At 38.4% G+C, this 144,179-nt stretch overlaps 2 protein-coding genes and 1 pseudogene across 2 annotated transcripts; 2 read left to right on the top strand and 1 right to left on the bottom strand.

Moving 5' to 3' along the window:
* Window positions 1–36,663: 36,663 nt before the first annotated feature.
* LOC148132085 (uncharacterized) lies at window positions 36,664–37,456 on the bottom strand (annotated as a pseudogene).
* A 21,512-nt stretch (window positions 37,457–58,968) lies between these two features.
* Window positions 58,969–120,647, top strand: GALNT10 (polypeptide N-acetylgalactosaminyltransferase 10). Its single transcript, XM_026685778.2, has 12 exons — window positions 58,969–59,338; window positions 83,678–83,780; window positions 85,434–85,572; window positions 86,167–86,333; window positions 88,572–88,757; window positions 90,320–90,503; window positions 93,963–94,080; window positions 111,141–111,248; window positions 112,149–112,370; window positions 113,684–113,800; window positions 115,377–115,526; window positions 115,853–120,647. Exons 1-12 carry the CDS (start codon window positions 59,117–59,119, stop codon window positions 116,018–116,020), a joined length of 1,884 nt encoding a protein of 627 aa, XP_026541563.1. The 5' UTR covers window positions 58,969–59,116; the 3' UTR covers window positions 116,021–120,647.
* A 6,308-nt stretch (window positions 120,648–126,955) lies between these two features.
* On the top strand, window positions 126,956–137,222 carry SAP30L (SAP30 like). Its single transcript, XM_026685766.2, has 4 exons — window positions 126,956–127,831; window positions 131,409–131,531; window positions 132,674–132,772; window positions 132,862–137,222. Exons 1-4 carry the CDS (start codon window positions 127,646–127,648, stop codon window positions 132,985–132,987), a joined length of 534 nt encoding a protein of 177 aa, XP_026541551.1. The 5' UTR covers window positions 126,956–127,645; the 3' UTR covers window positions 132,988–137,222.
* Window positions 137,223–144,179: the final 6,957 nt, after the last annotated feature.

Below are 144,179 nucleotides of genomic sequence, written 5' to 3'. Positions count from 1 at the left end.
GTTACCAACAATACCTTCACTTGTACATAGAGGTGCGTTATTGAGAAATACTTCCATCTTACTGTCTTAGCATAATAGTTACATTTCCCAAATGTCTAAATCAGAATTTCTTAACATCCTGTTTAGCTGAACAAATTTTAATGGCCTAATTTTGTACATCGTAACAGGTAGAGCCTGTTCTGGTGAGCAAATCAGGCTAAGCCAAAACCAAACAACCCTGGATTCTGGATAACAGAGTTAGAACTCTCCAAGTTGAAGTTAAAAGATGTCAAGACATAACAACTCAGCAGTTATGGGACCCTACAGCTGTCCTTAGTTTAGAGGGATCATTGCCTATAGTTACCCTTATTATTTATTGGTTTAAATTTGTTATTGTTCCGAACTAAGCAGGCTCGTAAGCCTGCAAACCAGACTAGCCGTTCCTCAAGCAGGCTCGTAATCCTGCACTTTTGATTGGTCCGTGGACAGCGAGTTGCGATTGGTCATTTGGGACTGATCTGATTGGCTAGTTAACGGGCTGCCGCGATTGGACGCTCCAAGCGCGGCAAACTTAAACCATTGGACGCTTTGACAGCAGCCAGCTCTATAAAAGCTTTTATTCCTTTCGCTCTGTTCCTGAAGTCACTAATAAAGAGTTTGAAGTCACTATTCGATGTCTCGTCTCCGTTATCGCGCCTACCCTCCGAGATAGAACAGTTATGGCTGCCCTCTCCAACTGACTCAGAGAAACAGTTCAAAACATAAAACAACACAGTCAGTCTGTGATAAAAACAGCCAGAACAGTAGCATAAACCACTAACAGGGACCCTACAAACACATTAACCCCAAGCTTGGGAATAAAGCCAGGCCTTAAGGGTTTTCTGAAATCCCAGGAGAGAATGTGCTGTCCATATCTCTGAGGAGAATGTTGTTCCAGAGAACAGGGAGCATGGCTTCCTTCTTGCTCCTGCAAGCTGACAAAGTTTAATAAAGAGGAGCTGAAGAACACATACCCGGCCATAACATATCAAATTGGTAGAAACATTTACAGATAGGCTATCCCTCAGGTCTTTGTTTTACAAAGAATGCTGTCCACAGATAAAATGCCTTGGTTTTTTTTTTCCTCCATAGCTCATTTTCCATACAGACACCACTTGTCTGGAGTTTCTGTCTGACCCAGTCTTTCTGAATGGATTACCAAATCTGCATTTCTAAAAGCTGGCCTTGGATTTTTCTTTTAACACTGTCCAATCTTTTTCTTGAAAACTTTCAGTGCTGGAGCACCTACAATGTTTGCTTATTTGTTTAAGGGAAAAGTCCTTTAGATAAAAATATATTATCTGCCAGGATATAAGAGAATTCACTCAGAATTCATTTTCTGCTATCTAGACAGTTATTTCTGAATTTCCATTGCCAGGGATTGCTTTTAATGAATTAGAAGGCTTCAAGGAGATTCCAATCACTTTTGCTTTGAATGTAGGATTCAAGTGATTTTTTAAAAAAGCTTCCCTATCCGTGATCCTTGGTTGTTGCTTTTGCCTGCCAAGAAAGAAAGGAAGGAAGGAGGGAAGGGAAGGGAAGGGAAGGGAAGGGAGGGAGGGAAGGAAGGAAGGAAGGAAGGAAGGAAGGAAGGAAGGAAGGAAGGAAGGAAGGAAGGAAGGAAGGAAAGGAAGGAAGGAAGGAAGGAAGGAAGGAAGGAAGGAAGGAAGGAAGGAAGGAAGGAAGGAAGGAAGTCTTACAATAGAGCAGTGGTCGCCAACCGGTGGGCCGGGGACTACTGCGAGAAAATTTTGGTGGTCCACAGAGAAATGTCCCCTCCAAAACACCCCCAAAGCAGTTAATCCAGGCTGCGTAGGAACACAAGGCTGTGCCACCCACATGCCCCCCCACTCCCTAGCCCCCACTCTTCAACTGAGCGCAAACCTTCAAAGCACTGAAGTGCGAGTGGCATGGGAAACTTCAGCTGGGCTCCTTGAGCTAAGGCAGAATGCTGATGCCACGCAAATGCAAGTAGAGCGACGCTCCCCCACCTTCCAGCCATCTCTATTGCCACTTCAGCCTGCCTGTGCCTCTGCCCCCTTCTTGTCACAACAACACCATTACCTCGTCCTGGCCAGCGAGGGCTGCGCTGCTTTTTGCATGTTGCACCACCCACAAATTTGCACATTACATGTGCCACCCCCTACCGCGGAGATTTCCAACCCCACCATGGGCTGGTCCCATATTCCAGAGCTGCAGTAGTCACAAGATTGGCCCTTTGGTCATTCTGGAGCAGCTCCTCCAGTCCATGGCAGGCTGGTGCACCCAGGTAGAAGAGTAGCTGCTCTGGGATGACCAAAGGGCCAGTCCTGTGACTACTGCAGCTCTGGAATATGGGACCGACTTTCCCACCAACATCAGCAAGCCACCGTCAGTCAAAATTCATATTAATGGTCTGTGTGATCTAAAATTATGAATTTGGTGGTCCCTCTGGACCCATACAGTCTTGATCATAGATACTATACATCATTCAGCCATGACTGATAGTGGATTGGACTATTTACTCATGTAAGCTGATATTTTTGGCTTTGTTAGTACATTCCAGTATTTCACAGTGGGATCCTTCCATTTCTGGCTTTTGAAGTGAAGTCATCAACAGCTGAAACTGACTTCTGCTTGCAAAACCCTGTTTTACTTAACACTGATCTCTTAAATATTTTTTTTAGTTTATGGTTGTTGCATATAAAGTATTTTATTCTTATGCATGCAAAATTAGCCACTACCTTTTGACTGGCTTGCAGACTTCAGTGTTTCAGAACATTCACATGTTGTATATAGATTTCATTGTACTGTGACTAATCTCATCCAAAGTATTATTTTTTAAAAAGATTGGAGGAGACTCTAGAAAGAATGCAGCTATTTGGAATAATAGAAGATCCCCTGAAGAAAACATTTCAGTTTTACTACTATACAGTTACCTTATTTTCCATATATGATACATCACACATCCATTGCTTTATCCAGTGAAATTTTTCTTCCTCTTTTTTTTCTGTTTGTCTTCTGCCTTTCCCCCCTTTCCAGCATTTCTGCATGCTGCTGTTAATAAACCTTGCTCTGACTTTATGTTGTTCAGAAAACTGGCATTTCCAGCCAACTGCAAGCTCACTCCTGTAAGGGAGCCAAATTTGGGGATGCACAAATTATGGGCCTATTCAGAGTGGTTTCCACAGTTCAGGCAAAGAGAAGAAAAGTTTCCAGTAGGCCTTGCAAGCTGACTATGTATGGCTCATGAATGCAAACCTCTCTCACAGTTGTAATTCAGGCCTTTGATGGAGGATGACAGAATGATTTACTGCCATTTTAATTAGATTATTTGTTTTCTGTCTTCAAAGTATCAAGGCGCGATGCATTCAGAGACAGCTAGTCTGCTTAGGACTGCAATTCATTTATCCTTTCTACATAGGCCATTAGGTTGAGATATCACCACAAACTGGTCCAAATTATTTCACTATCTTTCAGGCTGATGACATTGCCTTTTCATTGGTTGGGTCATTCTTTTCTCCTTTTCTTAATAGTACAGAAGCACAAGAGCGGAGAAGCACACACCCATCTCTGTTAATTGGACAGAGACCAGGCAATACATTGAGACTAGGAAGAGTTTCCTTCAAAAGGGGACTGGAAGGGCAGAAGCTATTGTCTCTTCTTTACAAAACCATGGTCCACTGGCATTCTTTTGTTACACCAAGAGCCTTACCAGGATTTGCAGGATCCCCCCCCCAAAAAAATAATAATAATAATTTCTTTACATTTTGGGGAGGGAGAAAAATGTTAAATTGGTGCTTCCTATAGTCTCCTGAAACAAAGCTCAGATATTCACAATTTCTGGCTTTGTAATGATAATTATAGTGATAATGCCATTGGGGGGCTGACATTGCCTAGCTGCTATTGGTGACTTTCAAGTAGAACTCCAGTCACTTCTGGTCACTAGTCACGGCCCTTTGTAATCATTTTAGTTTGCGTTGCTGCAGGGGCATGATCCCTGGCTTCTGTGAACAACTGCTCACAAGTTCCTAGACTCTATAGTTAGCTCAGGTCTCATCTTGATTCCCTCATCCTTCTGCCCTTGTAAAACAGTGCCAGACTTTTTTCAAAACGTGTGAATATGCATTCAATCCACCTGTAAGACAGCACTCCCTTAAGCACAAAAAGTGGATCATTAAAACAATTATTGGAAGTGTGAATCCAATGGTACTAGCTCTTCATTCATTAACTACATGATTTATTAGCCACAAGGGAGACAGTGGGCATGTAGCTAGGGAATTATGGGGTTACTCTGTCTTTCTGTTTATAAGAACAAAGTGTTAACTTGAGGACACGTCCCACCTGTCTTTGTTCTCAGGTAGACATACAGTTCAACCTCTTTGCCTTTACAATGTAATAGTAGGCTTTGTTATAACCCTGACACATTTCCTGTAAATAAACTCTTTTATGTAATAGTCATGAAAATTGCTTCAATAATCTTTGCTCAGATCACTTTCCTGCTCTCAGTACACTCATAATATCAGAGAACAGTTTAGCCTCCAATAATAACAAGTCTAGCTTTCTGAGAAAAAAGTCAATGGCATTCTGAAAGACAATGTTTCTAATACCCATAGTTTCACTGTTGCTTCTGCCAATGGAGATCCTATTTTTAATTTGATGGGGGCAGAAGGTACCAATTTGCGTATGTGAAAGACATGTTGGTCACTTACCACTGGACTGCAACTTTCCAACTAGTACCACTGCTAGCTATGGAGCCAGAAAAGGATTCACTGCAGTGTTGGCATTCCTACTTGAAGCTCCTGCTACAAGTAAATTCTGGGTTCAAATCTAACTGGGCTCTCCATAGAACACATAAGGCAAGTCATTTGGAGCAGAGCTGAAGTTTATTCGAGAAAGCATATGGCAATCAAAGGTTGCAGCTTGCAATGGAAGTTACAGTTCTCAAGGGTCTAGGGAGATTCTCAGTCATTCAGGTCATGGTTGTCCCAAAGGTGCTTTTTCAAAATGCAATTGGACTTTCTGGTTTTTCTTTGAAGACGTTTCTTTGAAGATGTTACTTTCATTCCCAACCATCCAGTCAGAGCTGAAGAAGCTTTTTGGATGAGAAGCGAAATGTTTTCAAAGAAAAAATAGAAAGTCCACTTGCCTCTTGAAAAATCACCTTTGGGACAGTTCTCAGGTGTTTACCTCAGCCTTGCCCAAAAGGCTCGATGGTTAGGCTGCTGATTTTTGGGGGGCAGGGGGGGATTTCCTACTCATTTACTATATCAACTGGTTTAATTAACATTAAAATAGCAGTTAGAGGATGGGATCTTTTACTTATGAATTGGTGTAATCTCTGCATCCTAAAAGGAAGCATTACCTGAATGGCTGCCACCTTTGGCCAGTTTCATCCTCTTTGTGAGTGTAAAGGATTTCCACTTTTTTCAGTGCCATTGTAACTTTGAATGGTCACTCCACACAAGCAAAGTACCAGCAAAGGAGGGAAAGAAAACTCCAGACAGGTTCCTGAGACAGGAAGCCTAGTCCTGCCAAGAATATAATAAGGGTTAACGGAGAGGCAGGTTCTGTAAGCAACATCAGAATGTTTCCTTCCTTACAGGATTAGGCCAGTAATTTCTTCTAACAACTGGTTACCCGAACTGCTTAGAATGTTAACAACCGCTTCTAGCGAATCGGTGTGAATCCCACCCCTGATGTTCATAGATATCAACCAGTTTCTTTTCAGGTAGTTAGGCTGTGTTTAGCATTTGTTTCACAACAAAATGTGAATCTGAGATATAGGCATCCTGTTTTGACTAAGCTCTTTAGGAGACTTTGCGCACATCCTTCTGGAAATCAAACTTGAGGGTGTCCTGAGAAGATCTGATTTGTTGTTTGCTAACTCAGTTGGGGAGCATGTTTTGATCGTCACAAATTGAGAAGGGAAGAATCATATCTCTTGGAAAACAGAAGGATCCAAAGATGTCTAATTCTTTAACATCTGTCTTCACCCCTGGTGTCCTCCAGACATTTTGAAATAAATCTATTACTATATCTGCAACCAGTATGGCCAATTACAAAGGAATTTGGGAAGTGCAATACTAAATACCTTGAGACAATTGGTTGCTCTTTCTCCAGCTTGCAAATACCTGCACATTTTACCACCACTCTGGAAGTACGATTTCCCCATTAGGCTCTCCTTGCTTCTTACTCACGGCATATGCTCATCGTCAGTGATAACCAAAAAATGAATCACTGGCAGAAAAACAGAAATGCCTAGGGAGTCTTTCTTCCTGCAGCTGCAGTTTGTATGCTGTGCCATTTACAGAGATACTGCAGTTATCTTAACAACTGAAATGTACAAAGGCAGCCCAGGCTACATTAAAGAGGCTAAGCTAAATGGGAATGACTGGATTTAATCATAAAGGTTTCTCATCTCTCTTATTCACAAACACCAGAATCCAGCATTTAAACTTTTGTTTGGGCTTTCTAGGCCTCTTAAGCCAATGTGGTACCTACTAGGAGTCCTCATCCACTTAATTGTTTTTTTAGATTCCTTTAATTAAACTGATTAAATGGGAGGCCTACACAATGGCATTCTCTTCATTTCCAAGAAAGCCTCTGGGAACTATATGTTGTCTGGGCTCATAAGACATTCATAGAAAACCATTAGTGATCCCCCCCCCCCCAAAAAAAGAAAATAAACAGTGATGGTAAGGTGCATGCTGAAAGCAGTTAATGAGTAGCTAAGCCAATCACAAATATCTGTCATGTTTTAGAGCTGAACATTTTTTCCCTCTCCCCAAGCTAGTTGACAAAACCATGTTTTAAGGGCCTTCCAGTAGGGAAGGGTTGGACAAGATTGGGATAACCTCACCTCACGGGGAGTAATGTTCCACGGGGTGGGATTATGGCAGAAAAGGCTTTCTTCCTAGGTCCCACCTGACAACACACCCTAGCCAACAGGACCAGAGGTGGTATTCAGCAGGTTCTGACCAGTTCAGGAGAACCAGTAGCAGAAATTTTGAGTAGTTCGGAGAACCGGCAAATGCCACCTCTGACTGGAGATTTTACAATATCCTTCCCCTGCCACACCCACAGAACTGGCAGGAAAAAAAATTGAATCCCACCACTGAACAGGACCCACAACATGCCTCTCCTGCCAGATCTGATGGATGGATCAATGTAATCAGGGAGAGGCAGTCCCCCAAATAATTCAAGCCCCATGCCATATGTAGGTATCACAAGCACAGATTTTGGAGCACACATAACTGCCTGTGGTGTATAATTCCTAAATTTAGAACAGCATAGCACTATCATGGCAAGTAACACTACTTCCAGAAATCTGAAACCTATTTATGTCCTTAGAAAGAAAGCATAAAAGGCAGGCCTACTGTTTTTATGAGGAAATTTCAGAAGCTATCTTCTCAAGAAAAAAATCTGAAAAAAAGGGATTTGCACTGTTACAGTGATACTCACTGTTCCCTCATTTGCAATGTCACCAAGATATTTTCTTCTTGAATCATTCTGTCATTTATTGTTTTTTTATAAAACAAAATACATGTGTGAGAAGTGTTAGAATAAAGTATCCATTTTTGTGACTCAAACCTCATGTTGAAAGGAATGTCTTTAAGGTAGGGAGGTACCAGGTACCGATTGAACTGTTGAACTATCCTGGAATGTTTGAACTGTTGAACTATCCTGGAATGTTTGAACTGTTGAACTATCATGCACTTCGCGCATGATATGTTGATGTATGCCCTCGTGTTGGGGAAGTGTTTGCTGCGTGCTATGCACCATATAAGGTAATAAATTGTAACCTGTATTCTGAAAGGTAGATTGTAAACCAAGCCATTTGCATAATGGGGCGGTAGTTTAGGGTATAAGAATAGAGTAAATGCTATGCTCTGGGTTCCTCCCAGCTGCCAAGGGTGGAACCCACCTCTGCAGATGTGTACTCAATAAAGCCTTTTTCCTTGGATCAACTTCGAATCGTGGTGGTCTTTTGAGCCGCAACTTCACAATTTGGGGGCTCGTCCGGGATCCTCGACGGTGGTCGACTGGAAAGTGGGGACCAGGTAAGAGAGTGGCCACGACCTCCCGTTGAGAGGTACCTCTCCCTGAATTCGGTCAGACCCCCGAGGTGACTGGGAATCCAGACGGTCCTTGGAAAAAGAACTAAGACAAAATGCCGGCTGAGAGTTTGTGAGATCGATCTGAGCTGGGGACGCCCACACACCCTTTGACTATGGAGAGTCCAGGAGTGATCAGATCAGGTAAACTTTGTTCCTTTCATTTGTAGTCAGAAAAAAAGAGAGGTCCTTAAACTCTCTGGGGGAATCCAGCGTCTGCTGGAGGACTGGGACTGTTGAGTCAAGGCACTGGGAGTCTGGAAGAGTAGAGATGGGAAAGGGACAGAGCAAGGGTCTTGGAGACCAGGAAGAAGCCTGTCTGGGACAGGGAAAATCTGACAATGGCAGACAATCGATTCCGGTAGATTCGCCTCTGGGACAACTACTCCAACATTGGTTCTCCCCGAATCTAAAGGAATTCACTAGACGTCTCGAAAAGAAACATATGGTTTATCTTTGTCGAGACCGATGGCCAAAATATCCTCTAATTGATCCTAAATTTCCATATCACTGGTGTCCTGAGGGGAAACCAGTACCTATTGGATGACCCAATTGCGAAACTATATTCTCCAACACAAAATGACCACTCAAATTGCATACATAGATGTATGGTTTCATGTGAAATTTGAAGGTCCCGTCCCTCCAATCGAGGGTCAATACATGTCTCAACAGAAGGGCAACGAAAGCGAGACGGACGATTGGCTTCAGGGTCCGCCGCCTTCAAACCCAAATTTGAACAATGCACCCTCCAATGTTCCTATGGCACTGCCGCCATTGCCGGTGGCACAACCCCCTCCTCAGCCGCCTCCGTACCAGCGACTGAGAAAAGAAGTGGAACAATTGAAAGATGTTCAGAATTTTCCATTCAGAGACAAACCAGAAGTAGATGCCTTCCCCTTAAGGGAAGTGCCCAACGGGGTTAACGCCCAGGGTAACCCCGTCACGGTTTTTGTGGTTGCTCCCATAAAACCGACTGAATTGCAAGACCTGAAAAAGACTCTTCCAAAGCTGCATGAGAATGCTCATGAGGTGGCAGAACAGTTGGAATTGTTTCTAGGGCCGAATGATTACACTTATCAGGAGTTGATGTACATCCTGGGGCATCTATTTACTCCTGAGGAGCATAACCTCATTAGGACTTCAGCTTGGAGAGCATGGGATGCAAGAGTGAATGGACAACAAGGGGTGGTGGCAGGAGATCAAAAATTCCCCATAGCAGTTCTAAATTGGGATCCAAACACCGCGGCTGGCAGAGCAAGTATGAGGGATATGAGGGCAATGATCATGGAGGGAATTAAATTGGCGGTTCCACAGGGGAAAAACCTAACAAAGGCCTTTGAGGTAACTCAAGGGAAAGACGAATCACCTAGGGACTATTGTAATAGACTCTGGGAAAGCCTGGTTAAATACTCAGGCGTGGACCCGGCAGCAGCGGCATTTGAGGCCATGCTCAAGATGCAATTTGTGACCGGATATCCAAAAGAAGATACAAAAGATGGGAAAGCCTGAAGGAGAGTCCAGTGCTGGCACTGCCTAACTTGAAGCTACCGTTTCATCTTTATGTCTCGGTGTCTCAGGGGATAGCAGTTGGGGTGTTGGCTCAGAAAAGGGGTGGATGCTTCCAACCTGTTGCCTTCTTGAGTAGAACATTGGAACCTGTAGTGAGAGGATGGCCGGTGTGTGTGCAGGCTGTCGCTGCAGCAGCTGTGCTAGTGGTGGAAAGCAAAAAGTTGACCTTCAGTGGAGCCTTAGTGGTACATTCTCCTCACCAGGTCACCTCTGTGCTAAGTCAGTTGGCAACAACCTGGATGACGGAAGGGCAAATTCTCAAATATGAAACCATTCTGAGAACAAGTCCTGATGTGGTAATAGGGACTGACAGGAACTTGAATCCAGCCGAGTTTTTAGAAGGGAGAAGGCAGGAGTGGGAAGCTGAGGATCATGATTGTTTGTTGCAAGTAGATTTGATGACAACGGTGAGGGAGGATCTGGAAGAGACTCCTTTGAAAGATGGGGAAAGGTGGTTTGTGGATGGATCGAGCAGGGTTGAGGAAGGAAAGAGGAAGTCAGGATTTGCAGTCGTGACAGGAGAAGGGGAGGTCATAGAAAAGGGCTCCCTTCCTTCCTCATGGTCTGCACAAAAGTGTGAGTTGTTTGCTCTGAAGAGGGCCTTGGAGTTGGCTGAAGGGATTGATGTGACAATCTGGACTGATTCCAAATATGCCTGGGGTGTGGTCCATACCTTTGGTAAAATCTAGCAGGAGAGGGGTTTTATCAAGGCTGATGGGAAACAAGTCGAACAATTACAGCTTGTGGAACAGGCCTTGGAGGCCCTCCAACTGCCAAATCAAGTGGCAATAGTGCATGTGAATGCTCATCAGAAAGGGGTAGTTGGGAACAGGTGGGCAGACAAGTGGATGAAGGAAGCTGCAGGGGAGGTGGAGCTGGTAATGGCATCAATTCCCCTGCTAGAAATGGAAGAGGATGAGGATTGGAAACCGGAGGGAAGAGAGAAAGATGATTTGGAAAAAGAAGGGTGTACACTGACAGAGAATGGGTGGAGAACCTCAGAGGGGGTGAGAGTGGTTCCTGTGAATGTAATGAGAGGAATTCTGGAGAAGGTACATGAGGGAGGACATTGGGGAACAGAGGCACTGGTGATAGCTGTGAAGCCACATTTTTGGAGTCCTAAAATGTGGACACTAGCCCAGAGCATCTGCTGGAAATGCTTGATATGTTTGAAAGTAAGCAAGAAAGCAGCAAGGAAGAAAGAAATGGGAGGGCGACCCCTAGTGAGCTGGCCTTTCCAGAGAGCACAGATTGATTTCACCGAATTACCAGAGAAGGGGGGTTGGAAATACTTGCTTGTGATTAAAGATCAACTGACAGGGTGGGTGGAGGCCTATCCGACCAGGAGAGCCACTGCCCCCACAGTAACCAAGATCCTGTTAGAACAAATCATTCCTCGCTATGGGATGATGGAAGCTATTGATTCTGACAGGGGGACACATTTTACACAAAAAGTGCTGCAATCTGTGATGGGAGCTGTTGGGGTGAAATGGGATTTGCACACCCCTTGTCACCCAGAATCCAGTGGGAAAGTGGAAAGAATGAACGGGGAATTGAAGAAACATTTGACCAAATTACAATTGGAAAATGGGTTACCATGGACAAAGAACTTATCTTTGGCACTGCTCAGAATCAGAACATGTCCAAGGAAAGACACTGGGGTCTCTCCATTCGAGATGCTAATGGGGCGACCCTACTTGGCAAAAATAGGGAATCCAATTCCTGAATTTAAAGATTTATTTTTGAGAAAATATTTGCAGGCACTGTCCAGGTCTTTGCTTTCTCTCCATAAACAGGGACTATTGGTGCAACGACCACCTCTTGCTGGGAGCCAACATCCCTTTAAGACTGGAGATTGGGTTCTGGTAAAGACTTGGAAAAGTGAGAAGCTGCAACCTAGCTGGGAAGGCCCGTACCAGGTGCTGCTGATAATTGAATCTGCAGTTTGCACTCGGGAAGGAGGCTGGACGCATTACAGCAGAGTCAAAAGGGCACCGGAACCTGAAAGACCTTGGAGGGCAGTTACAGTGGACGGTCAGCCGCTGAAGCTCACCTTGAAAAGATGAAGAAGTCTGAACCCTGGACTGAGCTAATTGTCTTTATTCTAGGACTAGGACTGGGAACTTCCTGGGGAAGCGAGAATTCACATCAACCCTAGAATGTTACCTGGGTTGTACTTGATTCCCATTCAGATATAGTCAATTGGACTAGCAAAAAGAGGCCTCCCAGTACTTGGTTTCCAGAACTGCAATTTGACCTGGGAAGGGTCCTCTTGTCCACCAACAATGACAAGTTCATAAAGAAACACCATTTTTACGTCTGCCCTGGACATAAAACTGAAAGAAGCTACAAAAAGACTTGTGGAGGGGCCGATCAGTTTTATTGTGCAGCCTGGAGTTGCGTGTCCACGGGACACATCTGGTGGGACCCTCTGTTCAAAGGTGATCTGATTCAGGTGACTAGAGTGACTCAGAGCCTTCCATGTAAAAGGAAAAGAAAGGACGGTAGGATCGAGGGAGAATGTAATCCAGTAAGAGTCATTTTCACTGAGGTTGGGAAAAAATATGATAGATGGAGACAAGGGGTTACTTGGGGAGTGCAACTATACGATAGAAATAGACTAGGGTATCAGGATGAGGGAAATTTATTTACCATAAAAATGATACAATCAACCTTGGAAACCCCTGCAGCAATAGGACCAAATCCTGTGTTAAGGGAAAACTCTCCCAGAGAGATAGAGGGAACAACACGACCCACTGATAGAACCTCAGCCATCCCAGAGGAACCCAGGAGATTCGCAAACCCGCTCTGGGTTTTAATGAACGCCAGTTTTGGAGTAATAAATGCTTTCAATCCCAATTTGACTCACTCCTGCTGGTTTTGTTATAACGTACAGCCCCCTTATTATGAAGGAATGGGGATGGTAGCGGAATACAATGTCTCAGAGTCGGATCAGGGTTGCAGGTGGAAGAAAGGTAGTCAAACACTCCAATCCATAACAGGCCAAGGTGTGTGTATAGGAAAAGTCCCCAAGAAGTATCAACAATACTGTAATAGTACTAACTCGACCATCCAGGAAAAACAATACTATATTCCTCCGATGGGATGGTGGGCGTGCAATACGGGACTCACTGCCTGTGCATATGGAAAAATAATAAACCAAGTGGGGTTTTGTATTTTGGTCCAAATATTACCTAGAATTTACTTTCATTCCGAGAGTGAGATGTATCAACTGTATGAACAAGGGGGACGTTTAAGAGTTAAGAGGGAACCAATCTCCACTCTTACCATAGCTTTGCTGGTTGGGTTGGGAGCAACAGGGGCTGGGACTGGAATAGCCTCTATAACAACTCAATACAGCCAATATAACTATTTAAGACAAGCTATCGATGAAGACTTAGAATGAATAGAAACATCCATCTCACATTTACAAAAATCCCTAACCTCTTTATCGGAAGTAGTTCTACAGAATAGAAGGGGGCTGGATCTGTTGTTCCTTCAAGAAGGAGGGCTATGTGTGGCATTAAGAGAAGAATGTTGTTTTTATGCAGATCATTCCGGGATAGTACAGGACTCCATGAAAAAACTGAGGGAAGGACTGAACCAAAGAAAAAGAGAAAGGGATGACCATCAAGGGTGGTTTGAATCTCTCTTCAATACATCCCCCTGGATGACCACCCTAATCTCCACTTTAATAGGACCTTTAATTTTATTATTATTAATCCTCACCTTTGGTCCATGTATCTTAAATAAATTAATTAATTTTATGAAAGATCAAATTGACACAGTACAAATGATGGTGTTGAGACAACAATATGACCCATTGGGGCACCTGAAGGAACCTCCCGAAGAACAACTATGGGAAACAGCAGACTTGTTATTAACTGAGTTTGAGTCAAGGATGGAGCAAGAAAAGGGGGGATTGTGAGGAGTGTTAGAATAAAGTATCCATTTTTGTGACTCAAACCTCATGTTGAAAGGAATGTGTTCTGTACAAGTCAATTTACATACTCGTAGCCCCGCGTCGCGATTGGTTAAGGCGCGCGGCGACCGGATTGGTCGAGCGAGCCGCACTGATTGGTCCGCTGCGAATCCCCCGCGATTGGTGGAAACTAATCGCGGGAGATTCGAAGCGGTGTCATTGGCCGCGACCGCCGCGGCTCGAGAATAAAAAGCCGCAGTTTTTCCCTTTAAGCTTAAGCTGTATCAGGAGCAAATAAAGAGCTGAAACCAAGTCACTGACTCCGAGCTTCCTTTCTCGACGGACACGACACTGGCGACGAAGGTGGGATCAGAGAATAACCACCGAGCACGTGTCCCGAGGAAGACAAAGGACCGACGAGATGGCCAGCATGACCCCACCAGCACCCTTCAACCCCGCTACCGAGGACTGGGAATCGTACACGGATAGATTCCTGATGTTCCTCAAAGTAGCAATTTGAAGGATGCGAGCGGGCAGAAGAAAAGGGCCGTCTTCCTCACACACTGCGGGCCCGCAGTGTTTAAGATGGCCAAAGCCCTCGCGAAGCCAGAGGACGTGAAGGCGATGGACTGGGCCGATCTCGAGCCACTCCTTCGGAACCACTACGCCCCGCTGTGCCCATCCTCATCCGGCGGGATGAGTTCTCTATCGGCGAAACCAGCGGCAGGACGAGAGCATTAGCGACTTTATAGCCGCCTTGCGAGACCTAGGGGGATGTGCGAGTTCAGGGACCTGGACGATGTCCTCCGAGACCGCGTGGTCCTAGGCCTCAGGGATCAGGCACTAAAAAGTCGACTGATGGCGAAAGGCAACATCGACCTCGGGACGCCCTGGCCGAAGCTTCCGCAGCAAGCCACCCGGAAGTCAGCAGCCAGACTTCGGAGGGCAGACAACGGGACCACACTGAAACCCCGAGACAAGCCGGCGAGAAACCACCACACACCACGGGGACCTGGACTCCGCCTCCGATACCACGGACGAGGAGGAAGACGTCCACCGACTACAAACAGGACGGGACCGGCGAGATCAACGGGTCGTAAGTCGGGAACCAGTGCGCCGGGTGCGGGGAAACCACTTTCGATCCGAGTGCCGTTTATCGGCGCGATCTGCCGGCAGTGCAACAAGAAGGGCCACATCGCCCGAGTCTGCCGACTCAAAAAGACACACAGCCCCGCCGGCGAGAACCAAGCAACCGGGGGCGAGGCGACACCCCCGAGAACCAGAGATCGCCAAGCCGACTATCGCTGGAACCGAGACAACCGAGGACGACGGAGCGGGGAAGGCCGACAGAGAGAAGAAACCCACCAGACGGTCACCATCGGCCATGCCGAAACCACGGATGCCCGGAAGGTCTACGTGGAGGTGAACATCGAGGGCGAACCATGCCGGATGGAGGTAGACTCGGATCCTACCTCTCCATGGTTGCCTGGAAAGAACTCAAGCGCCTGGTGCCAAACATCCAGAAAAGAGGACTGGAGAACCAGAAACTGATCATCAAGGACTATCAGGGGAACCGCATCCCCGTCATTGGGACCGGACAGTTCGTGGTGACTTTCAAAAACCGCACCGCAGAAACTTCCCCTGACTATCGTGGACCGGAACCGACCCAGCCTTTTAGGACTCCAATGGTTCGCGCCACTCGGGATCGAGGTCACGGGAATAAACCACACCACAGAGGCCGACTGGGAGCAGCAGCTGGCGAGGACTTCCAGAAGTATTCGACGGCACCCTAGGCAAGTACAAAGGGCCCCCTATCTCTTTTAGCCTAGACCCAAATGTCGCCCCCATACGCCTAAAACCCAGACGGGTGCCTTTTGCACTCCGGAAGAAAATAGACGAGCAGATTGACAAACTCGTCAAACAGGGGTTTTGCAGCCAATCGACCACGCCCGGTGGGAGACCCCTATAGTCACCCCAGTCAAACCAGATGGGTCAGTAAGGATCTGCGGGGACTATAAGGCCACCCTCAATTGCGCCCTGCAACAAAGCGCCTACCCCGTCCCAGTAGTGCAACACCTATTACACTCGCTGGGGGGCAAGGTCTTTGCGGCTCGACCTGGCGCAAGCCTATCAGCAACTGCCGGTCGATGAAGAAACCGCCGAGGCGCAAACAATAGTCACCCACCGGGAGCGTTTCGTTGTAACCGACTCCAGTTTGGAGTCAGCGTAGCCCTAGGAATTTTCCAGAGCCTCATGGAGAGACTGCTGCGAGGAATCAAGGGGTGGTTCCCTATTTTGACGATGTATTGGTGTCAGCAGCCAACCAGGAGGAACTAGAGGGTCGCCTAAGGGAGGTACTAGAAAAATTCAAAGGGGCGGGCTAAAGGTGAAGAAAGAGAAATGCCAGCTATACACAGAGCAAGTCGAGTTTCTGGGTACCTCCTAGACCGACATGGCATCCACCCAACCGGAAGCAAGGTCAAAGCCATAAAGGAAGCCCCCACACCCAAGAACAAAACAGAGCTGCAGGCATTTCTGGGACTGCTAAATTTTTACAATGTATTCTTGCCCCAAAAGGCGACCGGGCGGAGCCTTTGCATAGGCTCCTGGACAGGACGGCCAAATGGACCTGGGGAAAGCGGGAGGACACCGCATTCAAAAATACCAAAGACCTGCTCACCTCGGATGCCGTTCTCATTCAGTATAATGAGACCCTACCCATCGCCGTCACATGCGACGCCACCATTTGGCGTCGGCGCTGTCCTCAGCCATATACTCCCAGACGGAAAAGAAGCACCCATCGCTTTCTTTTCAAGAACACTCAGCAAACCCGAAAGAAACTACAGCCAATTAGATAAGGAGGCACTGGCCATCGTCGCAGCAGTAAAGAAGTTCCACGAGTACCTCTACGGCCGCTGATTCACCCTCATCACGGACCACAAGCCGCTGCTAGGCATCCTGGCGGGGAACAAGGCCACCCCGAACATCCTATCCCCCCAGGATGACAAGGTGGTCTGAGTTCCTCGCCGCCTACGACTACCGGCTCACACACAGACCGGGTAAGACGATCTCCCACGCAGACGCGTTGAGCCGCTCGCCGCTTCCCGACCTAGACGACGATCCAGCTCCCACGACGACCACCCTCAGCATAGAGACATTGCCGGACCTACCCATAACCGCGTCAGACATTGCCCGAGAGACTAATAAAGACAAGCGTCTGGCGCGGGTATTACATTGGGTAGCAAAGGGATGGCCAGAGAAAGACAGCGATGATGCATTCAGGACATTCCGAAACCGGCAAACAGAACTGTCACTACAGAAAGGTTGTTTGTTATGGGGGGACAGGGTGGTCATACCAGAAAAACTGCAAGGGAAGGTATTACAATTATTACACGAAGGGCACCCGGGGATTGTGAGGACTAAAGCTTTAGCCAGAAGCTATGCTTGGTGGCCAGGTATGGACAAGGAGATCGAGGCCTGGGTAGCCAAGTGCTCGCGTTGCCAAGAAACCAGACCAAATCCCCCCGCAGCACCAATTTTAGAATGGGAAACGCCCAGGGGACCATGGTCGAGACTCCATATAGACTTTGCCGGGCCCACAAAAGGGAACACATTCCTCATCACGGTGGATGCTTACTCCAACTGGCTGGAGGTAAGCAACATGAAGACCACCACAACAGATGCAGTAACCAAGGTCTTAAACAAACTCTTCGCAACCCACGGTCTCCCGGATGTCATCGTGTCAGACAACGGACCCCAGTTCACCTCGCTGGAATTGAAGATTCCTAGCGGAACGAGGCATACGACACGCACTGACAGCGACGGCGCATCCGGCGGCAAATGGTAGGGCAGAACGGATGGTTCAATTTACAAAAAGAACCCTCCAAAAGATCGAACACGGGGACATACAAGAAAAAATAAATAAAATGCTCCTAATACAACATATCACCCCTAACACAACGACAAACAAAAGCCCGGCAGAATTACTAATGGGGAGAAAACTAAGGTCACCACTCGACAGACTACACCCCACATACAACCCGGAAAAACCCCCGGACTCATCTAGCAAGCACCGGGTTTTTGCACCAGGCGACGCAGTCTATGCAAAAAACCTTACCGGAGACCCACTATGGGTACCGCAACTATAACCCAACTGACAGGACCCCACTCCTACCGGCTACAGACAACCGACGGACAAACATGGAAACGCCACATCGATCAAATAAGATCAAGAACAAAAAACACAACCGACACGCAACCAAACACAGACGACACACCGATAACACAAACCAAGAGGGGAGGGAAGACACAGAGGATCAAATAGGAAATAACCAGCAATACTCACCAGTCAACAGCCAGCCCGAAGTCTCACCAGGAAGGAACAGCCAGGCCAGCTCAACCAGCCCGGAAAGACCAGGCAGGAGCGGGCGAAAGTCGCAGCTCGACCAACCCGGTAGACCGGGAGGGAGCTGCAACAAGAGGCCCAGCGACACCTTCCAGGGGGTTCCATCGACAGGGCCAAGAGAAACAGAAGTCCCGACCGAACCGGCCGGGAACCAAACAACAACTAAGCTGCGCAAGTCAAGTAGACAAGTACGAAGCCCCGCCTACCTACGGGACTACGTTACGTAGGACCGAACCAAGAGGGGAGGGGTGTTCTGTACAAGTCAATTTACATACTCGTAGCCCGCGTCGCGATTGGTTAAGGCGCGCGCGACCGGATTGGTCGAGCGAGCCGCACTGATTGGTCGCTACGAATCCCCGCGATTGGTGGAAACTAATCGCGGGAGATTCAAGTGTCATTGGTCAGACCGCCGCGGTTCGAGAATAAAAAGCCGCAGTTTTTCCCTTTAAGCTTAAGCTGTATCAGGAGCAAATAAAGAGCTGAAACCAAGTCACTGACTCCGAGCTTCCTTTCTCGACGGACACGACAGAATGTCTTTAAGGTAGGGAGGTACCAGGTACCGATTGAACTGTTGAACTATCCTGGAATGTTTGAACTGTTGAACTATCCTGGAATGTTTGAACTGTTGAACTATCATGCACTTCGCGCATGATATGTTGATGTATGCCCTCGTGTTGGGGAAGTGTTTGCTGCGTGCTATGCACCATATAAGGTAATAAATTGTAACCTGTATTCTGAAAGGTAGATTGTAAACCAAGCCATTTGCATAATGGGGCGGTAGTTTAGGGTATAAGAATAGAGTAAATGCTATGCTCTGGGTTCCTCCCAGCTGCCAAGGGTGGAACCCACCTCTGCAGATGTGTACTCAATAAAGCCTTTTTCCTTGGATCAACTTCGAATCGTGGTGGTCTTTTGAGCTGCAACTTCACACATGGATTCATTAAAAAATTATTTATTTCAATAGGAAACCTGTGTCACTGAAGCAGGGCAAGATAGATGCTTATATAGTATATACTCTCTTAATCAAGCAATAAAGCTGGAAGGAAGTTAGATTCGTGCTATAGCTTAAATTATCTACAATCAGTTATTCTCATATTATATCAATATTAATTCACAGGAAACCACTAGCATTCTTTAATCCATGCTAGTCTAATCCTCTACTTTGAGCTGTGGTGGTGCGGTGGTTAGAGAGCAGTACTGCAGGCTAACTCAATGCTCACTCCAGGAGTTCGATTTCACCGGCTCAAGGCTGACTCAGCCTTCCATCCTTCCGACCAGTGGTGGGATTCAAATTTTCTTACTACCGGTTCTGTGGGCATGGCTTGATGGGTGTGGCAGGGGAAGGATACCATAAAATCTCCAGTCAGAGTTGGTATTTGCCGGTCCTCTGAACTACTCAAAATTTCAGCTACCGGTTCTCCAGAATTGGTCAGAACCTGCTGAATACCACCTCTGCTTCCGAGGTTGGTAAAATGAGGAGCCAGATTGTTGGGGGCAATATGGTGACTGTGTAAACCACTTAGAAAGGGATGTAAAGCACTGTGAAGCAGTATATAAGTCTAAAGCTATTGCTACTGCTACCTAATGGTTATTCAGGTTTTTATAGCCAAAATCTGAAAGCCATAGAAGAGGTAATGCTTTCTTTCCCTCCCTCTAAATCCTCCTTTAATAATGCCATTTCAACATAGGAATTTTGTTTTCCATATGCAGCAGTGAAGAATGAATGTGAGGGAAAGAAGCTTGAATAGGAAAGAACTGAATTTCCACTTTCTATGCATTGCAAATTGGTCTCCACTAGGCATCTACCTCCTTCCTTTGGAATTCAAAAAATTAAAGAGGAATAGCTGAAAGTAATTTGACTGCTGCCACCCCTAAGGCCAAAAGAATTGACAACCGACATCAGCATTTGATTAAAAAAATCCCATGCTGTGATCAGCAAGTGTGATCAGCAAGTGTAGTCCAGTGGACAGATATCTGGCTTTAAATTTTTTACTTAAAGTCTGCTTATTAATAGCTCCATATCTGGTCAGAAAAAGATGTTGAATGGCTATGTGAAAGTACGATCCTGATCCACTTTCTCTTCCTCCTTCTCATGTTTTCCCTCAGATGCAAGAGCCGCTCTTTGATCAACAAATGCCATTATGGTACCCTGCCATGACATTGTATGTTCAGCTCAGCGCCACCCAAGGAGGACAGATCTTGTCACCAGTCCTGGGCCTTTTCCTCTTCAATACTTTTATGAATGATTTGGATGAAGGGGTAGAAATACTTATCAAATTTGCAAATGACAAAATTGTGTAGGATAATTTCTGTCCTATAAGATAGAAATAATGTTCAGAGTTACTATAAGAGATCAGAAGAATGTTCTAAAATTAAGGAATGGAAAGTTAATGCAAAGTTCTTCATTTAGGTAATAAAAAAAAATCTCTGTAAGGCAGGTTATATCTGGCTCGGGAATGCAGACTGAATATAAATTGGCAGTATAACATGGTTGCAAAGCAAAGAAATGCAATTTTGGGCTTCACCTTCTACATCAAAGAAAGTAATTATTCCATTATATTCTCATTCTGTTTATTTGTCTTGTGCACTTCCTAAGTCTGCTAGGTACCTATATTATTTTTCCATTGCATTAATATGACTTTCCTTTCATAATTTAATAAACTTTAATAAACAAAATTGTACAATTTCAAAGTTCCTTATACGGATACTCCTTGTTTAACAATCATAACCTAGCAATCATAATTGGGACCAGCAACTTGGTTGTTTTGTGATGCAGTCACTAAGCAAAACAGCATCAGTGCTGTTAGGTATAACATTGATACCAAATATGGTTTGGGTGAATAAATATATAAAACTTAGATATCATGGTTTAAGTGCTTATCACTTTAAGCAAAATGCAGCAGGCAATTAGCCGATTAAGGGTGCGGTTAGAAGTTACAATATAAGGAAGCATTAGAAGCTGGAAAGCTTACTGTCTGGCTGTTACTGTCTGTAACTGTAACTGTGTGCTGCTGCGACTAACTGTGATTACTGACTGTGAGTGCCTGTGACTGAACTGTTATTGTTTACTACTGTTTGCTGATTTACTGCGTAATTCTACTGAATATCCAGCGTTTGTTTCTCTGGAGAGTGAAACCGGAGGAGGAGAAGATATCTTTATCGGCTGATAAAGATATTGCAAGGACTCTTAACTTGGACTATACTAGTGAGTCTTACTGGATGGAAATACTGTGAATGACTTAATGGACTGAATGACAATGCTTAAACTCTAACTGGATTAAAAAACTATTTAAACTACAAACAGTGTTTGTGTTCAGTGTGTGTATACTCTGGGGCCCTTCCACTCTCGCTTTGGCTGCCTGGCTTGACTACTGCTGCAATACTCTGCTAGGGGTTAATTCCCAAACCCTAACATTGGTTATGGGCCCAGCAGCATAGTCTAACTAACCAGGATATAGCAGAGAGAGTTGGTGTGAGTTGCACATTACTGTAAAAACAAACTGTTTTAATTAGTTTAAATTAGTCAAAATATCTGAAGAGTAATGGCACAAGTAAATTTGTCACAACTGTCCATGATATCCAGGCTGGATGGATCAAACTATGTTTCATGGTCAATGAAATGTAGTTTACTTCTACGAAGAGAAGGTTTGTGGGACATTATAGCAAACCCACCAGATGTGAGTAGATGGGATCCTGCTAATGATGATGATAAAGAAAAGTTACAAGACTTTAAACTGAAGAATGAGCAGGCTTTATGCATCATAGGACTGACTCTCTGTGATCAGCAGCTTGTCCATATTCGTGGAGAAGAAAATGCTGCAAACTGCTGGGAGAACCTCAGGAAGATTTATGTTCGGGACAGTGTAGGAGCACATATAAATCTTACACGGAAGCTTTTTCGAACGCATCTTCAGAGGAATGGAGATATGTTAGTTCATTTAAACTGTATGAAGAGCATTTTCAAGATTTGCAAGAAAAAGAGCTTATATTTAATGAACTGCAACAAGTCTACATAATATTATCTTCATTAGATCAAAGCTATGATGACTATGTGACTTCGTTAGAGGTATTGCCAAAAGAAAGCCTCTCATTAACCGAGATTACAGGCAGGCTACTAGAAGAAGCCAGAAGAAGGCGTGAGCGAGACGAGCTGAGAGAAGATAAGAAAGAAGAGAAATTATCTTCAAAGCTTGAAAGAAACCAGCAAAGCAAAGTAAAGCACCTGGAAGAAGAGAATTTATCTTCAACGGCATACACAATTAAAAAGTGTTTTAATTGTGGAGGCAGAGGACATCTGGCAAAGTTTTGCAAAAAGAGAAAAAGCCAGAATGTAAAAAAGCCAAAGAAAGCATTTGAACTAGCCACGTTTAGTAACTCTGATGTGAAGAATAATTTATGGGTGGTTGACAGTGGCGCATCCCACTGCATCACAAGAGATAAGACAAAATTTATAAAAATGTCTACAAGTTCTCAACATATATCACTTGCCAATGGCTGGAACCTGAAAGCGAAAGGTCAAGGTTTTGCACGTTGTCCGTACATAAACCAGGATATAAAAATGTTGTATGTACCACAACTAAAGTTTAATTTGCTTTCAGTAAGGGTATTAGATAAATTAGGTTATGTAATTACTTTTAAGGATAATAATTGCATAATTGAAAAAGATAACAAAAGGGTAACTGCAGCTTTAAATGGAACATTATATGTATTAGATAATAGTAAGAAAGGGGAGGCTCAAACTGTATTTAATAATATAAAGCCTCATGAAGAATGTATCCATTTATTGCATAGGCGTTTGGGGCATGTAAATTTTAAAATGCTAAAACGTACAGTTGAGTTATCTGAAGGAATAAGGTTAAAACCTTGTGATAAATATTTGCGTTGTAATGTTTGCTGTGAAGATAAGAGCAAAGTATTGCCTGCAAATAGGCTAAATGGTTTCAAAACAAAAGAACCTTTAGAAGTAGTATTTGCAGACATAATAGGTCCAAAGAAACCCAGTATGGGGGTGCTAGATATATACTGAGCATTATGGATCATTATTCTAGATATGGGTTTTGCTATTTAATGAAAAGCAAAACTGAAACATATCAACATTTTTTCAATTGGCTTAGGTTTGCTGAAAGAAAGTCTAAACGTCAACTGATAACCCTGGTGACAGATAATGGTACGGAATTTATTAATAACAAATTCCAGAACAGACTTAAAGTAGCTGGAATAGAGCATAAGAAGTCTGCTCCATACAGGCCAGAACATAATGCTTTTATTGAAAGAAGAGGCCAAACACTACAGGCAATGGTTAGAACAATGTTAACTGATTCTGGGTTACCTGATTCTTTGTGGGGGAGGCTACAATGTGTGCTAATAACATATTGAACAACGTTGTTAATACAACGACAGGTGAAATTCCATTCACCAGGTGGCATGGCAGGAAACCTGATCTAAGTTACCTGCACACATTTGGTGCACCAGCATGGGTGCATATTCCTGCACAACTCAGAAAAAAAGGGCAACATAGAGCTAAAAGATTTTTCTTCGTTGGTTATCAGGCAAACCATAGGGCATATAGATTTTGGGAGAAAGGCACATCTAAAGTGTTATGTAGTGCTAGTGCCCAATTTCTAGAACATGAAGGATGGGAGAAATTAGAACAGGATGCCAATAAAGATGTAATTATTGAATCCTATAGAAATCCCATTAGTTATCCCTGTAACTTTAAAAATAAAGTAAAGAGACAAATACAGGATGAAATAGTGCCCATAAAGGAAGAAACAGATTCAATAGCTGAACAGGATGAGGAAGATGAACAGATAGTAGTTCAACAAAGTCCTCCTGTAAGCCCTGTAATTCCCAGAAGAACTACACGTGTATCTAGACCGCCTGATAGGTACCAGGCTAACACAGTGTGCCAGATTAATCAAGTTCCTAATTCTGTTGAAGAAATTAAAAAGTATCCTAATAAGGAAAAAGAAAGTTGGTATGCAGCAATGAATAAGGAAATGAATTCATTAAGAGATATGAAAGTGTATGAAAATGCCAAATTACCTGTAGGAAAGAAATCCATTGGCTGCAAATGGATATTTAAGGTAAAACAGATAAAGATGGTAATTTAATCCATAAGGCAAGGTTAGTAGCCCAAGGTTTTAGGCAGAATGCTAATGACTATGATGAGGTGTTTGCACCTAGTCTTAAGGCAGCAACCTTGAGGGCAGCTTTAGTGTGGGCAGCTAGTAAAAACTATATAGTTAACCATTTAGATGTGGAAACTGCTTACTTGCACGCCCCATTAAAACATATTATTTATATGAAAAAACCTGTTGGTATTAAAAGTGAAAATAAGGATAATAATGATTGTTGGTTGTTAAAGAAAAGTATCTATGGTCTTAAACAATCAGGCTATGAATGGAACCAGTATATTGTAAAGGAACTAGACAATATAGGATTTAAAGCTGGTTTAGCCGATCCATGTCTGTTTAAGAGGGAGACAAATGGGAAAGTATCATTATTATTACTATTCACAGATGATATTGCTTTGATAACTGAAACTAATGATGAAGCAAATAAAATAATAGCATCATTAGGAAAAAGAATAAAGATCAAGCAATTAGGGGAGATAAAGAAGTATCTCGGTTTGAATATAAAGAAAACAAGGAAAGGTTTTAAGATATCTCAGGAAGATAAGATAAGCAAATTGCTAAAAGATTACAAGATGGAGCTTTGTAAGCCAGCTAAGACTCCAATGAGTCAGGATTTTAGCAACACTGATGAACAAAGCCCTGAGTTTGATAAGGTGATTTATCAATCTTTAATTGGTAGTTTGAGTTATATTAGTAATTGGTCTAGACCAGATATATCGTACTGCGTGAATCAGTTGGCTAGATTCAATTCTGCACCATGTAAAAGACACTGGAATGCAGCTAAGAGGATATTAAGATATCTTAAAAAGACAATGAATTATTCATTGTATTTAGAACCAAAGGGTGATTTAATTCTAAGTGCATATGCAGATGCTAGCTTTGCATCAGAAAGAGACACTAGAAAGTCGACTTCAGGAACAGCCATAATGCTGGGTAAGACATTAATAGGCTGGAAGTCAATAAGACAACAGCATATAAGTTTGTCTACTATGGAGTCAGAATTCTCCTGTTTATCATTGTTATGTACAGAATTAATAATGTATAAACAAATGTTAATTGATATAGGTATAACTGTAGATTATCCTATAATTATACATGAAGATAATCAGGCAGCAATTCAAATGGCCACAAATATTGGAGTAAAAACAAGGAGCAAGCATACAGATCTAAGATACCTAAACGTGAGACAATCTGTAAGAAGTAAGATGATTCAGCTAGAGTACTGTATGTCGGAGGACAATTTAGCTGATAATTTTACTAAAGCCCAAGGTGCCAGTAAGCACCAAGAGAGTTGTGAAAAATATGGGATAAGATTGTAAAGGTATTATATATTTATTTCACCCAAAAGGGGAGTATGTTAGGTATAACATTGATACCAAATATGGTTTGGGTGAATAAATATATAAAACTTAGATATCATGGTTTAAGTGCTTATCACTTTAAGCAAAATGCAGCAGGCAATTAGCCGATTAAGGGTGCGGTTAGAAGTTACAATATAAGGAAGCATTAGAAGCTGGAAAGCTTACTGTCTGGCTGTTACTGTCTGTAACTGTAACTGTGTGCTGCTGCGACTAACTGTGATTACTGACTGTGAGTGCCTGTGACTGAACTGTTATTGTTTACTACTGTTTGCTGATTTACTGCGTAATTCTACTGAATATCCAGCGTTTGTTTCTCTGGAGAGTGAAACCGGAGGAGGAGAAGATATCTTTATCGGCTGATAAAGATATTGCAAGGACTCTTAACTTGGACTATACTAGTGAGTCTTACTGGATGGAAATACTGTGAATGACTTAATGGACTGAATGACAATGCTTAAACTCTAACTGGATTAAAAACTATTTAAACTACAAACAGTGTTTGTGTTCAGTGTGTGTATACTCTGGGGCCCTTCCACTCTCCTTTGGCTGCCTGGCTTGACTACTGCTGCAATACTCTGCTAGGGGTTAATTCCCAAACCCTAACAAGTGCTTATGATCTTACTTCAGCTTTGCTTGCTTTGTTGTTGTTAGCTGTGAAGTCATGTCTGATCCATCGTGACCCGATGGACAATGTTCCTCCAGGCCTTTCTGTCCTCTACCATCCCTCGGAATCCATTTATGCTCATTCCAATTGCTTCAGTGACTCCATCCAGTCACCTCATTCTCTGTTGTCCCCTTCTTCTTTTGCCCTCAATCATTCCCAGCATTAGTATTCCCAGCATTAGTTCTTCTCCAGTGAGTCCTTCCTTCTCATTAGATGGTCAAAGTATTTGAGTTTCATTTGCTTGCTTTACCAAACTGCAAAGGTCATAAATGAAAAGATTGTGCAAAAAGTTACTCTTCCATTACCTTTGTAACTGTGAACAGTCTCTAAATGAGACAGTTGGTTAACAAGGACTACTTGTATACCCCAGTGAACTTTAACATATTTTTCAGTTAATGGAGTCACTGAATATATCAGTTGGCCCACATTCTGATTTATAACAAAGCAGATAAGTTTATCCTTTCCTGGTGCTAATTGGTGACGGTTATCTCTACTAGTGGTTATGAAGAACTGAGCTGACCTTTGCTAACTATAGATGGCAATCAGAGACTTCTCAGGAGCATGGATCTGGCCATGCAATAATTCTGGTGGACTCCAAAAGTTGTTATGCAGCATCTTGTTCTGTCAGCTACTTTTCAGCAGTTAATTGGTTGCACTTCTTCTCAGAGATTGTTCCCCTGGGTTACCACCTGAAGGAATCTCATGGAAATTCGACATCAGTCTGTTATTCCTTCCACCCCTTAATCAGTTTCTCTACATTGACTTTCTTCCTCACAAAGATAGAAGGATTAGCTAACTGATCAGAATATTCAGCTTGTTATAGATTGTTATTTGTCGTAAGTGCAGACTGACTGTGGTCTTTACAATAATTTATCTCTTGTGTGTAACAATGCCTAACCAGATTCTAACCCAAATCTTGTAAAAAGGTACTCTGATGATCCAAGATGATAAGGGTTAGACCCAATTTGCTTGGCCTTTTCCAATGTTATCCTGACAACCTTGATAGCTAATTTCATTTTCCTATTGCTGTGGGAAGGGCAAATGTGGACATTCAATGCGCCCACAATTTCTAGTCTTAAATTCCTTTGATACAAATTGCAATATATTAATAGAGAATGCTATGACAGTTATTCCAGTGGCTCCTACGCTTTCTTATCACTATTCTAATTTTGATATCTGGCAGCGAGTTTATCTCTCCCAATTTAGAGTAATAGTCAACATAAGCTATATTTTCTCTTGTCAGATAAATAAATCTTTTCCCAGGGCCATTGGTACCTCTTGGGAAAGCAGGGGTTCCTTTTGTGATCAGTTCCACAATGGGTTGCAAATATTTCATAATACTATATGTAATGTCCCATTCTGTCACAAATAGTTTTCAATTCCCAGGTGAAAGTAGTATCTTCTTTTTATTATGACAAGTCATAGATCATCAAGGACAATTGCTCTGCTACCCTTGAACAGGATTCCATCTTGAACACCCTCTTCTCCCATGAGAAATATGGTGCTTCAGCTGACACTTCATATTTGCTTCAGGCCGATCTGAAAGACAATATCCCTGACTACCTCTATAACTTCATATTCATATACTGTAATAATAATATTTAATATGTCTGTAAATACCATTGGGAAAGTGGTTGGCACTTAAGCATATTACTGACTCTATGTTTCCTTCTACAAAGCTTTTTTTACTTCCCAATATATTGCAAGGTATTTACCTGGATGCTATTCAATGTGCGTAACGTACAGTAATGTTGTAATCTCATTAACATTTTTGAAGGCTCTTGGAAGCACTTAATAGTTGTTTCATCATAATGGCTTCCATAGATTTATGGGTTGTGCTGATTGCCAAATGTAAATTGATGGAAACATTCCCATACCAAATAATACTGGTGACAGTATTTTTTTTTAATCTCTGCATAATTCTATTCAGTTTCAGATAATGCTTGGCTGGCATTTGTAATAGGTTTCTGTCACTGTTATAAAGCAGCTTCCAGGCCTGTCTCTGATGTGTAACACAAGTTGTTCTCCAGGATTGCAATATCTGATATAAGGAGGTTATATCTTTAACCTTGTCAAATGCTTACTGATGACTTTCTGATCATTGCCACTCAATTTCCTTGGGTGTCAGCTGTCAGAGTAGTTCACAGTGATCTGCAAGACCTTTGCAAAACTTTGCCAGGAGTTAACTATTCCTGAGAATATTTTGATTCCTTTCACATCTACTGATCTCAGCATCTCCAGATTGTTTCAATTTTCCCAGGATCAGCTTGTTGCCTCTCTGCTGTCAAAAGATGTCTTATATAAAGCATTTTTCAGTCTTAGCTACAGCTCATTAGGATTCAGTGATATGTTTCACTTTCTGCACCACTCCAAAAACAGATAACTTTTTGTCATGGTCCATTATTGTTTCTATTTCAATATCTCTTTCCCCAGAAATAAGGAGGTCATGAGCAATTATTTTTATGTCTGAATTGTTTCCCAATTCTTGATATAATCTATGGAGAAATACCTTGAGTGCTAGGCTGGTTTTATGCTTGCATGCATAACATACCAAGACAATGAAATGGCATTGCAAAACTGATCCAATGGTTGGCTCATTGCCCAATTAGTACGTGAAAGCCAATTATCCACATCAAATATTGATCAAATAATTGTGTTTTAGTAAACTAATAAGCTGTTCATCTTGCAAAGGCAACTCTTAACAAATATTGAGTTAAGATTACATACTGCATCATCAATGGGTAAGAAATGGCCAGTTTATAAGCTAAAGGTGTAATTGCAACAATGGACCCCAGCACCAGACTCCTAATCCATACCATGTCAATGTCCATTAGTGCAATTATATGTTTGGATTATCAACTGTCCAAATCCTATTTCAGAAGTTCCACCCACGGCAAAAGAACTTGTCAGCCCAGATGGAGCATCTTCAGGGCTGGCTCAGCCAGGCCAGCTGAAGCTGTAGAAATGGGAGGGGGAAATAGAGATCGCTGGGGTTGTGTAGCCATAATAAAATTCTTTCCCCGGGGAAGCAAGATTGTTCTCACAGGTGCTGGGAAGGCATGGACTGAATCCAACTGAACTGGGACTGGGACCTGATTGGACCATATGATGGACAAGGGACCTGGTGGCAAAGACTTTGGGTTTTAGTTTGGGTGTGGAAAACCTTGGGTATCTCAGAGTTGGGTTTTCACCAGCTGTGACAATATGACATTCCTAAGAAATTTTTACTTTGAGGAACCTCCAGGCATCAGAGTTTTGATTGCACTGGATCTGTCATTTGGAACCCTGACAGGACCCTTGTCATAGAGATCTGAATGAGGATCTACCTCCGATGTTTCCATGTCAAATTTCCTTTTCCTTGAAAAAAAAAAATCCCAGATTGTTACAGCTTTATATCCATTTTCCAGGTAGCCCCATGACTATATTGAGTGTTTATAAGCCAAATCTTTTAAGCCAAAAATATAATTGCACCAATGGATATTGACATGGTATGGATTAAGAGCCTGATGCTGATGCTCTCTGGTGCAATTATACCTTTAGCTTATAAACTGGTCATTTCCTACTCACTGGGCAACCGATTGATGATGTGGTATGTAATCTTATTTATTGAGAGTTGCCTTGGCAAGATGAGCAGCTTATCAGTTTACTAATAAATAATTATTTGATCAATATTTGATGTGGATAATTGCTTTTGAGGTACTAAGTTGATCAAGTGGTCAACAATGGGATTGGTTTTGCAGTGCTGTTTTATTGCCTTGGTAGGTTGTGCATGTAACATATTACAATAGTTCACTACAATCAGTTTCATAGCTTGCATTGCTCTGCTTCCCAGCAGAGGTCTAAGGGCCTCACTTTTTCCACAAATATAAAACTGATAGTATTTATGCTCCTTCAAGATCTAAATTTTAATTCTGCACTTATCCCTTATTTTTTTTAGAGAATTTTCATTATATAGTACAGTAAGAATACTGTACCTGGCATCATGGAATAATAGGAGTCCCAGAAGAGAAGAATGGATGTCTGTGGTAACATTCAGCAGGTAGCCTCAGAATTCAAATGGAAATGAATATATTGCTTGTTCACTAACATTTCTGCAAATCACAGTCTGATTTTCCCAGTATTGTTCACCATGTGTACATTATGTCTGGAGCTGCTAACATCACCATCTCAGAATATCCTCACAATGCACAGAAACCTTATCATCTGCCTGCACCATTTTTATTTTGGGGGTCAGAGGTTTTCTCACAATCCTGCATTGATTATGTATCTCATTTCTGGGTTACATGCTAATATTATGACTTTGTCCTGAAAAATTCTCACTGCTCTGCCCATTTCTGGACAATAAAATAGTGTCCTGAAGTGGGTGAAGGAAGACAGGCAGCCGAAGGTAACAGTCCAACTTGTTTATTCAGTTAACCCGTCTGACAGTTCCCCTTTTATAGGGGGCTATCAGACGAGCCAGCCAATCACATTCAAGAGATTTTCCTGCCTACACTGTGGACCTGAATGAAAACTTCAGTTATACTAAAAACACAACACCCCTCCCTTCTTATTTTGAACTGTAACCAATGAACAATGACATCACTTAACATAGTCGTGCAAGTAGGTGGGGCTTGTACTCATCCGCTCTGACCTGCGCAAATCATTCGGGAGTGAGGCGGCGGTCAGACCTGTTGGGTCTGTTGTTGCTTCTTGTTCCACCTCTGGAACCTGCTGGAACTCCCCTTGGGGTGTGTTTACTTCTTCCTGTGAGTTGACTCACAGTTGTCCTGCTGCCAGTTTCCAGCTTCCCCAGGTATGTGTGGCTGTGGATTCTCCGGGTTTGAGTCCGCTGTAATGGGGAATTTGAGGAATTTATTATTCTCTATTGGAAGGTTGTTTTTTGTGTAGGGTTTCCCTATTCTCCCCCTTAATTGGTTGATATGTCTCCGCCATTTGTGGCCGTCCTCTAATTCCACTTTGTAAGATCTAGGGCTTGTGATAGCTACTATTTGTCCCGGGATCCAGAGGGGACCTTCCATGTAATTTTGTGCATACACCCCATCCCCTATTTTGAATTACTGACTCTGCTGGTGGAGTCAGGAGGTTTCTCGTTGGAGTAGTTGGGGTGCAGTCTATCTAGCCTAGTTTGCAGTTTTTTCCCCATCAGTAACTCGGAGGGGCTTTTATGTTTGGTTGCATTGGGTGTGACATGTTGTATTAATAGAAAAGTGTCTATACACATTTGCCAGTTTGCCAGCCCCATTCTTGCTGACGTCTCTTTCATGGCTCTCATGATTCTCTCCGCTTGGCCATTCACCGAGGAGTGAAATGGTGCTGTTAGTGCATGGCAAATGCCCAATTCCACATCTCAAATTGGGTGGAGGTAAATTGGGGCCCATTATCAGAGACTAGGATGTTCGGTAGGCCATGCGTTGCAAATAGTTTCCTTAGGATTTTAATTGTGGCCTCAGTTGTTGTGAGTGCATCAATATAATTTCTAGCCATTTTGAATACGTGTCCACAACTACCATAAAAGTTTGCCCGTGGAACAGTCCCCCAAAGTCTATATGAATCCTAGCCCATGGAGATTTCGGGGATTCCCATTCCTGAGGTTGCGCCGCTGGTGGTGCGGGCCTTGATTCTTGACAGTTCTTATAGGTTCCTACCCATTCTGTGATGTCTTTATCTTTATTAGAACACCACACATAACTTCTAACATTTTCATCTTAACTATTCCTGGGTGACCCATATGCAATAATTCAAAAATTTGTTTCTGTAATTTTGGTGGAACAATAACACGCTCCCCCCATAACAAACACCCCTTGATTGCCGATAATTCATGTTGTCGGTTATAGAACAGTTTCAACTCCCCAGATACTGGCCTGTTAGGCCATCCCCTGCCAACCCAACTCAGTATTTGCCCTAAAGCTTTGTCCTTTGCTGAAAAACGAGCGATTTCTATCACAGAGATTAGGCTGGGTAATTCCTCAATGAGGAGTATGGTTGCTGCCAGTGCCGGGTCTTGTGCTGTTTACAGCCATGGACAGTGGCTGAGTGCGTCTGCATGCCCCAGAGGTTTTCCTGGGTGGTAGATCAGTTTATAATTATAGGCAGCTAGAAACATTGTCCATCTCGTGAGTTGGGGGGATAGAATAGTCGGAGTGGATTGGTCTCCTACGAATTGTCCTAGCAGTGGTTTGTGGTTGGTAATGAGTTGAAAGTATCTGCCATACAAATATTCATGGAATATTTTAATGCCAGCTATTGTGGCCAATGCCTCCTTATCTAATTGGCTGTAGTTTCTTTCTGCCCTTGAGAGAGTCCTTGAGTAAAACGCTATATGGGCCTCAGTGCCATTAGGCATGCAGTGGCTTAGGACAGCTCCAACCCCAAAAAGGGAGGCATCGCAATTGAGGGTGACAGGCAAAGTTTCTGAGTATTGGACTGAGGACAACAGTTTTTGACAGCCGTGAAAGCGGCAGCCTCCCATTTTCCCCAAATCCATTTAACCTGTTTTCCCAGGAGTTTGTGTAAGGGTTCCATTATAGTGGCTTTTCTAGGGAGAAAAATACTATAAAAATTGAGGAGACCTAAAAATGCTTGTAGCTCCGTTTGATTTTTTGGAGTAGGTGGTTCCTAGATAGCCCTAATTTTTTCTGCGGTTGGGGTGGATCCCTGAGCCATCTATCAGGTATCCTAAAAAATCAAACCTGGGGACTCCGAATTTGCATTTTTCTCATTTAACTTTTAATCCTGATTCTTGGAATTTAGTTTGTATTTCCCTTAGCCTGGTTAGCAATTCGTCTTTATTTTTTGCTGTTATTAAAACATCATCAAAATATGGGATGACTCCCTGAATTCCCAGTAGGAGGCGCTCCATGAGGCTTTGAAAGATGCCTGGAGCTACATTGATGCTGAATTGAAGCTGACGACATTTAAAGGCACCCCTATGGGTTACAATGGTTTGTGCCTCAGCCATGATGTCATCAACTGGGAGCGCCAGTTGGCAAAAAATTTATTTTTCCCCAGTGACTGCAATAAGTGCTGCATTATGGGGACAGGATAAGCATTTTGTTGAAGGGCCTTATTTAGGGTACACTTGTAATCTGCACAGATGCGGACTGATTCATCTGCCTTTATAGGGGTGACAATAGGGATTTCCCATTTTGCATGGTGTACCGATTCTAATATCCCTTGTGTGATTAATTTGTCAAGCTGTTTGTCTATTTTTGGCTTACGCGCAAATGGTACCCTATGCAGTTTGAGTCAGATTGGGGCAACCTGGAGGGGTCAAGGTTAAATGAAATAGGGGTCCCCACATACTTGCCCAAATTGTCATCAAAAATGTCCTCAAATGCAAAATAAATAAAGACAAAACAAAGATTTTGACAAAGAACATGCTACTGAGACAAAGAGAAGAACTGGCAGACCTGTTGAAAATCCAAGTTACGAATAAGGTCAAGTACTCGAATACAGTTCATCAGTCTGGAACCCTCATTACGTATCTGATATTAGCACAATTGAGAAAGTCCAGAAATATTTCACAAGAAGAGTTCTCCACTCTTCTACTCATTGTAGAATACCTTATGCCACCAGACTTGAAATTCTAGAACTAGAAAACCTTGAATTACGCCGTCTTCGGTCTGACTTAAGCATGGTATATAAAATCATACATTGCAATGTCCTACCTGTCAATGAATACTTCAGCTTCAACCATAACAACACAAGAGCACACAATAGATACAAACTCAAAGTAAACCGCACCAAACTTGATTGCAGGAAATACGACTTCAGCAATAGAGTGGTCAATGTCTGGAATACTCTACCCGACTATGTAGTCTCTTCCCCAAACCCCAAAAACTTTAACCTTAGACTGTCTACCATTGACCTCACCCCTTTCCTAAGAGGTCTGTAGGGGCGTGCATAAGCGCACCAACGTGCCTACCGTCCCTGTCCTATTGTTTCTCTATTCTTTTATTTTTCTTATATATACCCATTTCATGTATTCACAACTATGTATACACTTATACTTATTATCTTGGAAACAATTGACAAATCAAATAAATAAATAAATAAATAAAAAAGTATCTGGGGATACATTTGACAGCAAGATGTAGCACATTAAAAGAGAATAATTATATTAAACTTAAACAACAGATAGCTACAGACTTGAAGAAATGGGAAAACCTGCAATTGTCATTAATAGGGAGAATTTCAACAATCAAGATGAATATTTTACCCAGAATCCTATTTCTGTTTCAAACAATACCAATTAGGCTCGGAAAAGACTATTTTGATGATTTAAATAAAATTATGTTGAAGTATATATGGCAAGGTAAGAAAGCGAGAATAAAGCTAAAGCTTTTGCAAGATGCTAGAATTAGAGGAGGTTTTGGCCTGCCCAATTGGGAATTGTACTATCAAGCTGCAAGTTTGATGTGGGTTAAGGAATGGATAACATTAAGAAAGACTAGATTGCTGATATTAGAAGGTCATGATTTGCTGTTGGGTTGGCATGCTTTTTTATGGTATAAGGGAACTAAAACACAGGGTTATTTTAGAAGACATTATATACGGGAGTCTTTGTGGTTAAACTGGGAGAAGATAAAAAAGACAATGCTATTTGAAAATTCCAGTTTGGTTATCGACTATTGAAGCATTTTCCTATCCTATAATTTATAAGAAGGAACAAACAGTTAGATATGGGGAACTATTGGATGAAAAGGGTGAACTTAAATCGATACAAAATTTAGAGGAACAAGGTATAAAGATGAATTGGTTTTCATATGCGCAAATACATTCAAGGTATGATGAAGATTCTAAAACAGAGGGATTCTATGATAAACAGACTGATCTAGATAAGATCTTGATGGGTACTGATGAGAAGGTGATTAAAAAATTATATGGTTATTTACTGGGAATTAAATTAGAAGAAGAACAAGTTAAAGAAACTATGATTGTTTGGGGAAGAATTTTGGATATGGGATTGATTTAGAGAAATGGCAAAAATTGTGGTCTCAAAATTATAAAATGACAATGTCAACAGCATATAAGGAAAATTTGTATAAGATGTTTTACAGGTGGCACTTTCCCCCGACAAGAATAGCAAGAATGTTCAAGAATAAATCTGAAAAATGCTGGAAATGTCATCAGATACCTGGCTCATATTACCATATGTGGTGGACTTGTGAGGACGCTAAAAAATATTGGACTAAAATTCGCATGTGGTTGGAAAAAATGACAAAGAAATGTATAGATTTGAAACCGGAGTTCTTTTTATTGGGAATCTTACCAGATACATATAGTAAAGATTTGAAATATCTGATTGTAAATGTGTTAACAGCGGCTAGGATTGTGTTTGCTAAAAACTGGAAGAATGAGAAAATACCATCACAGGAAGAAATTATTAAGAAAATATTGGAATGTGCTGAGATGAGTAGATTGACATTTGAAATTAGAGAGCAAGAGGATAAACAATTTTATGAAGTTTGGGATCTTTTTTATCAGTGGCTAGATGACAAAATACGATAATAGAATATTTAGAAAGTTAGATAGCAAGGAATACCTTTATTTTTTCTTTTGACTATGTTATTTGACATTATATCTATAAAGTGTTTTTAGGATAGATTTGGTATGATTATATGATCTGTTATAGAATAAACTGTTTAAAGTATTGTTATCTCATAAAGCATGAACGATTAAAAGTATAGTCAAATGATTTATTAATAGCGATATTAGGATAGATAAGTTTGGATTGACAATATGAGTTGTTATGTAATATAACTGTAATTGAGACTACGAAATGAATGCACAAAACTGATGAACCAACCGACACACTGTACATACATAAGAGAGTTGATGTTTTAATGTTTTGTTTGTCTTGTTTGTTTGTAGAAAATCAATAAAATTGTTTTCAAAAAAAAAAATGTCCTCAAATGCCTGGATCAGTTCTTCAATGCTGTCATCTGGTATTGCATGCACGCCAGTCACCTCCAATCCCAATGCTTCAAACCAGTCTAGTCCAAGGAGGCTGGGTAATTTGCCTTTGACGTTCGTCAGACTCAGGGGTCCTTGAAACTGTTTAAATGTTACTTGAAATGTTCCCGTCCCCATGACAGGGATATGATTCCTATGATAGTTGTTCAAATAAATTCTCTGCTATTGCAATTTATTTTTGGAGATACTGGGCTTTATCTTCTTCATTGTGGCCCACAAAACTATTGATAGAGAGGATCCAGTGTCCACTTCCATATCACATGGTGTTCCTTCAATGGTGATGGTGATGTTGATCTTTCTTGTTCATGTTGAACTGGTTGGTTGTCTGGAATGTCACGGCTGACTTGGAATGTTGGTTTTCTTTTTTCTGCGGTTTCCATGCTTGTTTGGCTTTGTACCCTCTCTGTGTATTGGATGGGTTGTTTCTGTGGGGTGCCAGCTGGCTGGCTCTGCATACTCTCGCTAAATGGCCTTTTCGATCGCAACGCTGACATATGGCTTCCTTGAATCTGCAATTTGCTCTTGAATGATTCCTGCCACAACCAGCTCATGCAGACTGCCCTTCTTCAGTTTTCATAAATTTCCTGTTAGTTTTGATTTGGGAGACATCTTCTTCATCTGTTGACTCTTCCAGTTTGTTGTGATCTTGTTGGGCTGTGTTACCACGATGCACGTTATTTGGGCTTTTGTCTTCTTGAATTGTTGCCATTGCTTTGATTGAAGTCTCAGTGGTTCTGGCTTCATCCAGTGCTATCTTCAGGGTGAGGTTGGGCTTTGCTAATAACCTCCATTGAAGACTCACATCCCTGACTCTGCAGATGAGTCTGTCCAGTAGTAGATCTTAGAGGTCTCTAAATTCACAGTACATGGCAGTCCTCAGCAGCGTGGTGATGTAATCATTTATTGACTTGCCTTCATTTTGGCTCTGGTGGTGGAATTCATGCCCTCGGACAATCTTAGATGGTGTTGGTGCATAATGCGTTCGGAGTGCTTTTTGGATTGTGTCCCATGACACAGTTTGGACTGCTGCTGGAGCAATCAGTGCCTTGGCTGTATCAAAGATTTTGGAGCTGCAATAACTCAAGAATAGTGCTCTCTTTCTGTTGTCCGAGAGTGCTTGTAGCTTGTTGACCTCTAGGAAACAATCAAATTGGATCAGATAAGAGTCCCAGTGTTCAATGGCGGGGTTGAAAGGTGCTGGTGGAGTGTGCATGGTCATCTTGCTGAATTCGGGATGAATCTTTCCCAATGACTGATTCTGCTAGTCCACCTTTTGATCAGCTCTTTTGTTTCTATTCTTCCTAGGATCCCACCTTCATCACCAGTATTCTGTAGTGGGTGAAGGAAGACACACAGCCAAAGGTAACAGTCCAACTTGTTTATTCAGTTAACAGTGAGAATAGAACGGCTGAACCTGTCTGACAGTTCCCCTTTTATAGGGGCTGTCAGACGAGCCAGACAATCACATTCAAGAGATTTTCCTGCCTAAACTGCGGTCCTGAGTGAAAACTTCAGTTATACTAAAAACACAACACATAGGATTCAGTGGTGGTATTCAAATAAAGTTGCCACCGGTTCAGTGGGCATGGCTTGGTGGGTGCGCTTTGCATGTGTGCACACACTTTGCATGCACACATGCGCCAAACATGCACTTTGCGCAGGCGCAGAGGCATTTGCACAGGCACAGAGACATTCTAACTCACCTCCTCCAAGCCTGCACGATGCCGGTTGCTGCAGCAGCTGCCACACGGTGCTATTTTGCGCCGCGCAAAGCAGCTGCACTTTGAATTCTGGCCATAAAAGTGAGTATGGGAGCCCGGGTGGGCAGGTGGACCAAACACAGAGCAGCGGAGAGAACTGGTTCTGTCTCCACTGCTCATCGCCACTACCAGCTCTCCAGAACTGGGCAGAATCGGTCGAATACCACCACTGATAGTATCAAATCAGCTTTACATAGAAGTTGTTCATAGGGATGCTTCTCCTTATTCCATACAAAATTCACCTTCTAACAGGGAAATCTATAATCTCTTCAAGATTAAAAGGAGCTTCCAGCATCTATAGCAGCTATATCCAGTCCTGTCTCATCTTCTTGTTCTGTTTCTTTCACTTTATTTTATTGATTAGCCCTTGGGCTATATCAAAGTTTGTTCTGTTTCTTAAAAAATAGTGCTTCATTTTGTTTGAATATACTGTAAACTTCCATCTGCTTTACAAGATATTCAGCACTCAAGCCCAAGGATTTATACATTGCCCACCCGTTTTCTGTGATGAGAGAACCTTTTATTTTTCCTCCAAACCTAGCAAGAAAAAAATATCAATATTTCTTCTCGCCAGTATTTCCATGTTTGCCCTAAATTGATCACTGCAAAGTTTAAGGCCACCAGAGACTTCATGCCTTGCTTTAAAAATAAGAAGAGGGAGGGTAGGAGATAAAATTTGTTTATAGCTGGATCTTCTGCCACCGTAGTTCATTAAGGAGTATTTCTTTTCAGTTAAAATGCTTAGAACACTTTAAACTGGAAGTCATCATAACTTTTAAAAGCAACCCAGTTTTGCTACTGTATCTGGAGAGAATTATGAGAGTAACTATTTCCATAATCTGTATATTTTCTCAGTACTCAGCCTTTTGTTCCATGAACTATGGAGTAAGTTCTAACCATTTTTAAAGGACATGTTCCCCAGGTAGTTGCCTATATTTCATCCCAGTTTAAACTCATGTTTACTTGTTTAGGTTTTAAGGTTGCATTTTCCCTCCTCTCTTGGCCCAAATCTTGTCATGCAGAAAACCTGTTGGCCACTTTAGGCTATTGCATGCATGTCCTTTCTCCCAGGTTGCTAGGTGGCACAGTAGTTAGAGTGCAGTACTGCAGGCTACTTCTGCTGACTGCCACCTGACTGCAATTTGGCAGTTCAAATCTCACCAGGCTCAAGTTGACTCAGCCTTCCATCCTTCCTAGATGGGTAAAATGAGGATCCAAGATTGTTGGGGGTAAGATGCTGACTCTGCAAACTGCTTAGAGAAGGCTGTAAAGCACTGTAAAATGGTGTATAAAATCTAAGTGCTATTGCTACTTTGGCTCAAACCATAAAGAATGCCTGTCTTTTTCTTTTTGTGCTCCCCTCCTGATTTAATCAATGATTAAAGCCTAATTTAATCAACCATGGCTTTATATGAACTCAATCAGTGTTTATAGTCACATACTATGCTAAGCCATGTTTGTTTAACTATGATTTATCAAATAAATGATGATTTGCTCCATTTTCACATTATACTAAGTAATAAAATTTGGTTTAGAAGCCACTAGGGTTGTATTCAAACAACGCACTAAGTAAATACCAAAGAAACTACCACAATGCGTAGAGTAGAATACTTATTGGCCAAGTGTGATTGGACACACAAGGAATTTGTCTTGGTGTATATACTCTCTACATAAAGAAAAGGTACATTCGTTAAGAATCAAGTATCATAATGTACAACACTTAATGATATAGGGTACAATCAACAATCAAATCATACTAGGAAACAGTCAATATAAATCGTAAGGATACAAGCAACAAAGTTACAGTCCTACAATCACAAGTGGGAGGGGATGGGTGATAAGGAGTGATGAGAAGATTAACAGTAATAGTAGTGTATACTTTGTAAATAGTTGAACAGGTTGAGGGAATTATTTGTTTAGCAGAGTGATGGCTTTCGGGGAAAAAACTGTTCTTGTGTCTAGTTGTTCTGGTGTGCAGTGCTCTATAGTGTCATTTTGAGGGGAGTTGAAACAGTTTATGTCTGGGATGTGAGGGGTCTGAAATATTTTCACAGCCCTCTTCCATGTAATATGATAGGTATGAGGCATGGCCTTAGAAACGGAGACGAGACTGCTTCACGTGAACTTCAGCTCTTTATTTACAGCATGATAACAGAGATAAAAACCCCCGGATAGCGGCCGCCCTTTTATAGAGTGAACTGCTATCCGGATGACCAATGGATGTTGTTATAGGGTTTGAACCTCCCCCGGGTTCCGCTTGACGGCCGTGGTGACGTAATCACGCAGGTATGCAGGTCGTTTTACCTGCCTAGTTGATTTCCGCTGTTCCACCGGTTTTTGTTTAAAGTTCGGTTCCGGTGGAACGCAAGGCTCGTTTTCGCCCGGGGTTGATTCCGCGACACTATCAGAGTCCCTTAAGTCCATTCCTGGATTGGGCGGGCATGTTTCCGCTATGGTGTTCCTCTGCGGGGAGGATGCCCCCAATCCCGGACCTTCTTCAGGTGGCGCGAGCACTCAGTTTAGTGGCTGTCTGTCCTCGATTACGTCATCGTCTATGCGGTCTTCGTCCCCCTCGGTATTCCCTCCCCCCTGAGTTTGGAAGTCCGGGGGGTCACGGATATTTGGTTGTAAATGAGAACGAAGTTGGTCTATGTGGCATTTCCATATCTTGCCGTCTGTCGTCTTAAGGCGGTAAGATCTAGGGCCAGTGAGGTAGACTACGGTGGCTGGGACCCACAACGGTTCACCGGAAAGGTTTTTGGCATAGACCAAGTCGCCTACCTTGAATTGGCGATACGTTCTGCTGGATCCACAGGGTTTCTCTGGCGAGTAAAAATGGGTGTAGTCGGTCGAGGTGGGAGCGAAGCTTCCGCCCATTAAAAGTTCGGCTGGGGTCTTGTTGGTGACACTATGGGGGTAATGTGTTGTAGTAAGAGTATTTTGTTCAATCTAGTTGTCCCCCGATCCATTTTTGGAGTGTCTTTTTAAGGAATTGAACTATTTTGTTCATCTAGCGTCCGCCTACCGTTTGATTGTTAAGGTGAGCAGTAAACTGGGGTCCATTGTCGGAAACTAGAACGTCGGAAACCATGTGTTGCAAATAATCTACTGTACATACTATATAAGGTTTTCAGCCCATTTTGTGCTGAAAAATCCGCTTATACTGAGTCAGATCCCTCTGAAAAAATGGTGTGGAGTCGCGTCCGGCGCAGCGACTCCAACAGCCCAGCCGGAAGGGAAAGGCAAAAGCGTTTGCCTTTCCTTCCCAGGCGGCGACTGGGGCCGCCGGCGTAGTGACTCCTGACTCAGGGGGCCTCCGGGGGAAGAGAGTGACTCCTGCCTCCGCTGTCATCATCATCTTCTTCTTTGGGTTAGTGAATCAATTAAACCTTCATGATAGTGAGATCGCAAATTAATTATTTTATTTTTGAATTACCAGTAGCTGCTGCATTTCCCACCCTCGAATACTAGAATAAGTTTTCCCAGTTTTTTGTGTAAAATTAGGTGCCTCAGCTTATATTGTTGACAAATAATCTATCTAGTTTTTTAATAACAGAGTCAGTAGTTGTGCTTTTCATCTTGTGGATTTCGAGCCAGTTGGAGTAGGCATCCACGGTTAGGAGAAAAGTGTGTCCTTTCGTGGGTCCCGCGAAATCAATGTGGATGCGGGACCACGGGCCTCGAGGCGTTTCCCATTCAGTGGGGGTTGCTCTTGGTGGGGCGTTGCTGACTTCTTGGCAGTTTCTACACGTGGTAACCCAGGCTTCAATTTGTTTATCGATGCCTGGCCACCACGCGTAACTTCGAGCGAGAGCCTTCATGCGGACGATGCCCGGATGTCCTTCGTGCAGGGTTTGCAACACGAGTCACTGTAGTCTCTCTGGCATGACGACTCTATCTCCCCATAGGATGCAGCCCTTCTGGGAGAATAGTTCCGTTTGCCGGTGCTTGAACGGCGCAAAAGTGGTGGGGGTTTCTTCGACCGGCCACCCGCGTTCGACCCAACTGAGAACTTTTGCGAGGATAGCGTCCTGTTTTGTGTCGGCGGCGATATCCCTTGCCGTTAGTGGCGGCGAGTTGAGGGTTTCAATTTGCAGCGTATTGAGGGTCGGAGCTGGGTCGCTGATGGGTTCCAGAAGTGGGGAACGGCTCAACGCGTCAGCGTGGGGAATGGCTTTCCCTGGGCGATGCTGCAGTACGTAGTTGTAAGCTGCTAGGAATTCTGACCAGCGAGTCATTCTAGGTGACAATATATGCGGCGTTGGTTTATCACCTGCTAAAATGCCAAGTAAAGGCTTGTGGTCTGTGACTAGAGTAAAGGGCCGTCTGTAAACATATTCGTGAAATCGTTTCACGGCCGATACAATAGCAAGAGCCTCTTTGTCAAGTTGGCTATAGTTTCGTTCAGCCTTTGATAACGTGCGGGAAAAGTAAGCAATAGGAGCCTCATTCCCGTTTGATAACACGTGGCTTAAAATGGCTCCAACCCCAAACGGTGATGCATCGGACGTAATGTTTAATGGCAAAGTCTCATTGTACTGCATTAGCACAGCGTCGGAAGTTAATAAGTCTTTCACCTTTCTGAAAGAGTGTTCTTCTCTGTGACCCCAAACCCAAATAGCTTTTTTGTCGAGAAGTCGATGTAAGGGTTTGGCTACTGTTGCCTTATGAGGCAAGAAGATGTTGTAAAAATGATGAGTCCCAAGAAGGCCTGGAGATCAGCCTTACTTTTAGGTCTTGGGGCGTTTTTAATTGCTTTGAGTTTGGTCTCAGTGGGGTGAATCCCTTGTTTATCGAGGAGATACCCAAGAAACTCAGTACACAGTTGACACTTATTTTTTTTCACCTTGAGGCCGGCGTCTTTGAATCTATGTAGAACTAGTTTGAGATGCCGTTCGAGCTCTTCTTTATTCGGGGCAGCAATTAAAACGTCATCAAAATACGGCACAACCCCTTTTATGCCTTGCAAAAGTCTCTCCATTAGACTCTGAAATATCCCGGGGGCTACACTCACTCCAAACTGGAGTCTGTTGCATTTAAAGGCACGTCGGTGCATAACGATAGTCTGTGCCTCTGCGGTTTCCGTATCAACGGGTAGTTGTTGATACGCTTGCGCTAAGTCTAACTTTGCGAAGATCTTCCCGCCCCCCAGGGAGTGGAGAAGATGTTGAACCACCGGCACCGGATAAGCGCTCTGTTGGAGTGCGTGGTTCAGGGTGGCGCGGTAGTCTCCACAAATTCTGATCGACCCATCCGGTTTGATGGGGGTTACGATTGGGGTTTCCCATCGGGCATGGTCAATAGGCTCCAACACCCCTTGGGCTATTAACTTATCAAGTTGCTCGTTGATCTTGGGTTTAAGGGCGAATGGTACCCGACGAGGCTTAAGGCGGATAGGGGCTACTTCTGGGTTGAGGCTAAATGATATAGGGGTCCCTTTGTACTTGCCTAAGTTGTCCGAAAAGACGTCCTGGAATTCTTGGACGATGCCTTCTTCCCACTCATTGCTCTCGGCATGGTGAATACCGGCTAATTCAATCCCTAGTGGGGCGAACCATTGTAGGCCTAGCAAGCTGGGCCGGTTGCCATCGACAACAGTCAATGGGAGTGTTGCACTACGGTTTTTGAAAGTGACTCGGACTTGAGTCACGCCGGCGACTGGAATCGTGTTCCCCTGGTAATCCCTGAGGACGATCCTCTGAGTGCTGAGATCCTGACGACGGATGGCCGGGATGAGTTGTTTGAGGGTCTTCCAGGAGACCATCAAGAGGGACGACCCCGAATCGACTTCCATTTGGCACGGTTGGTTTTCTATGGCGACTCTCACTCGGATTTTCTGTGCGTATAGTAGCGAAGCGTGGCCGATGGTTGTCGTTTGGTGTGCCTCTTCCCGTTTTGCTTGAAGAGCCAGGGCCGTGTTTCTGTAGGAGTGGTTGTTTTCTTGGTTACCCAAGCGATGCCGGTTTACAAGAACGTTTCTTGCGGGTTGTCGGAGGTTGTTCTCCCTTCGGTTTGGGTTGGACTCTCTCTTGCTTCTGCAGGCCCATGCGATGTGGCCTCTCTTCCCACAGGCGTGGCAGAGTGCGTAGCGGAATTTGCAGTTGCTTCTCTTATGGTGGGCTCCACAACTTTGGCAGAGTGCGTAGCGGAATTTGCATTTGTGCGGAGTCCTTAGAGTTCATGGACTTTGATTGCCCAGAATCCTGATGACTTCTTCTTCATTGCTCTCCGGCTTGCGATTCTTTGTTGCTGGAAACTTTTCTAAACCCGGTGAAGTGTCACGGGCGAGTTGACGAAGCGGTGCGTGGTTGCGGCGCCTTCGAGCAGCCGACTTCCTGGTTTCTTCTGCTGCAGTAGCATAGGTGACGGCCTTTGGAAAGCTGACGTTGTCTTTCTCCATAGGCCTTCTGTGCCTGTGTCGTGCATCTAATCCCAGAATTGGGCAGCTATGGTTTTTCTGTTGGTCCCTCTGGTAATATTCGCGTCTTCGGGCCAGTGTTGATGCAGTGGATGCATAATGAGCCCGAAGGAGGGGTGCGAGGGTGTCCCAACCAATTTCTTTTACTTCAGCCGGTTTTGCGAGTGCTTTAGCCACCCGGAATATAGCAGGCCCGCAGTAAGTCAGAAACACTGCTCTTTTCTTGCTGGTGGAAACGTCCTCTAAATTGTTGGTTTCCAAGAATATCTGGAAACGATCCATATACGACTCCCAGTCTTCTTTTTCTGGGTTAAAAGGAGCGGGTGGTGTAGCGCCGCCGGACATCCTGACGATGTAGGTGCGCTCTCAGCCACGTGCTTGATTGGTGCTCTATGGGGTTTAGCCAGCTCTATTGTCTCCGCATCCCACCTTCGTCGCCAGTGATAAGTATGAGGCATGGGCTTAGAAACGGAGACGAGACTGCTTCACGTGAACTTCAGCTCTTTATTTACAGCATGATAACAGAGACAAAAACCCCCGGATAGCGGCCGCCCTTTTATAGAGTGAACTGCTATCCGGATGACCAATGGATGTTGTTATAGGGTTTGAACCTCGTCCAATGGGACTCGGCCCGCCAACAGCCAGTCAGATTGCTCGGAATTAGCCAATCATAACTTGCCATTATATGGGCCAATAGGAAGTGCAGGATTACGATCCTGCTATGCAAATGAATCTTTATTAATTACATTTCTTTAGTTCACAACATAATATGTGTCATATTCCATGTAATATGAGTACCATGTTTGGACACAGTGAAACGGGTGAAAGTAAAAAACAAAAATACTTGCAGATGTTGCTTGATAACAGTGTTTCTCAAACTTGGAAACTTTAAAATGTATTCAAATCCCAACATATTATACATATTCAGGGAGTTGAAGTCCCAACATCTTAAATTTGCCATGTTTGAAAAACACTATTTTACAACAAACCTTGTGCTGTGTTTTTATTTATTTATTTATGTTTATTTATATCCTACCTTTATCATTTTTAACAATAACTCAAGACGGCGAACATATCCAACACATCTTTCTCCTATTTATAATGTATTTCCAAGCAAGATTTTTGTGTAAATTGTTCTGACTCATCCACAAATGGTTCAAAGGTTCAAACATAGTCCTCTTTCATGTATAACTTCTGACTTTTCTTACCACTTGTTTTCCATTATTCTTTTTGAAAGAAAATATGAGATAATTAATTACTTAAAGAAGGAAGTTTTAGGAGCTGTAAGTTTGAAAGAACCTTCTATACATCTGGACTTTTATAAGGGTTCCTAGATATTGTTAAAATCTATGTTTTCATTCCATTACTTTATCTTTTTCCTCCTACAAAAATAATTAATGAGATAAAGATGTAATTGTTGGACATTATCTTTAGATTCGTAACACTAGGAACCATCTTTCTGAAAGAAAGGAGAGTAAGAGAATGAATAGTTTTGGGTATCCAACCGTTTCAGTTTAAGTGCAGAGCCTTAGTTCTGTCAGACTTTCTATATAAGAAGGAAACATTTTTAGACATTTTAGACATTGACAATCACAAAAGGAACCCAGTACAGTTAACTGAGAATTGGCACAGCTGGTGGCTGCTGAGTTGAAGCAGGTATTTGTGTGCAAATTTTAGTGTAAGTTTTTTTTTATGGACACATTTATTGTTTTTCCATTGGAAGACAGAAAGTGTAAAGCCTTTTTTCTGCCTTAACTTTCTATCGCTGTTATTTATAGTTGAAGCTATAAATTCATCACTTTAAAAAATAGTTTATTTCTAATTCATTGCTTACCAACTTAGCTCAAATTTTTGCTTGGCTCAAAAACAGTAAGAAACCATTATTTTTCCACAAGAAGCAGTTAATAAGTATAAAAAAGTCTGTTAAAAGTTTTCTGATAGTTTTATCAACTATCAGAACTTTTGCTTAGTTAGACCTATCCAGTTTTCACTGAAAATTCAACCTGTGCCTAATATGCAGCTGGGAATATGGGCATGCACAAGTGCACAAGAGAAGGCAAATAATGACACATGCAACATCATGATACAGATTATGTGACTTGCATATTTATGACAACACCATGTTATTGATTCATATGCATAATTTATTGCATCACACCATATTGTGATGTTGTGACATATCATGGCTTGTTACAGAAGCCACTGGTTAGTAAATTAAAACTCAGAGCTATAACTTAAGCTTAGTAACCCTGATAACTTCTCCTAGTCTTTAGATGAGTTTCTAATTTAGATATATACTTAATACCTCTAACCCTCACCTGTTCATAAGACACAGCCGTTTGTATTTTGAAATATACAGGTGATGAATTTATGATTAGAATTCAGTGTCAAAGTGCTCATGGACCTGTTGGAGTGGAACTAAAAGTACTTTGTTTTGCTTTATTGCTTGCCTTTCTGCTCTATCAAGCATTTCTAGTTGCCATGGAATCAAATTGAAAAATTGTGTGTCAGCCTCAACTTTAGATGTAAGATTATGTGCCTGCTGTCTGGAATGATATTGTCACCTTTCCCCCAACTCCCAACAGATGTTTCCTGGCCTTGTTGGCCTTTAGAAATACCTTACAATCTTGGCTGATTCCTTGAGTTTCGGGGCCTAGATGATTGGATTTCCCACTTGGAAATATACTTTACCCCTTCAAATGGAACAACTGATTCTGTGTTTCTCTAGTGTAACCTAGACTGCCTTTAGGTGTCTTTAAGTTACTCTCACATTATTATGTTATTACTTATTATTAACTGGTTGTCTTTCTTCCATTGACTTTTTCCTGTGGTCACCCTCTAGAGTTGCAGTTACAAGCTGGGTGGCTGGTCCCTGATCACTTATTAATGGCTGTTGTTACCTGTAATTAAAATTTGTTTCTATTTCTTCATTTTTAAGGTTATTGTATGCTACTCAAAATTGGGCAGCCATATAAATTTGATAAATAAAATTTGTAGGGTACCCAGTTGACAAAAAAGAAATCTTGTTGAACAACATCTCCCATCACCACTAGTTTGTGGGTCATGCTGGATAAGACTGAGGGGAACTAGAATCTCAAACTATTTGGAGAATGTAAATGTTCTCTGTCCCTGGAAAGTCAATGAACAAGCAAGCAAGCAATCATGCATCTTTTGCAAGGTATAAAAGAAGAGAAAGCAAACAAGGCTGAAGAAAGACTTATCTTTACTGTCAGCAGGAGAAATGAAACAGAAAAGCAGGATTTAGGCATTTCATAGAGTATATCATTCTTGATATAATGCTGAAAAAATCAACCTCAAATATTGGTGTTCTGATTAATGAAAAATTGTTCCAGCTAAGTGGTTAAAGTGAAATGGCTGTGTTTCAGAAGTAGCTTTGTATCACTAAGTTTCTTACTGAATAAAAGTGCATTCAGATCCTTCCTTTTCTTCATTCTTGATTTGGAGAGTTGGGTAGTCTTTGAACTCTTTGGCCAAGGAGCTAGTCTCCTATGGTCCTCATGACAATTTAAGACCTCTGGCTCATATAAATCTTCCCCAATCTGATGGTCTCATATGCACATATTCTATTGTTTATTTATAGAATATAATTTATAGAATATACATTCTGCAACTTCTTTTATTTCATTTTTTAGGAATCTGTACTGCTAACATAGCTGAGTAACCCATTTGGCACACCCATCTGTACATACATATAGAACAAGCAATGAAAGTATACAGATCTAGTACAAGTAATGCAAAATATATCAATCAATATCTAAACCAAAACAAATCACAGAGATCAGTTTGCCAGAAGATGCAAATAACTTACGCTAATTGATTGATTGATAATCCAAAGTGGCATCTGCTCCATTTTCTAAATTAATCACCCAGTGATTAATTCTTTTGAACAGCTGATTCCAAGTCTTTGCACCTGCAATTTTTACTTACTATAGAAGTCATTGTATGCATTAGCTAATGCAAAGGACAAAACTAGGCTCAAGATTTACAGAAAAGAGACTCTTCTAACATAAAGATTGTTTCCATCTTGATATATCGCAAAAAATGTAACCTTGACACAAATCTTCTTTTAGAACAGAAAGCATATTTTTCTCACTACATAAGCCAAGTAATATATAGCTTCAGAGATGTGACTTCAGAAGAGGAAAGGTGGCTTTAGCAAACAGAGCATTAGTTTTCCCCAATCTAATCTTGAGTTTGTTAGGGCAGCTTCTAAGATTAACTTTTGGAATATTGTTTGTGGTGTAAATATTCTTAAACAAGCAGGATTACAAAGACAATCTGGCAATGATGCATCCTGTGTCAGAACTAGTTTTGTGTTTCTAATATAATTCTAAAATATTCCCTCAAGCAATCAATATACATTATTCATTTTCACTTCTAAAGTACCCACAGGCAGATTTCATTATAGTGAGTATTAAAGGTCCAAGATTTGACATATGGCCTATGTAGGAGGTAAGGAATGTAACCCCACCACTGAACAAGGAATAACAGCAGGCCTAACAAGTAGCCTTTGGAACAGGAGTGTCAAACTCACATCGTCATGGCAGCGTCATATGCCATATTGTCACAGCGTCATATTGGGATTTTTTCCCCCTTTGCTAAACCGGGCAGGAGTGTGGCCAACATGTGACATGTCCTGCCCATGGGCTTCGAGTTTGACAGCCCTGTTTTAGAACAACTTTCCTCAATACATTATTCTCTGATGTGTCCACAACTAGAACTAACTATATTAATCCCAAAATCATAATGGCTAGAAGTTCTGCGAATTGTCCTCACATCTGACTTGATAAGGTTAGTTTAGTCCAGCATTTATGGATGAGTAAATTATTTTTTTATCCTAACATCCAGCCATCCATCTATCAGTCCACCCATGATTTATTTATCTGAGATAAAGTGTTATTAAACTCAGTGTAGTGCAATTCTGAACAGACATCATTGAACAATATAAACTCATTATAAATTGTCCCCCTCCAGTTGTGTGTGTGATTATAAATCACTCTCTTATGTCTTCATACTGTATCCTGCATTATTTTTCTACCCCATCATCATAAACCAGTGATCCAGAAGACAGAAAGGGAAGGAAACCTTATCCCATGAATGTAAACTCTGCTCCATTCATGTGAACGATGTTCAAATTAACTAAATGGGATCATACTAAGTGGAGGTCTACTAAAATGATATACCGTATTTATCGGCGTATAACACGCACAGGCGTATAACACGCATCTTCATTTTAAGAGGGAAATTTCAGGGAAAAAATTAAAAAAAATTCTGCCTGCCTGCCTTAGTTTCTGGTTGTTTGGGAGCAGCTTGGCTGAGAATAATAACTATTCGCCTCTTTTACTCAGCCGAAGCTGTTCGATTCAACCATTAACGAAGGCAGGCAGGCAGGCAGAACGGGCACTGCGGGCGGGCGGGCGGACGGGGTGGGGTGGGGAGAAACGGGCGCTTCAGGGAAGCTGCGGCGACAGGAAAAGCCCCCGCTTCTTTGAAGCAGTTTCTTCCTGTGCTGGTGGAGGAGCGAGAGAGCGACTGAGAGAGCTGACCCGAGAGAAGGACAGGCTTCGGTTGCTTCCTCCCTCCCCTTCTTTCATTTGTGTCCTTGATCCCGATCCCAGCAGCATTCACCGAAGGCTTCTTAACATTATATCGGCGTATAACACGCATACATCATTTGCCCCCTATTTTCAGGGGGAAAAAGTGCGTGTTATACGCCCGATAAATCTGATAATTTAATCCAGATATAACTAATCAATCCATTTTTTCAACAGTTCTATTCTAAGGGTTATGAGATAAAGCACACTGAACCATAAAATAATTCATTTGGTTTTGATTTTTCCCATTGTATAAATTCAACCATTTCATTTTTTAAAAACCTATAATTTATGATTTAACAAATTTCATGTAGTACAAACCCTATGTAGTTTTCATACCAATGCAGTGGTGTTCCCAGGACAAGATGAAAAACTGAAAGATGGCCCCATCTATGATGACTTTCTGGAAGTCCCTTAAAACCTGATGATGTTGTCAGGCCTGGGTGTCACAAAGGAATGTTTATCTGATGAGATGGTTCTATTGTTCATAACCTGATACTCTCTCTCAGTCTTTCCATAATAATTTTTGTACATTTTGTATGTTTTTAAAATTGTTTTGTCTGTTTTTGTCTCTGGTCTGCTTTAGTTTCTGTCCAGAATCAGCATATTTATATGACTCTTCATCGTGAGATGTGGGGTCATATAAATATGATAAATAAATAATAAACAGTGACTAAACCTGCAACATGTGACAAGTAGGATAGATGAAAAACAGGTCTCACTATTTTAATATTGATAGCAATTTGCAATGTAATGTAACTGCAAATTCTCATTGAACAGAACAATTTTCCATAATTTTAAGAGCAGTTAGACAGTAGAATCAACCAGGGAAACTAGTGAACTGCTCTTCACTGAAGTACAGTTATCTGTCCCTATTTAATGCAGAAATGTAAACACATGTGGGAAAAGAGATGAGGTGGACATTTATCATTTTAGCTACTGCTGTTAATGACATCTGGAGTTCCCCTGGTTGGGGACACTAACACCCCCACCCCCCCAAAAAAATGCCTGGTTAACAAGCATATAAGTGCACTGCGGTCTTTCCATCATCATCTCACATCACATACAGCTTTTTAATCAAAGCCAAAAGCATGATGTGTTATCTGAGCTGGCATGACTTCCATTCTGTTATAGAAACTGGAATTTAAAATATATGTGTATCAAAATCTGCTTTTTATATTTCACATGATGGCTGTTCTAAATTTAAACTATGTGGTAAGCCTTATGACTGGCTGCAGTAGGGTATACAACATAGAGTGGGGAAGAATTATGACACACACACTCATAAACCAAGCTTTGTGGTTTAGCATGTCATGTAAACACAGTCAATAAACACACTAGTTTGCAACAGATCTTGCTTAACCTTACAGGAATAATGCACAAGAAATTTATTTCCCTCTAGTGCTAATTGGATTGTAAGGCAAACTCAAGCTAACAAAACAACTAAAGCAAATAATTTTGCAGATAAGGTTCCAGCTTATCTATTGACTACTTTCACATAATCTTTGCAAATTGATGTATTTATCAATTCAAGGAAAATATGGCCAGGATTTAGTAATACAAAAAATAATGTCATATATAAGGAGGTTTGACTCATTGGGGAAAAATCACTTGAATGGAAGAGAAATCACTTTGAAAGCTGAAATGAAATGCATTTATCCTACTCTCAGTCTGTAATTATGCAGTTTTACTGAGAAATCTAACATTTAATAGGGTCATAAATTAGCAATAACTTTGATGTGTTTTTAAAAAATGTCCCATTTAATCAGAAGACTGCTAAGTGCCTTTTAGAAATGATGATTCTCAACTGCAAGGGTAAAAAATGTGTGGTAGATGATAATATTTTGATTCCCTTCAGATGCATTTAATATGCCCAGTGGTTAAGGATGATGGGGACCTGTAACATTTAAAGGACAGAGGTTTGCTGCTGGTGTCCATGATTTCTGTAGTGGCTTTTGCTTAAAAGTAAAACAAGGTTTTAGTCAGTTGTTGTTTTGGAATACCTGTCTTAGGGGAAATTGTTACATGCAGTTGGAAGTAAAAAATTTGCAAAAATTATCCTAATCCAAGAAACCTGTAGTATTTTACTAATGGTTAAGTGGAGCTCCCTGGAATGAAACTAAATTGGCAGCTAGTTTCCATTCAGGAAAATGGCATGTGAAATAAAGCACATGCAATAATTAAATATCTGTTTCAAGTTTTGGGAATAGCAAAATTTTCAGTACACAGTTAAGTATTCCTCCAAGATACGACTACAGTATTTTGGTCCCTGCGCTATAAAAAAGATGTTGAGACTCTAGTGCAGAGAAGAGCAACCAAGATGATTAGGGGACTGGAGGCTAAAACCAGAGGTGGTATTCAGCAGTTTCTGATCAGTTCTGGAAAACCAGTACAGGAAATTTTGAGTAGTTCGGAGAACCGGCAAATACCATCTCTGACTGGAGATTTTACAGTATCTTTCCCCTGCCACGCCCACCAAGCCATGCCCACAGAACCGGTAGTAAAAAAATTTGAATCCTACCACTGGCTAAAACATACGATGAATGGTTGCAAATACTCAGCATGGCTAGGCTAGTGAAGAAAAGGACCAAGGGAGACATGATAACAATGTTCCAATATTTGAGGGTCTACCACAGAGAAGAGGGGGTCAAGCTATTTTCTAAAGCACCCGAATGTCAGACAAGGAATAATAGATGGAAACTGATCAAGGAGAAATTCAACCTAATAATAAGGAGAAATTTTCTGACAGTGAGAACAATCAACCAATGGAACAGCTTGCCCTCAGAAGTTATGGGAGCTTCATCAAGCAGAAATTTGTCATTTGTCAGAAATGGTGTGTAGGGTCTCCTGCTTGGGTGGGGGGTTGGACTAGAAGATCTACAAGGTCCCTTCCAACTCTGTTAATCTGTTAAAATCTATTCCATATTTTTCCTCCATCAAAATAAAAGCACAATCCTAAATGATTTTAGGTCAAGTTCTGAATATATTAACATGTATTCATGAATGAAACTAAAACATCATTATTTAGTACATTTTAAAGCTGAATGCAATGAAGATTTGATTTTACAACATATGCAGCCATATGTAGCACATTCTACAATTAAATTATACAATCCCCTCAAGTAAACAGACCCTATGTGATGTAGCAATGTTTTGGAGAAATTTATTCTGTGTTTTTCTGGTAACAGTCCTCAAATTAGCAGATTTTCTGTACAAAGGTTTGTATAACTGGTTCCATTATTCATACGAAAGCATTCCAGAATCACACAGCATAAATCCTGATGTTATGAATTTCTAGGAGACTCGCTTAACTATTCAAGTCAGAACAGAAGTTCCTAAATCTTAGGCAAGTGTCAAAAATAGCTACAACATCTACATTAAGTAACTTTGAAATGTTGTTCCTGTCACATAATTTTGTAAAGTAAAAATATACTATCTTGTTTTGAAGCCAAGTTGCATGCACTAGAAGCATAAACCAAAAGGACAGTGTTTAAATTAGAAATGCTTTCATTGTAGCAACTTTGTAATCCAAGGTTTCTAGGGCTTTTAAGATTACACATTTGTGTTTCAGGACATGACTTAATAACATAAGGTTTGCTGACTGAGAGCAGCTCATTTTGTTTTGAAGATCTATGTGGGATAAATGATGAATCATTTATATTTAACCTCTGGTAAATTGTCTTCGATGTATAAGGGTATATCTAATGTATATTGGAAATATAAGCTATCAGAAGGCACTCTTTATCATCTCTGGTGGACATTAAAAAGCTAAGAAATAGTGGAATTAGGTATGCATTTTAAGGTAGAGAATTTTCAAATTGAATGTACAGTTGAAACCAGAGACTTTTATTTTAGGCTTGATAGACAAGCAGATTGAGGAAAAACAGCAACACAGAGCCTTGTTGACAATAGCATAGCTTTTTTATGTGCTGAGATGGAAGGACTCACAATGGAAGAATGGATGCTGAAAATAATGGATTTGGTGAAGATGGCAAAATTGACCTCTTCGATTGGAAAAGAATTTGTCTTTGTTTCTATTTGGAAACCATTTTCGGATTTGTTGCTTGAAACCGAAAGAAATGAAACTTGAACCTTAGTATTTGATGATTAGATTTGTTTATGATTGTGAAGTCACTGTGTGTTATGATTTATTGTAACTCAAAGGGATATTGTATTTTAAACCTGTATCAGTACCAAAGAAAATGGGAAATTATTCTTTTTGGTAGCTTTTTAATCTTGTTTGCAATTCCCAATTTTGTTTTTTTCCTGTTCCCTTCCTCCATTCCATTCTCTGATCCCTTCTTTCTTTCGGAACACACACACATTTAATTTAATAAAATTTAATATTCTTTGGAACAGAGAAAAGGAGAAAGGAGGACAGAAACAAGATAGTAATGCAAAGCTCTGTGATAGTGCAAATACTACTGTGCACAGGGAATGAGGAATGGCTGAGAGATAGAAGCAAATATGTGCAGTGCTAGAAAGATGATAGGAATCATTATATGAAACACAGAGAGAAACAGATGATAGACAGGAAATGGCTCTGTGGAAACAGACTTAAGGAGATCAAGTATTACTATCGGTAGGAAGCAGTTTAGGATGTTATACGTGAAGGAAGGGGAGGGGAGGAGGAAGAGGACCAAGCATACAATATGATAGTATCAGAGAAAAGAATGTAATCTGGGACTGAATAAAAAAGGAAGATCAGAGACAACTAGGAGTCACAGAAATAAAAAGGAAAATGATTAAGAAAAAAATTAGCATTTGCAAAACACTTATAAGGGAGCTTCTAGTGGTTAATTATTGATACAGTTTCATTATTAACCTCTACAACAATTTAAATTAAATGAGAATCTATTGTTGTATAATTGATAAGGGCACAAATTATGCACCAAGGGTCAAAGTACTGTTTTCTATTCTCCTGGTTAATATAGAAATGTTCAAAAGAAAACAAACAAATCAAATGAATTGGTTTTATTAATCACTATAGCTGGGTTAATAAATCAGTTAATGTGTTTATATAACACACTAGGCCCAAATATTCTGTTTGTTGTCTTGATTCTTATAACATGCTGAGACAATGGCTACATATGCATTGCCACTGTTTTTTTTTATGTGCCATCCAGTTGTTTTCAACTCCTAGCAACCACACAGACAGATCTTCTTCAGGAATCTGTCCCTAACAGCTTTTCTAATGGTACAGCCACCACCACTCTAACTGAATCTATGCATCTTGTTGTCCTCTTTCCCAACATTACAGCCTTTTCCAGAGATGTGATGGAATGTAGTTAAGGAGGTGGATTCCCAGGAGGGAGGAGGTACATTCCACGGAGTAAGAAGCAACTTAGGCCAGATATTATGTGTGAGAGAAAGAAGGTGAAAACAGCCCCCCCCCCAATAGTTCACAGATTATATTGTAGCTGCAAATAGTGGAATGCTCAATCTGGCAAGATTTTGTCTACAGGCATGAAACAATAAAGAACTCAGCTTGGAAGAATCACATGTTATTCTTGGTTTTAGGTCTGACAGAGATTAATTAATCTTCAGATAATGTATTTGAAATAGAATGTGTGGATAGTGGTAAACCAATGGATCATTGAACGTATCAAACCAGGTTTGATATCACTCAGGGCACAAATGACCAGGTTCAAAGTATGTATTTATTAATACATTTATAAACTTAACATATTTGATTAATAAATAATCTGAGCCTGATAATTTGTGCCTTTAATGAAATCAAATCTAGTTTGGTATGCTTGATGATCCATTGGTTTATCACTATCCCAATACAAAAAAATAAGCATAACCACTACCCAACCAATCCATTTCACCACAGTGCTGGTACCTTGGCTTATCTTGAAAAGGCTACCTGGGTTGGAACTGGTTAGCACTTGGATGACAGACTACCAGGAATACTCTCAATGCTCTAGTGTACAGAGGGAAATAAAACACACACATAAACACACAAAGAGAAGAAAGCAATGCAAACCTATCCATGTTGTGGAAAACTAAAAATCACATACAGTCACCAGGAATCAAATTCAACTCAACACAGTCTTCAATTATAGTATCCTGAGACTTAATCTGTGATTATCTTTCCCTTTAGCCTGCCAAGAAGTAGTGACATGTTTTTTCTGGATGAAATAAAATCAATAAGCTCAAAAGCCTAACTAAAGTGAATTGCAGGTATACCAATTTGAGTGCTGTAAATGGCCTTTGCAATTTGAGTGTTGTTTTTAGATAATTTAGTTGGAGTTGATTAATTCAGATTTTACTGGAAGCTTGCCACCTAGTGGATTACATGATAGTTGCATATAGTACATGCATATTTTTCCCTTGATAATGAGTAGAGTGAAAGCAAAAAGAAAAATTTTCCAATAAAAAAATAATTTCATAACATTATAAAAAGTACTATACAGTCGACATTCTAAATGCAAGACACCTATTTATTTAAAATGCTTTAACATTACTACTACACAGCCTGGTTTTTCTCAATTATATATTGTAGGTGGTTTCTTCTTAAATTAAGAAACTAATCAAATAGGGACAAAGGAAAATGAATTATTATAAATTCTTGTGCCACATTGCCCTATTTTGATTGTGCACAATATGGTAAAATATATTTAAATGATTTGCTGGTCAATTAACATTAGTATTAATTATGGTCATTCACAGGCTACAGATACCAATAATAAATTAATGGCAAAGTAATTGTGGAAAATTTACAGAAATTATAGTACAACATCAGGTCTATCTACTTAGAGGCAGCAGAACTGTGTTTAATAGGATTTACTCCTTCTCAGAGATATACAGTATTGAACTGTCAATCTTACTCATCTGAAAGCTGATTATGTCTTATATATTTATTATCTTTGTCATACTATAGAATACTATTTATTGGTGCTTCACAGTTCATATTAAATGCATCCAATAATATCAGTATACATTGTGGTACAGCTACATTCTTTCCTCCTCAATTCCTATGGGAAAATTGTTTTATTTGCTTTCAGCCAACTACATTGCTGTTCCCAAATATGAATCATTCATATCAGTTCTGTCTTATATCATTATGTAACTCATTATTGGAAAAATGGGTAATGAAGTAGCCTTGCACACTGCTTTGAGACTGAAAGTTGAAATCAGCTGTTAGATTTGTTTCAAAAACCTTTAGAAAATTTGAATGTCCGATTTTATCTGCTGTGCTGTGTATTCTGCTGTAAATAAATGACACCGCACATTTGTAACATAGCTTACATATCATACCATATTCACTCAGAATTTAAGAGTAAGAGAAAAATGCAGATTTGAAAGTACCCTCATTTATAAGTTATGCTTCTCAATTATCTGTTTATAGAACAAATTCTAAAATTTACCACTTAGAAGTTCTAATGGCTGTATGGATCAGTGCAGCCATTCATTTTAATGTTTAACAAATGCTTAATTTGGATTTTTTTTTAAAAAAAAAAGTAGGCAGAGAGTTCCAGTAACTACATCACTTCAGAACTCACAACAGTTGTTTGTTCTACATAGGACTTAATACAGAAGCTAGGCTAGAAATCAAAATTTTAAACTATTTAATAGGTAAAGATGACCATGACTTAAATTCAACCCTTAGTGACTATATGACTATATGGCTATATGACTATTAGTGACTATATGGCCATATCCATGCATTTTACTGGCAACTATATGGAAGTAGCTTGCCATACCCTTCTTCTGGATTATCTTTTTGATTTCTGTATTTATTTACAATCCCGGAATTCCCTTGTGTTCTCCATCCAAGTACTAACTAGATCTGATTTTGTTTAGCTTGACAAAATGGCCAAGTGCTGCAGATATACCCAGCAGAGACTGGTGCAACATCAATAGTACGACAGCTACACAAACATGTATTTTACATACTTTTACACTGCTTAGCTTTGGGAATCTAAATCAGCATTGGGTGTGTTCCTGAAACTATCCTACCCCCCCCCCCCTTATTTTATAAATATTTTTAAAATTCAAAGTCAGTGGCTTTTCTTTTATTAACAGTCTTGTGGGAATGTAAAGTAGTTATATATCTTAGGGGACAATCAGTAGGGTGGAAAGGGTTAAAGCAGCAACTTAGAAACCAAGAGACTGTAATTTCTAGTTGTAAAGCCAACTGGGTGACCTTGATGCAAGCACTACCCCTCATCCCTAGGAAGGAGGCAAAGGCAAACCATTTCCCAAAAACCTTGCCAAGCAAACTGCCAGGATTTGTCCAGACAGTCACCAAGAGAGAAAGGCTGACCTGGAGAAAAATAAAAATAAAATAAAATTCCTGTTATTACAATAATTCCTCGAATACAAGTGCAGTTAAAGCAAAAGAAAACCTTCACCTAGGAAGCCTGGCAGCCAGACAATAGGATGGGGAAGAAGAGAGAAATTGCAGCGAATATTTAAAAGACGCAGAGTTTGATCAGGGGCTAACATCGAAAAGATGGGTTTATTCCACACACAAAAGCTCTGCTGATTTTTTTTCTTTATTCAACTTATTTCACCGCCTTCCTGTGGTTCTAGCATCCAAGTCTGGATTTCATTCTTTCTCCAACAACGTTATTCACGTTAGAGCAGCCAGCCTCCTCCTCCTCCCCCCCCCCCCGTAAAAGTAGAAACCGCCTCCCCGATTCCTCTTCTCAAGGGACAAGACGCGACCCCTTCCCGCCCCCTTCTCCTTTGCGCCCTTCTCTTTGGCTGCCTTCGCTCTCTTTCTTCGTGGTTTCACGGGGAGAAGCGGGGCTTTGCTGAAATCGACCCGCCTTCGCTCACCCGCCTCCACCGTTTCCAGGGTTAAAAATGCTTTGGGCCGGGCAGGTCATTCGCTACCCCCAAGAGAAAAAAGCCGCGCGGCCGGTACCATTGCCCGGCGATAGGGGTAAGCAAAGCGGACAGCCGGCGCTCTCCCGCGACAAGCTTAACGAAGCGAGGGTCCAGCTCGAAGTGTGGGCGGAGCTTTGCGCGGCCACCCTCCTCGCTCGAGGTAGGAGTGGGAGTGCCCGCCCCCAGAGCGGAAGTGCCTTGCCAAACGGAGGGAACGGGCTGAGCTGGGCGGCTGGTTAGCCTCGCGCCGGGGCTCGAGCGTCGCTGTCATCGGCTTCAGCGCGGGAGGAAAGTTGGGCTCGCGCTAGCCCCTTTCGCAGGCGGCGTCTCGGATGCGGCGGAAGCAGAAGCGGCTGCTGCAGGCGGTGGGGCTGGCGCTGGCCGCCCTCGTCTTCCTCCCCAACGTGGGGCTCTGGGCGCTGTACCGGGAGCGGCAGCTGGATGCCGTCGGCGGCGGCGGCGATGGGCGAGCAGGAGCGGGAGGCGCCGCCGCGGGGGGAGCCCGCGGGGGGGCACCGCCGGGAGCAGCCGCCGCAGCCCGAGAGGAGGCGCAGGTGAGAAAGGTGGCACTGCCCTCCGGCATGCTCAGTCTGCGGGAAGGCTTGTTGCGCTCCGACAAGGGACGGGAGGGGAGATCCTTCGGCGGGGAGGGGGAGGGCGCGGGGAAACGTGGACCGCTCGCTATGCCCTCCGCCCTTTCTGTGGGCCAAGGACGGAAGGGGACGCCTGGCTTTCCCTTGGGGCGAGCGGCCGCTCAAGAGAAGAGAAGCGAAGAAGGATCCGGGAGGTGGAGGCGGACACGAAACGTATTGGGGGGAGGCGGGCGCGGAGGCAATTGAGGGGATGGAAGGAAGCAAGGAAGCTTGTATTTGGCCCATAGGAGAAAGAGAGAGAGAGAAAGGAGGAGCATTTTCGTAGTTGGAGATCTTGGTTTCCTCTCCGAGACGAAAGGCGATTTGTGGCGGGAGAAGTTCTTTTATTTTAAGGGAACAAATAAACGCCGATGAAATTAAGAGGTCTTGCAGCTGTCCCGTGTGCGGGGCCGTCCACTATCCCCCAAATTAGTCTCCAAAAGCCATTTCTCACCGCATCGCTCTCGGCTTCATTGGCTTTGAATGAAATTGTAGTATCTTTTTAATTCCACTTCCTCTTCTGTTGATCGTGACTCCCTGGTGCTTTCTCTTCTGGGCAGCGGTTTGGGTTTGTTCCCCCCCCCAAAAGAGAACTGACCTGGGATTTGAAACTCATACTACAGTACTTGATGCCCTTGATATTTCTTTTTAGTTGAGGTATGGTTGTCAGCTCTATTTTAATTTGTTTTTATTAATCAGATTGATATGCCATCTCACTGTATAAAGTGATGCTGGGAAGTTTACAATAAAAGACACCATAACCCTATTCAAAAATATCAGAAGAACAAAACTAAGTATGTCATTTGTACCTAAAGCCTCTTCTGTTCAAGTCACGGGAGCCAGTTAAGAGTCTCTTGTAGGGCTTCAGTTCTGCCCATAGGGAACCTGAGAAATAACATCACACTTCTGATTTAAAAAACAATTTTTTTGCCATCCTATTCCTCTTTATTTGCAAGAAAATAATTGAAAATAATTAGATTTACTTTTGTATAAAACTGTACATATAGATGAAATTGATTTGATGGGGTTATCTTGTTAAATATTGAAACTGTTACAAAAATAGTATGTTATTGCAATCCTGTACTCTTCAAGGTTTCTTTATGCAAACAAGAATCCTCTCTTTTCTTCTAGAAACAAAATACTATATGAAGTTAAAAACATTCTGATACTGTAACATACAACCATGGTAATGGTGTTCATCTTTGTGCCTTCTAGAAATTAACAAGTCAAAATTCAGTGAAATATAACTATATAGAAACTACTGACATTAATGAATGCTGAATTTTAGCAAGGCTATTCAATGTGTGCTGGAAATTTCTATGGACGTGTCACTGATCACACACCATGATTTCATTGCACTACAGTACTCTAAACTTCATATTGAAGCTCAAGCTTTCATTATTTCTCCTGTCTTCATGCAATATTTTAAATTTAAAAAAATAAATTTTAAACTAAATGCTACGTGTAAAATTAATAAGAATCTAATGGATTATATTTGTATGTTCTGAGAAAGAGAGTCTGGTGTGAGTGTTTATTGTCATTCTCTGTTCTGATATTGTTTAATGTCACAACAGAGTATCTGCATGCTTTGGTTGAAGTCAGTTTACCTTTCCATAAATTAAATCTGACTTCTTGGTTTATTTTCTCGCTTGTGTGCCTGCAAGGAGTGTAAAAATCACAAAAATACAGTATCCCATATGATATTTTTATGCCATTTTATGTGTTATCCTCATAAAACCAGAATTAATGGTTTATTAATGTTCAGGTGGGGCCTTTCATAGTGAAAACCCAGTCCTTGCAAAGTATTTACAAACTGTAATAGGACTAATAATTTTCTGAAGGAAACAGCCCTTGAAATAATGCATTTGTTATATACATTTGGATTTAAGGAAGATAGCAAAATTGTGGAGATATGAAAGGGAATAACTTTTTTTTCCAAATTTAGATCATGAGTATGCAGAATTTTATTTCAAACATTTTCCTAGCTATATATTTAAATTAGAGCTACAATAGAAGTAAGTAAACATGGCTTTCTACTGGGTTTACAATTTTCTAGTAGGATTACTGCTTTCATGTACAAGTGCTTTTTCTTTCTCCACTCCAAATGATGGATAATAGTTTTATAAAAGTATCAGTTATAGCTGTTGATTGCTCTGCCCAGAACTGTTAAAGAAGTTAATAGCATATACATTTTCTAATAACACCTGTCATCCACAAAGAACCGTTTTACTTAGAGATGTGGGCCTTCTGAATCTCACCAGGAGAAAGAAAGAAAGAATATAGTTTACTGTGTTTCATATGTAAGACATTTCAGTGATATATTAATATTAGTCAGCATAATATGGACTCCACAATTTGTACAGAATTGTAAGCATTATCTGGTCCAGTTTTCTTGAATTATGTTCTAGTCCTATAGATAAGAATAAAATGATTGGGCAGTCCAACTGTTTATAAGTTTGACTCTTTCTTTTTCATGTCTTATTAAATATAAAAATGGAACCAGAAACTCTTTTTTAAATAAATACACAAACTATTCCTGTATGATAATGGTAATAGTTATTGTTGTTTAACTATTGATTTCCTGCATAAACTAATGGATACTTAGTTTTTAAGGTATCATATTGCCTCATGTATTAATAAATAAATAATAATTCATTTCCATTATTTCATTAAAATAAAAATGAATTAGTGTTGAAAACCTGCCAAACTTACAAACCATAATTGCTAAAATATATAGCTCATAAATTGCATAGTCCAAGCAATGTAGACTAATAATACAAGTGTCATTCTCATTAGAACACACATTGATAGAGGAAGTAAAACAAGTTTAGTACTTCACATATCCTACCTCTGTATTAACACATTTTGCAGAGCGATCACCTATAAAGTTGTTTTCGGGTTTTAAAAACATATTTTCTATCTATAAATATATTTAAAATATTCTCATGAAGGTGCTTTCTTAGGATTTACAGCTATGAAGGTATGAAAATTTATGTTTTGAAATACAATGATTGGCATTCTGGATAGATTTTTTCCCCCTAATGATGGTCCTTTCACTCTAGTAGTCCAAAACCTCCAATCTCGCAAAATAAAGCAGTAGCAAGAAAAGTCAGAATCTACAGTTTTGTTTTTTATTTTTCTAGAACCAGTGATGTCAAAGCTATGATATGTGTGTCAAAGATGACATGCCTTGATGTTTTGGGTCACAATATAAACATTTCCCAACATTCAACAATTATTTTTGAAACCCTCCAAAATGTTTTACTCTTATTTTATTTTTGTACTTATTTGTTGTTTCCTTGTATAATACCTAGTGCCACACATGATTATTTTTTCAAATAAATATGTGGAGAATTCTCTCTGTTTCGTTTGTGGAGCAATGTCACGCCAGCAGAATCAAATTAGGCCTTTTTGACATGCTGAGCCCAAAAGATACACAATCACTATCTTAAACTAGAGCAGTTTATTTCTTTGGTATATAGAATGTTAACCCCAATATCTAGAAATAACATATTCATTACTATTGACACAATGTTAATTTTTAACTTAATATATCTGGGGAAGAATGGATTCTGTTTAGAATCTAATCATATGGTTATATTCATAAAGTGCTTTGAAAGAAATGCATATTTGCACTAAGTTTTGTACTTGTTTATAAGGAGTTTTGTATTTTAAAAAATCATTTTTATCTTTTTTCTAAAGGGTGTATTGTTTTCATGAATGTGCAAGTATCATAAATAATTCAAACATATTACCTTGATAATTTATCTTAAGCATTTTTGTGGTTCTAATGGTAACTGTAATAGTATTAATGAACAAGATACAATTAAGTCACATTGTTTGGTAATTCAAATTTTTCATATAATATTTCTTAAATATTTAAATTATGACATTAATATTCTAGCACTTGTCTTTCTATTATATGGAAGGATTATCTGAGCTGGAATTACAGCTGTAAATCATGGCGATCATTGAATGGATCACCATGTGACCATGCCTGATTTTATGACTTTTTTGTGGCAGATATTAAGCAAATGCCACAGTCACTAAGTGAATGCCACAGTCATTAATGAACCCATTTTAGCCAATGGACATTTTTATTGATGTAAATGCAGGCCAAAAAAAGTCATAAATTGAGGTCATGTAACCTTGCAAATGTCAAGTTAATGTGGGCTAATTGTCAAATGCCCAAAATGAATCACATGACTGCAAGGTGTGCAGACTTCAGAACTTCAAAACCAGGTCATAAGTACCTTTTGGGGGATCTATTGTAACTTCAAACAGTCACTAAGTGACTGCTTATAAGTTGAGGACTACCCATAATTGTTATCTGAGCCTGTACCACTTTAAAAATATCAAAATAAAAAGAGTGAAATAAAATTCTGCAGGATATAATTACTCCATATATGAAAAGATACTTAAAAGTTTTAATAGAGATTTGTGTCCAACAATTCACCACAAACCTAAAAGCAGAGAACAATGAATGAGGATTTTGGATATGCTTCATGTACTCTTATCAAACTTTTTATGTTTGAACAAATTAATGAAAGCATTTCTGCATAATGTGTCCTAGCACTGGAAAAGTACTTGCTACTTGTCAGTGCAATCACATTTGAAAAGATTGTGCACCTGGATTTTTGAATAAATTATTTTTCTCCTTTTTGCTGCTTCATCTATTTTGTCAGGATTTATTTTAGAAGCATTTGGTATTACTGGATAAAATTTATGCAGAATTTCAATGAAAATCCACAACCAAATCAAACCAAACAAAATCCACAGCTATAGCTTGTCTCAAATTTCAAACTAATGTTTTATCATGGAATTATTTGCAGTTTATATCACTTAATTAGTATAATTTCTTCAAAAAGTACATCTGATAAAGTTATCTTTTGGCATACTAAGTCATGTAGACCCTTACAACATACAGTCTTTAAAAATTAAAATAATATAATGATATGATATTTAACATAGTTTAGTCTGCCACATGCATTTTTGTGTCGCAAGATAGGGTTTCAGTTACCTATTTTCTTAAAAGGCCTTCTAGCTTATTTTACTTTAATGCTTCTATCCCCCCCCCCCCCATCACACGTTTGGGCAATGACAAGGAATACACAACAAAAACAACATGATATATTAGCCATAAACATAATAATTTACTCTAATTTATTGAAATAAAACTATCTTCAGTACCTTTGGAAATAAAAGAAAAGTCAGAATCAACTATTCTTCAGCTACTAATGTAGTCCAAAATTTGAGGGCTGTTGTAGAGAAGAGATATCACTGAAACCAACTGGATATCTTTTACACCAATGAGGCAAATTCCAGTAGGACTTGTTTAGTTAGCCAGACAAGACAGAATCCTATTTGGCAAGACGATCCTTATAGATACTGTACCGTATAGTGTTTTTATAGATAATGACTAGCATTTTGAATTGGGACCAAAAGCCTATTTGTACTTGATACATTAACTTCAGAATAGCCATAGTAGCAAATCTTTTCTAATAACAGAGGTTGCTTTGTTCTGCAGGAACTCCAACTTTCTAGTCATCTTCAAAGGCAACTCCACGTAAAATAGTTCAGTTGTATGACGATCAAGTCACTCTTGCAAAGATGTCCTGGTTTACAATAGAGCCATAACTAGTGGTCTTGGCTTAGAATCTGAGCCAAGCTTTCTGGAAGCTGAATATTTAATTTGTTCATATGAGCTCATATGAATGCGTGTGGCTGCAACAAAATGATAGAAGTTTATGCAAATAATTTTACCTGGTCCCTGCAAAATACCAGGACAGTATTTGATGAAACATCTCCAGGGAAAACATTGCAAAATCAGAGTGATATAATAGAAAATGCTTTTTGCCTTCTTGTTTCCTGACAGTATAATAGGCCAGTGGTCGCCAACTGGTGGGCCACAGCCCACTGGTGGTTCGGGAGAAAATGTTAGTGGTCCACAGAGAAATGTCACCCCCAGAGCACTCCCCCAAAGCAATTAATCCAGGCTGCGCAGGAACACAAGGCTGTGCCGCCCACATGGCCCGCGGGAACTGTCCCTGCCCACTCACTCCTTACTTGGCAAACTTGCCTACTAAATTGCTATTTTTCCTTTTTCTGACCATCAGCTGTTCTGGTTTCTAGCTAATCTTTAGATGAGCCAAATCTTCCTTAGGACCGAAGCAGTGCAGACTGAGCTAGCCAGTGGCAGAAACACAGATCTCTATAAGTGAATCTGTGATTCTAGGAGCAATTCAGTCTGCCTGCCTGCTTTGCCTGATTTTGGGTAAAAGTTGCTCTTTTTTAAATAAAAAATTCAATATTTACTAACATGGTTTCTTGTGAGTTAATTTTGTGAGTTTGCTTGCAAGAAATTTTATGTGACAGACTGAGCTAGCCGATGGCACAAAGATAGATCTCTGAATGAATCTGTGAGCAACTCAATCTCCCTGCCTGCTTTGCCTGATTTGCATACAAGCCATGCCCAGCCAGTCACATGACCACCAAGCCACACCCACAAATTAGGCCATGCCCATAGTGTTCCCCAGGATTTAAAATTATGAGTTTGTTGGTCCCTGAGGTCCAAAAGATTGGCGACCCCTGTAATAGGCTTATCAAAGAAAAACTTTCAATAATACCCCTAGATGTAGGACAAATTCATAGAGAAGCAGTTAGGCTTTCATTTAAGTCTCTAATCATTTTAGCGATTAACAGACAATCCACTATGGTTGCTGTAATGTTTCACAAGTATTGGTCTCACTGACCAATTTGATGAGCATTAGCTGAAATATTTTGAATGCCATTGAATTACTCAGAAAAAAATGAAATTAATTACTACTCTGTGTATTCAGGGATTGGTAATTGAGTTATTTGCCATATGCTCATGATACCCAAAGCCTTCACCAAGAAATTCCTCCTCAATAAATAAAAATAATAAAAAATAAAATGGCGAATGTTTCATGAAGCTAGCAAATTGATTGTATGAAAAATATAAAAAGATTATTGACAACTGATTGTTGTCACAATCACATAAATGTTAACTAAAAAACTAGAATCTATTTCCCATCATGTCATTTTTAAGTAGAGGTTGTCCTCAACTTACAACAATTCATGTAGTGACCATTCAAAGTTACAACAGCAATGTATAACCTTTTTTCAAACAGTTATGTCCTTTGAACATTCCCATGATGATATGATCAAAATTCAGATGCTTGGCATGCTTCAATTTTATGACAGTTGCAGTGCTCCAAGGTCATGTGATCCCCTTTTATGACCTTCTGATAAGCAAAGTCAATGGGGAAGCCAGATTCACTTAACAACCAGGTTACTAACTTGTCAACTGCAATGATTCACTTAACAACTGAGGCAGAAAGATTGTAAAATGGGGCAAAACTCACTTAACAAATGTTTCACTTAACAGCAGAATGTTTGGGCTCAGTTGTGGTCATAAGTTAAGGACTGCCTGTATCTCTGTTGTAACTCTACTAGAAAAGGCAATGAGAAATCGGTTCTATATTTTTGCAAAGAAAATATTGCTGTGCCCATGTAACAAAGACTGAGCTTGAATTATATAGTTTTCCTGAGACATACATCAGTGTCTATGGGAAGATCAAAAAGACAGGCTGATGGGTACAGCAATACTATCCAAATTCCAACCATTTGTGTGTGCAACATTGGACAAGGGGTAGGCTTCAACTGCACTACCACAATTGCAGTATAAGAAGGACTGAGCATTTCCAATAAAATACTGATTAGACATTTTGATTAGAAGCACTTTATATTGCTAAAGTGCTCTGATGGGGTGGTATTGGAGGAATAGTGTTGCAGTTCTTCTGAGCACAATTGAGATTGGGATCTTGGTTGTTGAACAAAGCAGTCATTAAGCGAATGCCCAAGTAAGGCTTCATTCAACTATTGCAATCCCAGATTTTCCAGTTGTGGTCATTAAGCATATGGGGCAAAAGAGCCGAAAGTGGACAGGTAAAATAGACCTGTTGCACTGGGCTGAAAAAACGAAGTAGCAGGAGCTCCTCTTCCCTCCTCACTGGGCTGAAGAAATGAAGCAATGCTTGTGAAGATCTGAGCTTTATTTCTGCAGCCTAATGAAGGATTCCCGCCCCTCCTCCCCCATGCATGGAAGGGAGGGAAAACCCTTTGGCAAGCAGCAGCACCTTGCAACCTTCTCCCAGCTTCCTCGTTGACTTTCTGGGGGTGCCTGGCAACCAGTAAGTGCCAAGCAGGTTGCCAAATACCAGATCACAATCACATGACTGTGAGAGTAATTGTTTTATGAAGGCCAGAATTGCTTTATGGATCATAAAACACGTTGCTGAGCCATTGTAACTCTGGATTTAAATGACTGGTCTTATGTCAAGGACTACCTGTGGTCTTGAAAGAAAGAGCATGACTGCTGGCTGGAAACATTAATAGAAGGACTCAATCCATAACAGCTTTATAGCATAAACCTATGGCATAAATTTCTCATTATAAATGCCACCTCCTGATTATTCAACTAGTTGTAGATAAATATACACTGACAAAAAAAAAGTATAAATCCAACTGGTGTCTTACATTTATTCTTCTTGGATCCTAAACAAATGTAGAAAAGTAGTCAGTATGTATGATAATGAATTCATGTTGCCTGAATATAAATAAATTTCTAAAGTATAAAACAAGCTAAAATAATCTGACAGCATTTAAATGTAGATAAGATTCTAATATAGTATGTGAAAGAAATTTATGCTTTTTAGGAATTATATACTGGGCAGAAAGCTAAATTTGAATTTATTTCTGTGTTTTTGCTTAGCATTTTATATGATATTTAATTTTGCTTATAGTAAAGGTTCTGGAGAAGGGAGGGAGGAACCTGAATTCTTGAATCAACAGTTCCAGAAATTGTAAAAGCCTACAAGATTTGCGAATGTGTATGTCTCATTCCTCATTATGTTATTCATCTGAAACCCATTATGACTTATGTTTGCATTCTATAAATAATAATATGCTTAAAACCTGATGTTCAGACCTCTAAGTTTTAATACTGTAGTTTTGTTTATTTTTTTCAATAATATATGGCTGAAATAGGACTTTTATGGCCAATGCTGATAATGTCTAAAATTCTATTAATTAATTATATCAGAGGCCTTTATTAAATTGCAAATGAAGCTGGGTTTAAATATTTGGTTTTGATTTAGTTTCAGGAAATGAATACAGTAGGCAATACAGGCTTCAGTGTGTATTATAATGTTTAGTTCCAGATGTTTAATACATAACTGTTTTATGGATTTTAACAAGCACTTTTAAAAGCTAGTTGTTTGGCAACATTTGAATGGGCTATAAATATATTTTGAAGCAGATATTGCAATAAGACTACGTGAATTAAGCTCTAGGATTTTATATTCACATTTTTTATTTCTAAAGATTTAGTGCTAGAGAACATTTCCGTATAGTAGAAAGTCATACAGATGCTTTAGGGCCAGAGGTTTTTCCACTTTGTTGGCAGGGAAAATAAACTACTACTTAGTGCCTGACATTTCTGAAAGGAAATATACTTAAAAATTGTAAAGGGCAGTGTGTGGAGAGGGGGAGAGCACAGTAATAAATTATAGTTATCCTGCTCGAATGAGTTGCCAGTGTCAAAACATTTTTGGTGTATTGTTCAAACACAAAAGAAGATGATGTTATCCCTGAAAGGTGACTTACATCATTATGAATAAATAAAAATTGACGAAGAAGATTTCTAATGTTAGTTTTGGGTTAATTATCATCCTTTAATGGTATGCAGAAGTGCTGTCAGAAGAATATTCTGCATACCTTTGCTGATGGGGAAATGTTTCTAAGTTACCCACTTGCAATGCCAGGGATTTAATGGACCTCTATCAGTTGGTTCCAAACTTACCTCTCCACAAAAGTGGACCTTTAATGTAAATTAGAAACAATCTCTACATTCTCAGGCTGAAATTAACCCAGAAAGTAAGGTTTTTTTAAAAAAAATAAAAATACCAAGAATTAAAATGCAACATAAAATACTGCTGACAAGAAGATGGAAAGAAAACTGCAGACAGGTAGGTATTCTTTATTACAGTCCAAAGCCAGCAGCTTAAAATAATATATAGAAAATATATGCTTAAATATATTAAAAAATAAAATGATACGTTTAAAGATTAAGTTTTTAAATTAAAAATGCAAAATATACCGTATTTGCCGGCGTATAAGACGACTGGGCGTATAAGACGACCCCCAACATTTCCACTCAAAATATAGAGTTTGTTATATACTTGCCGTATAAGACGACCCCCCACTTGGAGGCGGTGCGGCGGAGGCCGGCCTCTTAGGAAGTACTTTGTTGCATGCCCAGATATGGTGCTGCCTGCGTTGGTGGGGCACTTCATATCGGGAGACTTTCCACCGTTGCTTTCCCTTCTCCCTTGCTGCCGCCCGTCTTCCCTTTGCTTTCGAAGGTAAAGCGAATTATTTTACAAAGCCTCCCCTGCCCGAGAGGGCAGCCCAATAACGTGGGAAGCTAATTTCCCGGGGCCTCTTCCGTTCCTCCCGACCTCCCTACACTGCGCGCCTCTGACGCCAGCCAGTCCCTTCAGCCCAGTGACCTTTTCCACCTCAAAGAAAGGCCAGGCGGGAGCCGCCGCAGCGGAAACAGCCACCACCCTTAGCCCGACGCGGGAGAACGGGCGAGGTTAGCGCCCGCCAGCCCGTCCTTCCTGCCTTTGAGGCACCTGCACGGAGTGCCTCCGCGGCTCGGTTTCCCCTACCGGCGGGTCCTCCTTTCGTGCGGAGGGCTGCGGGGAAGGCGCTCGCCCGAGAGGATCTCTCCTCTCTCTCCCGCAAGGTCAACATCTGCGCTGCAGAGGAGAGGGCTGCAGCCGGTTCCTCCTGCTTGCTGAGTGGTGGGGAAGCCGCGGCCCGCCCGTGCGAGATTTGGCAACGGGGGGCAGGAGGAGGCACGCACACACCCGCGGCTCACTTTCCCAGCTCTGCCCAACCCTTATGGCTCTGGCGCGGCCCTGGCGGGCAGCGGCGCCTCCCGCTGGACCCTCCGCTCATCCTGCCAGGGCCGCGCCAGAGCCATAAGGGTTGGGCAGAGCTGGGAAAGTGAGCCGCGGGTGTGTGCGTGCCTCCTCCTGCCCCTCGCTGCCAAATCTCGCACGGGCGGGCCGCGGCTTCCCACCACTCAGCAAGCAGGAGGAACCGGCTGCAGCCCTCTCCTCTGCAGCGCAGATGTTGACCTTGCGGGGAGAGAGAGAGAGATCCTCTCGGGCGAGCGCCTTCCCGCAGCCCTCCGCACGAAAGGAGGACCCGGGTAGGGGAAACCGAGCCGCGGAGGCACTCGTGCAGGTGCCTCCAAAGGCAGGAAGGACGGGCTGGTGGCGCTAACCTCGCCCGTTCTCCCGCGTCGGGCTAAGGGTGGTGGCTGTTTCGCTGGAGCGGCTCCGCCCGGCCTTTCTTTGAGGTGGAAAAGGTCGCTGGGCTGAAGGGACCGGCGCGTCAGAGGCGCGAGTGTAGGGAGGTCGGGAGGAACGGAAGAGGCCCCGGGAAATTAGCTTCCCATCGTTGGTTGGGCTGCCCTCTCGGGCAGGGGAGGCTTTGTAAAATAATTCGCTTTACCTTCGAAAGCAAAGGGAAGACGGGAGCGCCTGAAGCCAAGTGTCTCCTCAGGGCTCCGTTTGCAGGAGGAGACCTGACTGGCCGCACGTGACGACCCGGCGTATAAGACAACCCCCAGTTGGAGGCATGTTTTTAGGGCAAAAAGTCATCTTATACGCCGGCAAATACGGTAGTTCTGTTTGTAGTGAGAGAAGTAATCTAATTCATATGAAAAATCTGCAATTAATTTTCCACCCCTTTTCCAAAGTTGAGTAACAATGCAGAAAGAAAGTTCAAAAATTATAATTTTTAATAGTCGTGTTTTTTCAGATTTTACGTCTTTGAGAAACACATAACAGCTGTTGGTTCTTTGCTTATTTTACAGATAACTGTACTTCAGGTTTTTAAAATTATGTTTGAAGCAAAAAGTCATGTCTGATTAATTTGCAGTTATATTTTTATTTATCATTAGTTAGTCAGCCCACATGGCCCGCGGGAACCCTCCCTGCCCACTCACTCCTTACCTGGCAAACTTTTCTGCTAAGTTGCTATTTTTCCTTTTTCTGACCATCAATCTGTTCTGCTGTGCCGGGAGATTTAGATTAGCTAGGAAGTAGGAAATGGTTGGATTTCTTGCTTTCTAGCTAAGCACAGCCAAACCTCCCTTAGGACTGAAGGTTTGCTTGCAAGCAAATTCAGTGCAGACTCACGGCAAGCAAATTTGAGAGACTGAGCTAACCGATGGCAGATAGATAGATCACTTTATGATTCTGTGAGCAACTCAATCTGCCTACTTTGCCTGATTTTGGATAAAAGTTGCTCCTTTTTTTTTATAAAAAAATCAATATTTACAAACATGGTGTGTTGTGAGTTAATTTTGTGAGTTTGCTTGCAAGCAAATTTTATGTGACAGACTGCGCTAGCCAATGGCAGATAGATAGATCTCTGAATGAATCTGTGATTCTGTGAGCAACTCAATCTGCTTGCTTTGCCTCATTTTGGATAAAAGTTGCTCTTTTTTTATAAAAAATTCAATATTTATATAAATATTTATAATATTTACATACAAGCCATGCCCAGCCAGTCACATGACCACCAAGTCACACCCACAAATTAGGCCACGCCCACAGAACTGGTTAGTGGTCCCTGGGATCTAAAATTATGAGTTTGGTGGTCCCTGAGGTCCAAAAGGTTGGCGACCCCTGTAATAGAGTATCTTTTTCATATCTACCTGCCCATGAATTTAATATGAAGATATTTATTTGTGATTGCTGAATCTTAGGGGGTCTGCCTTGTGGGTATCCAAGAAGAAAAACAGCTTAAGAAACGCCTATTCAGACCTTCGATTAACCTGATGCTGCTATGCATTTCTAGTCGGGTTTCATATTGTTCCCCTTGCATCAAAGTTTTTAAACTTGTTTAAGATATTTGAAGATATTGTAGGGTTGTTTTAATAATGAAAAATCAAGCTAGAAAATCAAGCTAGAAAGGAGTGAGAACTAATTAAAAACCAGACAATGGTATTTTGGCCAAGCCAAATCTGATTTTGGAGAAGTATCAGGAAAACGTATGGGGACATTTTCATTGTATGAGGTTTTTCTTGTGCTAATTTGAATGAGTTTCATTTCTTTTCCTCCTCCTCCTCCTCCTTTCAAAACGTTAAATTGTTAGTTTCTACTGAAACCAGTCCTTTGTTTTAAAACAGGCTTTGTTGGATGCTCTATGTTTATACGTGTACATGTACATTTTATGTTTACACAGATAGTTAATTTACCAAAATAATTACTTGTAAGATTTGAATTTAAAAAAATCATGCACAAATATGTAGCATCACACCGTTTTAAAGAATGGTAAGAAACAAAATGTAAGAAGTAGTAAAAAAAATAATTAGAGGCAGGAGTTAGGAAAAAAGAAAAAAATTAGCAAAATTCATTGTGTGGTGTGTGTTTTTTCTTCCATTAAATCATGAATGCCTTCCTTCCTTGTTTTTTTATTATTTAATTTGCCACACATCTTATACCAATTCTCTGCCACTCCTTTGTGCAGGAGGCGGGTCTAAAATATGATCTTGCAGTTTCTAGCTTGATGCCTTAACCATGACACTAAACTGGATCTCAGTATTATAGCATCAAAATTGCTCAGATTGTTCTATATATGTTTTAAATGTTTTACTTATTTACTTTATTTACTTAATTAGTTGAATTTGTACAGCTACCCACAAAAAGCAGCTCTACAGATACTCCTTGATCTCATTCTTTGTAACTATATTTTCCTGTCTGTGCATGTTAATATACGTTCTTATCTCATTTTTTGCTGCAGCGAATCTCTCATAGGCATTTTTCCCTCATCCTCATCCCTTTTTACCACTGTATCATTTTTTTCATGCTTTCCATTAGGATATCTCCACATACATCTGTGGCATACTCTTTAACTGCTTTTCACTCTGTTCCAAGCAGCTTTCATATCTACTTTTCCTTGTCTCCATTTTCTAGACATTCTGTTGCAAAGTTACCTTTCCAATATTTTTTTCATATGTAACATTTTCTCTTCATACAGTCCTTCTACTTTCACTCTTTTCCCTTCCGTGTCCATTTATAAGTATGCTGATTACAATTTTTCTCTTATTGCAATTGTAAATTACAGGTTGTCCTCAACTTATGACCATTATTGATCCTGCCTGTTACGGTGGTAACTCATGGTGCTTGTAAAGCAGATCATCATGTGACTGACCCAATTTTACAACCTATTTTTTTACAGTGGTTTTTAAGCAAATCATCAGTGGATCTGCAGTGTTTTAAGTGAATGTCATTGCTGTTAAGTGAATCCAGTGTTTGCTTTGGGATGGATGTTTTTGCTGAAAACTGAAAGTGTAAAACAGAAAATGTGGTCACATAGCCACAGGACACTACAAATGGCCATAAATGCTGTTGCTAAACGAGACGTTAAGTGTTAAAATGTAAGTCGAACTACAACATAATTACTACCTGTAATTATGTCTAATTCTCTGCTAAAGGTAATGACAGGATGTCAGTCGTTTTTTGCACATTTTCTCCAGTATATTACTATCAAAGCCAAGTTTTACTCTAGGCATGCTCGTAAACTAGGAACTTAATCCAGTATCAATATGTCAAACATTTTGTTCCCTGCATCTCACTAATTAGGAAGCATAAACGGTGTATGCCTAGAATGTATGTAGTGAATATTTACTAAATGTTTTAATTTAAAATTAAGAAAGATACCAGAGTGAATTTACATTTTAATGGATTGTACCTCCTGGGGTTTTACAGAAATCAAAATAAGTTCACACATGCAGCATAAAACAGTTAATTTTCATAAATCCCAAGAATCTCCAAAGCATGAAGAGCATATTTCAGAGTATTAAAAGTATTGTACCTTTATGGAGAAATAGAATATTATGCAGAACAGGCAATGGCATCTGGGTCAAGGTAAAAACAATCAAGACATTGGTACTAATACTGGCTCATCATTGAGTCTGCACTAACCCATTATATTTTAATGTTTAAAAATTCAGCTGTACAATATAGTATTAGGTTAACATAAAGGGAATTGCTATTGTGATTTATATTACTTCTATAAGTATCCTAGGTAACAGCCAGAATGATACTCGAGAATACAATATGATTCTTCTTGGTTCTGGTCTTCCTGTTTTTCATATCAGCAACTAAAAAATGTAGATAGTGTTTGGATTATTTTCCCACTTTAATATATCTTCAAAATTGCAAAGTCTACAGTTTCGATATAAATGAATGTTTAGAACTTCTACTTTGGTCGGGAAGAGCTTCTTCCTCATGATAAATGCTTACTAAAGTTTAAAATTACTAGATGTAAATAAAACTTCACTGAAGAAATACAAATGATGTGATAAAATGAAATACAAGTAGTCCTCAACTTACAACCACAACTGAGTCTAAAACTTCTTTTGCTAAACAAGACAGTTATTAAATGAATTTTGCCCCATTTTATGACCTTTCTTACCACAGTTGTTAAGTGAGTCACTATAATTGCTAAGTTAGTACATGGTTGTTAAGTGAATCTGGCTTCCCCATTGACTTTGCTTGCCGGAAGGTTACAAAAGGTGATCACGTAACCCCCCAGGACACTACAACCATCATTAATATTTACCAGTTGCCAAGCATCTGAATTTTGATCATGTGACCATGGGGATGCTGCAACAGTCGCTTTTTCATAAGTCCATTGTAGCTGCAAATGATCACTAAATGAGCATGAGAATTTAGCCTCATTGGGAACATAATTCAGTACAATTCTAATGTATTCACATTGTCATGGAATTTCCTTTCTATTGCCTTTATCCTACACTATAGCTGTCAGAGTACTGAGTAATTTTTAAATGTCTTTTAGGCTGCTTGTTGAGGGAAGCATTTGTTGAATATTTGCCATACATATATACCCGTGATGGCAAATCTATGGCACATGTGCCACAGGTGGCACGCAGAGCCATTTGTGCTGGCATGCGAGCTGCAGGCAAACTTACCTTATTGCACATGTGCACGCCTCACAACTGATTTTCGGCCGGTTTGAGGCCTTTTTCGGCCTCCCAAAGGCTTGAGGAAGGCTTCTGCAGGTTTCTACAAGCTTTGTACGCTGAAATCTAGCCCCGTTTCGTCACTTCCATTTTTTTTTTTTGAAAAACAGGAAGTTATGAAACGGGGCTAGATTTCAGCGTACAAAGCTTGTAGAAGCCTGCAGAAGCCTTCCTCAAGCCTTTGGGCGGCCGAAAAAGGCCCCAAACCGGCCAAAAATAAGCTGTGAGGTGCAGTGCAGGTAAGGAGGGAGTGGGGGACTGTGCGCGCATGTGTAGGGGACATGGGGCACGCATTGCCTTCTGGGTGCTGGCATGCGAATGCAAGCATGCACACAATTTTTGGCACAGGGCCCCAAAAAGATTAGCCACCCCTGATCTATACTGTATCTATGTGCCCAAGCATTTCTGCTGTCAAATGACTATTCTTACTCCTATTAGATTCCCTTTTCAAAGACAAAATCACCAAAAGATCTTTAATATATTATGTGGTTGAAATAAGTAATTTCAAGGTTACGTATAGGAAGTTGGGTTAGGGGGAACCCTGCAAAGAACCTTATGGCAAATTGATTCCGCATCATGCAAGAAAGTTACATGGTTGTGTCCACATAGTCAATAATTAAACTCTATTTGAAGCCAACTTAAAAGTTAAGCTGTACTTTGCCTTAAAGTAACCTTTGGAATTAATATTGTGCATTTATATGTACTAAAGTACCTGTTGCAATTTTCAAGTGAAGCCCTAAAGTAGGTTTGCGTTATGGTTTTATTGGTGGTTGAGGGTGGCACAGCTTTAAAGTCATCTAATACATGCATAAATGCAAAGTGAATTAAGCGAGAGATTTCTTGCTTCCTAAATCTGCTTTTTTAGATATTGTGTTACAATCATTTCAATATGCTACTTGATTATTGACAGGAATAATTAAAGATCTAAATTCTTTCTGGAAGAAAAAACATGGAATTTTGTTTCTGGAAAGATTACAAGTTTCGAAAAGAAAGATTTGTACGGTAAATACAAGTGGAAACAGTTCAGACAGGCACTACTTTTCTCATCCACCACTTTTTCTATATCTGTATTCTTTACCTACATAACATCTCCTGAAAGGTTTAGTGCCCTTTCTTTAAAAAAAAATCTATTTTTGTACTCTACACAACATCCTATCTTGATAATTCCACCCCTTTTCGATGCACTTGTATCAGTGCATGTGCACACTTCAGAAACTAATTGATCCTTTCTTCAAACTTCTGGGTCGAGTGCTTTAATGCATCCCCTGCAGTTTTCAGAGTCTCCCTGGCAAATTCATCCAGCTTGAATCATCCGTTAGGAAGAAACCCTGTTTTCTTAATAAGAGGTTGCTTTGTAAAAAAGAATAAAAAATGGGAGAAATGTTTGAAGGAAATTATGAACTAAAATTTTAATTTCCATTACTACACTATTTTAAGCTTTAAAATGGTGTATTAAAATAGTGTAGTAATGGAAATTCAAATTTTAGTGCTTGATATAATTTGAGACAAACATGCCTTAATGTTTCCGTGAAACCTGCTAATTATCAATTATGTGTCTTCATGGAACTTTGCCTCCCGGACCCTAGTAATTTGAACAAAGGGTACAAATAGCAGCATCTCTTCCAATATCTACTTGTTTTGGCATTGATACCTGTTTCTCTTGCTTTTTTAATTTGCTTCTTTTTTTTTTAGTCCCCTTGGGGCTGTAAACCTTTCTGTGAAGAAAAGAAAAGAAAATATGTATTCCTTAGGAACATCTACCAATAACATTGGGCAATACAGGATGGTCAACCTTGATTTATTCCAGTGAGTGATTGCACTTCAGCTGACAGTTGAATAGAGAGGACCATTTGTGTCTGTTTGTATAAACAGGGTGAAAACAATGGGATAAATATTCATTTGTATACAAAATTAAATTTTTTATGTCTCGATCACATTTAAATGCATGATCATAGATCAAGAAACAACTAGGTAATTAATAATTATTAAACTGAAATAAAATCTGGTTTTGATTTTAATTTCACATTTAACCAGTTTAAATATGTATGTCAGAGCTGTTTAATAGGGATTATTTCAACAGTGGCTCAGTGTTCTATGCTGCAGCTTAAAATTGAGCATAGTGGGCATTTTTAAGATCTCTGCCTTAACTAAATTAAGTCAATATGATATAGTTAACATGGGTGCTATTGAGAGAGAGAGATTGTACTTCTACTTTGCATACTCAAAAAATGTGGACTTATATCTATCTAGCTATACCATTGAATGGATAATTCAATAGCTGTAATAAAAAGATGCAGTGTTGAGATAGGGAGGAAAGTGGGCCAAGGCCAGAAACCTCCTATTCTAGGTGTTTCCTTCCATACAGGGCCATTGCTACTAGTCATACTATAAATTCATTATTAAGTAATAGTTATTACATTATACACAATTATTTACAATGCTCGCATACTGCTAGAGGATTGTTATCCTGAAAATTGAAGTACAAATTATCAGAAGAAGAAATAGTTGGTGATAGTCCTAAACAGATTTATGAAGGATTTCCAGTTGAATTTAGTGGGCTTTTATCAAACAGATTTTTTACATATAAATGGATAACATCATACAAAGTAGCCATCTTTATATTTTGTATTATCTATCTTCTAAAACTCTTGTGTCTTTTTGATTGACTGTAATCTTCATTTGGGCAAAATGGTGCATCATAGTGCAGCAATCTTTGAACCAAAGTGTCTCAAATACACTAACTTATAGAATGCTTCTAAAATTCAGAACCCATGACTTCAATCCAGTGGAATTGTAATTTGACAAAGTTGAGGCTATTTCAGTATTGCTACGCTATTGCATTATTATATTGCCATAGTCAGCTCCGGTCATAATGATTTCTGACACTCCCTGCCAGCTTCCTACAAGGAAATCAATGAGGAAGACGACAGGAAGTTGGAAATCCCTCCCATTCCTGCTGCTTTTTTGCCCACCCATAATCATTCTGTTTCACTGTTTAGGCAAGGAAATATCTCTGAAACGATGACCTAATGGGATACAAGTTGTCACACTTGTGGAATGTTATAATCATTTAGAGAAGCTCAAACTTTGGATATAGTATGAAATTGTTTATGATAATACTCCAAAATAAGTTGGTGTTAAACTACTATACCAAAAGTGTTTTTAAATAAGTACCGTGTTTCTCCAACAATACGCCTCCCCAATAAAAAGACCCAGCATGTTTTCTAGGCATAAAATGAAATTAAGCCCCTCCCCCCAAATTTAGGCCTAGTTTAAAACATGTGAAATTGGGGGTGAAGGCAGGGGGGAACTTGCCATTAGGAGTGCCCTGTGGGCAGCTACGCCTCACCATCAGCCACTCCTAACACCATGGTGGAGCATGGAGGGCTCCCTTACCCCGCCCTTACCTGGGCCAGCAGGCGGGCGGCGTCGGCGTGGATGTTCGGCAGCGTTTCAGCCGCTTCTCAGGCCTCTGTAGCTTCCACGGTTCCCACCGGTGCTGGCACCTCTCTCGCCAACGCCGTCTCCAACAACAGCATCTGAGTCGCTCCTGCTTTCCCCCCGTCCCCGCAACAACAGGAAAAAAAAACATTTTGAGGTACCTGGGAATGCCGCGCGCTGCGTTTTGGTTTAATCCCGAGCGGCTGGGTGGGCGTGAGAAAAGCCAAGCGAGCATCTCTGCTGCTGCTACCCTTGGTGCTCCAGCCTCGGGCTCTGCAAGTCTGCAAAAGTCCCAGTGCGCAGCCTGTTCCTGCATTCCAAGCACCCAGGCCAAGCTGCAGCTGTCCCTCTCTCGCCAGCGCCGTCTCCAATAACAGCGGCAGCAGTGGCGGGAATTGTGGAAGCGTTTCAGCTGCTTCTCGGGTGGGGGAGCCGCCTCTGTAACTTCCACGGTTCCCGCCGCCGCTGCTGCTGCTGTTGGAGACGGCGCTGGCGAGAGAGGGACAGCTGCAGCTCGGCCTGGGCGCTTGGAATGCAGGAACGGGCTGCGCACCGGGACTTTTGCAAACTTGCAGAGGCTGAAGCTGGAGCACCAAGGTTAGCAGCAGCAGAGACGCTCACTCGGCTCTTCTCACGCCCACCCAGCCGCTCGAGATTAAACCAAAACGCAGCGCGCGGCGCTCCCAGGTACCTCAAAATGTTTTTTTTTCCTGTTGTTACAGGGACGGGGGGAAAGTGGGAGCGACTCAGATGCTGTTGGAGTCAGTGGTGGTGTGCGGGCGGGGGAAGAAATTAATTCACCCCCAAAAAGACGTCCTAGCCATTTTTGGGGGGCTTAAAAAAAAAAAAAGGCCTGGCCTTATTTTGTGAGAAACATGGTAGTTAGTTTTGATATTGCTGCATACTTCTATAACTTAATTGATTGCTTTTCTATGGAAGGAATTGTTCTTGCTTACTGATCAGAAGCACTGGATATTACAGTCATTACTGTATATAAAAACAGTTCAGTATATTTTATAGGAATATAAGGTTTTGCAATAATTTAGTAAAAGCATGATGAGCTAAAAAGAAAAATCCACGTTTCAAATCTGTTTTTGTTGTATTATAAATCATTTTCCAGAATTGTTGTGACTTAGAATGATGCCACCAAATGGGAAAGAATGATCCAATCTGGCTACAATATTGCATTTCCAGTAGTTTTAAGAAAACAAATTGTCTATTTTAGCAATCAGTACTAGAATAACAGACAATCAGCAGAACATCTTATACTAATTTTCTCTAATACTAATGGTAAAATTGATACTTTTCTGTTGATATTCCGATTGTAGCATATTAGTGGTGTATTCAGTTTCTGTATTACACAGTGCTTAGTTTATTCCCTTTCTGAATCCTCCCTCACCAGCCATATAGACAAATCCCAATAAATTACCTGAGCTTTGTATGATTAGTTTTTTTAATTAAGTCAAATTTTGTAGTGTTCCACCTTGCTTTTGCAATTCATTTAAGAACATATAACTGATCAGTATATATTGAAACCAATGATGAGACTCCAAATATTCTGAAGAGAATTTCGAAGGACTTTAATTTTGTTTTATTAATAAGTAAATCTTGCAATCTTTATGAATTATTATCCCTGTACTGGTAACATTGCTTTGAATGTTCTCCTTCATAAAATTAGATATATCATATTGAAGCAAGAGATGATAAACCTCTTATCCGATTCCTTTTTATTTATTTTTTTAGAAATTCTAAATGTTGCTGCTTTCACTTGTTTCTCTTCTTCAGAACCCACTTTCCTCATAAGTTTTTTTTCACAGATATTTTTGAAGCTGCAGAACACATTAAATTCTTTATATCTGCTATTAAAACTGCTTAAAAAGTGTGATGTACATCAAATAATGAAAAAGTTATCCATCTTGATTTAACCAACATCTGGCAAACAAAGAAGACCTATCTATATTAATTTTGAAATCAATAAAAGTTCTTAAGAATCTCAAATAATTAAGTGCATACTTGCTCTGTGTGAGGATTTCATATTATTTAAAATAATTATACTGTTGATATTACAGTGGAGTCAGCTTTCTTTGAGAGATAATTACCAGAAGAGCAACAGTGTTGAAGAGTGCACCAGCTATAGGGCTTCACACTCAGTCCTATGAAGACTTTCCAAACATTAGAATCCTGAAGTTCTAAGCCAATTCAACAAGATGCCCAAGTAGCTGAGATCTGATGGGCACTGGCCTTTAATACTAATGATTTGGTATAATTGCTCTGAGAGCCAATTAAGCATCTGATTCCCAAGGATGTAACCAAGAGTTAATTGAGAGGCGCTTTGGGAGAAAATAGAACACAAGGAAGAAATAGCTGGAGAAAGAAAGAATCCATCCGATACAGAGGAGTAGAAGATTTTTTTGCTGGGGGGGATCCAGAAAGGCAAGAAAAGTAAATCCTGTGTGAATTTATATAACCAGTGGGAAACTAGGGTGGTTTGGGTGCAGATAAACTTGCCAAACAGCAAATTCAGGGAAGATAGCACATAGATATTTCTGGGCTGTGATTGAGGAGCAGAGGAAATCTCTGGGCACATCAGATTCCTTTTGTGAGGCACCAAATTTAGTATATCATAGTATTTCTTAACTTAGAAAACAAGTATTTTTTTTTGTAATCTATCACTGTTTATATTAAATGAAAGTATTGAAATAAAACATACCTTATTAATAACAGTAAAGCGTATTTTAGTAAAATAATTGTTATAGCTAAGACATTGATTTTAAATTTTAATGGGAATTGTATGTTTCCACATTGGAATATATCTGATTCATGCCTGGACTAAGATTTGTAAATAAAGGTTTAACTCAAATGTATGGTATTTAGTCTTGACTATAATGACAACAAAGTAGCAAAATTATGTTGAAGGGAAAAAAAACATTAAAACTAGCTCCTTGAAAATACTTGCAAAATACCTTCAGAGTTTGGAAATTATGTCGCTTTGTGAGGAAATTAATTAAAAAACATCTTCTGGAATATACATTTAATCTTTATTTCAAACATAAATTGGTACATATCCAATCAACCCATCTCTTTTTTTCTAATTCATCCTTAGAATTTATAATAGTAAACAAGACAATGTATGCAAACACCCAAAGTTTACCATTAAAAAAAAATTATACCATCCTTAACACCTACATTCATAAATATAATTCCATGGTTTTACAAACGTATATCTTTGATCTCTGGCTTATATTTTATGAGGAACAAATATTAAATAGGTGTGCTTTTCCCTCCTAGGATTGTTAGAGTTTTAATACCCTACATACTTGCAGGATCTTGGCTCAAAAACAATAGTAATAGTGTAATTTTTATTTCTGTATGCTGTACTTGCTAAAAAAAAGAAATTGGATTATATATAAACCAAGACATTCTACTTTTGTATAAGGTGAACATATTCTTAATTAAATAACTGTTAAATGGAAACATTGTGATTTTTCCCCTAATTTGATATCTTATAAACCTATATAATTTGTCTTATCTCAAAGATTTAGGAGTTATAAATTTAATAAATTATGATGGTTGGTCACATAGTCAAACGTTTAGAATGGATTTGGGATTTTTATACATATTGTTTTGTTGTTATTTTCAAAGGGAGCCAAGGTACATATGCATTCATCTCTCTCACAGCCCTCTGTGTAATCAAAGCATTGTAGGAGTAGAAGGGAACGAAGATGGTCATTCTAGGTATGGAGCAGTTGTATTATGGCTCTCTGCTTTTTTATGTCTTATACTCCCTTCTTTCTTTTGAGAAGAAGAAATATCACAAGCTGTAAATGTGTTTCTGTTGCATTTTATGACTCTTATTTATGGCAACAATAGCAGAAATGGCTTGGGATGTAGCAGGGACTATAAGATGAATCGACCCTTCTATGAGATGGTTTAGAATCATTTTCCCAAACAGATAGCAAGAAATTCAGAAAGTCTGCAAAGCCTTTATATAGAAACAGAATACCAAGGGTTACAGTTTTAAAGAGATTATGCCTTCTCCAGGAAACCATATATATAGAAACTATAATTCTTTCCCCTGTTCTCTGGGAATGGCCTATGAATAAGCTTAGAAGGATAGCCATCTCTACGTGAAAGGAATTGGAGAAAAAAAAAGCTCTGAAGATTGTACAAGCAAGTGGAATTTTAGGATTTCAAAAATCATTTGTCTAATAATGTGCTCAAAATGTCATATTAAGACAGTAATTTTACAATATAATCTATAAGCTTTTGACTTTTTACAAATCCCCATCAACTAAGATAGTACTCCAAGTAAATAGTAATATTACTGATTCATGCAGTGCCTAGTGTTAAATCACTTTTTAAAGTTGCCTAAGAAAGAATATGTTTTATCAGGAATCAAGAATATCCTAGTGTAGCTATAGAGGCAGGTATATGAAATAATATCTTCATTAATGGTATCTAGTGAATTAATAGAGTGTGGTTTGAAACTTGAAACCCGGAAAATAATCACTTTTTTATTCTGGAGTTCTTATATGAAATATCAAATAAAATATTACAAATATTAAAATGTAATAAAACATAAAATACAACTTAGAAATGTGGCTTATCAGATATTCTGTATGGATTTTGTGTGTGTTTACAAAAGTATAACAGCAATCATATTTTTAAAGGGCTTCCATGCCAGACAAAGGAATGAAGCTTACCTTGGTAACCGACAAAGAAAAAAAGATTGGCATGACAGAGAGGCTATAAAGAATGATTTGCAGAGAACAGGTCTGTATAACTCAGTCTTAATTCATAAAAGCAAAATAGTACTAAACGCAGTATGCTAAGTGAATATGTGCATGTAACTCAAAAGAAATTACCATTGTTACAGGTTTTTTTTAAAAATCAGCAAGTCTTCGGCAAGTTAGTAGCCCAGAATAGAAATTGAACAAGACTTCCCTCAGTCCCTAATGCTTTATGTCACTGACCACAGACAAAACCCCCACAGAGCCTTGTTTGTTCCAGGAGACAGAAAAAATGTCAAACCAAGGTTCTCATTGTTTTCAAGTTTTGGAAATAACAGCAAAAAGCATGGCATAAGTCCCTAGGAAGCCATTTCTGTATCTGCTTTTGTTAGTACTATCCCACGTCTAACTAGTTGAATGGAAATGCAGGCATAGTGGACAAGGTAGCAGGAAAATAAAAAAAACTAAGACATACCAGTGCTGTGTTTCTTGGAAGTCATAAATGCCCAATACTCCACTGTATAAGCCTATACATAACATTTGAAAATAAAAAAGGAAATGGTAAACATTGTTAAGCAAAACAGTGATAAGCAGATATTTCAAAACAATTTGTAACAAACCAACATGTGCCTCTTGTATCTCCATGTTTTAACAAATAAAAACAGTGTGGAAATGCACCAGCTGTGCCAGTAGTAAACTCTAGTAGTAACAATTCTAGATTTGACTCTAGTACTAGAAAAGAGACAGGTGATAAAAAGGACAAAAAATATGAGTGAAGCTACAGTAGCCATGACAAAAGCACTATTTTAGTCTGAAAGTATAATATATAAAACAATCATATCCAATTTAGTTGTGTTGGTTTTAATAAATGTATTTAGTGATAAAGAAAAAAAATTGGGTGATGCATTAGACAACATAGAGTAAAATGATTCCCATTCGTTTTTTGTTTTTTTAAATAAATGATTTGTCTCCCTTATGTGCTATAGCAGGAAAGCAAACAAATGAATGACATTTCAATATTGTGGTAGAAATTAAAAATCCATGATCATTTGTCAAAATGGAGAGGAGAGAGGGAATTTCATGAACATGGTAAATGGTGCCTTTCTTCTGGAACAGTATCTCCAGGAGGTGTGAATTTTAAATTCAAGGCATTTTAAATATGCCTTGAAAATCTGACTTTTTTTCCAGGTTCTAGGTGAGGGAGGGATAGTGCATCCATCTGAATAGAATTGTGTTTGGTATGTTTGTGGTGTGTCTTTCTGTCAAGCTGTAGATGTTTTTTTAATTGATTTATTACCACCCAGAATCATTGTGAGTTGAGCAGCCTTATAAATTTAAATTAGAAATTATAAGGCATTTTGATTCATCAGGACAAAAATCTAATAAGTCTATTGTGACCTTTTTCAAAAGGAGAAAATTACCTAGATGTCTCTCTTTAGCATTATCCAATATTCATAAACTGTATAATCTGTTTCTTAACTAGAGAGTTAAACAATTTGGGCCGTATTATTAAGAAATCTCAGCTGCAGTCCTAGAATATAGCATAACAAATATTGCCTAGAGCTTTGACGAATGAGAAGGCTGATAAAAGGGCTTCTTGGATTTTGAACATGGATGAAATTATTGCTCTGTTAAATCTGTGCAGTTAAGATATGGAATATTTTAAGATTACTCATTGCTTTGGTTATCTCTGCAGGAAATGGAGAACAAGGAAAACCATATCCTATGACTGATGCTGAGCAAGTAGACCAGGCATACAGGGAAAATGGTTTTAATATTTTTGTGAGTGATAAAATTTCTTTAAACCGTTCTCTACCAGATATACGACATCCAAAGTAAGTATAGAATTTTCTTCTGGTTGGAAGTATGAGTTTTCTTATTTCTATAATTTATTTTCCTGCATTTTTCCTTAAATGCCATTCCAGCTAACATTAACATTTTTGTTGTCAAAGTTAGTTTCAGTTGATATATTAAATATATCTAGTAGCATGACAACTGCTGTTATGCAAAAAAAATTAATGTAAACAGTTTCATGTTTGAAACACACCTATTTGTATTTTAAACATTCTATTTTAAGTGTGAAACAAACATATTTTACTTGAAATACTCTTTCAAGACAAAAATAGTCTCAATATTCAAAATTGCCTATTCCATATTTGAGATGGAGCAATTTGCAGTCATTATGGGGTGTTTCAGATAAGAAAAATTTTGCAGATTGCTGTTGGTGGGTAAAATTCAATAACACAAGATATTGTGTAAATACACCAGTTTCCACGGTTATCAATTGTTTATGAATTGAAATAATATGCTGCTAGTAAACTGGATGTTTAATATTTACATGAGATAATAGAAGTGATTTCTTTAGGTGCTGGAGCAGTGGTAATATTTTATAAATACTGATCAAGATGGTAATTCTCTTCACCTTTAAGCTGCAATAGCAAGCTATATCTGGAACAACTTCCCAACACCAGTATAATAATCCCATTCCACAATGAAGGATGGTCCTCACTTCTTCGAACAGTGCACAGTGTTCTCAATCGCTCTCCTCCTGAACTGATAGCTGAGATTGTGCTGGTAGATGATTTCAGTGATAGAGGTACATCCAATGTATATTATATTTGTTCATACATTCATGACTCAGCCAAAACAATGGTATATACTGAATTATTTTGCACATGTAATACATAGAATACATTTCAATGTTGGGTTTTAAGTGCTTGCTCTGTTGTTTTTTAAATATTAATGCATCTTATGTGCCACACTTACTCATTTTTTAATGCTAAGAAAAACATTTACTTGAGTTTAAACTTTTTAAAAAAGAGATGCAGAATTAGGTAAGACAGGTGAACCATGCAGAATCAAAATTTCTGAATTAGATAATTATATGTGTGTTTTAATGGGCAGATGTGTATTGAATTATATATTGTAATTTAACATAGTAAATGGTTTTTCTAATTTTGAGGAGTATTGTTTAAGAATCTCATTGGATCAGGACAAGAACACATATAGCCCATGTTCTATGTGACAGATAGAATGTTGACAAGAAGAATTATACTCCTTTTCTTCTATTATTCAGCAGCAGCTCATATTCAAGTAGACCTTCATGAGCAAACAGCCATTAAGATCAGTGATCATTGGTAGCCCAATTCTCCATGAATTTATTCAGTTACCTTTCTAATTTTATAATATCACGTTCCATAGATTAATTGTGCATTATTTGTGGATGTTTGTATAAAAGGCACCTCCTTTGACTATTTCTCCCATTTAGTTTTAATAAATAACCCTACTTTTAACATTGTAAGAGAAGGAGAAAATTCCTTCTCTCAATTGTCCATATGATGCACATTTTAATATACATTTGTATCCCCTTACTGACCTTTACCCTGAATTTAAAAGCCATAATCACTGTGGTCTTTTCTCTTAGATAGCTGCTGAAGTCCTCTAACTGTTTTGGTTACATTGTCTAAACCTTTCCCAATACCACATTAATCTTTTTGAGATATGGTGGACAGAACTGTACATATTATTCCACATGCTATGGAATATATGATTGATATAGGGGCAAAACTATATCGCCTTTTTATTTCCTGTTCCTTTCATAATGATTTCAAGCTTAGAATTTATATCTTTACAGCTACTGTGCAGTGAAGTGACATTTTCACTGAACTATCCATTATGATTCCAAAATCCCTCTCTTGCTCAATTACTTTCAGTTCAGATCCCATGAATATATGTGAAGCATGTGGTTTCTGGGACATTTTGCATTACTTTGCATTTGCTTGCACCAAACTATGCATAACTTACACCTAGGGGAATTACAAAAATACATGTAAGTTTTAATGCCTATTTACATAATAACCAGAGACTCCCAGAGCTATTAAGGGAATTGATAAGTATATATTTTACAAAAAAATAATTAACTTTTGATGTCCTCATCCATATTGGAAAGACCCTTTTGGAATTCTTTGAACTCTCTTTTATATTTTATTGTCCTAAACAGTTTGGCATCAAATATTTTCTTCTTGCCCATACTATTTATGAACAAATTAAATAGTCTTTGTCTCAACACAATCCTACTTTGAGATTATACTCAATTTGACATTTGTATCAGCTCTTTCTTGTTCTGTAGCCTATTTCAGACCAAAAAATGTTTGCTCTCTACTCAGTTGCTGCTGAAATTGTTAAGTGTTTGGTGAGAAATCTTATCAAACAATTTGGAAGTACAAATACACATTATTATAGGATCACTTCTGCCTTTATGCTTTCTAATAATCTTTAAAATGACACATGCTTAGTGGTACAAGCCTTACCCTTAAAAGATTATTTGATTACAGGTAGACCTCAACTTATAACCAGTTGCTTAGTGAGTGTTTGAATTTACAATAGACCCCCTAAAAGGTACTTGCAATCCAGTTCCAAAGTTCCAATAGTTGGAGTTCCCCCTTAGTCATGTAACTGCATTTTGGACACTCAGAAAATGGCCTACTTTTATTGCCATTTGCAGCATCCCACAGTCATATGACCACATTATACAGCATTTTTGCCCAAACTGGCATTTAATTCCAATTTCCCTGTAAAAGTGTTCCATAGTGAACAACTGCTTAATGACCATGGTGTTTGCTTAACAAAGTCATCAAATTGACTTGGACACATGACCCTTTTTTTAACTGTCATGACTTGCCTGGCTCAGTTACGGTCAGAGGTTGAGGACTACCTACATTTTCTCAGCTTTATGTTGTTGCTGTTCAGCTTCTAAAGCTGAGGTAGAACCCCCCTTTTAAACTTCATTGTTTCATTTTTAATGCATCTTTTATCTTCATTTTGTTCCATGCAGAACATCTCAAAAAGCGCTTGGAGGATTATATGGCCCATTTTCCGAAGGTTAGGATTCTTCGAACCAAGAAGAGAGAAGGGCTAATAAGGACTCGAATGCTCGGAGCTTCTGCAGCAATAGGAGATGTTATTACCTTCTTAGATTCCCACTGTGAAGCAAATGTGAACTGGTTGTCACCCCTTCTAGGTAAGAATCCTATTTGAAATCATTTCTGAATGATCAAATGCAGATGTAGTGCCTTTCTGAACAACCAGAGTCTGACACTATCCAAGCCTTCTGGTGGTACAATAAGATTTTGTTGAATTAATGTTACAATATCCACATACTTATTGGTATTCTAGCATTCAAATTACTATGTTTTCCCCATTCAGGGGATGGTGAATACCAGGATAATCAATTATTTCTTTTGCCCTCAATTGAAGGCTGCTCTTCAGTGACATCTCATTTTCACAATTATTCATTTGATTTATAGTATATAGCCACAAAAAACCCAGCCATACAACAATGCAAACAGTAAAACAGTAAAATGATTAAAATCTATACAGCATAATCACCAGCAGAAAGGAACAGTATTATGGGCTTCACACTCCTCACTAATCCCCATACCAGATGGCAAAGCCAAATCATCAGACCCTTCTGAAGGCCATCCAGATCAGGGCCAACCTGACCTCAGCAGCAGAAATGTTCCTTCTCCAGTATCCTACCAAATGAAATAGTGGATGAAACCCACAACAATCTTCTTCCTGGACCTGATGTCACTGGCGAGAGGCAGTCCCTTAAGTAATTTGGCCCCATACCATGTAGGGCTTTATAAGTTACAAAGTTAATATCTAAGTTATATCATTACATTACTGTATATTGATATTTATAATACAATATTAAGTTACAATACAGTGTAAGCTATAAAGCTTAAAAATCACCTTGAATTGAACTGGGAAACAAACTGATAATCAATTCAGCTCGTAGAGCAGAGGTGTAATGTGTGTAAATCTAGGTGCACACATAATTTGCTCATTCCATGGCATTTTGTACCAATTGAAGCTTCCAAATATTCTTCAAGAGTAACCCCATGTAAAGCACATTATAGTAATCCATATGGGAGGTGACCAGAATATGAGTGAGGAAGCATAGAGGGAGGATTGAAGAGGGTGCAAGGGAATGTGCAAGAGGCACCATATGGGTCAAGGATGTATGAGGGTACAAGAGGATGCATGACAACACTGGATGGTTGGGGAGGGTGTGTGAGGTTGCAAGAGAGATACAGTGAGGGTTGAAGAATGCACAGGGCCGGTGAGTAGCCAATGGAAACACGAGGAGGTAAGGAAGGGGACACAGGTTGGGGGCACTTATTCCAGTAATTTGCAACCTTTTCCACCAGCCTCCCCATTGACTTTCTGGGGAAGCCAGAAGGGAAGGTTACAAATGGTGATCTTATGATTGTGAGTGCTTGGCAACTGGTGCTAAGTGCGAATCGGTTGACAAGCACCCACATTCTCAGTTAACCATCTGCAAATCTTGCTTAATGACAGCATTGGGAACTGACAGGATCATTGCACAAAGCAATGCAAGCCTGAGATGTTGTGCTTTACAGCCGCATTGCTTAGTGATAGAAATTCCAGTCCAATCAGCATCATTAACCAAGGACTGCCTTAGTTTTTTTTTCTAAGATTCTTTTTTATGTTCTTCTGTAAGTGCGTTATATTGTTACAAATGAAAGTATAAAATGCAAATTTTTTTTAATTCCCCAGACCGCATTGCTCGAAATCGCAAAACTATTGTTTGTCCAATGATTGATGTCATTGATCATGACCATTTTGGCTATGAAACACAAGCTGGAGATGCAATGCGAGGAGCCTTTGACTGGGAGATGTATTATAAGCGAATCCCAATTCCTCCTGAATTACAGAAACCTGATCCCAGTGACCCTTTTGAGTAAGTTCATGAGACAAAGTGAATACTTGCTTAACAAGCCAAGAGGTTGTAGGTTTTCAGACAGATATAATTGCTAGATGTTCTTTCTTCTCCCCTAAAAAAAGAAAAGGAAATCAACAAAGATAAAAAATGGTCAATCACAAATGGACAAACTAAATCATGTAATTATTTCATAGACTACTGTTCCTTGGAATAACATCCCCTTCCAGTTATCAAAATCATCTGTTTTCAAACTGGTTTCAAAAGTCTTGTATCCGTATCTTGAAGCGCCGCAGTGGCGCAATGGTTAGAATGCAGTATTGCAGACTACTTCTGCTGATCACCAGCTGCCAGCAGTTTGGCAGTTCGGGTCTCACCAGCTCAAGGTTGACTCATCCTTCCATCCTTCCAAGGTCGGTAAAATGAGGACCCGCTTAGAGAGGGATGTAAATCACTGTGAAGCAGCATGTAAGTTTAAGTGCTATTGCTATCAGACGTGGTTTCTGCCTCTAAAAACATTATTTCCATTGTCTGTTGGTATTCCCTCAATTATTGGGGTGAAGATTATACTGTGCTAAGCATCAAGACAAATAGTTTGAAAGTCTGTGTCAAAAATACTGTCACTGTCATTATTGCTTCTTCTACTATGGTCAAGAATGTACTCCAGTCAAGAACATACTATCAGGAATGTACATTTGTCTATTATATTCCCTTTCCATTACACATTCTTTTTATAAATTCTAGATTAATACAAATTTTAACACTAAAGAAAAAAATATATGACAGACTAAAGAGCCAAGTAAATTAATAAGTTAATATAGACTATTAAAAGCAAGGAGAGACATTGGTAACCATTATTATTATTATTATTATTATTATTATTATTATTATTATTATTATTATTCAAACATATTGTTTATCTTTATTTTTAAAATAAATATTAAAGGATTATATTTTAAATAATTGAAATGAAACAAAAAGATATTTCGATTGAGATTAATGAAAGAGGCTAGAATTAATGTGTTTGTTTCTCTCCTTACTGAAATTTGGAATGGAAAAGGTAATAATAGAATTAAGTATGCATATATGGATGTATAATTGCTGTCATATTTGTATGTAAAGGTGATGACCCGGAAATATGTTGTCCACTAAAAAGAGATTTTTGTTTTTAATGTGAAAAACTGAATAAAATTTGTTACAAAAAAAAAAAGAATGTACATTTGTGATGGGTGCCGTTGTTGCATGCTGCCTGGTTTTCAGGTATAGATACTTACAGTAACAATTCTTCTAATTCCCTTGAATTGAGTTCTATCTCTACAGCTACAGTCTGTGTCCTTGTAAGAGGGGAATTTTGAAAAATAAAGGTCTAATATTTCTTGCTGAGTACAAGATTACACAGCTACTACTATCCAAACTATTAAAATACAGTAATCTCAATTCCCATATAGAGATAGTCCTCCTATAACAAACACAACAGAGCTCCCTGGAGGTTTTGTCATATAGTAAGTCACTGCAATCGTTAAGTGGATCATCATGTGATCTGATTTGATTTTAGAACCATTTTTATTATGGTTATAAAGTTAGTCACAGTGGTTGTTAAGCAAATCACGTGCTTGTTAAGCAAACCATGTGATTGTTAAGTAATATATTCTCCTAAATAGGTTTTCCTTGTCAGGAACCGGTAAAAATGTCACAAATCACATGACTGCAGGACGTTGCAACTGATTATAAATGCAAGCCAGTTTCCAAGCACCCAAAATGTGATCATGTGATGGGGGGGGGCTGCAGCAGTCATAACTTGAAGGACGTGTTATTGGGGGGGGGGGTCTCATAGTAACTTTAAACCATGATTGAGGACTGCCTGTATATACAATGTTGGAAGTACAATTATGTTTTATTTTATGTAGTAAAATAATGTTAAACATAAAATATTTTAATGCTTACAGTTTTACCTCTACAGTTGTTTAATTGCCAGTTATGTTGTCATCTACTTCATTTTCCAATATTTATATTGAAAATTGCATTCCTTGTTGCAGTTCCAACTACTGTGTCAGCAAATTCTGTATGCTAAGAGGGGACCAGCAGCTTTTTTTAGTTCCATTCAATCATATCAATTCTTGGATATTGTCTAGACAAGTCCCTGCAGTTTCCTTAGCAAGGTTTTTCAGAAGTGGTTTGCTATTGCCTCCTTCCTAAGGCTCAGACGAAGGGGACTAGCCCAAGGTTCACCCAGCCAGCTTTGTGCCTAAGCAAGACTAGAACTAGCCTGATGCTTTAACCTTTACACTAAACTGGCCCTCTACCAACAGTTTACACACATTATAACACATGTTTATATAACAGACCTCATATATTATGTGCACATACACTTAATATAAAATAAATTTGAACTGCATCTAGCTGTTAATTTTTTTCTTTTTTCCAGTAATTTTCTCAATTTATTATGTCCTTCATTCTTTGAAAGTTCAGGGGGCCCTAATTCTCTATATTCAGAGAATAGCAACAGACTTCCAACAGATTCAGTGCTTGCTTCTCTGCTTTATGAATACATGGTCTTGCCGTTCTGTTTTCTGCTGTTTCTGCTATACTGCATTTTTTACTTTTCTGAAACATAATTGCCTTCTCTTCCATCAGTAAATACCAGTTTTCTGAGGGATCTCCCAAAGTTATCTATACTGCTCTGGTTTGAATTAAGTCTGAAGAAATCATTTCAAGCTTCTGGTAACATTATCCTTTCTCTGCATGAAACTGTTAGAGAAAAAAGCAAAAAGAGTGGTGATAAAAAAGAACAGTATAGATTTACCCTGAGGGAACTTTATTTTCTTATAGAAAAAATTCTGAACACTAGTTTCTGTAGGTGTGCACCTCCATAGAACTTGTTCAACGACTTCTACAGCTTAAAGAATTCTTGATTACGTTCCCTCTTCTTCATTTCATACTTCATGCGACTGGTTTTTCTGCATTTGTTTGCAACTAACCAATAACTGTTCTACATTTTTTCTTTCCTTCATTTTAATATGTTTTGTTTTAGATGTATTTAACACACATGTTTTCAGATGAGATGTCACTCTTCCTTTCCTTCTAAGTCTTCTGGCCTCAGCTCTGTATTTTAAAGGCTCCATTCCACAAGTACCAAGTTAGCAGGAACAAACTTCCGTCCTCATATAGGCACAGTCTTTACCCATTCTACCATGGGAAGAAAATGATGCCACAGACTCTCGTAGGTGACAAACTGTTACTGCAAGAATCATCCAGCCTATTTGTTAGCATCTCTTTGGCATCAGATTGTTAACAAATCAGACTCCTAGAGTTTCTTTGACTTCCTTCAAAGTTCCTCTCGTGTTCCAGAAGTTGCTGTATAGTATAAAATGACACTGTAGTCAAAGTGGGAAGTAAAAAAAATAGTAAAATGCAATGTTAAGAGTTTGCATGTATTTTGGGCAGATTTAATTTAATATGGAGTTTAATTTTTCTCTTAAGGTCTCCAGTTATGGCTGGAGGATTGTTTGCAGTTGATAGAAGATGGTTCTGGGAACTTGGAGGATATGATGCAGGCCTAGAAATATGGGGAGGAGAACAGTATGAAATATCATTTAAGGTGAGTTATTGAAAAGATATTGGATAATATATTTAATGAAGTATGACTTGGTAAAAAAATATTGTGTTTATATTTATAAAATTATTGAAAAAAGAAGAATTTAAGCAATTTAAAAATATTTGTTAAAATAATTAAAAATCTTGTTAAGAATCTAATGCTACTGCTGAATTGCCAATGACTCCTAATTTATGGTATTTGATTGTTAGTATATGAAAGGTCAATTTTCCTGAAACTAAATATTTTACATAAACATCAGGCTAAATTAGTTAAGTATATCGGGATTGTCACTATTTTAAATGCCAACTGAGTTCTGATTTGACACGTAAGAATAGAATTTTATGTATTCAATCATTACAGAAAAAAAGTATTAACAAATAATTTATTCTTGTTTCCAAGCCAAAGTATTATTGATGTCGTAATGGACACAGCATACAGAGAGTGTATTTCGTTTGGGTAATATGCTTAACAAAACATGGATAAGCGGTAAATATCTTAAATACTTAGTTTGTGATTTGTTCTTCTATAACTGACTGGTTTGGTACAGATATTCAATAGATAGTTAGGTCTGCAGAAAAACTATTTCAACCAGCTTGCTGTCCATTAGGACCTGTATACTGCATGAGTCAGAAAGAGGGTTGAGAAAATATATGCTGATCCCTCACATCCAGGACATAAACTATTTCAATTCCTCCCCTTGAGACACTGCTATAGAGCATTGCATGCCTCAACAACTAGACACAATGTTCTTTTTCTTGTGCCATCACTGCTGAACGCTTAATTTCTGTCTTGTGTCTTAGTATATTTCCATGTAGTTCTGTCTTATGTCTTAGTATATTTCCATGTAGTATTTCTATATTACTTTTATCCTTCTTATCTGTTCCACTACCTTCTCTATTGGTATCACTATTATGATTGTTATCCTTTGTTATTATGATTATTTCTTTGTAATAATGTAATTGCATGTACACTGAGAGCTTGAGAAAAAATTCCTTGTGTGTCTAATCACACTTGGCCAATAAAGCTATTCTATTCTCAAATACTAATTGGAATTTATTTGAACAAGAGGATTTGAAGGAATATACAAAAACTGTACTGTTTTACATCTTTACCTGTGTGGATACTGTTACTGTGAATAAGCGCATCTGGATTTTTCCAAACCAGAAGGTCTGGATGAACAAGGATATACAATTACTTCTCAGGACACGTGATATGGCATTCAGGTCTAGGGACAGGGTTTGGTATAACAAGGCAAGAGCGGAACTGAGGCAGGGCATTAAGGAGGCAAAAAAAGACTATAAAGGGAAGATTGAGGACTACTTCACAAATAGTGATCCACGGCAGGCTTGGCAGGGAATTAAACACATCACTAATTACAGGGGCAGCAACCCCATATTAATAAGGATGCATCACTGGCAGAAGAATTGAACTGCTTCTTTGCCTGATTCGAACTGAATAGGTCTTCGGATACACTGCCTCTACAAACCACCAGTACTCAGCTGTTCACAGTACAAGAGTATGATGTGAAGTGGGTGCTTAGAGCAGTGAATGTGAAGAAGGCTGCTGGCCCTGATGGGGTACCTGGGAAGGTACTCAAAGCATGTGCTGACCAGCTTGCAGGTGTGTTTACAAATATTTTTAACCTTTCTCTCACACAAGCCATTGTTCCATCTTGCCTCAAAACTTCCATTATTATTCCAGTTCCCCAAACGCCCTCTCCTGATACTTTAAATGATTATAGACCAGTAGCTCTCACACCCATAATCATGAAGTGTTTTGAGACTGGTCTTAAAATATATACAGGATTGCCTCCCATCGACCCTTGACCCATACCAGTTTGCTTATCAGAATAACAGATCCACAGAGGATGCTATTGCCATGGCTCTCCACGTTGCACTGGACCCTCTGGAGCATAGTGGGAGCTATGTAAGGATGCTTTTCGTTGATTACAGCTCAGCTTTTAATACCATCATTCCGGATATACTGATTAAGAAGTTGCTGGAAATGGGCCTCTCCTCTCACATCTGCTGTTGGATAAGGGACTTTCTTACTAACAGACCCCAAACTGTTAGGATTGGCAGCTATTTTTCCTCCACTCTTGCTCTCAGCACTGGCTCTTCCCAGGGCTGTGTGCTGATCCCCCTTTTGTATTCACTGTACACCTACGACTGCACTCCCTCTTGTCCCACTAACTCTATAATAAAATTTGCAGACAACACCACGCTGGTGGGACTCATATCAGGAGGAGACAAGACAGCCTATAGGTCAGAGGTTCTCAGACTGGTCTTGTGGTGCAAGAGTCATAACCTCAAAAAGACCAAAGAATTGATTATAGACTTCAACAGATACGAAGCAGAGCCTCTCCCACTATATATCAATGGAGACTGTGTGGAAAGAGTTCATAATTTTAAATTTCTAGGAACTCATATTTCTGACAACCTTACTTGGTTGGTCCACCCTATGGCCACTGCAAAGAAGGCCCAACAGCGCCTGCACTTTCTGAGGTTGCTGAAAAAGAGTGGCCTGGGTGAGAAGTTGGTGGTTACTTTCTATCGTTCTACCATCAAGAGCATTTTGGCATACTGTGTAACGGTGTGGTATGCTGGTTGCTCTGCAGTGGATAAAAAGATGCTCCGGAGAGTTATAAACACAGCACAAAAAATCATCGGTTGCTCTCTTTCTTCTTTGGAAGGTATTGCGAAGACCAGACTCCTCTAGAACATTAAAAATCTCCACAGACCATTCTTATCCTGGACATTCATATTTTGAAGCGTTACCATCAAGGAGGCGTTATAGGTGTGTTAAAATGAGAACTAATAGATTGAGAAACGATTTCTTTTCCAAGGCAGTACTTGTCTTGAATCAAACAGTACATTTGTGATTTAGTCCTATTATTATTATTATTATTATTATTATTATTATTATTATTATTATTATTATTATTATTATTATTATTATTATTATTATTATTATTAAATACTCTGTAGTGTGATTGTGATGTGGTGTTTGGGGCACTGTGATGGAGTAGCCTTCAAATTTCATTGTATTCGTGGAATGCAATGACAATAAAAGTATTCTATTCTGTTCTATTCTATTCTATTCTCCATGGTGGCACAGTGGTTAGAATGCAGTACTGCAGGTTACTTTTGCTGACTGCTGGCTACCTGCAATTTGGCAGTTCAAATCTCACTAGGCTCAAGGTTGACTCAGCCTTCCATCCTTCCAAGGTCAGTAAAATGAGGACCCAGTTTGTTGGGGACAATATGCTGATTCTAAATCACTTAGAAAGGACTGTAAAGCACTGTAAAATGGTATATACGTCTAAGTGCTATTGCTATTCCATTCCATTCACTTATAAACTTTCCATAATTAATTCTTTTTTTTTTCCATATTCCTCTTCACTTATATTTTTATAAATCATTAATAAGAATTAAAATGTACCCATCCTTTCCTAATTTCATTCTCTCATTCACTTTATTTCATTTATTTATTAAAAAAACATTCCACTGCATTACAATAAGTATTTTATCCATCATTTTAATCATACATTGTTTCATATTTTCTAAAATTATTTCTATTTCTAATATAACAATACTATCTTATGTACCTTTGCAGAATCCCTTTTTCAATTAAATTTTCATCCATTATCTCGAAATAGGCTTATACTTTCAATCCTTATACATTTTCTGTTTCTCTATATCTTGTTTCTGTCTTTTATAACTTCTTTTCCTTTCCTTCTTCCCCCTCTTCTTCTCCCTCCCCCTTTTTGCCCCCTTGTCTCTCTACTTCTACTTCTCTCTTCTGTGATCCTCTCTTCTGTTGCTTCCTAATATTGCAATTATTTTTCAAACTATTCTTTTTTTGGTTGTTTTTTCAAATCTTAAACTTTTCACTCTCTTTCCCCTCTTTCCTTCTTTTTCCCCACATAAAATTACTTGATCATTAAAGATGGCTTCTTCTTTGTCCCAACCTTCTTGTTCTACAAGTGTTTCTTGTTGTTTCTCATAGTTCCAGATCTCCATTTCTAAAAATTAAAATACGAAGCCAAAAGAACCTCTTCCTTCTTGTGCATCTTCTTTCTGTTTTTTAAGTTCCATTTTCAGTTCTTCTAAAGGTGATGCCATTTTAAACACTTTTAAACAACCACCCAATTGGTTTTAGTCATTTAAATCCAATAGCCAAAAATCCAAAAATCAGCAAACTGTTTCTTCTTGCTTTTTTTCCCCACTTTCTCTTCCTGGGGTTCTATTATTTTGTTACAAAGTTTCAGTTAGAATGTATCTTTTAGGAATCTTGTTAAGGTTTCACTGTAAATTCCTTTTAGTTCCAGGCAGTCTCCTCCATTTTTCCAGATCCTGCCCTTTTATTCTTTCCTTTTCTCTCCTTTCCTGCTTTTAAAGGTTTTTGAGTATCCAAAAGTCTTTATTATCCCTTTGACATTTTATTTTCAGCTTAAATGCCTATTGATGTCAAAGTGGATTTTTGTCAATTTCTTACTTAAATCTCTTAGCTGTCAGTATAAGGAAGGGAAGAAAAAAAAGCCAAATCCTTTCCCTTCCCTCTCTACTTCGCTGCTTCAAAGTCTTCAAGGTCTTTCTATTTCTCTTCCTTTGTGCAATAGAAAATGACATTTAACTGAAAGGGTATACTTTCAGAAATTAAGATCAATTAATGCATTCAACTGTGGTTGATAGAAGTCACTATTTTGATGAAATTATAACAGATTTCTTCATAAGAATGTCCAAAACACACTTACTTTTTAAACTATGAAACTCCATCATCTTGTCTTAAGAATTCATTGACATATAAAATGACACAAAAAGTCAATGTTATTTTTTATAGTTCAAATTCCAGGGTACCTTACGTTGTTGCTTTTTCAGTTTAACCCGGTCAACCCAAACTTTCTCTTCTTATCTTCCTCCTGCACATTCTTTTCCGGTTGAGTTCTTCTTTGAGGTGGCCATTTCTGACCACCACTGCAACCACCTTCGGGAAAGGGAGTAATGGCCAGCTGAGGAGGAGAGATGCGGCTCTCCTTGACCCTGCTGGTGGTCTTCCCCCTCTTCACCACCTCTACGGGATGGCTTAGCCCTGAATCCAGCCGGCTCGGGGTACTCCGGTGGTGAGCACGGATCGAAACCACGCACGATCATGAATTTTGGTCCGTCGCCGAAGAAGCTCAAACTGGAAGTCCAAGCAAATGGTTTAATTCTTATCACTACTTTACATTAAATGTAAAAAGCTTTGGAAAGGAACTAATTAAACACCAGATAAACATTTTAATAGATGAATTCGTCTGTGTGATTTGTAAATTTACTTGTTTTTGAAATTACTATTTACCTATTTGATTAGTTACTAAAGATTAACTATTGGTTTGACAAACATCATTATTTAACTAAGAATATAAATATTTTACAAATATTACTTTATTTTTCTCTATGTTTGAGGTTACCTCAGTAAATTATTAGTATGTCTACTTTAATAAGTCCTTTATCCATTTGAATGAGACAGTTTCAGCATGAATCCAATGGGAGACTAGCAAAAACATTGTACTGTAGATAATTCAATCTTACTAAAACAACAACATGTAGCTCCCTTGATAATTACAATTTCTTGTCTTCTGTTTTGTCTGAATAGCTTTTCTGAATAAAAACTGCTTAGTGTTGTCAGGATTCTATCAAACTACATTCATTTGTCAATTAACATGTAATAAATGAAATGTTCTTCCCATTGTTTATCTCCAAAAACAGGATTAAAGACATACTGGGGGTTTCTTATTTCCCCTCTGGTTCCATTTATCCATTTTTCTATTGTGTATAAAGAAACGGTATAACAATGTAATTCTCGGTGGGAGAGGTACAAACAACATTCATCCTTTCTAGTTGGACCTTTTCTAAAACAGGTGTTTCCACGAGTGATGACAGTGCCTGGGAAAGTTCTTTGTTTCTGAAATGCTAGAGTAGGTATTCACTGCTTGATATTCAGGAAATAAAGCTACTTTAATCATTTGACACACAATATTTCAAAGAGTTTTATTTGATGCCAGAAATGATAATTTATGGTGGGTTATGTTCACTCTAATTAATCTCAGTTAAGGTCTTTCTATTTCTCTTCCTTTGTGCAATAGAAAATGACATTTAACTGAAAGGGTATACTTTCAGAAATTAAGATCAATTAATGCATTCAACTGTGGTTGATAGAAGTCACTATTTTGATGAAATTATAACAGATTTCTTCATAAGAATGTCCAAAACACACTTATTTTTTAAACTATGAAACTCCATCATCTTGTCTTAAGAATTCATTGACATATAAAATGACACAAAAAATTGGCCTCTGAAGAACAGAATAAATTAAGTTTGGACAACTTCCAAAATAATGTTTTCTGTATTTTAAAGACCAAATTCGCAATGTTTGTTAAGCCAACTTATTCAGGTATTTGTCCTAGTTAACATTCTCCTTAGGGTAAGTTATGTTTATTAGTAAGTTAATGTTCATTTTCCTCTTCAAACTTGATGTAGTCAAGATTAAAAATAATGATACATTAATAGAAGATGGATGGAAGGAAGGAAGAAAGGAAGGAAGGAAGGAAGGAAGAAAGAAAGAAAGAAAGAAAGAAAGAAAGAAAGAAGAAGAAAGAGAGAGAAAGAAAGAAAAAGAGAGAAAGAAAGAAAGAGAAAGAAGAAAGAAAGAAAGAAAGGAATGTAAACTTAGAATAACTTTATTGTCACTTTAAACAGACAGTAATCAGCATACATTAAAATGAAATTTTGTTGCATACAGCTCAAAGTGTCACCACCTTCAATATACACTACCTAAACAGGACAAAAATATATATAAATAAATAATTATGCATATACCCACATATATTGTATGACACAGAGAAACAACACAGTCTAGTCCGGATGTATACATGTACATGGCAAGAAAAACGAATCTTGCGAGTTTAGCGATCCCAGAGGGGAGCAACAGAAACAGACCGTAAAGTGGGTGTGTAGGGTCTCTGACAATGTTTTGAGCTCTAAGCACATAGCAGTTATAAGCAGTATCCTGAATAACGGGAAGCAAGCATCATCATCTGATGCAGGAAATGCATTCACTGGTTTGCATACTTCATTAAGGATGACGTGGAGTATGGATTGTTAGTTATCTGCACCCCCAGATAGTTTATAGTGTTGACCACCTCTACAGCTGCATCCTTCATACTGAGTGGAGTATGACTTATGAATTTAGTTGCAAAGTGATAACATCTGAATAAGACACCATAAAATAGCTACGCTATTGAACAGAGGTGATTCTGAGCCCTTGATTTTACTGAAAATAAAAAGTAGATTTACACTTATAGTATGGTTTTTAAGGTGGGGGATCTTAATGTTTATAAGTCGGTATAAAGAAGGGAAAGAAATTAAATCCTTATCTACTTTTTCCAAGCAGCTCCTTTTCTTCCCTTCCTTATTTCCTCTCTTTTAATATTTTATTTCTGTCTTATTCGAATATATATCTTCACTTAATCCATTTCTCTATTTTTATTTATACAGGTTTAAACTTGTTTTTTTAATTTTAAATAAGTGTTAAGATTTTTTTGTGCTTTTCATAAGATTTTTTTGTGCTTTTCATTCAGTTCAAAAAGATAATATTTGTATTGCACTTGGAATGTATTTAAATATCATTCATTCCTACTGAAATAGAATCCTCATTGAAGCATGTAGGAATTATGTCAGGGGACCTACAGACCCAATAGGAAGAATCTGGTTGTGACAATGCTTTAATGTCTAGTCGGATGTAGATACCTCATGGTGGCTGTGGATGCCTTTAGGAATCATCTTATTTCCTTATATATACTGGGGAAGAGAAACCAGGAGACTAGGTTCTAGTCATGAGAGCTAGCTTTTTGGACCAGTCACTTTCTTTCATCTCAACCCACCTTTTAGGGTTGTTCTTGTGGGGAAAATAGGAGGAAGGAATATTAAGTATGTTTGTCACTTTGAGTTCCTTATAAAGTAATAAAAATTGGATAAAAATCTAATTCAAGTCTTTCCTTCAGGAAAATGAATAGCATGATATTGTTCAAATGGATAAGGATACAAAGAACCAAGAAAAATAATTTAAAGATTAAAATCTATAACTTGATTGTAACAAGCAGAAGGTAGTTTAAATATTTATGTGTATTTGCTTAGTTGCATATTACAAAGCTAAACTTGAATGGGAGCAGAACAAATACTGTACGTCAATTGAAAATATGTCATCTGTATTTAGAGCCAAATTTCCATTTCTCTCTAAAAATTCTGTTACATTTGTCAGCATCTACAGTGCTTTTGTAACTGACAGCTCTTTCTACTAGTACCAAGTACTAACTTTGACCCTTTCTGCTGAACCAGTTTTTATCAAGTGAATAGCAGTTCTTATAGTTCATCTTCATCTTCAAGAAAATCACAAATCTTACATAGACTACTAGTAGCTTGATCCAGTTCCACTTTCTGAAACCACATTCATTTTACACTTTAATTCTTCCAGGTCCTCAAAGAACCTCGAAGTAATCAACTACTTCAGGTACCCAATGAGCTACCCAACAGCATTAATATACAATGATTACTTGATATATGGACTTTCCAGTATTGTTTCTCTCAACTTATTGCTTCATCCAAAGACTCAACTACTGTAGGTAGGTCAGGATTATCTTCATTGGTAGGTCATCTCCATAAACTCTTATTATTATGATCCACCCATAGTTCTGTTTAAAATGGGAGATCATACAAATCATTTCCACAATTGCCTCTGTCTGAACCCCTACTGTAGCTCATTCTGTTCAAGATCTCTGGAAACTACCAGGGGAGGAGGTAACAAAGGAATTTCTATCATAAAATACCACTGGCAAAGACTAAATAGAGAGCGTGCTAATGGATTATTGAGTTAATGTTGCTTTTAAAAATTATTTTAAATTCACATGGTGGATGTAAATGTTGATGGATAGGTGGCAAAATTCATTTAACACACAACAACAATCCCAAGCTTGCAAGGAAAATATTTAATCATTTTGTTCACATACATGTGTCCTCACATCTAGTGAAACAGCCTATCTTTTTAAAGTAATGTTGAGATCTTAAACTGACCATCCATCTTCCAAGTCAGATTCCTACCACTCCTAAGGAATCTGATGAGGAATAAAAACAATCTTCTTAGAATTTGATCACTGCTGTTTCTTCACAAGTGTATATCATCCATTTCAGAAGGGGGAAAAACTTATTGCCATCAACTCATTTTTCACTTAAAAATTTACAAAACTTCCAGCTGACAATCACTATGATTATTATCAGAAATTACCTTGGTTTTTCCAATATTATTTCCATTGTCTGTTGGTATTCCCTCCATTATTGTGGTGAAGAATGGAGTGGAATGGAATAGAATAGAATTCTTCATTGGCCAAGTGTGATTAGACACACAAGGAATTTGTCTCGGTGCAAATGCTGTCAGTGTACATAAAAGAAAAGATACATTTGTCAAGAGTCAAGAATCATAAGGTACAACTCGCTACAGGCATGAAGACAGATAGATACTTGAAAGTCTGAGTCAAAAAAAGGCTATCATTGTCATGATTATTTCTTAAACTACCTTTGATGTACTCCCGTCAAAAATATAATCAAGAATATATATTTGTGATAGATTATGTTGGTGATAGGCAGTTCCACAGATATCCAGGCCTAAGGCAGGATGCTCCAAGTCATCATTCTTTTTATTTTCTTCTTATTACATTTTTGTAATAAACAGTTTTAGGGGTTTTTTTACATTACAATTTAATGTTTATCTTCAGCCAGACCTCAATCTCTTCATGGATCACTTTCTCCTGTTATAATAACTGTTAATAGTTATCAACATGCCCATATAGTCTCTGATGACATATTGTTGCTTAATGACTTTTAGATTGGATTCACAAGACACAAATGTTCACATTTTCTAGACTTACGCAATACAGTGAACCATAATCTAAGCAAATATGTATGTAGTGCATTCATAATTGCATTTACATTTTAAACAGTTGCTTAACTGTACAAGTGTGTTGTGTTAACACATCCTCTTTTTTTGTTACAGTCAGTGTATTTTTGCTCTTAGAATTGATTTCGCATGGAACTGATTTTCTTATACTTCATAAAAAAAAGTTGTTAATAAAACCAAGTATAGCCTTCTTCTCTAAAGTTGCTTCAGATTTCTATGTTAGGCAATTTATACTTGAAGCAAACATTGTAACATCTCAGCAAAGTGTTACTTTGCAGAAATAAAAATGTTTAAATGAAATAAAAATATGAAAGGTTTACATCCCCCCCTTTTTATATGTGAAATGATTTTTGGATAAAAAGTATAAGGATTTTTGGGAAGAAGTAATTCTGGAATAATCCTTTCAGTAATTTCAAATGGAAATGGAAAAAAATCTTAGTTATGTGAAAAGTTGGTGATACTCACCAACTATCAACATTTGCATAGGATACCTATCCCAGGTGATCCTGCTCAGCTTGCTGGTTAAATCATAATGCTACAGCATTTATGTACAAAATCATTGAAGATTGCTCTCTATATATTTCAAATATTATATATTAGAAAGTTATCTATTAATTTGATTTCTTCCTTAACCATACACCCAATGGGAAATCAGTATTAACATACGTTTGTTTGTTTATCAAATTTATATGAGAGCCCACTCTGGGTGGAGTACATCTAAAGAAGTATAAAATAATAAATATGTCAAACACAATCACATTGGACCATTTTTTTAAAAAAAGGCATACACTAGAAATTTGATCAGCAATGGAACCACCTCAAGAATTCACGGGTCCCCTGAGTGCCCCAGACTAATGACAAAGCAAAGTCTTGAGAGACTTCTGGAAAATAAGGAAGGAAGGAATGCATATCCATTGTCTTCCTCTATATGTCCTGTGATCTATGGAACAAATTCAATAATCTTAGAATCATTATTTTTTGAAAAATAGGAAAATTGGAGCAAGATGGGCTAGAATTCATATTATTTAATGTAGACACTTATTAGGAAAAAAATATCTGTCAGTTTTAATATAAGAAAAACAAATGGACCAGAGTCATGTTCTCTTTTTCTTCTTATTTTGCCTTCACGAGGAATACTGGGCAATATATAGCAAGAGAAAATAAATTCTTTAGTTCTGTTTGCTATTCACTTTGGTTTTCATACAGCAAAGATCTAGACTTTTAAATAGGTAAAGACAATTTCCTGGTCTCACCCTTCCAAAAGCTGGTTTGAATAATAATAATGGCTAAAAAAGAACATTATATTGTATGACTTATTCTAAACCACATAGTAAAGTAGAACACTGTTTCCCAAATCTGGCAGCTTTGGAAATTGTCAAAGTTGGGAAACATTGACACAGAACAGCAGTTATTGTGCAACTATGACTTGCAACCTTATCCTGATTTATAATTTCTTGTCAAGATATATCAACTTACCATCTTTGATTCTTGTTCTTGTATACATCAGCTTAACCTTGTATGAAGACCTCAAAACTTTAATTTTACTTGAGAATAATTAACTAGAAAACTGCATTCAACTATAGTCAGTTGCACTAAAAACAAAATTAAAGGATTACATGCCATTTTGCCAGTTAGTACAACGGTTATAGTAAAACTGCTAAAAAATAGTCCACCCTGCTCATTTATATTTCCTAAACTTTCAGAGAGGGGCTGCTATTATTGTATTTATCTCTTGTATTGTCGGCTTTGCAATAGAATCCAATACTACCTTGTAATATTTATTTTTGTGTAAAAAGGAAATGATGTCAAAAATGACCAATATATTGTCTGAGGATAGCTTTCAGATTATGAGGCACAAATAATTTTGTGAGACAGAATATGAATTTTGAATGCTTCATGAATAGCATGCTGCCTCATGGAAAAATAAAATCAAAGGGGACTTATAGCAAGAATTACTGTTTGTCTGATACTTGCTCATTTTCTTGTTCAGTAATGTTTAATTCAGCCTTTTGCTTTTTTCCTTCTACAGTAATATAACATGATACTCATGTCCACTGGTTCCTTTTTTAAGGAGCTGCTCATTTTCTTGTAATGAAATTTGTCATTGGACAAAAATGTTGATAATAAAATGAATCAAAACAGCAATAAAAATGAATAGGAAGCCTGCTTTTGAAATTATATTTATACAGTATGTACTACATCAATAGAAACCATTTTTTAAAACTTGGAGCTTAGCTAGTTAAAAGTGAAGAAAAGAGATTTGTAATATTTTAGCATGAACTTATAAATAATTTACCTTGTTTATAGGTTAATGGCAGACAGGTGTTTAAGTGCAGGCTTGTTCTGCAAGCTAAGTTTCCATTTAATCTCAATTTTACTCTGGCTGAGGCTGTCCCAAGCTCTTTTCCACATACTATTACCTCCTGGAAGAGGAGGCACTGTCTGATTTTGACCTCTAGGGAATGCCACCTGGAAGATTCCTAAGAGCCACCATCTCTGAGTTTGCATACTTTCTATGAAGAACATTCCCCTCAACACTAGACTAGCCCCACCTCTTCTGGCTTTCTGTAAGCAAATAAGACCTGACTGTTTCAATGTGCTTTTGGGTCTGAGCAGCTGTATTTGGTCCTTTCTGGAGGATGAATACACACACACACATACACACACACACACGTATGTGTGCATATATGTGTGGGTGTGGGTGCATGTATTCATCCTCCAGAATATATATATTTTAGAGCTGTTCCCCATTGTCAGGTATTACTGGTGTTGTGTGGATTGTTTTGATCCTTTTACTATTTGTAGCTCCATAAGTTGATCATAGTTAAAATTGGAGACGCATATAAGCTTAGTAAATAAGACATAAACCCCAAGATGCAATTTACTACTCTGCATTTTTTTGGTGGGAGGTTATTATCTTGACCACAGCCAAAGGCCATTTTTATTTTTAAAGAATGGATATATGCTTACGGGCATAAGTTATATTTTTATACACCAGATTCCCTAACCACCCGGTATCTCCAATACTATTGTCCACAAATGAATTGTAGATCTACCGTGTTTCTCCGAAAATATGACCCACCCCGAAAAGAGGCCCTATGTTTTTAATGCATGCGCTAAAATTAAATCCTCCCCCAAAAAGACCCCGTCCACCCCGAGGTGCAGGGGATGGAGCAAGGCGCACAGGTAAAACTTAAGCTAGGGTGGGAAAGGAGAGTGGAGTTGCCCTGCTTACCAGGTCTCACACTTGCTTCACCTTGCAGGCCCACTTCTCCTGCGACCGCTTGCTGCAGCTGACACACATCACCCCTGGCCTCCATTTTGCCATCAGAGCCTTCCGGAAAGCCCTCTGCAGCCAAGAAATGAGGTCTGGATTGACATGGACATTGCCCCCCCAGTCTCTGTTTCACCGTCAGAGCTTTCTGGAAAACTCTCTGCAGCTGACAAACGGCCTCTGGATCAATCCGAAGCTCTTTTATTGGCTACAGAGGGCTTTCCGGAAGGCATCTGAAGACAAAACGGAAGCCAGAGGCTGCGTATCAATCCAGAGCCCATTTCTCAGCTGCAGACCTGGTCATATTTTTGGGGAAACACAGTATATAGGATTTATTTCTGAAATTTATATTCCCAAATCTTGGGGTTTTTCTTTGTTTAAATTACATACTTTGAATGTGAATTTGGAACATCAGCTGGGACACTAATAGACCTAGAAATAAAATAATTTTCATTCCAACCTGATCCTACAAGAATCATCTTAAGGATTTTTTTTAACTACATTGAATTCTCAAACTTGAAAAATACAAATTGTAAACACAACCTAAGGAGAAAATCAACTCAGTTTATTTTAATAATTTCTAGCATTTTTTCCCAGGCTTTAAAATGGTCAAATAATGTGTTTCTAAAATGCAGCGGTCCACGTTTCAAAGATCATGTGAAATATTGGATAAAGTATAAAATGTTGGATTTTCAAAAAGAAAAGTTCACCTCAATATTAAATAAAATGAACATATATAAGATTATGTAGGATAAGATTTTTAATGGGAAACAACAACTGGTGATAGCAGAACGAAGAAACATGCAGTCAAGCAGCATTCTTCAAGCTTGTTTAAAAGTTCTTGTACTAGTTTATCTATTTGTGATATTTTTCTATCTTAAAGGCTATACTATTTGCATTCAAGAATTACTTAAAACATAAGAGTGCTGTTAACTCCCAAAGCTAGTATTACATTTTTATTGCTATTACCGTATTTGCCGGCGTATAAGACGACTTTTTTGCCTTGAAAAACATGCCTGGACTCCACTCCCACTTCGAGCTTGAGTTGCAGCCGGGAGGAGGCTGGGGGAGCGGTGTGTGTGTGTTTGTGGCGGGTGTCACTCGCCACGCGCTGCGCAACCTTTCCCCCTCTTCCTTCCTTAGCGGTGTGGGGAGGAGAGGATTCGAAGATCCTCACGTGCGGCGTACTTTTCTTTTTCTTTTTGCACGCAGGTTTTGCATGCGGGCGGCTGTAGGTTAAGGATGGGGAGCCCCGGGTGGGTTATCAGGTTTTACGGTGCTTCCAACATGTGCGAACGGTGGGAGAGCGGAGAAGAGAGAGAGAGAGCCCGCTGTGTGAAATCCTGCCGTCAAAGCAACACTGGGGAGGCAGGGTATAAATTTACCAGGTTAATGTAGCAATGGTGATTAATGCCCAGAACATTGTTTGCGGGTATTGGGGTGTGTGTGTGTGTGTGTGGTGGTGGTGAGGAGAGGTTGTCCTTTGAATGCGGAAAAGTAGGTGTGACCTTGTGTAGGAAAATAAAGAGATCCTTTTAGCGTGTTTGGCTTCTTTGCCTCCCCTCGTTCATTTTGACGTGGAGATAATGGCCTTCGGGCGGGAGGGGAAGAAAACGGTAGCTGGATCATTTCAAATTTCACTTACTCTCCTGCCTCACTTCAATATGTCTGAGCGACTTCAGATACTGGAAGACTTTTTGAATGAAAGTGTTACCTCCATTTTTTTTTTTAAAGAGGGCCACTTGGGAAAAAAAAAAAGATTCTAAGGAATTCCTTGTTTCTTGATTAAAGAGAAGGCATTGAATATACTGTTCCTTGGCAGCCTTTTCAGTGTCCGGGTTTTTGGTGTGTGTGTGTGTGTGTGAGAGAGAGAGAGAGAGAGAGAGAGAGAGAGAGAGAGATCAACTGTATTGAGAAGAGAACGTTTCCTGTGTTCTCATTTTATTTACAACATATTTTACGCTTAATGGTAAGCAATGAAAAATATTTTTAAAACTCATTTCTAAACTCCATAGCTATTTGCATATTCTTGGTTCAAAATTGGATTAGCTCATTTCAAAATTGTCCAAAGCAGAAAAGTGCGTCAAAAAAAAAAAAAAGTGCAAAAGTGGAAGGTGTGTGGAAGAGGGGTAGTCTTATACGGCAGTATATAACAAACTCTATATTTTGAGTGGAAATGTTGGGGGTCGTCTTATACGCCCAGTCGTCTTATACGCCGACAAATACGGTAATATCAAAATATTATTTTAATTCATAAAATAGCTTCAGGGACAGCTAACTATTGAATTTCTTTTGCAAAATGAAAGCTCACAAAATGAAGTTTTCAGCATTTCAGTATCGGCCATCTAACAAGACTTGCATTGGAAAGTTTGCCATATTCTTAAGCAGACAACCTTTAAAATAATTTTGTAGCTCCTTAGTCTATAAATAAATGCATGTTTATATTCTATAATAACAACACACTCAAACTGTTTTAAAGTGTGCTATTATTAGTCAAAGTATTTAAATATAATTTAAGCCTATTGGAAGGAATATACTAAACAAAAGCTCTTCTTCAATTAGATCAGTGCTTCCCAAATGAAGCTAAATTACCCAAATTTGGGTTAAAATTGTTTTCTCTTTCGGTAACAACACAAAAACCCATTATCCAATCACACAGGGGAATAGGGAAAATTGACTTAAAGTGTTTTACCTACATTGAATATAAAAGACTTTCCGATAAGGAGTTTTGGTAATGAAGGAAAATATTTTGGGAAGCACTGACATAGACTTACAGAAGTTACATCCATACAAGTATGAAAGAATGTTCATACAGAGTTGAAAAAGATTCAGGAATAATAAATTTCTTAATCAAATGTGGATAATACTGGGATGATAACTGCAAGTATTAGTCAAGCTAATTGAGGGTCAATTTTAAATTCAGAATTAAATTTGTCAGTATGCTATTTGTTCATTTTATAGGCCAGCCAATTCACAATCACTTTGGGTGGCTTACATGTCTTTTTTAAAATCACACACACACACATACACACACAGAATCAATAACTCTAAAAACAACATAAAACCAAAGAAAGTCCATCCAGCCTTTAAGTAATAATTGTCTAGTAATCTTGGGCCTTAGTAAAGCCAAAAGTGGAAAATAATTATCTAATAGAAGTTAGATAAGTTCCTAAGCAATTAACTGTTAATTAAAAGTACAAGTAGTCCTCACTTAATAATCCTAGTTGGTACCAGAAATTCTGTTGTTGAGCAAAGCATTATGTGACTGCACTGCTTAACAACACACGCACACCTGACCTATCACAAGATCCATTGACCACACAAAGCCCTTATAAACAGAAGAACACTGAGATCCCCTAAACTCAGCTGAAGATGTTACCTAGCCTAGTAATGAAACATACAAAAACCAACCCACAAACTCACAGAACGAACCTTCACCCTCAATTAGACATTTCATGCATATGCTGGGAATTACAAAACCTATACTAGATGATTGAATTTTCCTGTATATAAAAGGTCAGTATTCTTGAGATAAACTGACATAAGATGTAAGGCAAATTGTGCATTAGAAACCTTATTTTCCAATTAGTTTAGGGGTAGGTGTTATAGCCTAATATCTTTATAATACAAAGTTGTCTTAAATACTTTAGATATGGTTCATACTTCTATGAAAGGATATAGGACAATATATAAGGTCTAAGTGTATTTTGCTGAAATTGCATCATTTCTGCTTTCAAAAGCTTTGATTGCCATCATAGTAAAAAAAAAAAATGTACAAGTTCTTTCTCCTATTTCACAGGTCTGGATGTGTGGAGGTCGCATGGAAGATATCCCTTGTTCTCGAGTTGGTCACATTTATAGAAAATATGTCCCTTATAAGGTTCCAACAGGAGTCAGCTTAGCTAGGGTAAGAAGCTATCTTGCTGTGCTGTTCTTACATCTTCACAATGGAGCATTTTAAAAAAATCATCCACTTGAACTGTGGTAAAATTTTTATTGTTAACACAAGAAGCCTGTTCCTATGCCTTTTATTTTAAAAATTCATGTCCGTGTAAGCAGAAGATAGGAAAGTAAAGGAAAATGCATTAGTAAAAGGTTTGAAGGTCTAAAGCTGTTAAAATGTATGCAAAATTCATAACATTATTACGTTTTCACAATGAAGAACTTACCAGTTTTTACGATATTTGAAAACACGCTCCAATGAGAAATTTAGTCACTACCTCACTATAAATTCAAGATTTCCTTTTCAATTTGTGAATATTCATTTTAAAAGATACATTACTTCCTGTTCAAAATTAACATATCTTAAAGTGTGGTTAGAGGCTCCCCCTTGTGGGAAAAGAAGTAATGGGAAAATTCCTTTAATAACTTAAAAAATTATTATACATTCCCTTATTTGACTTCCTATATTACAAGCCTAGCTTTAAAATGTTTTATCTATTGAAGAGTTCCGTATTAAATTTTAATCAATTTTAGTGCATTTACTCAGTCTTATAATTTTATTGTGAAATAGTGTATCTTGAATTATACAAAATGAAGTTGCCTTTGAGTCAAGCTGATAATGTATATATCAGCCAAATACTGTAGTGAGATCAGTGTCTACCTAAAATACATTATTTAACCTTTTTAACTTTTTACCATAGTCAGTCTCCTGTATCTGCCAATAGTAAAGAAGTAGAGAAGAGTTGCTTATCACTAGTTCTGATCTTGTCTGTTATCTTTAGCTATTTTTAAAATTTTCCTTTCCTTCCTATTTATCAAGTTATTTTTTATTTTATTTTCATTTTAAAATATTGGAATCTTATAGAACTTGAAACGGGTAGCTGAAGTGTGGATGGACGAATATGCAGAATACATTTATCAAAGGAGACCTGAATATCGACATCTGTCTGCAGGGGATGTAACTGCTCAGAAAGAACTTCGCATTAAACTCAACTGCAAAAGTTTCAAGTGGTTTATGAATGAAGTTGCTTGGGACTTGGGAAAGTTCTATCCACCTGTGGAACCTCCAGCAGCTGCCTGGGGAGAGGTTAGTTTATTCAAGTTACTCAGTCCATTTAGCTACACTTTAGCATATGGTTGCAGATACTGTAATAGCCACAGAATTTCTGGTCCCTCTGATTCCATTCCCAAAGGCTGGTCAACATGTTTTAATGCATGTGTTTTTAATTTCAGTCTTACAGATTTACTTATAGGAATTGAACAATACATGTCAACAGGAAGTTGCTATATTAGTTTATATGATGATTGGATATTAGAATACCCTCAGACCAGTAATACAAGGTTCCTCTTCTCTTTCTCTCTCTTTAAATTATGCAGAGAGGAGGAACTGAAGAAAGATTTTGAAGGTTTAGTTAGGAGTGAATTGACAGAAAGTAACCTCAATTGTAATAGATACATAGATAGAATACTTTATTGGCCAAGTGTGATTGGACACACAAGGAATTTGTCTTAGTGTAAATACTCTCAGTATACATAAAAGAAAAGATACATTCGTCAAGAGTCGAGAATCATAAGGTATGACACTTAATGATAGTCATAGGGTACAATAAGCAATCAAATTATACTAGGAAGCAGTCAATATAAATCGTAAGTATACAAGTGACAAAGTTACAGTCATAGAGTCACAAGTGGGAAGGGATGGGTGATAAGTGATTAACAGTAATAGTAATGCAGACTTTGTAATAGTTGAACAGGGTTGAGGGAATTATTTATTTAGCAGAGTGATGGCTTTCTTGTGTCTAATTGTTCTGGTGTGCAATGCTCTATAGTGTCGTTTTGAGGGAAGGAGCAATCTTAAAGAGATTAAAAAGTATAAAGGAGAGTTATCAAAACTTATAGGACATCCCCAAGAGCTGTTTTGAAATAACGCAAAAGCAACAGCACTTAGACTTATATACTGCTTCATAGTTCTTTACAGCACTCTCTCTAAGTGTTTAAGATTCAGCATATTGCTCCCAACAATCTTGGTCCTCATTTTACCAGAAGGATGGAAGGCTGAGTCAACCTTGAGCCAATCAGGATCAAGCTCCTGGCAATAAGCAGAGTCAACCTCCAATACGGCATTCTAATCATTGTGCCACCACAGCTCAAAAATAAATGATTCTATGATATTTCTGATTCATGTCAGTTTAATAAATGTAGTCAGTCATTCACTTCAGTTGTAAATCTACTCTGTCCTGTTTCTTGCTATTTTTAAGGTTGTATAAAGCCTGAACTTGCAGTTTTCTTGGCATACATATTTTTTGATGCATTTTTAAATTTTTAAGAATTGCATCACAAAATTCATCAAGTGAAGCTGCTGCTTATTATATGGCCCTCATCTCTGATTTTGTTTCTCAGATCCGTAATGTAGGGACTGGTCTCTGTGTAGATACAAAGCATGGGGCCCTAGGTTCACCACTAAGAGTTGAAACATGTGTGAAAGGTAGAGGAGAAGCTGCATGGAGCAATGTGCAGGTAAGTGCTTTTTTTAAAACAATATTATTTATGTATTTACTTATTTTACTAAATTTGTTACCTAAATAGTTGCTGTATTCAAATAATTCTTAGCAATTTATAAAACCATCCAGTAAATTAAAACATCTAGTACACAATACTAATAACATAAAACTTGAAAAATAAACACATATATTACAAAATAGATTTGTAAAAAATAAAATCAAATATAAAAATTAAAAAAAACAATAAATAAGTGGAAGTAATCACAACTCAACTTCCTTCTAAGTTACTGAGTGTTATAAAAATGGGGGTTCATTTTTTGAGGTTTCAGAATTTGTCACAAAACTTAACATTTTATGCAAATGTTGAAATAATATAACAGTTTCTTTAATGAAATAGTTTTGTGATCTTTTAAATAGTGTAGTAACAAATGATTTTAATTTCCTTATATTATTGCCTACTTTATCAAACTAGTTCCACCTCTTTTAAGCATCAAAGCCAATTGGGTGACCAGGCTAGTTACTGTCTTGGCTCAATCCACCTTGCGGGGTTGTTGTGGGGAAAATTGGAGGAAGAAGTATTAAGTATTAAGCCATCTTAAGTTATGAAGTAATAAAAGCAGAATTTAAAAAATCAAATCAAATATAATACTAACAGGTAAATATAGTATTATGTTTACATAGTATACATATAATATACACATAATATACATAGAGCAATTGGAAGAGGGTTAAAAATTACTTTAACTTGGGGAAATTATATATCATCACATTATGGCAATATTACTATTTAGAACAATGCTTCCTCAATTCCTGCTCCGCCTAAATTGTCTTCTAAAACTAAGATTTGTTGATGATATTTTTATTATAGAGTTATGGACAAGAGACTATATCAAAACTCCCATCAGACATCTGATATTTTCACCTCACTTTCACTGCCACCTAGACACCAATAAAACACACTTGTGTTTCCATCACTGTAGCATTTACCATTAGAAATTGGCAAATCTTTGCAAAATGTAAATGAATACAATTCAGAAATCTTTCAAAAATCACTAAGTATGAAGGCTTTGCAGAATATTCTTTCATGGATCTCAAAGCAGATGTTCTTGAAAACTGAATTAGAATGACTAATTCTGTCACAAAATGTAAAATCATTTATCACTAATAGAATATCTGAGTGCTAATAGGCCAATGGGCTTATGTTGGCACATACACGATTCTTCTTAGTACTGGCAGTAATACCATTGCCGAAATAATCTTAGTGGCCATGATCCAATCTATAGCTGTCTATGACTGTCAAGAGGCAGAAGACATAAATATATCAACTAGATTAGATTCTAATTTTTGATGACTTAAGTCATCTAAGGCATCAATTCTTGCATAATTCCTCTCTGTTATATAAAGACAATGATTGAAAGACTCATAACAGTATAAAAAATCTTAATATGTTAATCTTTGACCATATAATGGCAGCCTTTTATACTGATAAATGTCTAATTTCTTGTCCAAAAATAATTTAAAATTAAGTAACTATCTGAAAAAAAATGATCTTTTTTCTCATTTATTTCTGATAGCATATGTTTATTAAACAGGTATTCACATTCAGCTGGCGAGAGGATATCCGTCCAGGAGACCCTCAACACGCAAAGAAATATTGTTTTGATGCTATTTCCCACAATAGCCCAATCACCCTTTATGACTGTCATGGAATGAAAGGAAATCAGCTATGGAAATATCGCAAAGTAAGTACATGTAGTTGCATCAAATGGTGTGATCATCTTGTAACATTTTGGATGATACTTTATTTTTTGCTTAAATAATAAAAAACAAAAGGAGCTATTAATAATATGTTGTTCAGAAGAAGAGATTCAAGAAGGAGCAAATACCATCATAATTTCAAAAATTTAACAATGTGCTTCTTTTGCAAAACATGCTTCCCAATAAAGTCTGTTGGATTATATATTGACTTTTGATACGAAAAAAGTTATTTATGCAAAACTTGCTTAGGAACTTATTTAAACAATAAAACAGTATACGTAGTGAGACTAATTTTAACTTTCATCCTCAGGACAAGACACTTTATCACCCAGTAAGTGGCAGCTGCATGGACTGTAATGAAAGTGATCGAAAAATCTTCATGAACATGTGCAATCCTTCATCTCCAACACAACAATGGATATTTGAACATACAAATTCAACAGTCTTGGAAACATTTAATAAGAATCTTGATCTTTAAAGACATTATTTATATGTAAATATTACAGTCATAATTTTTACAGGGGATATGACAATTTTTAAAAAAATAATTTTCTAAAAAATGAAAAAGGGAGAATCTCAGGAGAGAGTGACTATCAGGCCAGTCTTTACTTTGATGATGCTGCATCTATGTCTCTGGATAATTCATCTCCATTAAGCAAGAAGTCTAGAAGTCTACATTGTTATAATTATAGATTTGGAAACAGTGACAACCTGTGAAGTGTATAGAGGAACACAGCTAGAATTCAAAAATGAATTCATGTGAAAATGTCTTTTATTCAAGTTTTAATTATCCAATTCCTTTTGTTTTGTTTCCTTTTTTGGTTCTTAGTTAAGAAAATTGCAAGAATGAACATCACTGAAAATTTCTAAATAACTGAAGTAACTAAACATCAGGAAACATGTAGATTACAGTAAAATGTCAATTTAAGACAAGAATAAACTTAGTAGTGTTATTCTTGCATACCATAATTTATAGTAATAGCAGCAGTAAATACTGTACATCAGGGGTCCACAACCCCCAATCTGCAGACCGGCATTGGTCTGTAGCATGCCAGAAATCAGGCTGCGCAAACAAGCAAAGCCCCATCTGTGCAATGCAGGCAGCATGCAAAATCAGCTCTGTCCGGTCTGCAGAAAAACCTGCCTCCATGGAACCAGTCCTTGGTGCCCAAAAGATTGGGGGCCACTGGTGTACATGACCAGTTGCCATTTTAACTTGATGTTTGTTTTTTCATGATGGGCCTGACTAAATAATACATAACAATCAGTATATGTTCAAACAATGTTCACAGATATGAATGCCAAATATCTGTGATAATAGATAGACACTGAATAAGCCATATGTGGCAAGTTTAAGAATAAAGTCAGATTTTAACTGAATTTCCTAATGCATATTCCTGATCCGGTTATAATTATGGCTCTTGCATCTAACATGGCAATTTTGTCAATCCATTTAGATCTTAAGAGGATAGTGAAAAATTTTGATTTCTCTGCAGCAATATAATACCTGTCATTTTTTTACCAAATAAATTGACAGATTAGTAATTCTTGATTTCTAATACTAATGATTCTTTTAGAACTCTTTAAAGTTTTGTTATAGTAACAATTGACTAGTTGAGTAATGAACGTTCATTTTACCATGTTTGTAAATAATTAGTCCACATTCATGTTTATTTATAATCATGAAAACATGTTCTATAAACTTTCCAGATTGCATGTATGTAAATACTTCCTCTGGAAATTTATCAACTAGTTATGTTAAAAATAAAAATTTAGCTTCCCAATTTTACTAGGAATACTTCAGAGTCACACTATTTGACCTCAAGTAGCAAGCATATTTTACATGAGGATCAGATCTCTCGGTGCTAAGTCTACAGAACAATAGTGGGTACTGTGACCTTGTATTTATTCATTTATTAGACTTAAATCCTACATAAAAACTTTCCAGGAATTTATACAAATATTACATTTAAAATGTAAAATATAATTATAGCTGTATGATGAAAACAATAGCATATATACCTAATTTAGTAGTCAAAATATACTTTAAGATAAGTCTAAATAACGGTACTTTTACCCACTGATTGAAAAGATGACTTTTTGGGACAGGCAACTTGAAACTCTGGTAGCAGACATCAACAAGGCCTTTTCTTGAGTTCCCATCTCTTGGTGGTGGAGTGAAAGAAGACATTTATCAAAGATCTAAAAGCCAAGGAATATTCAGAAAGAACAGTCCTTCAAATAGCCTCATTCCAAGTTGCATAGGACTTTATTTATAGATCATCACATACACACAACCACACTTTTGAGCCTGGAGACAGCTTGCAGTTATAAAATTGTTACAATGTTGCCATTTTATCTGCTATTCCATAAGGCATTCTAAATGATTGTAAATAGGTGGTTCCTCACTTAGTTGCAGCGATTCAGTATAGTTTTAACTGACCATTTTGACTTTACCTTTTATGAAGAGAAATATTGTGGTCAGTTGTGATGCTATATGAATTTTTGGAAGCCAACTAAAGATCATAATTACAGGGAACTGTTTGGTTTAGAAAACTCTTACATACACTTGACCAATTAGAGTTTCAGTAAAATTGAACATAACAGCATCATTAAAATAAAGAAGTGCCTTTTAAAATGCAAATGTACAACAAAAGCTTAAACTTGAACAATTTCCTAGTGCCTTGCTGGACAAGAGTAAAATAGGTATGAAATGTACAAGACTTATGTACTATGTGCAGTTAGTGATATTTTGACAGTATGATGTTATTTTAAGTTCAGATTGCAAGATGGAAAGATGATGGATAATTTAGAAAATCTGAGAATCTCTGGGTTCTGACATTTCACTTCATTTACAAGTGTTGGGAGGTATTAATCTTCACAGGACATCCTGACTGGCTATTAGTACTAGATGGTGGCACACAAATATGAAAATGTTAACCCTAATTTCTCCAGTGAATTTCCAAGCATATCAAAATATAATTAATTATATGGGATATTAAGCATCCTTCCCCAGATCTAGTTGCCTCGAACTATGAGATGGGTGGCATATAAACTTAATAATAGGGCTGTGCTAAAAGAAAACTGTTTACATCTTCATGTATTCTTGAATACTTTTTCACAGTGGTACTTGTTTTAGTCATCTTGAGGATCTGATAGCTTCTATACCAGAAATGTGAATAGTACAAGAAAATCTGTTCAGTGGTTGCTATTTATTGTTATTGTCGGGCCAATTTTTTGATCATATTCTAGATAACAATAATGATGAAGTCAAGTACTGTAGTACTTGCAGTACTTGACTTATGATCATTCATTTAACTGATGATTCAAAGTTTTGAGAGCTTCAGAAAAAGTGACTTACAACCTGTCCTCAAAATTATGAGTCACCACCCTCCGTGGTCACGTGATTGAATTTGAATGTTTGGCAATCACATTTACAACAGTTGCAGGATCTTATGATCACATGACTGCTTTGCAACCTTCCCAGCTGGCTTCAACAAGGAAAGTCAATTGGGGAAACTGGATTTGCTGAATAGCTGTGTGATTCACTTCAGTGATCATGTGATTCACTTAAGAACTGTGGTAATTTGCTTAACAACTGTTATAAAAATGGCTGGAAAATCTGGTTCAGACATGTGATGATTTGCTTAGCAACCAAAATTCCAGTCCTGACTGTCGTAAATCAAAGGCTATCTGTAGAAGATTAGTAGACCATACTATATTTCTTTTTACCATGCAAAGAGTAAATTCATTGATTTAAGTTTCTATTTCGATCTTCATTTTTCTTATAGATCTGCAATATAAAAATATTCACATCTGGGGGGAAATGTTTGATAGAACTATTCACAGAGTACTGACACTGATATAAAAATTACTAGTTTGATGTAAGTTAAACTAGCATAAAGAATAATGTCTCCTTTAATATGTAACAAAATCAACATTTCTGGCTGAAGAGCTGCACAAAGTTTCTGTGTCTTGGATTATTTTTAGTGCAGCCTGACATTATGCCTCCCATTATTTCAATTATGCCACTAATTGTTTAGAATTCTAGGCATCCTATTTCTAAATGTTCTTAACATGCTCAAAGTACATAGAGTTTTTCCAGAAGTTGTAGTATCTTGGTGAACAATCACAATGAACTAGATTTTAAACAAATATTGCTAAAGATTTTGAAGTATTCTGAATTCATAACTGATCTTAAAAGAACCAAGCAAGTCTTCCCCAAGGGATTTATTTTACCTTCCTATGGTGACTTCCTACAGGTGCTTTTCTCCCAGCTAGGTTTAATCTCAGCTGGGCTCCAACATAGGAAGTGGAACCTCCAAGGAAATATATTACAGGCAGTTGATTTTCTTTTGTTTTTTTAACAGAATGCCTCTTTTTTCTTAAATTAAAACATAGAGTACATAAATGTTAAATTAAAGACACTATTGTAGTTCTGTTTGGATAATTTAAAAACAAGTTTTACATAAACTTATCATCCTTAAATATCATTTTAGATCACTATAGCCATTTTAAAAAACAGCTCAATTTGAGGTCTACTTACAATTTTGAACTACATTCTGTTCTAAGCTCTCCAATAGATTTGTCATCAATTAGAGATACCTTCACATTCTAGTAGGTAAGGATTTTAATTTGAATGAATTTAAAAGCATACAAACATGTTGTGGTAGGTAGATATTTTTATCTTGAAGAAAATTATATGCATTAAGTTCACAACATTACATGATATGTAACCAAAGTAAGTATAACATTAGCTCTTCCAACAATATTATTAAACAGCGAAAGATTTAAGGGGAAAGAAGCAAGAAAAATGCAGCTCATATGTAGAAAGTCTTCAGGGATTCTTAAACAGTTTCCCTCTTTGTAATGCATGCTTAACAGTTTCTTTTAAATTGGATGTTGCCACAAATTGTGTATTTATTTTGTGCATCTTGGGACAATGTCTTAAGTTGGGGAAAATCAAGGATGTCTAGCACTTTAATGTAGTATCGCTGACTAACTGGAAATCATTTGGATGTCAAGTTTAGTATTTTTACAAATTGAATGGTCTTTCTTTTATAATATATTTAAAATAAATTTTTATTGTGTCCTTTTTCTGAAAACTTGTATAAGTATTCTGTTTTGTAACAGCCAAAGCATTTGTAAAGAGAGGAGAGACCAATTACATGAAATAATACAAATAATCCTTGCTTAATTGCCACTCCTTTAGCAACTGTTTGAATTTACAATAGTGATAGTTACAACCTTGCAACTCTCCAGTGGCCATATGATTGCAATACAAGTACTTGGCAAATGGCTCCAACTTCTTATTGTTGCAGTATCCCCTTGTCACATGATTGCAATTTCCAACTTCTCTACCACTACCTGCAAGCAAAGTCAATGGGGAAGCCAGCAAAATGTCAGAACAAACAACCACATGAGATCCTCATTTAACAATCTGCAGTGATTTAGTTAATGATGGCAACTGGGGAACTGACTGGGTTGCTGTTGCTTATTAATGTGGTCATATGACATTGCGCTTTATGACCTCATCACCTAGCAACAGAAATTCTTCTCCCAATTACTAGTCTTTAGTGAGGATTTATCAATATTATAGATAAACCAAAAATGCCATTTGGTCATATTGTATTGTCGTCTTTAACTTGTAATAGCTATTGACCATCAACTTTATATTACATTTTTGTAAGAAATATTTGTCAAATGCTTATTTCTGTGAATTTTTTACAGAAAATCTTGAACATAAAAGGCAAGTTGTCCATAATCATACCTCTATATTACTAGGCAATCATGATAAATGTTTACTATTGGAGAAAAAAATAAAATCTTAGAGTTCTCTTTAAAAAAGCTTTTTAGTGGAATGTTGGGATGAATGATCATATTAGTTTTTATAAATTTTTAAAAAGTGTTTTTGACAGTTCCTAATACCTCTCAAGCCCCTTCTCTTAGTATAGGACACAAAAAGTTTGCATACATTTTCATACTTTAAATTTCCACAAAATGTAAATACTCAAAGCATTTGCCTCCAACTGGTATGTTTTATAGGGTGGATGAAAAAGGGAATGTGGTGATAAGCATGTTAGAATTGGCATGATTTAAGTTTACTCTCTTAAGTCCTAAACTACACTGACCATGAACAAAATCATTTTAAACTATTATTATGTTTCTGAGTTTGGATGCATTCCCTTAGATATCAGAGGAAAGTTGAGATGCAATATAAAGTACCAAATCTGAAGGAGTAATGAGTGGTTATAAGATCAATAAATGCTAAAAGATGAACAATGGCATTTATCTCCCATCTTTTAAAGCCAAGCAGGGAATGATATTTTGGATGTTTGAGTTAAAAGATTTCAAAGTAAAGGGATTATAGAAGTGTCAATGTTACAATTTGAAACACTCCTATTTTTAAGCATTGTGCATATTACTTGATATTACTAGAAATGAATGTAGAACACTCTCCTGAAATAATCTGTTGAATGAATATTTCTATGAACTCACTAGTATAGCTAAACACAACATTTAAACATGAATGACAATCGCTAAAAAATGAGAAAAGGCTGTCTAGAGTTACACTGAAAAAAATCTGGAATAATAGAAGGAAAATCCAGATGTATTCATGACATGCTTGCAGGTAAAATTAGCCATGGTTTATGCAATTGACCCAGTTTTATGGGTATGCACAAAAGTAGAATCAGATATTTGGTTCATGCAACTTGCTAACTAAAATGCAATTGACTAGTTTGTGGGTATTGTTTGAACTAAAGGCAGTTTCAAATATAATGCATTACAGTAGGTACTGGTATAATTAAAACATGGCTAGTGGTGGTAAAGTCATTCCTAGCTTCTAGACAACATTTTAATATTCTACACCATATTAATTTTATGATTGATAAAAGGTATACAATTATCTCCTGCCTCTAATGATGTCTTGAACTGGTAAATATCTACTCAAAAATCCATGACCAGAGTTCAACCGACTGATGTCACTGTTCTGGAGCCTGTAAGTTTTAGAATATAAAGGAAAAAAGACAACCTTGACATGCTGGAAGCATGCAGTAGTTGCCAGCATGTTTGCAAGTAGGTGGTCATTTCAGCATGTACAAAGAAGACAAAGATCTCTACAGAATTACCCCAAGAACTAAGCCACCCTGCACCCACTACTTTTAATTCTGCCAGATAGTTGCTCAATAATTGCTGGCTTCCTGCAATGTTGAGGTGGATCGCTGATAGAAAGATGAGACAGTTGGGGGGGGGGGATTTTTTTATCCCAGCAATCTCACAGAAGATAACTAGTTTCTCATTACTATTTGTAGCAAATTCTAATACTTTACATATTCACTTCCTTCTCTATACAGAGAAAAATAAAGGGTACGTAATATTAACCAGAAGGTTAATGCTCTTTTTCTTGATAGTATTGCTTTAATTTTTGAAGTAATAACTTAAAAATCCCTTTTCCTCCTCTCCAAGCTTTTTTAAACTTATAACAGTATAAAGAAAAGTTGTATTTAATATATAGTGTTGGTATAAGTTTAAGATTTGCATCAAGATCATTTTTGTTAGAGTGTAAATTTGCTGCGTTTGGGCCATTTGAAGTTTTCTTTTTATCATTAAAGATAATTTATCTTAAATAGAATTAGGCCCTTACATATCATCCTTAATGAAAATAATATTAAAACAAAGATAGACAAGAAGAAATGTTTTCTCAATTTTTTTTTTCATTCAATCATGTCTGATTCTTAGAGACAGTCTGGACAGGTTCCTGTGATTTTCTTGGCAAGGTTTCAGAAGTGGTCTGCCATTGCCTACTTTCTGAGAGAAAAGTGACTGGCTCAAGGTCACCCAGTTGGCTTCGTGCCCATGGCAAAACTAGAATTTACAGTGTCCTGGTTTCTAGCTTGGTGCCTTAATCCTTAAATTGGCTCTCCATGTGTGGTGGGGTGAGGTGTTGGTACAATTATCTAAATTATTAATGTAATCGATTTTTCATTCAATAGGACGGCCTGGCTTTTGATGAACCTGTCTGGATACTATGAAGATGGCAACCTTTCTTTAAATGAGATATTCAGGCTGTTTTGTTTCAAATGTCACATCGTTCTTATAAGTGGTTAATTTAGTCAAATTCCTTATGGATGCATGAAAAATAATTATGTTGGCTTGTGATTTTATGTTTCACATCATAAACTGTAATGTAGTACTTCCAAACTTATTAGGACAATAAATGGATCCTTGGGTAGTAATCCAGCAGTTATATAATATAGGGGGTCCTAACATCTATTCCTATCCTGAGATACAAGAACAAGGATGAAAAGATGCTTTGAATTAGGCATAGGTGCACATGCTGTAAATGTCTCCTTTATGTAGTATCATGTTGGGAGATGAGGGGATTCCTTATTCCATATTTGCTCTGGAAAATACATAATAAGATCGCGCTGACGTGTCAAGATTCTTTCCAATGAGCAGGCTTTCTGGTGCTTCACATCCCTGCACATGCACAGTGTGCCCAGCCCTGGTTGGAAATGATTGGTATCTACTATGGGTGTTTTGCAAGACAAATTCACTCCTCTCTATCTTAGTAATGCAAATCCAAATAATGTAAACGGTTTGCTGGGTCCACTTTTATAAAGTCAGGACAATAACGTGGGAAGGGAGCACATATGGGGCCAAGAAAGCTGTAGAGTTTTGACATGATATAGCTCTCTTGCTTTGTTGCATTTGACAAGGTAAAAAGCACAATTCCTGAACTCATTCAAAAACTTCAAACTCATCAAATATCAGGTAGAGCTGTAGGCTTTTGAATAGCTGTATGCAGCTTTCTTTGCTGGAAGGAATGGGATAGAAAGATGGCAGAAGACAGTATTCTGGGTCTCAAAGAGAGGGAATGCTCACCAGTTTGGAATGGCTAAGGAAACTTTCATTCAATTTTACACATTGTTTTTTTAATAAAATTTATTAATTTTCTATTAATTACATTTCTTAGTGCTTAATAAATATCATGCTGTCTGAGTATTTAATTTGCTTAACAATAGTTTCCATTCTTACTTTCCACCCCTTTTTTCCAACCACTGGTAAAATAAGTTCCATGTCTGAAAAGATTGCATGCTTCTGTTTGATTTTCAATGTAAGTCTATCCATTTCTGTAGTCTAGTACCTTCTTAATTGTCTCTATCTTGTGGTGAAAAGTTTACATTTTGAAAGAATCTGGGCTGCTGTTAGCTTAAGAGGACAAACAAAGGTGGAACAGCAAAGGATGACCTAAGGCTGCCTCACACATGTGCTGAAAGATGAAGACAATATCATGTGGAAGCCATGTATGGCAGTATAATGGGCAAATATATAGTGGCTTTTCCAGGTGAACAGCTGCTAGCTTTGCATAAAGTATGAGTGTCCAACCTTTTGGTTTGCCTGGGCCGCCCTGAAGAACAAGAATTGTATTGGGCTGCATATAAAATTATAATGTGATAATATGCAGGTTATGTGTGTGTTATATATAGGTATATTAATATATGTCATAAAAAGTGAGATCATGAATTTAAGTTCTGCCTTAGCCATGAAAGCCAGCTGGTGACTTTGGACTAGTCACTCGCTCTCAGCCCAACCTACCTCACAGGATTGATGTTGTGGGGAAAATGAGAGAAGGAAGGTGTGTTGAATATGTTCGATGCCTTGAGTTATTTGTAAAAATAATGACGGGTACAAATAAATAACTGTTACAATATTGTGAGCCTCATTGCTATCCAGGGCTGCATGAGATCCATGGGCCACTGATTGGACACTCCTTGCTTAAAGGAAAATATGCTGCATAGTTTTCTTCCTTAACAGATTTTTTTAGCAGGAATATGGAATATATCTAGATGGAATATATCTGAAGGTCATGAACAGAAAAAAGGTCTAGATCTGTAGAATTCTGTAAAGTTTCAGTTAAAAGCATCTTAAGAATGTAAAACAAGTTTTAAGTTACTTTTGACTCCAAGTTTCTCTTGGCTACTCAAAAAGTAAAGCAAAGTGCATTTTCATTTATTTACATACCTGCCAGGGGGGACGAAGACTCTGATGCTCTACTAATTGTTCATTTATGAGTATGTATTTTAGGAACAGTAACCTTGGGGCCAACTGGGCAATTGTACATAGCTCAGCGTGTGGCAGCCAGAGCTGATGTATTGCTGACAAAAACATTCAACAAAATTGCCCAAGCATCACTGCATTCCATTGTGAAGTAAATTCCAATAATCAGCTATTCAACCTAGGAGCAGTATAATTAACCCTTTTATGGCTTCAGAGTCATGAGTTCTAGACACATCTTCAATAGACTAATCCAGCTTGTGCAATGGGGTCCCAAATGCCTACACCCCAAAAAGTATTCAGGGCTGAAAAATTGTAAGGTAAAAACTTCCAGAGATCTATGTCTATGGAGTCTCAGTCATCCAGGTCATGGTTGTTCCAAAGGTGCTTTTTCAAGAGACAACTATGGTAGATTTTATGGTTTTTTCTTTGAAGACATTTCGCTTCTCATCCAAGAAGCTTCTTCAGCTCTGACTGGAAAGTGCGGAATTGAAGGATTTACATTCCTTGCAGACAGCTGGAGGTTTGGAGATTCAGTCAGAGCTGAAGAAACTTTTTGGATGAGAAGCAAAATGTATACAAAGGCAAACCAGAAAGTCCAGTTGCCTCTTGAAAAAGCACCTTTGGAACTTCCAGAGATCCATCTGTTCCTCGTTTGTTTCTCACAAGAATTTGAATCACTGGATCTTAGCCTCAAAAATCCGTAAGAGCTGAGACCTGGACGTCCAATTATCTTTTGCAATTGAGTCTCTGAGGGTTACAGGAAGCTCCCGGCCTTCATTTTACCCGGGTTCAAAAGGCGGTCCATGCCGCCGCGCACCTTCCCTCTACCCTACTAGTTTCCCAGTTTCTTTTCTCTTTTCCTCCGCTGGATCTCGCCGCTGCCCCTTCCCCGGTAACGCTGCGCTCTGATCCTCCGGAGGGAACGCTCTATTAGTTTGCAGCAACCAGACACGCAAAGCGGTCCGAGCAGGACCAAAGCACTCCTGGTGAAAAGTCCACTTCACCAGCGTCGCCCGAGTGCCGCGAGGCAGCTCCGCCTTTGAGGTGCACAAGAGCCGTTGGTTTTCGAACGTTCACCGTCCCCCGCCCCGCCCTCTTGCTAACGGCTTCCCGTGTGTCGCTGCCGAAGTTGGCTCCGAAGCTCAGGAGCTGCCCGTCCACCAACCTCCGAACTCTCCCAGCCCGTTCCCGAGCACGGACTTCAAACGCTCTCCGGCTGCCTCCCCTCGCGCAGGAAGGAGCCTATCGGCACGAGCAGCTACCTCGGCCAATACCTGGTCTGAGCGGGAGCTGAAGCCCCGCCTCTCGAGCTGCACTAACCACTGGCTGGCCGGGGACGGGACTTCCGCTCGGAGGCGAAAGAGGCGGAGCGGGCAGGTTTTGTGTTTGAGGGAGTGGGAAAGAGACGAGCGAGGCGGGTGAGGGAGCGGGTGGGTGCGGGCGTTGGGCTCCGTGGCCTGGTGGCCTCTCCGGCGGAGCGACAGGTCGTGTCCGCCTGACGAGTTCCGCGGAAGGGGCCGGCAGCTGGGCACAGCCACCCGTACCGGGCTGCCGGCTCCGGGGGCTGTGACCTAGGCAGCCGAAGGGACGCGGTCCTCGGCCGGCTGCCAGAGGGGGGTCGGGAGGCCGTGAGGAGACGAGAAGACGGACCCTCCTTGCTTTCGCCGCCTCTCGGAGGAGTTGCTTGCGAGGCTGGGGTCCCCACCGGGTCGGGGCAGGCGGAGCGCGTCCGCGGGCTGAAGCGGGAAAGCGATTCCTCGGGAGAGGCGAGGGAAGCCGCCACCACGAAGGACCGCTTCCGGGGCCCCTGGGCGGGATGGCGGCGTGAGGGGCTCCTCGGGGCCCCTGGGAAGGCCGCCCGGTGGAGGCGGCGGGCGAAGCCAGCGTTGCTTTGACGGCTACCCTCCAGATGTTTCCTTAAAAGCCCGCCAAGTCCAGGGTGGGATAGGCCGGGCCGAGAGGGAAGAGAAGGGCGGAGGTTGGCGAGCGCAAAGGCTGGCGAAGTTGGTCTTTCGTCGACCGAGGCCGGCGGGAGGCTGCGATGAATGGTTTCAGCACAGAGGAAGATAGCCGGGATGGTCCTCCTACCACCCCTTTTTACGGACAAAGTTGTTGCCTCATCGACGACGGGGATCGTTGTGTCCGCCCGGCTGGCAATGCCTCCTTCAGCAAGAGGATCCAAAAGAGCATCTCTCAGAAAAAGCTGAAACTGGATATTGACAAAAGTGTAAGTGGCAACCGTAGAAGCTTTACCCACTGCAGGCTTCTCTCTCTATCTGCAATTGTGCACCGAACCTGTCTCGTCTGTTGTTATAGTAGCGCTGCTGTACTACACGCTCAAATTGTAGAGGTTTTTTTTTCAATCAAATGCTGCTGAGCTGCTGTGAATTCCCAGCGTCAGCAAAGCAGTATTTCCCTATGCTGAGAAAACGTGATAGGAACAATCTGAATGATGCAGCATTAAAATGAAAGTATGTTGGATTATGATCCTACTAAAGAAGCCAGTGTAAATAGAGATATGCCTGACACGGCACCACCATTAAAACCCTATTATATTTTTAGGGAATTGTGTTTTTTTTACAGAGCAAAATAATTGTCTTACATATAAATGTAATAGCAATAGTACCAAAGTTAATCTCTTTTTCATTCAGTGACAAAAATAGCACAAAGCCACAGCAGGTGGCAGCATCTAGCTAGTTTGGACAAAGCTAACCAGGACTGTGATAAATATTTGAATGGGAGACTATCTGGAAATTCTAGGGTTGCATGATAATAAAAAGACTTCGTGGGAAAAGGAAATACAAGCGTCATATTGTTAGGGGGAAAGTACATGGATTATGGCTGTTTAACTGTACTTAAAAGTATGTATGAAACATCAGAAAGAATTGGGAAAGGCAAGTTTGTAGTAAATAGCTAAAATAAAAAAAGCTGTACCCAATTGTGATTTTTTTGGAGGGGGGAGAATGTTGATATCATTCTCTATAAAAATATACTAGAAGCATGCTAGAGATCCGTTATTTATGACTTGTAATTTAAGAATAGAAAAAATAGCTGCTTTGTAATCAATAGCCATATAGTGATGTATCTGCTATCTGATATTACAGGTGCTAATATTAAAAAAGAACTTAATATATGTATTTTTAAGTTAACCAATAAAATGTCCAGCTAAATAGTTCAAATGTTTTATTTATTAGATGTATATGCTGCTTTTCATTTTCAGGGTAATGCACAGATGTGCTTCTGTGTCAAAGGGTAGACTAAAACCAAAGTCTCTTGACATATTAATTGATGTACTATACTGTTAGTAGTCTTAAAATAATTCACTTAAAAACTGTCAAATCTCCAGCAGTGAACTGCAGTCAAATGAAAACAGCAAGCATGTTTCTTGGCTAGCATCAAACAAATTAATGTGCTGCCAACCAATTGTTACTGTGCCATCTGTCACATTGGTCATTTTAAGCTGAGACATCATACGTGGTAGTAATGATTGTTTGTATTCATCCAGATTATACATTAGGATTTGTCTATAAAGCATAATCCAAATTAAACTTGTCTTCATTGAGAAATTAAAGGAGGAATGGAAAGAATTTTTTCTAGGTCTCTTTTAATGTACTTTACTTAAACCTTCTAAATTAAAACTTGCAATGAGATTACAGTTACTTCCAGGCATTTTCTCCTTCACACCACATAAAAAATCCATAAAGTATCAGTGGATATCTAGTAAGACTGTTTCTGTTACCTATTAAATTAGTCTATAGTTAATGCTTTTAACCGAATCAAATATAATGTGAAGAATAAACTTTAATTATTTCATTTCTTTCAGCATTACTTCAGCACAATTATTGCCAAAAAAAATATGAAAGCATTAGTAGAAAAAGTTAACTGTGGGCTAGTTTTCTGAGGAGAAATATATCCAAAATAGTCATAGTTAATTGTCTACCAAATCAGTTATTTTAATTAAGCTAGTAATCATTTCATTAGTATACTAACTGTAAGACTCCAGAAATAGGGTTTGTGACTAGAAGTTTCTGCTGCATCATTCAATCCCTTTCATGTATACAGCAACTACCATCTTATAATTCTGCAATATTCTGCCAAGTTCATAAACCTATTACTAAAACTCTCATGTCTGTGACCTATCATTGGGTGAAGCAGTGCATCATAGGTCAAAATGCTTTGAACCAAGATACTTCAAATGAGCAATTTGGCAAATTTTATAAAGCATTTTATGACCTAAAATTATCATAAGCATTTTATGACGCAATACAACATGTCATAAAGCATATCCCGTAGTCAACTCCTAATGTTTGATTGTACTATACAGCTCAACGGTTTCTTTTCAAGGCAGATATATCTCTGAATGTCTCCCTGAATTTTAAAAAAAATTGTTCAGCTATATAAGAAGCTCTGCCATTGTTGAAGGCAATAAGGAATCTGGTAAAGTATCTGTGAAATGATGCCCCAAGGGGTCACAGGTTGTCTACTAAATGTGTATTAATGTGTGTATAAGAGAAAAAGCATAAATCGGGAGCAATCAGATTCCTTTATCAATGAACAGTGATCCCTGGGGAGTGTTGATTGGCTTATTTATTAGTTTATACCCTAACTTAATCAAACAGCTCTTGACAGCTTATAGGAAGTGTCCAAGCCTAGATCTAATAATAACTGGAATTTGTCACAGTTCAGTACTGAATAGCAATACTGTCATCCGCAACTTTTTCTGCCCCCCTAAATTTTTTTTCATAATAGTTCCTCACTGTTGGGGGAGGTGCTTGTTAATTCTATTAAATTCTAACACTTGATTTTTTTTATTTGAAAATTGATTTTTAAGGGTTTTCATGATTATTAGCAGGCTTGCCCACAGCAAGCTGAGATTAAAAGAAAATGAAAAAAATGTGTTTTGTAATGTACAGTGTACTTTTCTCCTCTTTCTTGTATGAATATTATTACGTACAGGCAAAAAAAAATTATTTATTTATTCATATCCTGCCTTCATTATTTTTACAAATAACTCAAGGTGGTAAGCTTATCCAACACATCTTCTCCTATTTTCACCACAACAACTCTGTGAGGTTAGTTGGGCTGAAAAAGTGTAATGTCAAGATATATTATTTTTGCACACAGACCTACAAAATACACAGGTACCCCACAGGAAGGACTTTAACATTAAAAACCAAATTCGACTGTTCAGTGTTCAGTTTTACATTGTAGCCCACAGTTTTAGTTTTAAACATATTTACTTACTACCCCAATAAATCCATTTTTAAAACAGCCTCTTTACTAAACTTGAAGAAAGCAGATGAGCAAAAAGAGGGTTTCTGGAAGACTTAATTTGGCAAGTAACCCTTTTTCCCAAGGGTGGGATCAGACAGGATTAAGTCATCTAGCTGCCTGGACAGCTGAGCAGCGCTGCGTGCAGGGAAGCAGCATTTGAAAAACTATTTATCTGCTTTTTCAATCGCAGCTATGCCTCACAAGGCAGCTGAGGTTGAAAAAGCAGGAAATAAAGGTCAGGTAAGAGCCTGGGCGGGTGGGTGGGCCAAAGCAGCAGCAGCCATAGAACCGGTTCTATGTCTGCTGCTCTTCAGATCTACCGGTTCTACAGAGCCAGACAGAACCGGTAGAATCCCACCCCTGCTTCTGCCATACCTTTTTGATGTGCAATGGCTCTTAAATGAACCTATGAAAACCTTTTTTCAAAAAGCTCAAATTTGTGGCACTGAAAGTTCTCAGATTTTCTTTTTATCGTTCTCTTTGCTTTTGTAAGGATTGTGCTATTTAATATTTTTCTTCTTTAATTTTAGGTAAGACACTTATATATATGTGATTTCCACAAGAACTTCATTCAAAGTGTCCGAAATAAAAGGAAAAGGAAAACCAGTGATGATGGGGGAGATTCTCCGGAGCATGAAATAGATGTTCCAGAGGTGATTTACATAATAAAATTGAGGTTTACTGTTTAGATTGTATTTATATTTTTGTAAGTTTAATTACACTTCCTAAAAGTAGTATAATAACATGTATTTATTAAGATTGTATTCCAATCATTAGTGCTCAGAACTTTCTTATTCATACAGTTTTAAACTTATAAATCACATTGGGGAAGTATATCTTTTTTCCATATCACAAACTTTGTGAATATTGCAAATCAAGAATTCAGAAGGGCTCACAATTTTTTGGTCACAATTCAGGCCTGAATTAAGACACCTAGAAAGTGGAGCAACTTTGGATACAGCAGATTAAAACTATCTTGATACTGTCTCTGAAGTGCTTTAACTTTCCACTGGTTATCAGTTCAAGAACAGCCACAGCAACTTTCTGCCATTTTCTATCTTGCCTTATAGAAGAACCCTATGTTTATCACATTGGTGATCATTACTATATCTTGAATAAACATGTAGAGTTTGAGCAAGTCCTTACTTTTATTTGTCCTGAATCTCTCCTCAGCATCTACCTTTCATTTGCGCCATGCTCTACATTGTGGACCTCTAGCAAGTCTTCTTTCTTTGCTTATTTAATGTCACAGATCACTTAATCTGATTGTCCTTTTCTCATAATTTTCAGTTCTACCATCTTTTGAGGTATTAACATATTGTACAAATATCTGCTTTCATTCTCTAAGTTTGTAGCTTTCAAAATTCTGAAGAAAAACTTAACAAAAATACTAATATGCTGAAAACATGTTATATGTTATATACATGTTATATACCTGTAATCATCTACACATTTCCTAATACAAGTAAATGTTTAAGAATTTAACAAGCAAGGTTTGCCATAACTTGCTTTTGCTGCATAGGTTTTTTAGGAATACAGTGCTTTTAAAGAACAAATGTTTTGAAGCACATTATAGCACTAAAGTTGCCCCTGCAATTTCTTAAAACTTCTGTATTGTTTTCCTGGGGTCACATGACTATCCTATCATATAACCCTGGGAAACGATGAACATATACAACTTTATATAGATTGTAAAGAAGCTTTTTGCTATTAAAATGCAATGCATTGTAGAGGGTTAATTGTTTTCAGTTATCAGTTAAACTAAATATATATTTTCATTGTGCCCCTTTTTTAGGTTGATTTGTTTCAGCTTCAGGTAAACACTTTGCGCCGTTACAAAAGACATTACAAATTACAAACCAGACCTGGTCTCAATAAAGCTCAGTTGGCAGAAGTAAGTCAGTGAAGACTTTATGATTTCCACATGTATGTTCCTTCTGCTAGGAAAATATTTTTATTTAAAAAAATATTTGTTTTTTTCAGACTGTCAGTCGTCACTTCAGGAACATCCCAGTGAATGAAAAAGAAACTCTTGCTTACTTTATCTACATGGTAAAAAGCAACAAGAGCAGATTGGATCAGAAAACAGAAAGCAGTAAACTGGAATGAAAGACTATGGATTCAAACAAGTGTAATATTTTTTAAAAAAGCAGGTGCATTATAAATACTTTTTTAAAAAAGTAAGATTTTTGTGTAAATTAAAATATACATAAGAAAGCAAAATTTGATCCCCACATTATAATACTTAATTTCAGAATGTGTATGAAAACCTCTGCAGTTTCAAAGCATGGTCTCTAACCTGAAGGAAAGATCAAAAGAAACTCAAGATGCCCAAAGCAATGACTGTTTAAGAAATTGACTTACGTTACAGATTGTAACATAAACCATGCATGAGTTTGGCATTCTTGAATAGAATCCTATCATACTCACCTAGTATTGAAAGGCACAGATAAAGTAAAACTTCTGAATTCTGATTTAAAACACCTCTGCTCACCACACGCACTACATAAAATTACTTGTTTTGAGACTAAATATTTCAGATTTTCATGGGTGCTAAACATTTCTAATCTTAGTGTTTTTGCATATATATTGGTTTTTACATTGAAACATAGAAATTGGCCAGCATAACTCATTTATTAATATTTATTAGAGTGTTATGACTTCACAAATTCTAATGTGTTGAATATTTCAATACTTCTGTTTTTCAAACAAACTATTGAATAGAGAGGTATTGCTACAGATTCGGACTATTTGCTGATTTTTTTAAGGTTGGATACACACATCACACACACACACACATATATTTGAAGCTAAAAATAATTTCAAGTTGCTATGAGCTTTTTGTAAGCAATTGGAATCTCAGTCTGGTCCTAATGAGGCTACAAAGCAAATACTTTACAGTAATAGTTAATAAACTTGGCAATGGCTTCAATTTATCTTCATTTTGGTAGTGAGAACAAATGTCATGTTGGACCATATATTTGTCCTAGGTATCATGTTTTAAAATGCAGAGTTCTTGCTGTCTGCCCACAGTCCAGAACCTGATAATCAGTGTGCACACACAAAGCTTGTTCTTCATTTACTTATGTGAGGAAGGTAACATAGTCTAAATGGTTCTTCCTATAAGTCCAGATCTGTTTGAACATCTTTTTTGGTCTCTTACTCCCATATTTTGCTATGCCAAAAGACATAAATACATTTCAAAATATCCTTTCGACTACCTTATATAGTAAACATTCTGGATAAGGTTGACATTATTCAGCAGTTGTCTCAGGCATAGAACTACACTTCATCAGCAGTTTTCACATTGCATTTAGTATTAATATTGAATTAAGGACCTCTAAGTTCTTTCCTGCTGTCCTAAAAACATTTTAAAAATTTGTCCAAATAAAAATAAAGTGTGTTCTATAAGATGCTAAGGGACAAAGTTTTGGTAGGTTTTTTTCCAAAATTTAATGATGTGAAAACCTAAAATGCACATCTCAGCAAATGCAAAAGTTCATGTATATAGCCATGTTGTATTTGTATTGCAAATAGATCACCAATTTATGTTACTCCAATTAACTGAACGGCACTTTAAAAGTTGATATTTTCATCTACTTCAGTTACAACATAAGATATGTCTTTTTAATGCACATTTTAAATTTAAAAACACATGGCTATATAATGAAAACAACTAAAGTATTTTAGACTGCTAGTTTGCATTTTAAACTATTAAACAAATAGTCCCACTGCTTCCTTCACTGAAAGGCTAAACCAGAAATCAAATATTTTAAATGGTTTTTATAACTGAACGTGTAACAAAACTGTATTTGAATATTTGTAACTTCAGAATATTCACATTAAAAATACAATGACCATGACATAATTTCTCAATAGACTGGCATCCTATGACAACCTTCTAGATCTAGATCAAAAGGGTAAACCTTTTTATAACCATTTTATATTGTATGGGCTTGTAATGCAAATAACAAAGTTTCGGCAACTAAATTACTACTAAAAATGCAACAACTATCTGTTTACACGAGCAATCTGTTCAATAGTTACTTTGAAGATCAGATTAAGTAAAGTATTTTCCTAAATCACCTAACAAGGTTTGCTGTCATACTTTATTAAATCAAAAATAATTATGAGGAAATTGAGGACTTTTATGTAAGATGTGAAGAATAACTGATGTTAGAATCTTTGAAACATGTTTTTAGATATCTTTATTTGCCTTACTCTCAGCTTGACCAAGTATTGTACAAATGTCTTGGCACAAGGAAAGGGCCATTAGTTTTTCATGACATTTAGTGCTAGAGGCTAATTTTAACAACAACATATAATTTTGTGTGTGTGTTGCCTGTGATTCTTGAACATCTAGTATTGCAGCACCAAAAACACCATCATGCAGTTCAAAATAATGGCAAATTATGCTGCATGCCATTTAAGGAAACTTTCAAATTCCTAGTGGTTTTAATAAAACCTTGATCATCATTTTGAGCTTCAGAGGATTTGAATCCTAAGACAGTATCTAACATTAATAGTTTATGTGAAAAAAGAGTCAGATTGGCATGTTTATTCATAGAAACTGGTGGGTGGTATTTTATTGACTCTCATTAAACATCAATTTTACATTGGATTTAAGCTATTAAATAATAAACTTTGGCCTGGGAGTGACTTCCCACATTGTCTAGTAGTTGTAGATAATACTGCTGACTACAGCAGTACTGAATAAAACTCACTCAAAACCAAAGGCCTTCAAACCCACTGAAAGCTAGCAGAAGATCTATAATTGTTAAATGGGCTTTGCATCAGAGCTGAAGAGTTTTAATATGGCACATCTTCTAGAATGAAGTTAACTTCATCAAAGATGGTTGTCCTCTGTGCATTAGTTATAGTTGTAATGATAGTAGTTATAGCACAAGAAATTTTGTTCATCCCTTGAATGAAGGAAAGAGCAAAGGGAAGGGGAAGTACAATGACAATTAGTACTGGAACAACATTTTTATGAATTCCTGGTGCAAGGTGCAGTTGAGTGTTTTGGCGAATGTCTCAGTCTGGTGGTTTAGCTTCCAAGTGTGATTCTGTAATGTAAATGTTACATATCAGATTCCTACATTAAATTTAATGTTTTCTCTTGCAAGTAATGCCATAAATTATGGTTGAAAAGAAGAGGCTTCAGTGTACTTACAGAATGCTGTAAATTTGCCACCTGACAGATTTGCCAATAAAAATTTCCTGTGAGGATCAGGAAAACACCTTAAAGCCAAAGTAGTCCAGAGCAAGAATATTTTTCATACTTTGATAAAAGAATAAAAAGAGCAAGTTGTATTCAAGAAACAAAGCAGCTGGTGACTTGTTTGAGAGACGATTTATGAAGCAGTATTCAAATTTTTTAATATGTAAATTAGCCAAATACACTATTGAGGGTAGGGAGGGAGAGACTGGGAACTTTGCACTTTATCTTGTGTTGATAAAACCTAATGTAAATAAAATGGAAACTCTTGATATTAAAGAAAACATTTTGATAAAATTGTTGTTCTAAGGGAAAGTGTTGTAAACAGCACACTACTGTCACTTCACCCTGTGCATTAAGATGAGGGATAGCTGCTTACAAAAGAAGCCTTTCAGTGCTACCGGATTATTTAAAGGGCCCTGCTATGAAAGCATAATATATCAACGTTCCTTCATTTGTGCTACCTACCATGCTGTACGTGCATGATTTTTTTCTCTTTCAAATATGTAATGATGCAGGGTAATTCTTTTACATAATTTATCCAATTTCATTTATTCATCACTTAATGAGGTGTTAAATTTTTAAAACTTTGATAAGGAAAGGGGCTCATGCCTTAAACTCACAATTTTCAATTAAGTAGGAGTTATTAAATGTTTAGCAATAGCTTTTTTTTCTGCAGTTGATTTCTTTTGTACAGTTTTCAAGCAGAGGCTTACGTAGAAATCGCCATGTATTACATTGCCCTCATTCTCTCTGCTTTGTCCTGCTGAATATTAAAAAAAATTAAATACACATTGACAAATGTGTTTTATTCCCTTTTGACATTTAACAGCACAACCTTACCATGAAAAAATGAACTTTCTTTATTCCTCATTCATTCTTGTGGATCTTCATGGCTAGTCTTGATCCTTAAGGCAAATGTTTTGGGTGAACCTTAATTTTAATTGTAAACTATAACAGTGTATCCTGAAGCAATCTGGTAAACTTATAGTGCAACTGTAGAGTTCTTTTCTCCAAGATGTATAGCTTGCATCCTTCCTTCCACTGTGTATAATAGTTAAATCTTTTACTGTTGGGAAAAAATATAAATGCCTGAATTTCTAATAAATGATGGGTTCAACAATCAGTTGTATTACTTTCTATTGATTTTGAATAACTGTACAAGACAAAACTAAAAACTCTAGAGCCAGAGCCATTAGACAAATTATACAGGCTCTTGTCATGATTAATATGAACTTTAATCATATCTGCATCTTCCATGTGATAGATTAAGCAGAACAAATTCCAAACTTCTTATTTCAAATTACATTTCAGTAATTAACAGAGCTTTGATATTTTGAATGAATTATTAAATTACTGCATTATTGCTTTGTTAGTGGGTAGAAAAGAACCCAGTAATTTGATGATATAAAGGGAGGCAATGGTACTCTACCTCATTGACAGACTGTTATTGCGTTGAAGCTCTTCTCTCCCATTGTCTGAAGTATTAGTACCTAGTTTATTGAGCCTGATACTAGTAGTAGGATTCCAATGTAGCGTTGGGATTGGAACTTTGGTAGAGGACATCTAAATTGTATTGCAACCAGCAATAGAGCTCTGTAAGAATATATAGTACATAACAGCACAAACGTATTTTACCTTTTGTATACAGTATAAAAATATATACGATATCTTTGCTGAATCTGCTTCTTTACATATCTACATCAACCAAAGACAAGTTCAATATGAAAAACAGTTTAATCCTTTTTTTCCTTCCTTTCAAACATAAAATTTTTTCAGAAACTACCTGAACAAGTCCCTGCTATTTTCTCGGAAAAGTTTTTCAGAAGCAGTTTGCCATTACCTGTTTCCCAGGGCTGAGAAAAAGTGATTAGCCTAGCCACAGAGCTGGCTTTGTGCCCAAGAGAGACCTAAAATACATTCTCCTGCTTTCTAGCCTGATGCCTTAACCATTACACCAAACTTACACTCTCTTTAACATTACGGTAGTAGTGAGAATAGTTTTGAGTGTAATATCTCACTTTTATACCAGGTAATAGTTTAATTATTACCTAAAGTAGTTACAATTATTTCCAGTGACTGACAACATAACACAAGGTGAGGAATATCAAATATTTGATGAAATTCACTGGGTGATGGAGAAGCATTAATGACATTCAGTTACAATGGCACTGAAAAAAGTGACATGACGCTTCCGGTTTGAGTTCCTTCGGCGACAGATAGAAATCCGCGATCGTGCGCGGTTTCGGTCTGGGCTCGCCGCTGGAGCGCCCCGAGCCGGCTGGTTTCAGGGCTAAGCCACCCCGTAGAGGTATTGAAGAGGGGGGAGACTGCCAGCAGGGTTGAGGAGAGCCGCATCTCTCCTCCTCAGCTGGCCATTACTCCCTTTCCCAAAGGCAGTTGCAGCGGTGGTCAAAAATGGCCACCTCAAAGAAGAACTCGACCAGAAAAGAATGTGCAGGAGAAAGATAAGAAGTGAAAGTTTTGGCTGACCGGGTTAAATTGCAAAAGCAACAACTAAGGTACCCTGGAATTTAAATTTACAAAAAAAATAACCGCTCCCAAAGAAGAGTCGGAAGCAGCGAAGGAAAGTGAAAAGGGAAAGGTTTGGTTTTTTTTTTCTTCTCTCCCTTTCCCTATACTGACAACTAAGAGACTTAAATAAGAAATCTGAAAAATCTGCTTTGACATCAACAGGCAATTAAGTTGAAAATAAAACAAAATGTCAAAGGGATAATAAAGATTTCTGGACACTAAAAAAAAAATTCATAAGCAGGAAGGGAGAGAAAAAGTATAAAAGGGCAGGGTCTGGAAAGAGGGAGGAGACTGCCTGGAATTAAAAAGAATCTACAGTAAAACTTCAACAAGACTTCTAAAAGATACATTTTAACTGAAACTTTGTAACTAAACAGTAGAACCCCAGGAAGGGAAAGTGAAAAAAAGAGCAAAAAGAAACAGCTTGCGTGTATTTGGATTACTTGGTGATCTTTGGATTCTTGGTTATTGCATTTGAATGACTAAAATTAATCGGGTGGTTGTTTAAAAATTTACACAATGGTACTACTTCTGGATGAATTGAAAATGGAACTTAAAAAGTATAAAGATGCACAAGAAGGGAGAGGTTCTTTTGGCTTTGTTTTTCAGTTCTTAGAAATGGAGATTTGGAACTATGAGAAACAACAAGAAACGTCTGCAAAACAAGAAGACTGGGACAAAGAAGAAGCCATCTTTAATGAACAAGTAATTCTATGTGGGGAAGAAAAAGGAAAGGGGGTTAAGAGAATGGAGAATTTAAGACTTAAAAACAACAACCAAAGAAAAGAAAAATAATTAGAAAAATAAGTATAATACTGGAAAGCAACAGAAGAGGGGAACAAAGAAGAGGGAAATAGAGGTAGAGAGACAAGGGGGTAAAAAGGGAAGAGAGAAGAAGAGAGGGAAGAAGGAAAGGAAAAGAAGTTACAAAGGACAGGAACAAGATATAGAGAAACGGGAACTATTTAGAGATAATGGGTGAAAATTTAACTGAAAAGGGGATTCTGTAAAGGTACATAAGATTGTATTGTTATATTAGTAATAGAAATAACTTTAGAAAATTGGAAACAATGTATGATTAAAATGAGGGATAAAATAGTTAGTGTAATTTAGTGAAATGTTTGTTAATAAAATAAGTGAAATAAAATAAATGAGAAAATTGAATTTGGAAGGGTCGGGAACATTTTAATTAGTTAATGTTTTATAAAATATAAGTGAGGGGGGTATTAATTATGGAAACCTTATAATTGTTCCCATAGAAGTATGATATTTAATTGAAAAGTAATGTTAAAGAAGTTAAGATTTTAATGAATATTAACATTGATGATAGAATTGAATTGAAATGGAATGTGTTGTTTTAATTACATATATTTATATTTTTTTCTTTTTTAAAGAATATAGTGTGTATTTTAAGAATGTACCAAGCAGAATCTGAATGGAAGTTATGTATTATATTGAATGTTATAACTTTAGGGTATATATTGAAGCCTAAATAAGAGTTAAATGGATAAACTTAAAAGATATAAAGGCGTCATACTCCAATCAGTAACTACAGGAGAAACTTTGTTTAAAGAGAAAAGATAATAGATAATTGAAACAGGACAGACAAAAAATATAAATATAATGATTTGAATTGAGACGAGATAATTAAAATAAAATTGAGAAAATTAAAAGAGGGGAGAAGCTATGCAGAAAATGTAAAACAGTAATAAGATATGGAATAGGACATAAAAATTAGCATGAAATTGAATTTGTGTCTGTACGAAGAAATGTAACCCGGGATTACGCTACTTTCAAAAAAGATGTTTTATTTGTATTTTCTTTGTGAAAACTCAAATAAAATTTACAAAAAAAAAAAAAAGTGACATGACCATTTTTCACACTTAAAGACTGATGTAGCATCCCCTTGGTCACGCAATCAAAATGTAGATGATTGGCAGCTGGTTCATATTTATAATGGTTGCACCATCCTGAAATCATGTGATTGCCTTTTGCAAATTTCTGACAAGCAAAATCAATGGGGAAGCCAGTTTCATTTAACCATTATTTTACTTAACAACTGTATTGATTCAGTTAACAACTATGGCAAGCAAGGTCGTAAAGTGGGGCAAAACTCACTTAAAAATGTCTCACTTAGCAATAGAAATTTTGGACTCAATTGTATCTTAAATTCAAGGACTACTGCTTGCCATAAAGAGAGAACAGGAATTGATACCGCCTTGAGTGGCTTCTAAGTCAGGGGTATCAAACATGCGGCCTGCAGCCCAGATCCAGCCCATGATTGGTCCAGAGTTGTTCTGCGGGGTTGTCCCAGACATGGCGAGGAACCGGCTTATGCCATCCCACCCAGTCAACCATGACAACCAGGCCGTGCCCACCCCGGACTCCCAAGGGCAAATAAAATCCTGATGGGATTTTATTTAGCCCACGATGGGATCGAATTTGACACCTAAGTTAAGATAATGACCGTGTTCAGACAATACAATTGCTTGAATTATCTTTCCTGAGCAATCTATTTATCCCTGTGCGCCAGCCATATATGATCAATTCAGTCAGGAAGTGGCCATTTTATGAATCTCTCAATAATAATAAAAATCTATATCATGTCACACAGATAATAAAACAGTGTTTAAAAGCTATTATTCAAAACATTGGAAATAACCAGTGTGTCATCGAGATTCAGGTTCAGGACTCAGATTCTGAACCTGAAGAATCTGCTTCAAATAAATCTGTGGAATGTCAGCCTTAGGAGATGCCAAGCCAAGAATCGGATGACACATGTACCACCTAGACAACTAGACCAGTCACATGATGATGATGTAAAGCCTCACAGCCCTCCACCTGGAGAAGAGAGCAAAGCAGAGTCATTCTATGAAGCTACTTGCCCAGCAAGGGAACAAATCTCTTGATTAATGACAGCTGATTACAACCTGATTTTTAAAAACTCTGATCCACGTTCCCTTTGCTGGAGATAACATCTGATCTCTGACTCTTGCATGACGTTCCACTGAATTCTGTTTATCTAAGAAAACTTGAACTTGGAGAAGCTGACAAAACTAAGCTGGATCTTGGAACCCTGCAGTGGATTTGGACCATTTTTTCTGTATCCTCCTATTAAAGTCAAAATTCTTCAGGCAAGCTTTGGTTTGTTTATTATTTATTTGCTGTTACTTTTCTTGAAATAATGCAATTTTCTTGAAATAAAATTGCTAATCTCCATAGCAACCCTGTTTGAGTGTGTGCAATTGAACCCTGAAGCAGGCCACAATGATTAATATAAATTTAACCGCTAAATTTATGCGTAGATAAGTTCTACTACTTGATTGAATACTATATGTGCCATACATCATTGTCAACTCTTAACAATCATATACATAAATTTTCTCCATGATGATCTGTCCCTATCTTGGTCCTTTAGCTCTTCTGATAGTGTCCCAATCACCACTGTAACTGAATCCATACACCTTGCTGTGTGTTGTCTTCTCTTTCCTTCCACCTTTCTCAGGATTACATTCCCATCTCCAGATGGGAGACAAAAAAAGTCTAAAGTAGAACAATAAGATAATTTGAGTCTCATTTGTGCCTCAAGTGAGAACACTGGATTGATGTGTTCAGTATCCATTTGTTTGTGTTTTTTACTGTCTATAGAATTCTCAAGAGTCTTCTGCAACACCAAATTATCAGTACTCTTCCTATTTTGCTTCTTCAAAGTCCAACTCTAGGTTCTATAGAGTGTCACAGGGTGCACCATATCTTCTACAATTCTAATTTTATAGGTATAAACCCATCATAGCATTTGAATACTTTTTAAATTTGATTTTCATCTGGTAATGATACAGTGTGAATATCTAACTGAAAGTGTCCAGTCTAGTCCATCTCAATTTGCTAATGCCTAAGATGGCAGTTTGTAATCATTTCATCTTTCATTGTGTTAAGCTTTTCCATGTTTATCCTGCATATGTTCCATGATTTCTTTTCTTGTATGGCGACATCAGCAAGTAAACACCCCAAATCTAGCTACGTCATAAACATCAAAAGATCCTCAGCTCTTCCTCAGTAGCATGTTCAGTGCCACCCAATCCGAGGGGCTCATCATTTGACACTATATCATCAGTTATGTTTTCTATCCATCTGGTTTTCTTGGTAAAAATACAGGAGTTTATCATTGCCTTCTCTTGCACAGTATGAATTGATACCCTCACCACTGACACTAAAGTGATAATCTGCTTCCAACATCTTCCAATATCACTGTGCTCAATATAGGCGCCTGCTTGCTTTATGTAGGCACTGGAATGACATTCACACTTGGGGTAGTCTTGCCAAGAATTTTTACTCTAGGCATACCTTCCTGATGCTCTTCACATGTTCCTCCCAAGAATAAACCCCTGCCACAATGAGGCAGGAGAGCAGGACTTGGGAGAGGGCAACATTTTGCTTAAAGGAAATGCCTACTTTTTAACCATAGATATGGTCTATTCTACAGGATACTTGACTCTATTTTCAACCTTATGGTATAGGAGTAATTTTGAGTCAGTCATCTTTTAGACTTCAGTCAAACATCTCTGGATTATTGAGGGGAGAAGGGAAATGGGAGGAAAGATTATATTTGCTGTTTTGAGCTGCAAGAGAAAAGGCAGAATATAAATGTACAGATCAATAGGAATTAGTCGCCTTGTGGCAAGATGGGCAATTTAATAAATAAAATCAGTAGAAATAATTTAATAAGATTTTCCATAATTCATAATCAGCTTTTACTTTCAGCTCATCTACCATAGAATGTTATCCTATGATGAAACTGCAAAGGTAGTTTTTGTCACAACTGCACCAATGGATAGATAGTTCCTATGCAAGAAGTTGCAAATTAGTCCTTGGGATTCCTCAAGTAAGTGTTAAATAGGCAATTGTCAACCTAGTTAATATTGATAAAACTGACTTCTTTTAGTTTTCATGATTGTGAAGTTATTCCAAGCTTCTTGAATATCAGAACTTTGCTGCATGTGTTTTGACCATAAGAGGGCAGTATCATCTAAGCAATACAACAGGCTGGTGTTTCTGTGATTTGTTGATTGAATAAGGAACAGTTTTCACAACTGCTAGAGGACCACAGTCCTGTGGGGGGCTCTGCTGGGATCTGCTACTTCTCTAGAAGTGGATATTCTTTTCTACTTTAGTTTATTAATTAGCCCATAGGCCATATCAAAATACAGAGTTCCAAACACAAATTATTACTAAAATCCTATTAAAACAATTTAAAATGAATTTGGAATAAAATACAATAATTTAATATATAGATAAGTAAAATAAGATAAAATTATATTTCAGTAACACTCCTGCAATCTACCTCAATCAGTCCCACATATATCAATCTCAACTGAACCATTTTACTCAAGTACTGTGCCTTATTAAATGTTGTTTTCAAATTCTGACCACATATAAGGTATGTTGGATTAATATGGGGACCCCAATGGGTCATTCATTTTATATATGAACCAAGGTACCTGTCTCGCATCCTCTTATACAGATGATATTCTTGTCAGTTTCCAGAAAT

Source organism: Notechis scutatus, chromosome 2, assembly GCF_049901735.1.
Source record: "Notechis scutatus isolate UNSWTSFEM ecotype Mainland chromosome 2, rNotScu1.2, whole genome shotgun sequence".
Taxonomy (NCBI): Eukaryota; Metazoa; Chordata; class Lepidosauria; order Squamata; family Elapidae; genus Notechis; species Notechis scutatus.
Note: the sequence above shows the minus strand (reverse complement) of the source record. Positions and strands in the feature narration are given on the sequence as shown.

What these genes read in the sequence shown, in the direction of transcription:
- SAP30L (XM_026685766.2), top strand. Translation starts at nt 127,646, where the DNA reads ATGAATGGTTTCAGCACAGAGGAAGATAGCCGGGATGGTCCTCCTACC. An exon ending in ATGAAATAGATGTTCCAGAG is followed by an intron (nt 131,532 to 132,673) that starts GTGATTTACATA and finishes CCCCTTTTTTAG; the next exon opens with GTTGATTTGTTTCAGCTTCA. An exon ending in ATAAAGCTCAGTTGGCAGAA is followed by an intron (nt 132,773 to 132,861) that starts GTAAGTCAGTGA and finishes TGTTTTTTTCAG; the next exon opens with ACTGTCAGTCGTCACTTCAG.
- GALNT10 (XM_026685778.2), top strand. Translation starts at nt 59,117, where the DNA reads ATGCGGCGGAAGCAGAAGCGGCTGCTGCAGGCGGTGGGGCTGGCGCTG. An exon ending in AGATGATTTCAGTGATAGAG is followed by an intron (nt 86,334 to 88,571) that starts GTACATCCAATG and finishes TGTTCCATGCAG; the next exon opens with AACATCTCAAAAAGCGCTTG. An exon ending in CTGCATGGAGCAATGTGCAG is followed by an intron (nt 113,801 to 115,376) that starts GTAAGTGCTTTT and finishes TTTATTAAACAG; the next exon opens with GTATTCACATTCAGCTGGCG.